This window comes from Pinus tabuliformis, chromosome 1_2, assembly GCF_031772625.1.
Source record: "Pinus tabuliformis cultivar Carrire ecotype Pingquan chromosome 1_2, CPIR1, whole genome shotgun sequence".
Taxonomy (NCBI): Eukaryota; Viridiplantae; Streptophyta; class Pinopsida; order Pinales; family Pinaceae; genus Pinus; species Pinus tabuliformis.
Window position 1 is genome coordinate 302,143,869 of NC_142298.1, and position 144,179 is coordinate 302,288,047.

At 36.8% G+C, this 144,179-nt stretch overlaps 1 protein-coding gene and 1 long non-coding RNA gene across 3 annotated transcripts; one reads left to right on the forward strand and one right to left on the reverse strand.

Moving 5' to 3' along the window:
* Positions 1 to 11,764: 11,764 nt before the first annotated feature.
* On the forward strand, positions 11,765 to 95,994 carry LOC149205549 (uncharacterized). Of its 2 annotated transcripts, none has more exons than XM_089395102.1 (5): positions 11,765 to 12,040; positions 12,162 to 12,213; positions 95,445 to 95,518; positions 95,647 to 95,739; positions 95,887 to 95,987. In XM_089395102.1, the coding sequence occupies exons 1-5, from the start codon at positions 11,904 to 11,906 to the stop codon at positions 95,927 to 95,929; spliced, it is 399 nt and encodes a 132-aa protein (XP_089251228.1). In that variant the 5' UTR covers positions 11,765 to 11,903; the 3' UTR covers positions 95,930 to 95,987. The 2 variants fall into 2 exon arrangements, with proteins under 2 accessions (XP_089251228.1, XP_089251229.1); XM_089395103.1 differs by having other exon boundaries at positions 11,770 to 12,040; positions 95,882 to 95,994.
* A 42,566-nt stretch (positions 95,995 to 138,560) lies between these two features.
* LOC149205550 (uncharacterized) lies at positions 138,561 to 139,749 on the reverse strand. The gene is made up of 3 exons (XR_016251885.1): positions 139,614 to 139,749; positions 139,335 to 139,409; positions 138,561 to 138,925 (listed from the first exon to the last, which is right to left on the reverse strand). It is a non-coding gene; the product is annotated as an uncharacterized LOC149205550 (long non-coding RNA).
* Positions 139,750 to 144,179: the final 4,430 nt, after the last annotated feature.

Here is a 144,179-nt window from a genome sequence, read left to right on the forward strand (position 1 = left end):
ACTATTGTAAAGATTTGAAGGAATATCAATTACATAAAGCCATGTCCAACATCTGTAAATATGTGATCAAGTACCAGAAAAAACATAGTATGACTCCATAGAAAATTCATGATCCTGTTCCAACACAACCCAGTGATATTTCTCCAGATGAAGACCTTCTTTTGATAGGTTACTCGCAATCTAATTTCTTTCCCTGAAAATATGTGAACACTTGAAAGATGAGAATGATCCAATCATGAAATATACCTCCTCAATAATGGGTAAAGAGATATCTTCTTGCAAGCAAATATCTCATTGATCTAATTCTTACCAAGTTTAGAGTCCCCAAAAATTTGAATCCTGGAACATCCCTTGTCAATTACAAATAGTAACAGAATTTTGCAAGCCAATAGTTTTGCTCTATTATTGGTCCTAGGACCAAGACAAATATTTGCTTCGAATACATGATTTTGTCTTAGATATAAAACAAAACCCCCACCGCATTTTTTCCCATTTTCTATAGTAGCACCATCGAAATATCCCCAAGGAATAGAAGTGACAATGTTTTCTCTAATAATCTCTCTAGAAGCAACAATTTTTTTTTCTAGAGGAAAATGACAAAGAATAACCAAGAATTCAACAACAATATCAAAAGGGTTTGACGTGATACCCTGAAAGACAACTTGATTTCTAGCTAACCAAATTTCCAAACATTTGATGAGTGGAAGAGATTTTATATGATAATTGGAGGAATTTTCATGCCAATAATTCCAAGCCTCCTCCAAACCAACACCTGTCCAAGGAATTGAATGACCAAGAGCAGACTGACAATGAAGCCACATGCTTTGAAAAAAAAGACATAAAAACATGATGAGGAAATTCATCATCATTATGACAAAGATAAAACCAGCCCATACCGGTAAAATATATTTTCTACAAAATATCCCATGTAGGCACCTTGTTCATCATAAAACACCACATAAATATTTTTTATTTAGGAGGTCATTTAGATTTCCATACATCTTTCCACCACCATTTAATTTCCAAATGAAGACAAACAACAATAATAAAATGATAGCCTAATTTAGGAAAGTAGAATCAAGACAAACAACAATAATAAAATGATAGCCCAATTTAGGAAAGTAGATACCAGAGAGGGAAATACAACATATTTGTTTATTCGATTGTCAGCGAAGTGAATATGAGCATCCAATAAAGCTTGAATATAATCAAGCCAATAAGATTTGAATTCAATAGTAAGTCCAAGATCTTCAACATAACTAGTCTTGACGCCAAAGGGAAGATCGACTAGAATTTTCAATCTAGGATAATTTTAAAATGCCCCAATCTTTGAGCCAATTAATTAAGGGAGGAGACAACAAATGACGGGATCCACTACCAGGCCATGGATCCAAACCTAAAATAAATTTTTCACCATTACCCACACGTCAAGCAAGAGCATAACTAATAATATCAAAAGTGTTGACGACTGCGCGCCATATATTAGAAATGTTCCTTCTTGGTTTATTAGAACTTCATATCTTGGTTTATTAGAACTTCTTATCCAGTCCTCAAGAGATAAGGGAGAAATATATTTCTTGTATATAGTAGTTTGCCAAAGACTCTCCATAAATATTAAGCTCCAACCACATTTTGCAACCAGAGCCTTTGAGATATTGAAAAGATGCTTTAAACCTCATCCATCAAAGGCCTTTGGTTTAGCAATGACATCCCCTTACTCAAAGAAGAATCCCCTTCTCTTTCTTGCTTGACCAAAAAACAAAGGAACATAGTCTTCTAATTTTCTCCAAAATGAAGTTGAGAATCCATGCCAAAAATATCCCATAAATAAGAATAACTTCTAAAACAAACTTAATAAGGATCAGACTACCTGCCCTACACAACCATCTATGGTACCAACAATTTAAAAGTTTATCCACCTAGAATACCAACCAAACCTCGTTCTCTTTGTGATATGCATTATGCTTCAGAAGAAAACCCAAATACTTCAAACCTTATTTTAGAGGATTAATATTATAAGGATGTAGTTTAGCAAGACGATTGAGCTCCTCTTCGAGAGATTGTGTCTCTTAGAGTTATTAATCAAAATCATGTACATTGCTTTATACTCAATCCATTCTCCCTTAATATTGGTAATTTTAAGGTTTTTTTAATTGTTAGAAAAGTTTTGTCCATGCACTATATTTTTCTTAGTTATGGTGTAATTAACTTTATTTATTGATTTGATTATACATGAAACATAATTAACTTTATTTATTGATTTGATTATACATGTGTTTCATGTAAGGGGATTTTTTTTAATTCTTTATATTTAAAGATTATAAGTATTTGTCATATTTTAATTAAAAAATATAAAATTGTGTTAATAATAAATTAATGATGTGTTTGGTTTTGTTTATTGGTTTGCTACATAGAAAATTAAATTAGCAACATATCATAGTTGTTTTTTAAGGTGAACCAAAATTTTGGGAGTACATAACAAAGTCTACAAAGTATCAAAAATTATAGGTATAGTGTTAATGCTTTAGAGATTTCTATATCAAATTGAATAACCAAGCTATGTGCATAATTAAAAATAAATTAAAAGCAATAGAAGGCAACATTTTATGCAGTGGGGTAGTCTACTTCGATGGTGTCTAGTGGTCCAACATCCTCCTTGGGATCAAAGAATTCGATATTGGTTAGTTGCTTTGATAACATTGTGATTGTGTGATCCAATTATCCAATCTGCCTTTGTAATTCGTCCACGGTTATCAAGAGCTCTTGTTACACCTAATACCTTTCAATTAGAACCTTGCACATAATAATATTGATCTATCAATACACATCCACAACTTGTAAATGCATAATATGCCTAGTTCTTGTATAACAAGTGTTCAGGACCCAACAACCAACTTGTACCATCACATCCACATAAAAACAAATCATGATTCGTCCCTGGCACCCTCCTTTGCCTCTACAATTTCTCTACGGATACAAGGTGGGATTTCCTCATGATACATAACAATTGAGCTCTTCACTACCTATTGAACAAGGGAGATGGAAAGAGGTTTGGGCCTTGCCTACCCCTACGTCCTCTAGGAACACGTCATCTTAGCATATTTGCTTGAGCTTCCCTCCACCTAAATCTTTTTTTATGCAAACCAACAATAATACATCAACAATGCCCCTTGAAGCGAACACGATTAGACCTCGAAGCCCACAACCAAAAGAAATTCAAACCCCACCCAAGTAACTAGAATGGGATAGTGGCATCCACATATTGTTTCTGACTCCAACTTCAGTCGAGAGGGAGAGGGAAGGACGTAGAAGAATTGTCCTCAAAATAAAATACTGACCAACCAAAGAGAACTCCTTCCCATGAGACAACTTGACAAGGAGACGAACTAATTTACAAGGTCGAGAGTTAGCCAAAGAAACCCAACAAACTCATAGCCTCAAATATTCCTAGATCGAATTCAAAAATTCTAACCAAAGACAATGAGCCTACAAAGATGAGAGATAATGATCAACCATGTAGAAATAAATTCAAACTTACCCCACTTAGCTATAGAGTGTGGCACTGAGAAAGCATGGAGCACCATTGGTCCATAAATAGTAAATTCCTTATGAAGCCCAAGGAAATCAAGCTAGCCTACAAAATCATGCATTGTGATACCTGTAAGGCTATTCTAATGGCTAGTGAGAAGAAAAATCATATACTCACCATCCCCATGCAAAAATTTCATGTCACCCCCAACTAGTGTTCTCTGCAACAAATATACTTCCATAGTACATTTAAACACCAAATGCATTTTTTATACAAAAAATAAATAATCAATAAACTAAACCATAATTCGAATTCATGCTTTGAACCCTAAGTATAAGAGCTCATATGCAAAGTGGGAGAGGGTTCAACGACTGGAACCCTGGCCACCATAACCCTCTTGCCTTGGATTTTCCATCGTCTCGACGTCCTATGCCTAGTGCATGCCCCCTCATTGGAGGAGTTTTTGTGTGTCTCATGTTGTTGGGCTCGTCGATGTCACTTTTGTTTGCCTTGCCTATTGCTTGTTGTCGCTGTCATTGCAGGTTTAGTTCGGGTGTTAGTTATGTTGTTGTCGCCTCCTGATGTGGGTATCATTTCTAGCTCGATTTTGCTACCCTATTCCAAATAGTGTGTCTGTGGATTGGTTCTCATGATGCCATTCTGCTCTATCGTCATCGTTGTGCGTCCTGTCCTATCTATGAGTTTGTTGCGATGAAGAGGCCTGTCAGAGCATCTCCAAGCATTTATTGTCAATCAAAGTATCTTCTGGTGTTGTTTCCTACTAATCAAAGTATCTTTTGGTGTTGCAAGGTTGCTCATTTGGGTCTTGTTTGAGAGCCTTGCGCCCTTTTTCCTTTCATATTTTTTTGGGATTTGATGACTCGTATAGCATTGAGTGGCTACTTGTTGTTGGGCTATATTTGGTGCTCCCTACGGGGTTCTCTTACAGGCTTGCGTGCCCCTATTTCTTTTTTTTTTCACAATTTGGTGGCCTGGGGCTTGTTGTCCCTTATTTTTCTATATGATTTTGAATATTAGTCATTTGTAACTGATTTTTATTAATACAAAAGGCAATCAAATTTTCTTTCTTGGAAAAAAAACAAAAGAAGAAAGAAAAACGAGGTCATATGCAAAGTGGAGGGATTAACAATTTGCTCCCAAAACCTTTAATCCTTACCACCCCATATGCATTAATGCATTTTATAAACACAGACATGAAAAATAATATAAATTATTATTTAAAAAAAATAAAAAAATTCTAAATATTTTATTTAAAATTATTAAAATAAATTTACATTTTTCAAAAAAAAATTATAAATATTAATTCCATTTGGTTTTTTTGTTTGTTTTAAAATTGTAGCACAATCATTTATAAAATGTGTTTATTTTTACTTTAGATAAAGATTTATTATATAGAAAATGTTTAGAGTGAATTATAACTAATGTTGTGATGAACAAAGGAAATAGGAAAGAGCAATGCTCCTCAAAAGTAAAAGTTTTAACTGTGTTTCATTACATGTATTCAAACATGACAACAGGACAAGTAATTTCAGAAATTGTGGAAACAAATGATGTAGGGCAAGTGAAAATTGTTTCATCTGCCAAAGATGGGAAGTGTGTTTGGGTCAATGCCAAATAGTATTGGGGCATTTTAAAACGAAGGCTAGCTTGTCTAAAATGGGAGAAAACAAGGAAAAAACAGTCCCAAAGAGAAAGTACTTGGGCCCTTCACAATAAGCACTCAAACAAGTCCTCTCTGCAAGCATGTGGCAACAACAAGTCTAGAAGAAAAGTCATTGATGATTCTGCCTTCTATAGTCCCACATCCACACCTCTCACTTGATCATTTGATCTTTATGTGAAAGAATTATTAAATGCAAGACAAAGGTTGGAGATTTTAGAAGCTAAAGAGTAGGAAAGAGATCATAAAATTCATATAATAACAATTGAGAACAAGGCTTTAGCAGAAAGCAATAAAGTTTTGAAAGAACAAGTGGCATTGCTACAGGAAGCTCTCCCCATAGGGAAGATAGAATGGAAACAAATGAAGGTGGATGTGCAAAACATAAAGAAATATGTAGTGGAAAGTACAGAGGTGGTGAATGTGAAACCATCCCAGGATAAAGGGAAAGTGGTTTCCCAAATAGACAACCGTGAAGAGAAAGCAAGAGAAGAAAATAAAGGAGATTCCACAAAAGTTTCCAACAAACATTCGGGTTGACAACATGCAAGATAGAGAAAGCAAGGAAAGACAAAATAGAGTAGCAAACATAACTATTAAAGGGGTGAAATACTGTGGGAAAAATTAATGTACTCTTGACCTTGCAAGGGACTTATTAAAAGACAAGATGCTATGGCAAGGAAAAATATGTCAAGCATGGAGGGTGGGTAAGTTTAACAGTGAGAGGGCCAGGCCCATAAAATTCATCATGCCTAACTTGTGTGATAAATATATCATTTTAAGCAAGAAGCATCTCTTGAGGGGTTCTCGCTTTTTTCTAGAAGAAGATTTAATTGTACGACAATAGGAGGAAAGGAGGGAGGAAATGTTAAAGGTTATGCAACAAGAGATGAAGGAAAGAGAGCATGGATTTATAAAGATAAATTTGTGATAGCGCGATTTGGACCTCCTTCCAAAACAAAGTAGCAAGATGGTAATAAAGAAGAGGCAACAAACTCTTCAATAGGGAATCAGGAAGCAAGGTTAGTATGGGAAAGCAGGGACAAAGACTCAATTGTGAGTATTGCATCTCAAAATAAATAGCAATCAAATTATACCCAAGTTTCCTTAAGATTAGTTCGTTGGAAATGCAGAGGTTACCCATGGAGACGAGGTCCTACGTTAGGGCCTATTGCGGAAGATAGAGACATAATTTGCCTCATAGAAACACATGAGCATGAAGGGTGCAAGATACCTTTGTTTGAAGGATACTGGGAGATGGCAGTGTGGAACAAAGAAGCAAGGAATGGCAAAGGACACAGGGTTATCATGGTATTAGTGAGGGAAAAAGAAGTTTGTTTCATTCAGTTAGAAAAAGAAGACTCAAATAAACAATTCATTTGGTTTTAAATATTAGAAAATGGAAACCACATCAGAATTGTAGCATGCTATTTTGCGCCGCAAGTTCCAAAATCTACAAAAGTAGAGGGCTTGACCACAAAGGTCCCTTTGCAGCCTTAAAAGCAGATATTGCAACATATTCTCAGCTAGGTGAAGTCCTTACAGTGGGTGATTTCAATGTTAGGACTGCAAGTGAGAAAGCTACCATTCTTTGTTGTAAAGAAGGCTACGACCCTATTTTTCTTACAAAAGAGAGTAATCATCAGTGGGAAAGAGTTTCAGAGGAAAAGGGCTACAATCTCTTTGGTGAAAAATTTCTTACTCTATGTGGGGCCTTCGATTTAGTCATTTGTGATGACTTGACTAGATGGGAAAAGTCTGGTAATTTCACTTGCAATAGTTACAATGGAGCAAGTGTAGTAGATTATGTCATTTTCTCACATGGTTTGTGTGAAAAAATGGAGGAAGTTTTGATAGGAGATCAGCTTTGGGACTTAAAATCAGATCAAAAGCTAATTTATTTAAGTTTCTCTTGGACTGGGAAAAAGCAACTAGAGTAAAAAACTCAGTGTGTTCAACAAATCCCCCAAAGGGAAGAATTCTTTTGACTCCAGAAAATTGTAATACCTTCAAAATGACGCTAGAGAGGCTCTTCGAGAAGGAGAAAATCCCAATTCACAACCTTCATAGTCACGAATTAACACATTTAATTCAAAGTGCACTTGCAGAGTGCAAAAGAGCAAAAATTAAGAAGTCTAAAACAAATTGCTTTCCGGTTAATGCTTGGTTTGACGAGGAATGCAAAAAGGCAAGGAGAATGTGGAAAGAGTCAAACAAGGATAACATAAAGCTCAAAGCTTACAAGCAGATATTAAGAAAGAAAAAGGTTGATTTCATGGTTTCAAGGAGGGAAGAACTAATCTTCCTTGGGAAAAATAATCCCAAATTATTTTGGAAGGAGCTCCAACCGAGAAAGATGCAAACTAAAAATAGTATTACAGCTTCTAAATGGTTTGACTATGCAAGACAATTCTATGAGCACGATCCCAAGGTGGACCCTCCCCCCTTGGTCAACACTGATACTGAACTCTTTACGGTGCAAGAGGTAGATATGGGTAGCAAGAAGTTTGGTGTTGGAAAAGCAAAAGACTTAGTTGAACTCCAAGCATAGTATCTAAAGTGGGGCTCAAAGATTCTTGCACTTCACATTACAAAAATTTCAACAACATCATACAACAGGGGTTCCCCACATATTGGACAACTATTTTGGCAATACCTCTTTTCAAGAGTGGTGACGCCAATAATCCCTCCAATTATAGGACCATAATGATAAACCCTTTGTTTGAAAAGTTATTTGGAAGCATGCTAGAAAATAAAATCAACAAGTGGGCAAAAGAAGGAGATAAGCGTGCTAAAGGGCAAGCAGGTTTTAGACCTAAACATTCCACAGTTGATCATTATATAACTTTAAGGCACATCATTGAAAATGTTTGGGAGAAAAAGGAAGAAGCCTTTTTCTGTTTTGTTGATTTCAAAAAAGTGTTTGACACAGTTCCTAGAGATAAGCTTTGGCACATAATGGAGGAACTCGCAGTTCCTAAACATTTGAGAGCAACTATGCATATGCTGTATGAAGAAGTGAAAGTCAAAATTATAACTTCGACAGACATTTCTGAAAGTTTTAGAAGCGATATTGGGGTCAAATAAGGTTTCCCACTGTCTCCTACCATTTTTGGTTTATATATAGACAAGCTTGAGGAGTGGTTAAATTCACAAGGGGGTGATGGTATCTATTTGGGCAAGTTTGTTATAAGGATTCTTTTGTATGCAAATGACCTTACTCTGATTGCTAAATCTGCTCTTGGTTTGAAAGAGCGCTTACTATCCCTTGAGCATTTTTGTAGAAGGGTGGGGATGCAAGCCAATATTAGCAAAACGAAAGTAGTGGTTTTCCCAAAAAAAAGAAAACATAACCAACATAAGTTCTACTTTGAAGGAAACATTCTAGAAGAAGTTGTGTATTACAAATACCTTAGAATGAATTCAACAAAAATCTAAGTTGGGATGGTTGTAGAAAGAAAAGGAATTTGGGGGGTTGGAAAGCATTTTATACTTTTCAAAATAGGTGTAGAGAGGCAGAGTTATGGGACTGGAAAACCACTCAAACTCTTTTTGGGCTTCTAATGATTCCAATGATTCTCTATGGTTGTGAACTGTGGGCCAGCAATACATCCGACATGTAGTGGAAACAAATTGAGAAAATTCAAAAGCGTTTGATTACAAACAAATTCAAAATTAAAAGTGCAGTTGCTTATGCTATCTTGTTAAGTGAAACAAGGGCTACTCCTATTGAAGCAATTGCTATGGTGCTAGTCATAAAGTATTTAATAAAAATTGAGCAAATGGAGGAGGACAAATGGCCTAAGGTTGTCTTTAATGACATATTGTGCAAAAGAAAAAAGACTTAGATGCAACAAAATAACAAATGGTTTAGTAAATGGGGTATTTGCTTGAACGTGTTTCCCATAAACAATAAAGAGATAAAAGCTTGTGTTATGGATAAGTTCCACAAATGTACTTGGGATAAGGAGCTAGGGAGAAAGAAAAAGTATTATATTGAAGTGTTTAATCCCACTCATAATCATTAACAAAAAGCATACATATAGGTCGATATTTCTTGGAGAGCCAGAATTCTTATTGCTCAGTTAAGGACTAATTCTCATCAGCACCGTTGTGAAACATGGTGCTGGAAAAGGTCAAAAGAAATGTGGGAGGAAAGAGTATGTATTTTTTGTTCTTCTAGAAAAGTGGAAACATAAAATAATTTCATTTTAGAATGAGAGGCCTCAAAAGGCAACCGGGAAAGTTACGCAGATATTCTGACAACTAGCTCTTGGGATAATCTATTTAGCCAGGGGTTTGTCAAGAAGCTGGGAGCGTTTATTATGAGACTTCACAGGAAAAGGGCCAAATAAATCAACTAGGTGAAAAAACCTATCTGCTATCTATCCCATAGGCTATCGTTAACCTCGTGGACGTTAAAATAATTTTCTTTCTTAATAATACGATCATAAATAAGATGAAGTGAACTTTTATTTTAATCATAATTAAAAAAATAAATATTAATTATGATTTTATTATTATTTGATTATATTTATGTTTGACAAGACTACATTTTTATCATGTTTAATATATTACCTTAATAAAATTGGGGAATTGAACTAATAACTTCACATATATCTTAACAACAAAATATCAATCCAAAACCCTAAAAACAATAAAATTAAAATATTTTAAACCATAACATTTTTAAAATATAAAATTTATAAAATTTAGTGAATCAAGATTATCCGAGTTAAATGAAATCTATAGTTTTATATTGATGGGTAATGTGAAGAAGTGTGGAATGGGTAATGCGAAGTAGTGTGAAATCATGGGAATAAGAAGAGTCACATATTTTTATTTATTTATTTGATAAAAGTCGGTTTCAAGTTTGATACAAATTGCAGGTGAAGTTTTAGTTTTATATATTAAAATTAGTTTCAAGTTTGATAGAAATTGTATGGCAGAATTTTTTTATTTATTTGATTAAAATTGGTTTCAAGTTTAATAATTATAGTTTTATAAATTAAAATCGGTTTCAAGTTTGATAGAAATTTTATGGTGGGATTTTTTTATTTATTTGATTAAAATTGGTTTTAAGTTTGATACAAATTGTAGGGTGAAATTATAGTTTTATAAACTAAAATTGGTTTCAAGTTTAATTGAAATTGTATGGTGTAAATTTTTATTTATTTGATGAAAATCCGTTTCAAGTTGGATAGAAATTGTATGGTAATTTTTATTTATTTATTTGATTAAAATCGGTTTCAAGTTTGATACAAATTGTAGAGTGAAGTTATAGTTTTATAAATTAAAATCGGTTTCAAGTTTGATAGAAATTGTATCGTGGAAGTTATAATTTTATTTTTATAAGGGAATTTATTGATAAATTTTATTTTGAGATTTTAATTAATTTTTAGTTTATTTATATGGTTATTAAAGAATATTGATATTATTTAAAAAGATATATTTTTAAATTTGATTTAATATATATATTTTTTGGTAAATTTGGCAGGATTACTTCTTCATCATGTCTAATATATCATCCCGATCGGGTAGGGAATTGAACGAGTGACTTCACATCAAGGAGTGTCTTAACAAGAGTGACTTCACATCAAGGAGTGTCTTAACAAAGCACATGATCACCGTTTATCCAATACCACGTGGACTATTTAAATTTTATTTTAAATGAAAGAAAGAAAGAAAAACGTCCACGAGACTAAAGATAGCCTATGAGACAAATTGCTTCTTCATCTGTGTGATGTATTCGACCCTTTTTTGTGAAGCTTCAAAATAAATGCTCTGAGCTTCTAGACAAATCCCTCGCTAAATATATTATCTCAAGAGCTAGCTGTCAGGATATCTGCATAACTTTTCTTGTTGTCTTTGAAGGCCTCACATTCTAAAATGAAATGTTTTTTCTGTTTCCACTTTTTCGGAAAAACAAAAAATGCACACTCTTTCCTTCCACACTTCTTTTGGCATTTTCCATAGCCGTGTTTCACAATGGAATTGATGAGAATTAGCCCTTAACTAAGTAATAAAAATTTGGCTCTCCAAAAAATATCGACCTCTATATATACTTTTAGTTTATAATTATGAATGAGATTAAAGACTTCAATATAATGTTTTTCTTTCTTCCTAACTATTTTTACATTAAATGTGAAAATAAATTTGATATAAATAATTTTTTTAAAACACTTCAATTATATAAACTCGATCATTATAATTTTTCAAAACTTATTAAAAAAAATAAAATGTTAAAACATCGAAAAGTCCAAACAAAAAAAAAAAACAAAAAACACTAAATAGGTTAATACGGCTCTCTTGGACGTCATTAAAATTCAATTCTATTCTCGGACACACCAAATCTTCAAATTTCTAAAAGAAAATCGAAAAATATGACGTTCATCCTCATACAGAATGGAGTATTTAAGTGCCCACGCCATGTAGCATACTTTGACTTTACCAATTAAGTCCAACACATTGCATTTTAGTATTGCGTGTGACAAAAGTGGCGGCGAGGCTTCAAATTTGACCTTGCGTACAGGTGGTTTGTATCCCCACCATGTGTACGTCTAGCATAGGTGCACTACGGGTGGCCACAACTTCTTTCTTGGATGCCCGTTGCCCATGTCGACTGATCTACAAATTCATTCAATTCTAACTGGACAGCACAGAAAACTAAAACATTCATACAACACCAACTGAATGGCTATGGAATCTTCAGTCTCTCCAGTCGTCGTGGCGAGGGTCGCATTTCTCACGATGGGCTTCATAATGCTCATCACACTGGCCTGCACCATCTATATAGATGGTTCTCCATTCCGCGCAGACCTGCTAACACCGTGAGTAGAGGAGATAGATCACAGGGTTTATATTAAATTGTTCTTTTTGGGGGTTTTATCTGTTTGAAGTATTACAAATTTGGGCTATGCTGATAATGTGGAATTTCGTATTGGAGTGCAGGTGGATGAATGCAACACTAATCGATTTCTACCTGAACGTTGCAGCCATTGCAGTAAGTACATGTCTCTGCCCAAACGTTGTTGCTTATGTATACCGACAATTCTTCCATGAAATTAAGAACTGAAAGAGATGGAACTTTATCAAATGTTTCACTCATCTTAGTCCACACCACGGATTTGCCTTACTACTTCCTACCTCCACCCTGTACCAAAGTTGTTAGAACAGGGCGCTCTCTCAGGTATGGCCATACATATCATTTTGCATGTTTCAGGTACCCATATTTAAATGTATTTTTAGATCGAACCCTTTCTAAATTCTAGGCCATACATTTTTTGAATTCAACCCTATTTAAATTGTAGACCATGTTATTTAAATTTATTATTTCCAAAACAAGAATGGATTCATCTTAACTCCTTAACAATTTGGCAAAGTCAAAGAGTGAGAATATGAATGGATTCATCTTAACTCCTTAACAACTTTGCATAGTCAAAGTGTGAGAATATGACTTGAACTCAAGAAAAAAATGGTTAAGCAAAACTTAAGTATGAAAATGTCTGTCAAGATCTATCAAGAGTGCTGAACTCAACCAAATTTGTTGGGACTATGTCAAACATACAAAATTTTGACAAGTTTGAACAAGTTTTGTCCAAACAATCAGGCTTAAATTCTTTCTATGTCTAGCCAAGTAGGCTCATCGAGTTCTCAACAGACTTGTCTAAGTGTTTTATTAATGATCTATGCAACCTGTTTCTTATTTTGTCATTCTTAATAATTAGTACAATTACCCCTATATTAAACTTGTCTTCTAAATTAAGAGCTTATCATTAAATGCATAGAAGGTCCTGAAAATTTTCAGAAAACTTAATCAAAATGCTACATCTATTGGTTTTCCTTCTATTGTGGCCGATTTCTTCCATTCTCTTTCTTGTAATTGACTGGTTGAAGGCCAATCCAAATGATTTCCATGTAATAGCATCCAGACATCTCTTAAAACTAGAAAATCAGATTGCACACCAATAACTATATTTCACACTACTTTCATTCACAAATATTATACAAATATATAGTTGGATTGAGATCCAACTAATTCTAAATATGAATATGGGAGTTGAGATATTCTCTCAACCAAATCCCAAACCAACTCTAAATTTACCATGTAAGCATTATCTCCAAGTGCCTCCCTTAATGCTTACATGTCAAAATTAAAAATAACACAAATTACAATATAGAGAATACATATTACAACAATATAACTGGTCTCTGTCTCACTGGTCTTCATCAACACTCACATCCACTCTGGAATCTTTGCAAACATCGCTCTTTCTTCATCCACTACTTCGAATAGTCACTTGAACTCCATTTAACACATGCTTGCCTCGGACCATCATTGATGAACTTTGCAAGATCAACAATATTGACAACTCGGCTTGTCGGGGCTTCTGCGATAAGAGTTGTCAAGTAATGAACCATCCTATGGACCAATCACCATCTGTCAGATATTTCGCTTTCGGCTATCCATCAGTTGCTAGGCAGATGATCTGAATACTAAATGTGTTCAAAAACTGATCTAACAACTTGACCTTTTTCACACACATGGATCTCATACTGTAACCTGTAGTCATTGTTCAGGGGTTTCCGAGTGCCAAGAACAACAAACCATAACACTATGTAAACACAATTAAACCAATGATATGTTGAAGGGTTTCCAAGCACCAAGAAACATCGATTTGAATTATGTTATATTGTACAATAATTGGTTCTGCACCATTTACAAACTTTACATAAGTATAATGCAACCTATACGCATGCTATTTATGCATTTAATTTGTTAAGCTGATACATATAAGGGAAAAAGAAAAGAAGAAATCGCATCTAATTGATCTCTGCAGATGTAGATCAAAGTAGCTCTGGCTCAGAAACTATTACAGAGAATTCATGCCAAGGAAACTGTGATTTTGAGAGCTCGAGCTCGATGAAAAAGGTTGCCTGATTGAACGAATCCATGGGACTGCAGGGAAAATTGGTTACATTGTGTGCCTAAAGTCTCCTTGCAAGGAGAAAGAAAGGCAATTAGGCTCAATGCCACAGCTAGGTCAATCGATCAATAGCAAAGCACTAAGCCACCAGAAACCACTAACTGACACCATATACGTAGATACTTTGTGGTTGGAAGAAATTGGTGCATTCTATGGTGGTTTGACGAATCAATACCAAAAAAGGAATCTACAATTGGAAGGTTGACGTGGTTCTTGAACTCTAATTGGTTTCTCACCCCAACAACGACTTCAACTCCATGGATAGCTTGAGCCCACACTGTCCTTGCTATCTTCTCCACGATGTTGCCTTCGCACCGATACACACAACTCTTAACACAGAAACAGGAAAAAAAAAAATCTACTCTTACATACTAAAATCTCTTTACATTTCTTGTTCCCAAACCGAGCCCTCCCATAAAGGAGCGAGCCCAAAAGGAATTTGATACCAACTAGAAAATTAGGTTGCACGCCAAAAACTATATTTCACACTACTTTCATTCACAAATATTATACAAATATATAGTTGGATTGAGATCCAACTAATTCTAAATATGAATATGGGAGTTGAGATATTCTCTCAACCAAATCCCAAACCAACTCTAAATTTACCATGTAAGCATTATCTCCAAGTTTAAAGACATTTACCCGTTTGATATCTGTGGTGATTACATGTACGCTAGGAACACAAGGAAATTAAAAAGAAAAATAAATTAAAGAAAGCAAAACCTTTATCCTCATCTTAATACAGTACATACATTACATTTTATTTTAATTTTTGGGATTCTAGAATTTAATGAAAGGCAAAGCTTTTGTAAGAGTATTTGTTACCATTTTCTTCGAAGTAAAGTGAAAATTTTCAGTTCTATTTCATTCTCACCTGTTTTTTCACTCAAGTCAAGCAGGTTATGGTTAAGTGGTAAATAATGCGAGCTTTCTTCACATAAGGTTCCTTCAAATCTCCATTTGAACATATTTCCCTGTTGTTGGCAAAGATGGATTTTCTTGTGACTACTTAGTGTTAATTGAGTCTAAGCTTCTTGAATTTTAATGCATTTCAATATATGAGGTTAGGTGCAATTTTTAGGTGATATTGATCGAATAGATATCCTTCGGTTCTAAGGTAGAGCCCACTTCATTAACAAAAATTCATTTACCAACCAACAAGCAAAAATGTCATTATCTCCTTCGTAGAGTGATATGGAATGTCTATACACTTGGTTTTGTATTGAATTGGTGTACATATCATGAGAACAATACAACATTTCTTAATAAAGTTATTACAATAAGACATGTAGAAATGTGTATGGGTTTCGGGAAAGGATCTCTTAAATATTGAGTGTTTGTAATTTGATTAGGTCAAGTTCTTTATGAATGGGTGGAGTGTTTAAAATTGCACTTAGGAATTACTTAGCTAGCTACATACAAATGTTAATACATGCTCCAACTATTGCTATTTTGTCGTGTACCCAGCTAGAATATCTCTATTTCGCATTATAATATGTGCATGGCTTATTTTATATGTAAGCTTATGATTTTGTAATAATTTCCTAGTCTTATCTTCAAAGTATCATATCTTAATATTTATAATAGGATACTTTTATGTAAGGGTGAAAGTATGGAGTTGGGTTATACTTTTTGACCACAGAGGGCGCGTTTGGGTGGTAAAAACGATGGCTTGATCGAGCCATTTAAGTGCTCGATTGAGCTATTTGAGGGCTTAAACAGTGTAACCCGAAGTTAGCTAGGAGCTCGATCGAGCAATAGGCTCGATCAAGCCATGCTTTTGAAATTTCCCGCCAATACAGCCTAGGCATGGAATTAAAAAAAAAAAGTGACTCGATCAAGCCTTAAAGCTAGATCGAGCTACATGCTAAATCGAGCTTTAAAGCTAGATCGAGCCTTTATTTAACCGCGTTAAGGGCTCGATTGAGGGTTTCTTAAACCCTCGATTGAGCTATTTGAATTTCGAAATCAAGCGCTCAATTGAGCCATTTAAGTCCTAAAATCCATAATTTTAGCACCCCTTCTGCAAAATTTTCTACAACACCATTGTGTACCCTAGTAGACTTAGGTCTAAATTTGTCCTTAGGTAGCGGAGTTGATCACGTTGGATTCATGAATGAATCCTCTATCAAATTGCATATGAGTTTGACATTTTCGAATTCATATGATATTTTTCATCTAATTTGTTTTAAACATAATGCTTGAATTTTTCTTGAATTGTTGTGAAGAGGTTGAATAAAAAATCAATATCATAAAATATACACAACGAAAAAATTTCAAAAAATTCCACAATATTCGTTTACGAGTCCTCTTCGAAAGGGTACTTTTGGTTTTCAATTTATTTAAATAGTTGAAAAAAACCTTATGTGAACACGTGTCTCTGCAAAATGCAATTGAAATATTACATCACCAACTTCGAAAAATAATAAAAAATATATTTTTGCATAAAAATACAAATTTTTAATATGAAGTACTTAGCTCACTTCGTGTATATCATGCTCACTAAGTTATGCTACATGAATACACGCATACCTCTTAAGATGTGTGAAAATTTGCTGGACAAACATTTCATTTAATGGAAAATTGACATATTATACGACACTAAATATTTTTGCAAAAAATATCATTAGGACAACAACATAATTCTGCACAATTTGTCTTTTTACACCGAATCAAAATTCATGGGGCTTATATGAATTTTGAGGGCTTCAATTTGATAAAAGAGGAAAAACTTGAAATTTCATCGTCACATTTGGCCCAAAAGTGTAACCCATCCTCACGCTTTTACCCATAATAAGGGCCTTGTTTTTTTTAGTAGCAACTTAACCTTTCAATTAAGGTTTCTACTTGAATGAGGGTAATGAAACTGCTACATCATAAGAAGCAAGTTCTAACCCTTGAGCTATAAGCAGTAATACAAGGATTAATCAAGAAGAAGTAAAAGGCACACAAGAGGGGTGGAAAAGTTAGGCCGAGTCATTAAATCATGCATCTACGAATGCTCCCTCCTCACATCTATACACTCACGATATGGACACTCCCATGAGCTGGTCCCTTTGACCATGATGTATTCTCCCCTCCATTGCCACATTATTATACATTAGCACCTATCAATTGAAGTGTGGACCAAGGAAATATTACTTCCCCTTAGGGGCTGGAAGCACCTAATAGGGTTGACCATTAGCCACCCCTAACAAGGGAAAAAAACACTTTTGCGAGAACTTGACCTTGATTTTGGAAGGGGATCTTTGTTTGAAGTATTAATGTGTCCCTAACATTCAAGTTTGGTTCCCTTAGATGCATTATTGATCTTAGTCTTTGGTGGATGGTTATTTTCACTAAAATCCATGTTTTTTTTGTTAGGTGGGTCACTGCAGCCTAGGATTTGGGCACCCACTCCACAATATCCAAGCCTTTCAAAGAAGTACATGGCCAAAGCAAGTGCAGTGTTGAGATGATGGAGCCTCCTGATAGCACTAGCAGATGGCACATATCCTAAAGTACCTCCAAGACCCAGGATGTTGGTCTACTTTAACCTGGTTTCAAGGATTCTTCGTGATGACACCATTGGACCTAGTATGCCCTTAGGCCGACCTTGACACAACTTGATGAGCAGGAGTTGATTCAGAGCTTAGATGAGGATTGTCTCCCATTGAGAGACTAGGGAGGGCTTGTTGCATGAGAGGAAGACCTAACATTGGAGAGGAGGCCTTATTTGATAGTTGGAGACCCATGGAGACCACTTAATGGTGCCCCAGCTGCACTTGTGACCCTAGAGGAGTATTGGAGGTGGATTTGAGGACTATCCCTTAATTTTTTTATCATCCAAGCATCTTCACACATTTTGGCACCTCAACACACCCTGACATGGCATTCGGAGCCCTAATTGGGCATGATGTCAACATCTAAAGAAGTTATGACTCACACGTGTGGGCTAATTTGGTCTATTTTGTCATTAACTAGTGGCTTGGCTTGTTACCCAAGGTCATTTAATAATCAAACTTGTTTTTAGGGGCTTTATAGGCTACAATTAGAAGACCTAATCCTCATATAACGCTATATCACCTTATCAAGTATTAGAGGTCAAGACCACAATTCACATCAGCATATTAGCATTGCGGCAATGCTAGTATACCAACATATCAAAACCCTAAGGGTTTTAGACGATGCACAACTCATGAAATCGCCAATATGGTGAGTGTAATACCCTTGCCCGTTTATGTTAATGTAAATGTATGTACAAATATTTTTAGGCGGCGAGCCAGATGTATATACCTATTAGGATGGTGAGCCAAGGTTATTTTGGGGCCAGCATTGCCCATGTACATAGATGTATATATATTTTGGGGCCAGTGAGCCCGAATATATACGCCTTAAAAGGCTAATGTCGGAGAGCCTAGAAATGTAATTACAATGTAAAACTTGTACATATATACATATATCAATAAAATAATGGTCGGTTGTAGAGCTCACTCCACAGTAAAGAGTATGGGGGGTGCAACTCCATGGAGAAGGGCAACAATTTTGATGTGTTTTGGGGGAAAAAGGCACCCAAGGCCCATGTGGTTTTGGAGGATGCCACATGGCGAAATAAAGTTATGTATATAAAAAAAGTGTAGTTCTTTTCCTAAGGGTATGGATGGACACTGATTAGTCAGTAAGTCTTGGGGTTGGACTTTGGAACTTATGGAGGTGTGGTTATTCAGTTAACCACACCAAATTGGATGCATCATGGTTTTTTTATGAGCCTTGGTGGCTCTAGTTATGGCTTGGTGGTGATGGAGCTCTTGTGGAAATTGGTTGGGAGATAGCTAGTGAGTCTCGAAATTGTACTCTAGCACTGACTAGGAGTTATTCGGTTTGTCTTGTAAGGTACTTGGACACCAGAGAACAATAGAGCTGCTGGAGCTATAGGCTAAGACTGTTTCTAGTTGGCTATAGGGTGTCGTGGAAAGTGGGCACCACCAAAGGACTTGGGTTGCTCCACGTGGGTGCGGGTAGGGAGAGCGTGAGCTTGTGGCTGGAGATTGAGGTTGTTCGGGTTGGTGCCTTGGCCAATATCTATTATTTGATATTCAGATTACAAACTTTTACCTGTGGAGTTCCAGCCTTAGCTCGGGAGTGACTTGTGGTTGAGAATTATGAACCACGTGGCCTATGGCTAGGGAGAACGTGGAGATCCCGCAACTAGTTGGTTTTCTGTTACGAGATAAGTGTTTTTGCTTCATGTATATTGATTTATAATTATGTGATGTGTTGTATGTTGAATTTATGGTGAAACCCTAGTTTCATGGGTTGTGTTCATTTAATTAATTTTTATTCTTGTTGTGCATATACGTGTGTTTATAACTTATGTGTTAATTACTACATTGATAACATTTAGCATTATATTCATGCTAACCATAACTACCATGCACATGAGAAATTATGGAAAGGTTAGAATAATTCTCGCTTCTGCAATAATTTACACAAACATCAGTAGTGCTAGTGAGATAGCGTTGCCTAGCTAGGGGTCGGGGATGTTACAAGGTGGTATCAGAGCTCAGTTTACAACACTAGGCTCGATTGGGCTAGATTTGGGGGCAAATTGACAAATTACATGTTGTTCACCACTGTTTGGCAAAAGTCACAATGGTGAGAATGGTAAAAATTCCACGTTGAAAGAAGGCACAAGTGTTAGGAAAGGCTCACAAATGGTTAATTAAGTTTAATTATAGGGAAAAATTGAAGAAAAATGGTTAATTTTAGCCTGGGAGGGACAAAATTATGCACAGGGAACCATTGTTGAGCATCGAGGTTTGATTTCTTTATAATAATAATAATATTAATAATAATAAAATATTTATTAAACTTTATCGGGAAGGGTTCCAAGGGTGGAACCCCTACATGTCCCATTGCATGGTTCCATCAAATTGCGTCATTGAATGTCCACAGGTAGAACTTGTCACGACATAAAACAATTCGGGGCCTGATCTTTGTTTGGAGGCCTGAATAATGTATAGCTTATGGCATAATGTGGGTCTAGGTAGAATTGTTAAGGGACCCACCCATGGGGGCAGGTCCTGGACGTGGACATGAGCGTGAGTCATCATGCAACCACATGGAGGAGAGTTACAAGGTTGTGTAAGTGGGTTTGAGTCACAATACAAAGAGGGCCACGGGGTCATGAAGGTTGGCAAAGAAGGGGTGGAACCCTGATAGCAGACTCCCCCCTTCTCTTGTTGGTATCATGGGGGTACTCCCCCACCCCACCGCTATTTGTATGAGTCATTGAATTGAGAAATTGAAGGTTGGTCATTGGATGGGAGGGGCTAGAACCTGATGGAAAAACCAAGATTTCAGACCCCCACTCCCCCTGATTGATGTCACTGAGGGGGTGCTATTGATCTTGGTTGTCGATCTCCCCGCTTTGATCATCGCTATGGATTTGTCGAGGAGGGTTTGCGGATGTTTCATGGGGTCAAAATTTTATAATTTAAGGGTTGTAATATATAATGCAATATATTTTGTGTTGTGGATGGTGTGGAGTGTGAGGAGGGCCCCTTAAGGGTGCGCCACTCGGCGACGCAGCATGAAGAAGGAGGAGTTTAGGCCCGAATGTGGGCCATCCCAAACAAGCGATAGTTCAGGGCCCGAATATGGTTGGGCCCGAACAAGGGTAGTTCGGGGGCTCGAAGGTGGGCCAAGTTTGACAGGAGGATGGCCATGTGTAATTTATATATATATATATATATATATATATATTCCTATGTTTATAAGGGGTAGCTTGCATGCATGCCAAGTGGAAAAGAAACAAGCAGGTAGGCCAATTTGCCTCCAATGTGGACTAAGGGAGAACTAAGCCAAAACACGGGGAATACCAAAAAATAAAAAAAGGAGCCATATGCAGTTATAGGTAGTTACCGACATAGGAAACTAGAATCAAATCCAATGAGAAAAGCAGTTACAGGACTATTGCTAACAACCCAGAAATTGAGTTTGAAGCCATAGAAAGAAACTGGAAAAACATACGGAACTTCACAGGGCCATAACTTTCAACCCGGAAGTCGAAATTGGGCAAGTGAGTAGCCAAAATAAAGTTGTTTCAAATCATAATACAACTACCAACCCATAAATTTGATTTGATGGCAAGATTTTGCTAAAATTTTGGGAGAAAGCTACAAGATTTTAAAGGGGCAAAAATGGCTTAACAGGTTGCAAAATTCCAAAGGGTATAACTTTCAGCCCGGACAACAAAATTACACAAATAGATAGTCACTAGAAAGCTATTAACGAAGAGAACACATTGGCAGACCCAAAATTGGAAGGTTGGGTGATAATTTGGTCAATTTTTCATAGGAAAGTTTATAGGTGGTAAAAAAGAAAAATTGCATAATGGGAATTGGAAGTGTAGAATATGCTCATGGACCTTATAGTGAAGAAGAAGTGGTCAGGGCTGTAAATATTAGCATGGGTAATGCTGAGACAAAATCCAATGGCCATGGAGTGGATAGGCCAGAAGAAAGGGATCTAGAAGAGACCATGAGAAGCCTCAAAATGGAAGTACTCAACTACAAGGTTGATAATGAGAGGCTGGTGAAGGAGCAACAACAAATTATGTTAAAATTGGAAAGCTTCGGGACGAATTTCCCCAAAGGGAAACCCTAAGCCCCAATAGAAGCCCATCTGCCCCAAGAGAAACCCCCAAAGAAGAACTCGAATTGATCAAAGGAAATCATTACTATTATTTCATGGACAAGCAATTATTAGAGAGGAATTATTGAGTGAAATTCGAATTTGAAATTTGAGTTTCCCTCCAAAGAACTCAAGTCGGATTCACAAATTGATGATTTAGGGTCAGGTCTGCTTGCCTCCAAGAGTTACCTTTTCATAGGATCAAACACCTATATATTGGCATATAATCTCTCCATCAAAGCAAGAGAGAAAATTCAGTCAATGGAAGAATTCGTGTGGTCTCTTTATGAAATAGTTTGTCTCTCTATGGAAGAAATATTTGATGGTCCTTTTGTAATGATTTGTAAGAAAAATAATTTTGGATTTTTGTTGTTGGACTCATTGATCTCGTTGGTATGGTATGTTGAGGACTACGATATGTTGAGAAATCTAAAGGGCAATGATTATAGAGATTTTTCTTTACTTGATAACTACTTGTGATGCCTTTTTACTTATTAGCTTTATTACTTATTATGATATGTGTGTATCATCAAACAACTACCAAAGCAAGAATAACAAGAACACAAAATATAGGTTGCAAGCCAGGGCCAAAAACTCTCCACTTGAGAGGAAAACCCGCAAATCTCTTCTCTTCCTTATAGATTCTTCAATTGACGAATTCCAAGACCTTAAGACTTGTTGGAAAATCAAAGATATTATATTAGGGTTTGATTCTCCTTTCTTGATAATTACTTGTGAGTGTATTGGCTTCTTATATTCTTTATTTTCTTATCTATCATCAAGCAATTACCATATTATGTGTGTATAAAGATCACAAAACAAGAGACACCAGATATAGGCACATGCCAGGGCAAAACCCCCCTCGAGGGGAAAACCCAATCAAGATAATTCTTGCTTTCAATAGTATTCTTTGAGACTCTTTACCCTAGACCAAGACCAGACTTTCCCTCCACACCATGTCAGCTTCTCAGATCTTCGACCCCTTCCAGCAACTTCGACTAGGCAGCAACTTCTGGCAACAATGAATTCTTAGGAGACTTTGATCTCCCAGCCCAGACCACGAAACAAAAAGAGAGAGGCACCACAATCTCGATTTTCTTCTGCTCTCTAGACTTCCCCAAACTCGCACTTCTTTCGACCTCCCGGCAATAGATTTCGCACTTCTCCAGCTCTTCTTGAGATATTGAACTTGCTTGAGAGTGAATGCTCCAAATGACTTCGACCTCCTTGTATATATAGGCTTCTTGTGGGTCGAATGAGGGTTCTTAGGCCGACTTGATCTCTCTTAGGTTGACATGATGCGAAGGGTACATAATTCATATTTGACTTGATACAAAACCTTTTTACATGATTCAAAAGCCCAAGAAGGGTCTCTTTGAATGTACAATGACTCTATAAACTCAATATTAATCCTAGGAGTCCACAATGGGGACTTTGACTAATATAATGATGACCCAAGCATGAAACCCATGCTTTAATAAGTCATTGTTACAATAATAATAAAAAAATTCTTTATTCTTTTGACAAGTACATTTCATAATGACTCAAGTACATTATTGAAGACCGAACATAGTTACATTTCGAAACACTTCCTTTTAACTAGGGAGGTATTCATAATGTACACATACAAAGGAAGATCTCAAACTATATGAAAACATGAAGAAATTTTAGGCACCACAATGCCATGGACTAGATTCCTGACTAGGGAAATCTATCCAACTCAACAATTTAGGCACCGTAATGCCATGGACTAGATTCTTGACCAGGGCAATCTATCCAAGTGGGACTAAGGTGGACTCAAGCTTTCAGCCCCTCTAGGTACCATCAGGCTTACTTGCTAACCACCAACCCAAACATACATGTGTGTATCCAAAACAGAGCTCAATAACCAACACCACGTTTTCAACTTTGGGATCCAGACATCAACACAAAGTGTCGGCCTGATGTTTCCCCGAGCAATGCTTCACTCGCAAAGCCTCAACAAATCTCTTCCATTTCCTTATCATCAATACAATCACCAATATCTACCAAACCCAACAGGTTCCTTAGATATTCAAACTTCTTATTAGGAAGAGCCTTTGTCAGTATGTTTGCTACCTGTTCATCTGTTGGGACATACTCTAACTTCATGATCCCATCTTGCACCAAGTTCCTAATAAAGTGAAACTTATTATTGATATGTTTCATCCTCGAATGAAACTTGTGATCTTCAGACATCTTGATACAACTTTGATTGTCACAATTAATCACAATAGGACCCAGAGGCTTCTCGAACAAATCTGTCAGAAGCTTCCTTAACCAAACAACTTCTTTTCCTACTTCACATGCAACCACATATTCTGCCTCGGCACTACTCAATGCAACGAGATCTCGCTTCCTACTCATCCATGAGATCATAGCAGCTCCCAGACTAAGGCATCCTCCAACAGTGCTCCTTCCATCGTTCTCACTGCTGCCCCAATCAAAGTCTGTGAAGCCAATTAGCTTGACTTCCTTACTATCATACTTTACGCAGTGATGTACAGTGCCATGAAGATAATTCAATATATGTTTGGTAGCTATCCAGTGATCATGACGAGGCTCCAACTGAAACTGACTAAGAATGTTCACTGCAAAACATATATCTGGCCTAGTATTTACCAGATACATCAGGGAACCCACCAACTATTGATATGAGGTAGGATCCACAAGACTAGAGTCAGAGCTCCTCAACTTCTTGAGGTTGGTGATCATAGGAGTAGTCATCGGCTTGGAATCCATCATCCCAAATTTCTGCAATAACTTGATGATGTACTTTCCTTGCCCCAAATATATCTCCCCAGGTCTCTGCCATACTTCTAGACCTAGGTAATAGTGCATCAGTCCTAGATCCTTCATTTCAAATTCAACTGCCAACATCTTCTTGCATTCTTGAATTCTTCGCTCTACACCTGTGATGAATAGATCATCCACATATAGTAGAATAATGATGGGCTCATTATTCACGACCTTGATGTATAGATTTGGATCAACAGAACTCTTCACGAACCCAATTCTAAGTAGATATGCATCCATTCTTGCATACCATGCCCTCGGTGCTTGCTTCAAACCATATAGGGCCTTCTTGAGTTTGCAAACATGAGAGTCCCTGCTATTCACTTCAAATCCCTTGGGTTGTTCGATGTACACTTCCTCATCAATGGTTCCATTTAGAAATGTGGTCTTAACATCCATTTGATGGATATTCCAACCCATTGTAGTAGCCAATGAAACCAACGATCTAATGGTAGTGTACCTTGTTGTAGGTGCAAAGGTTTCTTCATAGTCAATACCTTCCTTTTGAGAGAAACCCCTTGCGACGAACCTTGCTTTGTACTTGTCTATACTTCCATCAACAACATGTTTGATCTTATAGATCCACTTCGATGTGACAACCGATTTGTCACTAGGTCTAGGAATGATCTCCCAAACCCCATTCTTCATGATGGATTGATATTCTTCCTGCATAGCTTTCTTCCAAACCTCTTCATGCTCAACTTCCTTGAATGTAGATGGTTCGACTTCAATTAACTTTGTCATATATGCAGCATAGCCAAAATATCTCTTCGGTTTCTTACTTTCCCTGGAGGACCCTTTTGTAGCTTCATGTCCTTCAACATCTTCTAATGTAGCTTTCAACCAATTTGGCCTCTTCCTTGTGGTTGGGACAACCATCGATTGAATAGGCTCACTTGGTCCTTCTTCTTCGACATTTGTAGTAGATTTCTCATGATGAACTTCTTCTTCTTCAAATACGAGAACTTCTTCATCATCAGAATCAATAGGAATATCCTTTGATTTCTTATATGCTTGATTTTCATCGAATATGATATCCCTACTTACTTTAATGTGTCTTCCTTCCTTTTTGTAAATTTTATATGCTTTTGAGGAAAGACTATAACCAACGAATATTCCCTTGATACTTGTTGAGTCCAACTTCTTTTGCTTGTCCTTCGGAATATGGATATATGCTGGACTTCCAAAGATTTGGAGATGATCCACAGTCAGCTTCTTCCCTGTGAATACTTCTTCGGGCGTAGTATTATCAAGACTCTTATGAGGACTTCTATTTTGAATGTACACGACAATCATCACTACTTCACCCCATAAGAAATTCGGTAGATCTTGATCAAGGATCATAGTTCAAAAGCCTTCTTCAATTGACCTATTCTTCCTTTCGGCCAATTCGTTTTGTTCAGGGTAGTAGGGAACAATGAACTCCCTCTTAATACCTACATCCTTACAATATGCAATCAACTCTTTAGAAGTGTATTCCCCACCACTGTCAGACCTCAAAGTCTTTATCTTTCTTTCGGTTAGGGTTTCCACTTCAACCCTGAACTCCTTGAACTTATCAAATACTTCATCTTTAGTTTTGAGTAGGTAGAGCCATGTCTTCCTCGAATGATCATCAATGAATGTTACATAGTAAAGGTGACCTCCAAATGATTTGTCAGACATAGGCCCACACGCATCAGAATGGATGAGGTCTAATATTTCTTTAGACCTAGTTTCACTATTATGAAATGGCTTTCTAGTATGTTTCCCCAAAGAGCATCCCTTGCACACACCTTCATGATCTAACTTCATATTAGGAATACCATGAACTAGTTGACTAAGAGTAGGGATGACCTTGTAATGAAGATGACCATACCTCCGATGCCATAGCTCAATGGGACTTATTTCCATATGAACCAAAGCTTGAGGAGATGGTGTAATGACTCGGTAAAGACTTCCTTCACAAACTCCAATAACCCTAGCTTTATCAATGCTAGAGCCTTTTTCCCAAACCAATACTTTTCCATCAACAAAAGAAATCCTTTCCCCTTTATCTTCTAAACAAGAAATAGAAAGTCAATTCATTTTCAAACCTAGAACATAGAGAATGTTGTTGAGATGCAGCTTCGATCCATTATCCAACTTTAATGATGTTGATCCCAAGCCTCTAACATCATAGCTTTTGTTGTCCCCCAATTCCACTGCATGAGAGGATGGCTCCTTTGATAGTGTATGAAGTTTCTTGCTTTCACCTGTCATGTGTCTGGATGCTCCACTATCAATGATCCATGTCGTCAGTAAGAGAACCTGTAAGGGAAGCCAAGAATCCTTGACTTTTGACCTTGTTGAACAAGTAGAAGGTGACCTTCTTGATCCAGTTTCCAGCGGTGTTGTAACCCAATCTTATGTAGTTCACCATAGAGGGAGAATCCATGCCAACAAAGTGATCTTCGACTTCTCTTGACCTTAGCTCTGATTCCATGTTGGAAAATCAAAGATATTATATTAGGGCTTGATTCTCCTTTCTTGATAATTACTTGTGAGTGTGTTGGATTCTTATACTTCTTTATTATCTTATCTATCATCAAGCAATTACCATATTATGTGTGTATAAAGATCACAAAACAAGAGACACAAGATATAGGCACATGCTAGGGCAAAGACCTCCTCGAGGGGAAAGGCAAAGCCCCCCTCGAGGGGAAAACCCAGTCAAGGTAATTATTCCTTTCAATAGTATTCTTTGAGACTCTTTACCTTAGACCAAGACCAGAGTTTCCCTCCACACCATGTTAGCCTACCAGATCTTCAACCCCTTCCAGCAACTTCGACTAGGCAACATCTTCTGGCAACAATGAAATTAGAGGAGACTTCGATCTCCCAACCCAGACCATGAAACAGAGAGAGAGAGAGGCACCAAAATCTCGATTTTCTTCCTCTCTATAGACTTCCCCAAACTCGCACTTCTTTCGACCTTCCGGCAACATAATTCGCACTTCTCCAGCTCTTCTTGAGATATCGAACTTGCTTGAGAGTGAATGCTCCAAATGACTTCGACCTCCTTGTATATATAGGCTTCTTGTGGGTTGAATGAGGGTCCTTAGGCCGACTTGATCTCTCTTAGGCCAACATGATGTGGAGGGTACATAATTCATATTTGACTTGATACAAGACCTTTTTACATGATTCAAAAGCCCAAGAAGGGTCTCATTGAATGTACAAGGACTCTATAAACTCAATATTAATCCTAGGAGTTCACAATGGGGACTTTGACTAATATAATGATGACCCAAGCATGAAACCCATGCTTTAATAAGTCATTGTTACAATAATAAAATATCTTTTCTTTATTCTTTTGACAACTACATTATTTAAGACCAAACATAGTTACATTTTCTAACAAGACTCACTTCAGAACCCTCCAAGACCAAGACCAACCTCTCCGGATGATGTGCTAACCTTGATCCTGTCAAACCTAGTCAAATATCTTCCAGTAGCACTTCTTCGACCTCCAACTGCAGAAATTTTGGCCTCCATTGCAAATTTGAAATTTCGCCCCCCCAACAGTTGTTGTTGCCACACGTGTGAGCTTCGATCTGCCTTCTGAGCCCTCCTTTGACCTTTGCTTGATTTTCCCTCACTTCAGGAGCATGAGGATTACCCTTGGTGACCTTCGCTTGACCTACTTGTCTCCTTTTCTCCAAGATTGAACTTGAAGATAGAAACCCTAGGTCTTGCTGCAGAAACCCTAGTTCTCCTTAGCATGTGTGAGAGAGAAATAACCCAAACAAATATCTTCTTCACGCTCTTCCTTTTTCGTTGCCTTCTTCTTGCTTCTTCTTCGCTAGAATGAGAGATGAGTGAATTTGTCTCAAGGAGGACGAGTTCCCTCTTATATATAGGCTCTTCAAGGTGGACGTGGCTCTTCCTTTTAGGCCTACTTGCCAGTTGCTAGGTCAACTTGGTCTTGGAGGGTGTCTGGACACTTTTTAAGACAAAAATAATTTTCTTTACAAGTTACAATGTGCCTGATTGGGTCTTCAACTTATGACAAGGACTCTTTTGACTCCTTGACCTAGGACAAACCCTAGAAGCACTCAATGGCTGCTTGACCTATAAAATAAAAGACCTTGAACATGAAACCCATGCTCCAATAATAATAATAATTTTTCTTTCAATTTACACTTTACAAGAATCAAAAGTACATTTCATCTATATGAAGACCGAACCTAGTTACACATTTTTCAACACGATATGCTTGCTGATCTCTGTATGGTTTATTGGTCCACACAATGTTGCACGAAGCGGGGATGAAACAAGGACGTTTTTTGGAAGCGGAGACGCGGAAGCGTCATTTCCCAAAAATCTAGGAAGCGAAGCATCTCGGAAGCGTCTATGATATATATATATATATATATATATATATATATATATATATATATATATGCATTTATATTAAAAAAACATCCCAAATACCAAACTAGTTGTAGAAGACATGAAAACATGCATATTTTTACATAAATCAAGATAGATATGGCATCCATGATTCCATTGTACATCAATGATTAATTATTCGAGCATCAACCATCTAGATTCTATAAATTACAAACATACATCAAATTTTTAAGCATATTATAAAACATAAAACATTTAGAAGATAAATTATAAAATCATCAAACATTCAAGTAACTTATCTAGCAAGTGAGCAACTGTCAACATTAGTCATGTCCAAAATTCAAATAATAATGTTTACAAAATAGGCCACTTGGCCACCACCAAGACTCAAGTACACACTGAACTAGGAAGAGTAAGACAAAAAAGTTCAAATTCACAAGAAGCCTACAAGTCTAATCTATGACAAAAGTAGTAAATTGTGAATATATCTACTAATGTTTCCTCCTTCCACCACGAACAATATGTGGCGGTGGGCCTCCACGTGTTGGCAATGAAGAAGATGGTGCCTGTGGAAGTTGTAGCATTGAAACTGATGAAGATGAAGCCCTTGCTATTGGTGTTGAAGAATGGAACCTGGGAACCAAGGTACCAGATGGGGGTGGCATCTCAACTCGATCATCATCATCTTGGATAAGAGCATCTTGTAATTTCTCTAATCGCAACACTCTATCCTCCAAATTGGGCTCCTCTGGATTTCTGTCCCAAACCTTAAGGTCTTTATTAGTCTTTGCATCATCACAGTAATGGGACAACAATCACAAGTTGTAGTGAACATAAACCAAGCTCTCTGCCCGGTCTAAACTCAACTTGTTCCTTTTAACATCGTGGATGAAAGAATAAGAGCTCCAACACCTCTCTGCAAAAGAAGTGTTTACCACCTGTGATAGCACCCGCAATGCCAAAGTTTGTAGAAGTGGAGTAGCACCTCCATGCATGTTCCACCACTCAAGAGAAGAAAAAGTATCAATCTCTAATTGCATGCATGCTCCCAAATGGACCAGTGCTAAGCGTGTAGTTGCTCAACTATTTCCGTACCATGGCAGACTCCTCCTCATCAGGGACTAATTTATCCAATGCTCTCATATAAGCCTCTAGAACCTCCGGATCTAGGAGTGGTTTTCTCCTGCTCCCCCCGCCTCCAAGTGCTGTTGTTGAAAGCCATGATGGATGATAGTATTTAGATGTCAAAACATATGCTAAGGCATGCTATGGAATGTTTAGCATATCCCATCGGTTTTCCACCTCTGCACAAATATAATTGTACAAGGTGATATCTCTAGGCCCAACAAAGTCTTTAATCTGCCCCAACATGCTATCCATTTGCTCATACACCTCCCTAATTACCTCCCCAATTATTGGCTGATCTGAATCTACAAACTTAATCAGGGAATAAATTGGTTTGGTGAATTGCAAAACATATTTAATCTGTGACCAAAATAACATGTCAAGAATAGTGTCCTTGGCTACATTAGCCCCACCTCTATCATTGTTAATTTCCTCCCATGATTCAGAGGTCACCATATTAGTTAAAGCTTGCCTCACCTTCACTAGCCGCCTAAAGGTGAGGTAATAACTTGCAAATCTTGTTTTTGCAAGTTTAAGCAACTGCAACTTGGAGTAAGTGCCATAAAAGTAGTTTACCCTTTTATGCCCTGTGATAAATTTAATGAGTTGCTTCCCTCTCTTGTAAAGCTCATTAATCCATCCACATTCTTTATGCTTCCCAATATCATGCATCAAAAAGTTCAATGTGTGCACCAAGCAAACAGACCAAAAGATGTGTGGATGAGTAGGCTCAATAACTTTTCTTGTTGCCTTACAATTTGCTACGTTATCAGTGATCACTTGAACCACCTTATTAGGACCAACATCTCTGATTGATTGCAATAGGAGATCTGCAATGTTTTGGGAAGTTGCATTGATGGAGGAGGAGTCATGACATTTAATAAATATTGCACCACTAGAAGAAACACCAAGAACATTTATCAAATGTTGGTTTCTAATATTTCTCCACCCATTTGATACAATGGATACCCCACAGTCCACCCACTCATTTGTAAAACATGTCAAAAGTCTTTGAACCTTTGATGTTTCTCTTTCTAATAACACTGTTCTAGATTTCTCATAGTTGGGGCTTTTGTATCCTTTTGGGGCTTCATTGATGGCCTTAACCATTTCATGCCAATAGGGAGAGTGAAGCACATTGAATGGTATACCGCAAGCACAAAGAAATCGGACTATCTTTCCATCCATATCATCCCTGCTAACAACATTAAGGAAGTTCCCTATTGTTCTACCTCCAGAGCTTGCAGAAGTACCATGAGGAGATGAGGTACCAAATCTAGAGGTTGCACTTGTTCAGATTGAGTTTTTTGTTTCTTGCTTTTTTGTTGTGCAACCTCCTATATTTGGATGTATTTTTTTCTTTGTTCAGTTGAAATGTTTGGGCAAATTTGTATCCCCACGACGCCTTTTTTCTCATCACTACCTATCACCCCACAAAGATGCCTCCTCACATGGGTATATGAATCACTATATGGTTTTCCTCCATGACAGCCATGAGGGCACACAAATTTGTACCTTCCACCACCTTTTCCCCCTTCAAGTTTGGTCTTATAGTTCCATAAGGGAGTCAATGCGGCTTTCTCCTCTAGTGTTTCAGTGCTCCTTTCAGGTTCATCCCCTTTCTCTTCAAACCCTTCCTCCTCATCATACATTGGGTCACTCATATGGGGACCACTATCCTCTTGTTCTTCTTCCCTTCTATTCCTACTCCCCCTTGCCATCATGAAAACCAAAAGTGGAATGATACATAGAAGCCAAAAGAACACCATCTTGGAATATGAATATAGGTGGTGGACAACCTGCAATTAAATGAGCAAGAAAAAAGAATTGGAAAGAGTAGGAGAGGGAGGAGAAAAATACAAAAAAAGACAAAAAAATGAGGGAGTTTGGGGTTTGCACTTACCTCTTTAGCTCTTGTAGATGGAAGCCCTTCTTTACTCCTCCAAGCTCCTCCTCCTTCTCCTAGCTCCTCTTTCTTCACTCCTCCAAGCTCTCCTCAAGTCTCTCCTCTCTTTCTCCTCTCTTCTCCAAGCTCTTCAAAAATACAAGAGTGAGCAAATGAGAGGAGAAAGAGGCTTTTAATTCCTTCATTCCCTTCCCTAACCCAACTTAGACCCACCCTCAACCACAAGTTAACAAATAAACAAAAAAGAAATTTAGTGGGGTTGCAAGGCGGAACCGACTAGTGGCCCATGGAACCGGTCGCGATCCGCCCCCCGAAACAAGTCCCGAAAATTCCAAAACGCGGATCATGTCGAATGGTTCCTACATGACAAGAATCGTCTTTTTCGGCCCGATCCGCGTTTCAGGGGGCGGATCACATGCAGATCCGTACAGGTCGCGTTTCCGGGTTTTGATCCTTTGGGGGAGGGGGGCGCATTTTGTGCAACTGGGTCCACTTACATCATCGTGGCATAAATTTTGTGGTTCGATCTCAAGCTTTATACATCGCTCTCTAAGCCTTGCATCATCTAGTTATGGCATACCCTCTGTTTTTGTATACCATTAGGGTTCAATATGATTTGTATGTATTTGATTGTTTAATTCTCTGCAATGGCATATGCATTGCTATACTCTTCGGTGGCAAACGCCATATGTTATGGTGACATTGATACGTTATATTACAATGGCTCAAATTAAACAGACCCGTAGCATCACACAAGTCCGGTGGCATCGCTCTTGAACATATGGCTCGCACTTACCTAGGATTCTCCCTCCTAAACACTATGGCATCGCTCTGTAAATTGCTATATTTGTATGGCATCATTCTTTACTATGATAGCGCTTTTATTATGACTACGCTCTTTGCACAGTAGCATCAAAATATTTGTATATCTCCATGGTGGTTTCACTAACCTCTTGTGACATTGTAAACTATGGAATGATGTCGCTATTTCACTTGTCACTACTCTTGTGTCTTTGTTTAGTCTCTCTTCTTCGTATGGTCATTGTGACATCCTTGTGTGGTTGTGTATTTCTGTGTGGTCTCATGTCTCTGTTTGGTCTCTCATCTTTGTATGGTCAACATGACATCTTTGTATGATTGTGTATCTCAGTATGGTCTCATATCTCTGTAGCATATTTATTGTGATACTTTGACACTTTGTATAATGACAAATATGCTTGTACTGTCAATATCTCCCACTTAATATATGACCTCTACTAATGTATATAATCTTACTCCTCATGATCTAATGTTATCTCGATGGCAGCAGATATAATACTTAGACAGTATCAAAGGTGCATCAGTGATGGTATACAATGACGGGGACAACATTGTTATACAGTGACAATGATAATGAAGCTATACAATATCATGAACAATGGAGCCAATGCTTGGTGGCAGCAAACCATGATACGACAGTACCACACCCGATGAAATGATAACAATAACCTTGATCTTCATCTTCATGTGATAGTGATATGGCAAAAGTCTTATGGGTTATCGGAATTCAGTTCACAAACGAAGTTGTGAACTAACTTGGATTGGCCCCAGGAGGCCTGATGTAATGATGTCTCTCACTATGGATGTACCGTTGTATCTAAATTGAGTAATTGATGAATATCTAATAGAAGAAGAAGAATTGGTTGGGTTTTCCCCCTTGCGGAGTTTTTTCCTGGTCTCTAACCTAACTTCTGGTGGCTTTTTTTTTTTAATTCGCTGCATTATGTTATTGTTCTTTCTATATAATTGTTGATGATGTTATGATATAATGGGGTGAATGCAATATGTAAATGTGGAAAAGTTTTCAAATGCAATTATCTAAAGCAAAGAACAATATAGCCCTAAGAAAAATTAACATGGTGTCAGAGTTGGGCTGAAGAAAAGGCATTGAAGATTACCCCTATGAAGACACCTATGGTTCAAGAAGAATGGAAGAAGATGAGGATGGTAGAGACCTAAAAGAAGCTAGGGTTTGAAGGAAACCTTAGGGAGACCTCTTGTTCTTGCAAGTACAAACTAGGGTTTTGGAGAAACCCTATGAGTGGTCCTAATTTGGCAAGGGACCAAGTATGATTGATAATTTCTTCATATAATCAAAGAAAAGTTATTAGTTACAGATTCAGAAAAACCCTAGGAGTAGGCCTAAGATATGGTAAAGGCCCAATTTTTATAGCTTTTCAAACCCTAGAACCAGTAAGAAGTCATTCAGCTACTTAGATTTAGAGAAACCCTAGAGTGAATCTTTATGATATAACATGATCAGTGAGAAGCCCATGCTATAGTTTCAATGGTCATTGTATACATTGATGGTTGGTCTTGGCTACCAACGAAAGAAGATCAAGGATACAGGTAGCTCTCAAGAAGATGTATTTCTTTTGCCAATATTATATGGTTGATGGACGATGGTGACTCATGGAGGCCAGATTCAATTAGCTTCCTTCAAACCTCATTAAAGATAAGTATTTTCAAAGCTTATTTTATGACACTACTCTTGTTTAGATTTGTCATTTTTGGACTATTATTTATTCCTCCTGCTTTTCCTTCAAACCTCATTAAAGATAAGTATTTTCAAAGCTTATGTTATGACACTACTCTTGTTTAGATTTGTCATTTTTGGACTATTATTTATTTCTCCTGCTTGAATGTTTGAATACTTCTTTTACTAACTTCTTGGATAAATAAAGTTAATCTTTCTTAAAGATCATCATGATGTGGAGCATTGCAGGAAGGGTTAGCACTCAGAGAGCCTCCTACAATCTATATTATTAAAGTCATGTACTTTTGAGACTTATATGTCATTTCTTTGTGTCACTCTTCTTGTCAAATTCATTTTTTTTATTATTGGTGATTCTTCTTGCATGAGTATTTGTTTCACTAACTTCTTGGATGAGATCCATCTTGGGGATCATCAAAGTAGTACAGGAAGAGCAAGCACCAAGAGGAGCTAGTGCAAGAAATTTCAGAAGGTGATGGAGCAGTATAATACAGGAACCATTCTTACATCTAGAAAAGAAAGGCAGTCCTGCTTCATCACTAGGTACACTTTCATTATGATCATTTACTTTGCTATTATTACTCTTTCTCTTGTTCTATGGTCTCAGGTACATCTATATCAAAGATTGAGGATGATGGAGATCCATCCCATGGCTTATGAAAGGACAAGAGCTCAAGATCTCAGAGGAAGGACTGTAGTTTCACTAGTTGATTGAAGATGCTTCCTATTCAGAGGGAGTAGATGGAATACCACATAAGGGTGATATGTCCCTCATGCAAGGATCATTCTAGATCATTGAGATGTAGTAGTGTTTGATACTTCTGCAATATGATTCATGAGATCCTAGCATTTGTTGACCAACACATTATTATCATATATATGTGGAGTGAACTTCCTCTAAGATTAAGAAAGAAGCATATTTGCAGTTATCTCAGGACCTTGAGAGACATGAGTAGGAGACCTGTGATTGCAGAATGAAGAAAGCTTCATATGGATTCTAGCAAGTCCCTTGGGCTTCACATGCTTGAAATGATGTGACCTTTGATCTCTTTTCATGATTGAAGGTATGTCTTTGATATTTGATTTGTTAAGCTAAAAATTGATTTCTGGTAGGTTCAAGATCACCTTGGCATTTAGTACTAGAGGAAGTTGACACTTGCGCCCAAAATGATTCCACTTCTTGAGATCATAAGTGTGACAAAAATAAGATAAGGACTTCTTTGTCAAGGGAAGCTTGTTGGCAGAGACTTGGCATAATAGGCTTACACTGAAGCAGTTGAGAGAGCCTCCTCTTCAAATACAGTTTTGATGGATTCCCATGATGAGTTGACAGTTAGATGAATTCTTGATTTGCATTATGTTCTTTGAAGCTTGGATATGTATTCTGGTATGTTGCATAAATTGGTAATTTATGATTTGTGACCCATTGCTGGATACTTGAGACTATATGGATATGTTGATGATATTGATCACATCTGAGTGTTGTCTTAGGTCAACCATGATTTTCTGTATGACACAGGTACTAAAATTTGTTGCTTTGAGTGGCAATATGCATTGATGCTAGCATGACCGGTTGAAAGTCAATATGATGGAGAAATCTCTTTGAAGTTTTTTGAGCATATGTTGGACATAACTATGATGAACTATGGCATATTATGGGATCAACACATTGAGATCAATACATCGGGATATGGCGCAAAAAGGAGCAATGAGACTCCATCACATTTTGATTTATGAGTTGGAAAACAATTGCATCCTTGTGTTGCAACATGTAAGATTGTGGTTGACCCGATATTCTCTAGGTGTCATGCACTATCGCCAAGTCTAACAACCATAAGCCTAGTAAGGGCACTAATGAGAGGAAGGGGTCCCGGGATGATCGCGAACACTAAGCATGCTCTCCCCCCCTGTTGAGCTCCCAGGGTGAGGAATGGACCAGTAAGGGCTCTTGGGGTTGAGGTAACTTTCGGTAATAGGATAGGGTGTGATACTTACCCATGTGGTAAGTCGATCTCGTCTATTATCACTTTGACAGAGTATACCCTAGTTGGCATCCTACCCACAAGTTGAGCTTGTTGGGATTGGTCCTCCCCATCTGGCTAATGGGTTGAGGTGACTTGAGATAGGGTGTTATCCTTACCCGACCAGGTAATTCGATCTCGCTCAAGTCTTGGGATGCAGGTGTTTTACCACTAGACTCTTAAGGGTCTAAATGGAGTATCAATGGACAATAGGACAGAGTGTGACCCTTAAGTCGATCTTGCCTATTGTCATTGATCAGTAGGACAGAATGTGATCCTTGCCTCTCATAGTAAGTCGATCTCGCCTATTAACATTGGATATAGCATGGTAGTTGGGATCCCCTATGATGATTCTTCTTCTTTAGATTAGGACATCATTGTTCAGCTGATGATCAAAGGAATCAAGTTGAAATGAAATATGATGAGATGGATGTTTTGTTAATGTAGCTGAGATAGAGGTCAGAAGACTTATTTTGGAGACTTGTAGGGTTTGGAGGATCAATCTCCCCTACCATTGATTGTGGATTCTTCTTCTTCTTTGAGACAAGTCCAGATGCCATGATGATGCAATTGTCTGCCTTCTTATATTGAGACATGTCATCCAAGATGAGATTTATGATGTAGATGGAAATTCTTCCTTAGTTGAGAAGGAGTGTTAAAATTGGGTAGCTGCAGGATGAATTTCCCCAAAGGGAAACCCTAAGCCCAAATAGAAGCTCATCTGCCCCAACAGAAACCCCCAAAGAAGAACTCGAATTGATCAAAGGAAATCATTATTATTATTTCATGGACAAGAAATTATTAAAGAGGAATTATTGAGCAAAATTCGAATTTGAAATTTGAGTTTCCCTCCAAAGAACTCAAGTCAGCTTCACAAATTGATGATTTAAGGTCAGGTCGACTTGCCTCCAAGAGGTACCTTTTCACACGATCAAACACCTATATACTGGGATATAATCTCTCCATCAAAGCAAGAGAGAAAATTCAGTCAGTGGAAGAATTCATATGGTTTCTTTATGAAATAGTTCATCTCTCGATGGAAGAAATATTCGTTGGTCTTTCTATAATGATTTCCGAGCAAAATAATTTCGAATTTTTGTGGTTGGACTCATTGATCTCATTGTTATAGTATGTTGAGGACTATGATATGCTTGTTGATCTCTATATGGTTTATTGGTTCACATAAATCAACATGGCATAAATTTTGTGGTTTGATCTCAAGCTCTATGCATTGCTCTCTGAGCCTTACATCATTTGGTTATGGCTTGCCCTCTGTTTTTATATATCGTTGTGGTTCAATATGATTCATATGTCTTTGATTGTTTAATTCTCTACAATGGCATATGCATTGCTATACTCTTCAGTGGAAAATGGCATATGTTATGGTGACATTGATACGTTATATTCCAATGGCTCAAATTAAACAGACCTGTAGCATCACACAAGTATTGTGGCATCGCTCTTGAACATATGGCTCACAGATTCTCCCTCCTAAACACTATGGCATCACTCTGTAGATTGCTATATTTGTATGGCATCGCTCTTTACTATGACAATGTCTTTTTTATGACTATGCTCTCTCCATAGTAGCATCAAAATCTTTGTATATCTCCATGGTCTTTTCGCTAACCTCTTGTGACATTGTAAACTTTGGAATGGTGTCGTTATTCCACTTGTGACTGCTCTTGTGTCTTTGTTTAGTCTTTCTTCTCTGTATGGTCATTGTGACATCCATGTGTGGTTGTGTATTCCTGCATGGTCTCATTTCTGTGTTTGGTCTCTCATCTCTGTATGGTCGCCATGACTTCTTTGTATGATTGTGTATCTTTGTATGGTCTCAAATCTCCGTAGCATATTTATTGTGATACTTTGGATACTTTGCATAATGACAAAGATGCTTGTTCAATATATCCCACTTAATATATGACCTCTACTAATGTATATAATCTTGTACATATATGACCTTACAGCTCGTGATCTAATGTTATCTTGATGGCATCAGATATAATACGTAGATAGTGTCAAAGGTGGATTAGTGATGGTATACAATGATAGGGACAACATTGTTATGCAGTGACAAGGATAATGAAGCTATACAATATCATGAACAATGGAGCCAATGCTTGGTGGCAACAAACCATGATATGTCAGTACCACACCTCATGACATGATAACAGTAACCTTGATCTTCATCTTCATGTGACAATGATATGGCAGAAGTCTTCTAGGTTATCAAAAGTCAGTTCACAAGCGAAGTTGTGAATTGAATTGGATTGGCCCTAGGAGGCTTGATGTAATGATGTCTATCACCAAGGATGTACCTTTGTATCTCAGTTGAACAATTGATATTCATATCTAATAGAAGAAGAAGAATTGGTTGGGTTTTCCCCCTTGTGGGGTTTTGCCCTGGCCTCTGACTTAACTCATGGTGTCTCTATTTGTGCATGCTTTTCTTTTGTTGTTCCTTTATGTTCCATTGCATTGTTGATGTTATTGTTCTTTCTACATAATTGTTGATGATGTTATGATACAATGGGTTGAATGCAATATGTAAATGTTGAAAAGTTTGTAAATGCAATTATCCAAAGCAAAGAACAATATAGCCCCAAGAAAAATTAACAATTTAACCACCAAATTTTGCAAATTTTGAAAAAAATTCAAAGAGAATTGGATCAACAAATTGAGTCCAGGAAAGCAATGAATATAATATTGGAGTCAAGGAAAGAGGTGTTGGAAGTTCAAGGCATTCCAGGAGTGTTGCTCAATAGCACTATCACTCAGCAAGGTGGTCGAGCAAAAGGGCTTACACTACCTCAAAATTTGATATCATCCCTAGTGTGTCACCAAGTAGAAAGGCAAAAAGAGGAGCATACAGGGAAAATTTGCAAGGGGAGCTTAGAAAAATAAAACCTCCCACATTTAATGGGGAGCATAAGAAAGAAGAAGAAGCTGAGGCTTAGCTATTAGAAATGAGGAAATAGCTACAGTTATACAATTACTCAAACTTGGAAGCCAAAACTGCGATTTACCACTTGAAGGGCAAGGCTAATTTATGGTGGGAGCAACTCAAGGCAGTGAAGCACTTGGATGAAAGGAAAATTACATGGAAAAAATTCAAGGAATATTTCCAAAGGAAATATTTATTAGAACGCTATTATGAGCAGAAAATGCAGGAATTCTTTGAGCTCTAGTTGGGAAACATGACCATGGAGGAGTATGGTCAAAAATTTACTGAGCTATTGAGGTATGTTAGCTTCATTAAAGATGAAAAAGTTAAAATACAAAAATATATCAGTGGGTTACCATCCTTTTATGGAGATAGGCTTAAATTTGATGAGCCTAAAACCCTAGAAGAAACCATGAGGAAAGGAGAGCACTTGTGTGAACAAAGTAAGAACAAATCTGTTTTGCAGAGGTCCTTGGGCAGCAAGAAGAGGAATTTCAAGGAACAAAGGAAGAAAGGGTTTAAACCCTCACCTTTTAAGAATCATTCTCAGGAAAACCAACAGACAATTACACCCTTAATGAGCCAAAAGGGGGTGATCTCTCAAACAAGAAACTTTAGTTTCCACCCATTAAATGTTGGGGTTGTAAAGGAGATCATAGATATAGAGATTATCCTCATAGAGCCGGAAAGATGAGGGTTGTGCACAACATACAGGCAGCGCCTACCATAGAAGATGTTGGCAAGGGCATGCCCATAATTTATGCAACATTATATAATAGGCAAGCTGAGTAGCAGACACATATGGTTGAAATTGAAGGTAAGCCTAACAATCAACCTATTGTTATTTTAATTGAATTAGGAGCTATTCATAGTTATATTGACTTGAAATTGGTTGAGAAATTTAATGTAAAGAAAACTAAACATCACAAAGCATGGTGAGTACAGTTAGCCACAGGTGCAAAGAGGAAAGTGACAGAGTTGGTCAAGGAATGTCCAATTGATATGAATGAACTGAGTACAAGGGTTGAGTTAAATATAATTTCGCTGGGATCATATGATTGCTTAATCGACATGGATTGGCTGGAGAAGCTCCATGCGATTATGGATTTCTATAGCAAGTCCTTTACTTGCATTGATGATGGGGGGCAACAAAGGAACGTCCAGGGAATCCCTAGACCGATATCTATCAAAATGATATCTACCATGCAGTTAAGGAAGAATTTCAGAAAAGGATGCCAGATCCTTGCAGCTCACTTGGTGGAAGCAAATATGGATCAACAATCAAATTTAGAAAATTACCTAATATTAAGGGAATTTCCAAATGTATTTGTTGAAATTATGGGATTACCTCCAAGGAGGGATATCAATTTTTGTATTGATTTGGTATCGGGAGCTATTGTGGTGTCTAAAGCACCTTATAGAATGAGTACTCCAGAACTCAGAGAATTGCAAATGCAACTGGAGGAGTTGTTAAAGAAGGGATATATACGCTCCAGTGTATCACTAAGGGGTGCTAAAATTCTTTTTGTTAAGAAGAAATGTGGTACATTGCAGTTATGTGTTGATTTTCAACAATTAAATAAAGTTACCATTAAAAATAAATACCCATCGCCACAGATAGATGATATGTTCAATCAGCTCTGTGGAGCTACAATATCTTCTAAAATTGACTTGAGATTAGGATATCACCAGCTACGGATTAAAGAGGAGGATATCAGAAAAACAACATTTCAAACTCGTTATGGACACTATGAGTTCATAGTGGTGCCTTTTGGATTATCCAATGCACCAGGTGTTTTTATGTGCTTGATGAATGGCATCTTTAAATAATTTTTGGATAAGTTAGTCATTTTTTTTTGGATGATATATTGGTGTATTCTAAATCTGAAGAGGAGCAAAAACAACATTTAAGGTTGGTTCTACAAGTACTCGGAGAACACCATCTATATGCTAAGATCATTAAATGCTCTTTTTATCAGAAGCAGATCCATTATTTGGGCCATATTATTTCAGAGGATGGGATAGTTGTAGACCTAGAAAAGATTAAAGCCATCAGGGAATGGTCAACACCAAAGAATGTTACAAAATTCAAGTCTTTTATGGGCCTAGCTAGTTATTACATGAGGTTCATTGCAGGATTTTCCAGGATTGCTTACCCCATCACTTCATTGGAGAGAAAAGGTGTAAAATTTGAATAGAATTTCGAGTGTGAGCAAGCCTTTCAACATTTAAGGGCTTTATTGACCAAAGCTCCAATATTAAAAATTATAGATCTGATTTCCAAATGAGGATTTTCTAGTATGAACAAATGCATGTAAAGGACTAGGAGGAGTGCGCATGCAAAATGGGCAGGTAATATGCTACGAGTCTAGAAAATTAAAAGAGCACGAGAGGAATTATGTTACCCATGATTTGGAGCTAACAACTATAATTCATGCACTCAAAATGTGGAGACATTATCTCATGGGCTAGAGATTTGAATTGTAGACTAATCATTATGGGTTACAACATTTATTTGAACAACCAAATTTAAATGCCCAAAAAATTAGATGGTTGGAATTGTTGGTTGAGTATGACTTTGAAATCAAGTATATTAAGGGAAAAGAAAATAAGGTAGTTGATGCACTCAACTGAAGAGTGCACACCATGCATTCTATAGTAATAAGTATTTGTAGGGTAGAATTAATGAGAAAAACTGTAGAAGTTGGGAATTCAAACTAACAGTATGTGGAAATAAAGAATAACCTACAACATGAGAATATAAAGCCGAGGTACTGGGAATATGAGATAGGAGAAGATGGGATTCTTCTCTATAAAGGTCTTATTTATGTTCCAGATGTACCAGCTGTTTGGTCAATTTAGTGTTGTCTAAATTGCTACTTTTAATTGTCAACCCGGGGCTCGTAAGCTGATGAAGTGAGGTGTACTATATGTACTTAGATAACCTTTTCTAAATCTTTTGTCGTTTTTATCTTTTTAGTTTGTTTTTGATTATATCTTTCCTAATATGATGTGATGGAGATGAAATAAAGCGAGTGAATGTGTGTGATTGTGATGATTTCTAAGTGACTTCTTGAAACTTAAAGAGTATTCTAAAAGAAAGCTTGAACAATAACTGAAATAAAATTAAAGCTTGAAATCAAATAAAAGACTAATGGCATCGGCCCAGTATCTCTGCTGTTGATGAAAACGAAAATGAAATCTATATTAACTCAATTAAAAGCAAGAACAACTACTTTACACTACTTTACAAAATCTAATCAATGTGAAATCTAAGTGAGACAAATCACACTATTTTAACCTCTTCTTAATGATGTGAGAACAGTTATGAACAGGTCAGTAATGTGAGTCTTAAAGCAAAATAAACCAAGCTGCACTAAATGATATTTTGGCTCCAATAAAGTTAGTTGATTATAGAAAAAGAACCATCAATAGATGAACAACTTGATAACTACTGAGCAGAAAGTAAAGTGCAAGTTGAAGGAATAAAACTAATGAAAATCAAACTGCAGAAAAGTAAAGGTCAGCAGCCTAGACAAGATGATCACACATGCCACTAGTTGTAAAAAGAAAAGCAAGAAAACTGTCCCGAGCTCGCCTAAGAAACCTGCATAACACACTGATCAGTCATGAACAAAAGTGCAGAAATGTAAATCAGCGGAATTCAAAGTTTATGTACAACTATTATACATGTTGAAAAGAAATAAAAATGCAGCAAATAAAGAGACATATGTACAGCTATTATACATGAAATCAGAAAACGAAATACAAGAAATTAAACTACTGTACAGAGGCTGCAGCAAACAGGGGCCCTCTGCCTACTTCAGCCAATCCAAAGAGCAGTTACACTCTTATAAACAGAACAGTGTTCTCATGTATTGATAACAAGTTTAAAAGTACAGTGGGGAGCTCAAAACAATTACAAAACACGACTACAAAACGACTAACTATCCAGCGTTCAAAGACGCTTTATTTATACAGAGAAAAGCAAACTAACTTAACGAAACTTCAGCTATTCAAGCCGCTGTGTAAAAACACGTAATCTGGCTGCGTCCTCGGATTTAGGCAACGGTCGTTGTGGGCATTCAATCCGCTGTTGGATTCTTGTTTCCCACTGTCTTCGTGGCTGAAGAAGGTGCCACCTGTTCTTCACGTGCTCCAAAACAGAACACGCAGAGCCGTGCCACCGCCAATGACCTCTGTTGACCGGATTTGCCTCTGCGTTGACTACGGGTTTTTATGACCAGTTTGGGTGAGCTGGAGGGACACACACCATGTCCTTGGTTCCACGAACTTGCCCATGTGGCTCTTCTTCCCGGAGGACACCTGGAACATACCATTTAAGAAAACAGCTGCGGAATCCGGGGTTGGCTGCGGAAACCGGGATCAGCTGCGGAAACCCTGTGTGAGCTGCGGAAACGCAGCATTTTGAACCAAAATTCTAAACCAACAACAGTCATTAGCATAATTAGCAAACCATGTAAAAAGTCCTAAAATACAATGATTTGAGCAATTTGATGGAGGAAATGAGTGGCAAAAGAAGGAAATGAATAGGAAAAGGAGGCTGAGAGGATGTGTAAAGAAGTGCAGGTTTGAGGCTCAACATACCTCCATTGTGAAGGTGTTGCATGTCCTCATGCAACCAAAACTTTGTCATTATTTTCAATCCATGTGCTCAGATGCTTCTGCCAAAACATTCAGCCTTCTTCTCTTTCTCCTTGATGCCAAAATGGTCCTCGGTTTCTTGACTAGACACCTGAATTTCAAATTGATCAGTGCCCTACTCAGCTTCTTACACTTTTTGTTCAACTTTCTATTCTTCTTCTGCCACAGTCCTAAGTGAAGCATGGTATTGTCATGGACAATCTTGTCCACCTTGCTTTGTTCTTTCAATGCTTCGTTTTCTTGTTTAATATGCCGGTTCAGGACTTCTAGCTCAAACACCTCCTGTTTTAAAGATTGGACCTGTTCATCAAGGGGCAATATAGTGCTTGGACCTGCAACTGATTGCTCCAAGGTCTCCAAATAATTGTATACCTCCTGTTGGTCTGGGTCAGTTTCAGGTGTTCTTCTCGGCCTGAACTCAAATTCTTGAGGACTGTTTTCTCTTTCTTGCTGAAAGGGACTTTCCTCTCGTGGAGGACTTGGCTCAATGATTAGCTGAGTTGGAGTCTTTTCAGGTGTGCCTTCTCCCAAATCAATGAAATGTGATTGTTTTTCTTTAGTCACACTCATTTTTTCTTTAAGTCTACCGCTTCTTCTCACTTGTACACTAGTGCTCTTTTGCTGACTACTCTGTTTTTCTTTCTGTTTCTTCTTTGAGAGGGCAGCAGCTTGAAGTTGTGCTAGTCTATCAGCCAAGGTTTGAGAGTCTTCTTCTACTGAAGGTTCAGGTGATGGATATGATTCTTGAACAATTGTTTTCCCTTTATCCTTTTTCTGTTTCTTAGTTTTATCTCCCTTTTCCTTTTCTTCTTGAGCAATTTCTTGAGTTTCTACTGTAGGAGGATCTTGGGCTGCAACATTTCTTTCTCTTCTCCTACTTCTTTTTGGGATTCTAGGGGAACTGCTAGAGGCTTCAGTCACCTCTTGGAAATGGTTTCTGATTAGAAACTTTTCCCATGTATCCTTGTTATTTTTCAATTGCTCTTCTATGAGAATTTTAATGAACCCGTGATGATACAAGTGGGGTTCAATATGGCCTACATTCTTTTGGATAGTGGAACTCATTTTCTTTAGGCTTGCTAACAGAAAGTGGGGTAAATTGAGGGCATGGCCTTCCATGAAATTCATCATAATCCTTGCATGGTACATATACATAATGCCAAAGCGGCCCTCACATGTGATAAACTTTTGAACAAGTAATAACAATGCAGTCCATTCTTCCTTAATTACATGCACAGGAATCCCTTTAGTGAATATTGAAGTGTCCATACCTGGGTTCTTAAGCATGTCTTTCCATCCCTGATCTTCCAGCGCTCTGTTCTTAAACCATCTGTCTCCCTCTTGTGGTAAACTGGTTGCTGCTGCTATGGTGTTCTCTGTTATTGTGAATTTCAGGTCCCCAACTTCCACGGTGTGTCCATTGAAGGATCGAGCAAATGCTTTTGTGACCTCCTTATTATACCCTCTGAATTTTTGAATAAACTTCAACCACTTTTCCTTCTTTAATGCTTCCTTCGTCTGTGGATACCCTTCTAAATATTTCGGACCCTCAGGTTCAGCTCTAAGCAGCTTCCCCATCTCCGGCTCTCAACTTCAGCTGAAGCTTTGACTGTGTGTGGATGCTCAAGGAGGATGCTCACGGGAAAAATAGGTGGATTACGGCTGTAAGTGGAGTAGCCGTAACGTAATGCAAGGCGTATTGCAGAACAGTAATCGGGGTTTGAAACAGAGCTGTGGAGTTTGCAGCGGAAATGGAAGTGGAAATGGTGTGAGTACGAGAGAGTAGAAGACAATACGAGAAATGAGTTCAATACATGCAGAAATGGAGTGATAAGTGGACGGAATAACGGCCGAATCCTTTAGAGTCGGGTGGCTTACGCACACGTCTCAGCATTGGCTGCGGAAATGATGGTAAGGAGAGCCGTGGTACATTGGGTTACGTCACGAAGGTACGACCAATAAATGAAAGCGCAGCCCCATTTCGAGTTTAAATTAATAGTGATTATGGGGCCGTTAGAAAGGAATGAGGTGGATGAAGCATTATCGTGGAGGAGGAGTGGGATGATCTCGCTGAATCATTGCATTTAGTGGCTCTGTCCACGATTTAATAACTATGCATAACATGACATTAAATTGTTGTTTGGAAAAGATTTTGATCATACCTTCATAAGTTTGCCATTTGTTGATTAAGGTTGCTGATCCATTATTGTTTTCTTATCTTGCAGATGCCTCGTATCCTTGCTGCCCTTGGTGATGATGATACCTCTGACTGTGATTTTTTTTTGAAAACAGAGTGCTGCTGTAGAGACAGAGTGTGCTGGCTGCGGAATCATTTCGAGCTGCGGAAACGGTTCCCAGCTGCGGAAACTAAGACAACTCCCCTTTTTGCTGCACAAATTTAGTTAGAAAAACAACTAACTGAATGAAATAGTCCTGAGAGGGACTTTTATTAATGGAATGGAATGAAATGGAAATGGAATGGAGTGAAGTGGAATGGAGATGAAGATGAGATGGAGGTGAAGATGGAAATGACAAGTGAGGTGGAGTGAAGATGGAGAGAAAGAGATTTTTTTTTTTGGAAAATATAGTGTCAGGTGTCCCTGATTTTCACTCCATATTTTCTGTATAAGACCGCCAATCTGAGATTGGTTTTCAGGCTTATACACATTTTTTTTTTTTAATCTTCTTCTTTTTTTTTTTTTTTTTTTTCCAGAAAGAAACAAAGACTAGGCTGATGGAGGAGAAGAATTCTTCTCCACCAGTCTCATTGCAGAATTCTCTTGAAACATTTTGACAAAGTCCTCTTTTGAGAGTGGCTTATGATAAATTTTCAATCGGTGGCCATTCACAATGAGAGGAGTTTGAAACTCATCAATAGTCTTGACTCGAACTGCTCCATTGCTAAAGACTTCATCAATCTCATATGGCCCAAGCCAATGAGTTTGAAATTTTCCTTTGAAGTCTTTAAACTTTGAATCAAACAGTAACGCCCAATCTCCCTTTTGAAACTTCTTCTCTTTGATATATCTGTCATGCCACTTAGTTCTTTGGTACTGAACTAGATCGGTTCTTAAAATTGCATCTTGTCTTATTTCATCTAGCTCATTCAGCTGCTCCATTCTGTGCTTTTGGGCTTCTGATAGACTCATCCCCAATTGAACTGCCATCTTGAAGGTCTTGACTTGGAACTCAATGGGGAGCAAGACTTCTTTCCCATAAACAAGTTCATAGGGAGAATGTCCTGTTGTGTTCCTCCATGTAGTTCTATAGGCCCATAAGGCTTCAGGAAGCCTTTCTGCCCAATCTCTTCTGTGGAGATGAACAGTTTTGGTGATGATGCTCTCAAGAACTTTGTTTGTGGATTCCACTTGACCATTTGCTTGCGGATGGTATGGAGTAGATTTTTTCTATGCTTGATTTTGTATTCTTCCATCAGCTTCTCCATCAAGTTAGAGGTAAATTGACTTCCCTGATCTGTCACAATTTCTCTTGGGACACCAAAACGAGTAAAAATATCCTCAAAAAGAAATTGAACAACTGAATTTTCAGTGGCAGAAGGCAATGCCTTGGCTTCTACCCATTTAGTAACATAATCAGTGCAAACCAATATATACTTCTTTTGTTTAGATGGTGGATTAATAGGTCCAACAAAATATAAAGCCCATTTCTCAAAGGGTTCGATGAGTACCTGTGGCTGTAATGGCATTTCATTTGAAAGAGTTGGTCTCCCAACTCTTTGGCAGCTGTCACACCTTCTAACATATTGTTTTGCATCTTTGAAGAGAGAAGGCCAATAATATCCTAAAGAAAGGATTTATAGGCCGTCCTCTTGTCAGCAAAGTGTCCACCGCACGGTTCATCATGACATGCCTTAAGGATGTCAGGCATTTCATCTTCCCGAACACATCTTCTGATCACACAATCTAGCCCTGTTTTGAACAATTCATTAGAAATCCATGAATACTTTGAACTCTCCTGAATGATTTTCTTTTTCTCATTAGGAAATAAGTGTGGAGGTAGCTTCCCTGTAACCAAATAGTTAGCAATATCTGCATACCAAGGAGTTTTAGTAGTTACTGCAAACAGATATTCATCTGGAAACTTATCCTCTACGGGAGAATCTTCGTTAGTATTTTGGATTCTAGACAAGAAATCAGCTACTGCATTTTGTTTTCCTGGTCTATCTAACACAGTAATATTGAATTCTTGTAAAAGTAAAAGCCATCTTGTGACTCTGCCATTAGTAACAGGTTTGTTCATGAGATATCTAATTGCAGAATGATCAGTATGGACAAAAGTTTCATAGCCAGTTATGTAATGTCTAAACTTGTTAATTGCATGAACAACGGCTAAGAACTCTTTTTCAGTCACGGTATAGTTTAACTCAGTGGGAGTCAAATTTTTACTGGTGTAATAAATGGCATAAGGAACTAAATCCTTTTGACCCAACACAGCTCCTAGATCTGTATCTGAAGCATCTGTAGAAATATGGAAAGGAAGTTTCCAATTTGGCCCTCTCAGAATGGGTGCTTCAGATATTCTTGTTTTTAGAGTTTCAAATGCAGATTGACAGTCAGGATCCCACTTGAATTCACAGTCTTTTGTAAGTAATTTGAAGAGCGGAGATGCTATCTTGGTGAAATTTTCAATAAATCTTCTATAATATCCAGTAAACCCAAGAAAACTTCTAACATCTTTTTGACAATTTGGAATAGGTAACTTAGAGATGACTTCAACTTTTGATCTATCAACTTTAATTCCATCTCCTGAAATATGATGTCTTAAAACAATCCCTTCAGTAAACATCATAAAGCATTTTTCATGACTTAATGAAAGATTTGTTTCCTTACATCTTATAAGGACTTTTTCCAAATTTTCTAATGCCTCTTCAAATGAATTACCATAAACTGTAAAATCATCCATATAGACCTCTACACAATCATGAATTAGATCAGAAAAGATTCCTAATACTGCCCTTTGAAATGTTGCAGGTGCATTGCATAATCCAAAAGGAAGTACTCGGTAAGCAAAAGTTCCCCATGGACAGGTAAATGTGGTCTTGTCCTGATCTTCAGGTGCTACCTGAATTTGATTGTAACTACTAAAACCATCCAAAAATGAGAAGTACTTTTTTCCTGCTAAAGTATCTAATACTTGATCAATAAAGGGTAAAGGAAAGTGATCCTTCAAAGTTGCTTTGTTTAATTCCCTGTAATCAATTGCTTTGTTTGGAGCTCTTCTTTCACTATCTCCCTAAGGTTTGGATTCATTCTTCTTTGAGGTTGTCTGATTGGTTTACTGTTTTCCTCAATGTAGATGTGATGAATGCAAGTCTTAGGGTCAATACCTTTCATATCGGTATACTCCCATGCAAATGCAGTAGAATGTTTTTGCAAGATTTTGGTTAGCTCCCCTTGTTGTGATTTTTCCAAGTTTCTGTTGATATTCAATGTTTTTCCTGGAAAAATCTCCATGGCAGAACTACCAAACTCTTCCATAGAGAAAAGAGACATTTGTCTAGATGATAGACACTCAATGTCAGAATCCAACTGAAATTGTGTGGAGTCATATTCTGAAGATGGTTCAAAATTTTCTAATGTGTTCAGAATTTGACTATCTTCACTAACCTCAGAAATGGTAAAGACAGGTTGTATAGTATCTTCATCATCAATCCACTCATTATCCCCTATTTCTGTAATTGCTTTTGCTGGAGGATACAGATTGAACTTCTTTGTCGAATTACCATCAGAAATATACATATCCCCAGACCTACAACTTATGAAAGCATCAGCTGTGGCTAGCCAAGGTCTTCCTAAAATAAGAGGATGTCCTCCTAGATTACTCTTGGGGGTTAAAATCATGAAATCCACTGGATATTCCCAAGAGTCTAGGGAGACTGGAATGTCTTCTAATACACCATCTGGTTTAATAATTGATCGATCTGCCAATTGCAATAAAGTAGGTGTAAAAAGAAGATTAGGAAGTTTTCGCTGTTCCATAGTCTGTCTACTCATAATGTTAATAGCAACCCCTAAATCAATCAAAGTATTTGGTATTTCTACCCCATTGATATGTGTTTTGACAATTGGACTACCAGGGTCTACATATTTCTGCATAGTAATTTTTCCCATCATGATATCTGCAATTTTTCCTACCAGGTGGATCCTTCTGGTATCTCTTGGTTTCCTTCCTGGTCTTTTAAGGCTCAACTCCTTTATTGTTTTTGCTAGAATAGGAATTTCCTTAATGGCTTGTAACAAGGGAATTTTGATACAGACATTCTTCAATTCATCTAGAAAATTATAGTAAGGCAACCAAATTTGTTTTTCCACTCCTTTGTCAATTTGTAATCTTTCAGGAAAAGGAGGTGTGGATAAAGATGCAGGTTGCTCAACTATGGGAGTTGTGGGGGTTAATTCTTTTTCTTTTTCTTTTTGAGTGTTTGGGTTTTGAAGAGATGCTTCAGAACCCTTATTGGCTTCAAGAGATTCTTCCTCAAAAATGCTTTGCTTTTGATCATTTATAGAAGGCTTATCTAAAATTCTACCTGATCTGAGTTGTACCTCATTGAGAGGAACAATCATATAGGTAGGAAATGGTTGACCTTCCAACATGTAAGCATTTTGAGGATTTTTATTATTGGGGTTTGGCAATGGCTGAGAAGGAAGTTGATTTGACTTCTGTTGGAATGGAAGCAAGAGTTGAGAATTTGGATTCTGTTGAGAAGGTTGTTGTTGTTGAAATGGCAATGATAGTTGTGGATTTTGATTTGGAAGTTGTGGAGCTTGTTGGTTTTGAAAAGATGGAGGATATTGGTAAAATTGAGCAAATCTCCCATAAGGATTTTGCATACCTTGTACCCATGATTGAAAAGGATTTTGAGGTTGGGACCAAGGTTGTTGCCAAGGATTCCAATTTGGTGGGGGTTGAAAATTCATAGAGTTGTTAAACCCTTGATTTTGTTGCCCCTGCCAAGGTCTCCTTGCAACAAAACAGAGAGATTCGAGTGTATTTGGATCTTCTTGAAAGACAGCTTTGAGCCCAGGGATTGAAGGACAATCCTTGGTCTCATGAGTCTCTGAATAAATTACACATGTCTCTACAACTTTTGCATCCAAGGGACATTCTGATCCGGATTTAAACAGGAACGCAACAAATTACAGAGATAACCATATACACAAAGATGCAGCGGAAATAATACTTCATTTCATTAATGGAAAATACTGAAATATGCTTACAAACAGAAATGGCAATAAACTAGCTAGGGCGATGGTAGCTTATCTCTGAGAAGAGATGTGATGGCTACATGCCTCTGAACTGTGTTACAATGAGGCTCGAAGGCCTATTTATTGTTGAGAAACAATGGACAACCCTTAACATTCCAAAACCTAACCCTAGGAGATGAAACGCCAAACTGTGGGCCCCGTTTGGGTAAATTGGTACATCAACTTCCCGGGGTCGTAACTTTGGCATACGATCTTTGTTTGACGCGTACAATAGCTCGTTAGAAAGATCTATCCGAGCACTACCACTTTGGGAAGGGCAACATTGGTCCATGGACCCATGTTGCCCCCAGATTTCCCAAAAAACGTCGTTTAGGGCCTCAAAACGGCTCCGGAAGTTCAGGACCCGAAAAACTGCTAAAAATAGTAAGTTGTGCTACAATTAAGGAAACTGAAAATGCTGAGAAAGACAATGGTGGGGGTCCAGGTGGACTTGGCAGGTGGCCACCAATATCCACCTGGATCATTCCTCCCCCCTTAGGAAGCAATGGTCCCCATTGCGTTGAGCTCCTCCATGAGATGAGGAAACTTCTGCTGAACTTGTTCCCTGGTGAGCCACTTGCCCTGCTGAAGGAGTTGGCCCGCTTTGACAACTCGATACAGTTGGATCTTCTGTTGGCGAGTGTTCTTGATCTGTGTGTCCATGATCCGATCAGTTGCAGCTTGTTCCATGCAATCTGGATTTAATTCTGTGGGTTTGAGCTGTTCTGCAATGTCGGATGTGTCTAACAATGGTGGAAAGTATGGCCGAAGGCGGTCCACATTAAATACTGGGTGCAGGCCAAGGAATGGGGGAATGCTGAGCTCAAATGCATTGTCTCCCATAGCCTTAGTAATGGTGTAAGGACCATATCGGAGTGGTCTCAATTTTCGATAGGCTCCAGTAAGGCGTTCCTTTTGCAAATGCAACCAGACTTTGTCGCCCACCTGAAACTTGTGTGGCACCCGATGTTGATCATGTCGCTGCTTGTACTTGGCATTTGATTTCTCAAGAATGTCATGGACCTGCTGGCGAATATGTTGGATTCGCTCAATGAAGCTGGTGGCCTTATCTGTTTCGGACTGGACATGAGCTGAATTCATGTGAGTAGCTGCAAGTGGCATGGCCACATCAATGGGGCATAGTGGCTGGAATCCCAAACCCACCTGAAAAGGGCTATGGCCAGTGGAGCTGTGAAGAGCTCGGTTGTAGCTGTGCTGAACGTAGGGGAGGCTCTCGTCCCATGTGCGTGGATGCTTTGAGTTATACATGCGCAGAATGTGCACAATCATCCTATTGACAACCTCTGTCTGGCCATCAGTTTGAGGATGGAAGGCTGTGGACTTCGTGAGTTTGGTGTCCAGCATTGACCAGAGACTGGACCAAAAGGTGCTGAGAACCGACTGTCCCGATCTGAGATGATAGACTGTGGGATCCCAAAGTGCACCCACACTCGTTCAAAGAAGAGTTTAGCAGTGGCTTCTGCTGTGATATTCTTCTTGCAGGCCATCATAATGGCCATCTTTGAGAACCTGTCGACGACCACAAAAACACAGTCATTTCCATGCTTAGTGGAAGGAAGGCCTGACATGTAATCCATGGAGATGGATTCCCAAGGTCGACTAGGGGTAGGCAACGGGGTATAGAGGCCTTGCTTCTTAATGGTCGGTTTGGCAATGGCACATGCAGTACATGATCGGATGTACTTCCCAACATCCTGTCGAAGATTCGGCCAATAGAAATAGTTTTGCAGTACTGCCACTGTTTTCTCGACCCCGAAATGCCCAGCAGCCCGACTGTAGTGTGCTTCCCAAATCATCTTGGCACGCTCGCTTGAAGGAACACAGAGGTGACCGAGGTGGCATAATAGGGCATCCTGGAGGTGAAAATCTGCAACTTGCCGACCCTCCAAGAGTGTCTGGTATGTGTGGCCGAATTCTGGGTCGCTTTTGTAGAGAAGTGGCCAATCAGAAGTCTCGTGCCCGCAAGAGTTGAGCACGGTGGTTAGCGCCATGATCGGTGGTCGACTGAGGCAATCTGCAACATTATTGGTGCTGCCCTTTTTATACTTGATATTCAAGTGAAACTGTTGCAGGTATGTAGACCACTTCTGATGGCGATCATTCTGCAATTTCCCTTGGGTCTGTATGAACTGCAGAGGTCGGTGGTCTGTGTGGATGACCGTTTCCTTCCCCAAAATGTAATGCTTCCATTGTCGGCAGGCCTGTACAATGGAATACATCTCTTTATCATAAGTGGGGTACTTCCGGACTGTGTCTGAAAGTGTTTCACTGTGATATGCCACTGGATGTCCATGTTGAGTAAGGACTGCCCCAATAGCATAGTCAGAGGCATCTGTCTCGACCTCAAATGGTTGTTGTAAATCTGGTAACGCGAGCACTGGTGCCGTGCAGAGGCGATCCTTCAACTCCCTGAATGCCTTCTGTTGAGATTCAGACCAAAAGAATTTTGCTTTCGCCCCGCCCTTGGTGACTTGACTCAAGGGCCAAGAAATATGAGAAAATCCCAACACAAACCTGCGGTAGAAGTTGGCAAGACCTAGAAAGCTGCGGAGCTCTGTTAGAGTGGTTGGAGAGGGCCAATCCCGAATGACTTGGACCTTGGCTGGATCGACATGCACCCCCTGTTCATCAATGATGTATCCCAGATACTGAACCTCGGTCATGCCAAAAGTGCATTTCTCCAAATTGGCACATAGCTTGTGTTGCCGCAGTGTTTGGAGAACCTGTCGGATGTGGTGGAGGTGCTCTTCCCAACTCTGGCTGAAGATCAGAATGTCATCCAAGTATACTACTACAAAGGAGTTGGTGAATGGCCGCAAGATGTCATCCATTAGCCTCATAAAGGTTGCAGGAGCATTCGTCAATCCGAAAGGCATGACCAACCATTCGAAGAGGCCCTCCTTGGATTTGAAGGCAGTCTTCCACACATCTGAGGGTTCAATTGGTACCTGGTGATATCCTGACTTCAGATCGATCTTGCTGAAATATTTCGCCCCCTTTAGTTGGTCTAGGAGGTCATCAATCCGCGGGATCGGGTACCTATTACGGACAGTGATCTTGTTCAGTGCCCGATAGTCAATACAGAGTCTCCACGTCCCATCCTTCTTCTGTACCAACACTATCGGGCTCCCACAGGGCGAAGAACTCGGACGGATGTGACCTTTCTGCAGGAGCTCCTGAATCTGCCTCTTGATTTCATTGTTCTCCAGAACGGAGCGCCGATAAATTGGTCCATTGGGTAGCGGCGCACCTGGGGTCAGATCGATGGAGTGCTTGACTTGACAGTGCAGAGGAACCCCTGCCGGGGAGGTGAAGATGTCTTCGTACTCCTCCACAATCTTGTCCATCTGTAGCTGCCGTGCAGAGGAACCCCGTTTGGAGGCCGTGGCCACTGTCTTCTTCTTCCCTTGAGGGCGTATCATCAGGAAAACAAATTTCCTGGTTTTGGAAATGATCTTACTGCATTGTTTTGCAGTAATCAAAGAGATGGCGGCAGGTGGTGCTACCTCTGGTATCCTGAACAACTTATTTCCCAATGTAATAATAACAGCACGGGGCCTTGATTCATACACAGCATGTCGCTTCCACAAGTATGGTTGTCCTAGTAATACATCACAAACTTCAAGGGGAGCAATGTCACACAATACCTCATCCGTGAAGGGCTTGATGTTGTATGGAAGGCGACACTGCTGGCTCACGCGAAGATCTCGCCCTTGGTGAAGCCACCCAATGGTGTATGGTTGTGGATGTGCTGTGGTCGGTAAGCCCAACCGCTTCACGACCTCTGCCGAAATGAGGTTCTTTTGACTCCCGCTATCAACAATGAACTGTATCGGGGAGCCCTTTACCCACATCTGGGAGTGGAAGAGACGCTCCTCCTCCTCTGGATCTTCGGGTTCATTTTTCTGGATCTTTGCGGTAGCAACAGTGGCGCTGGGATCCGCATCAATGATATGCTTCCCTTTTTCATACCCCTTATCGGGTTCTGACTCAGAGTCGGAACATGCATCTGATTCTGAAACCTTTAGCTCAGCCACCAGTGACTGCTTGGCCCGACACTCACTTGTGTTGTGAGTGGAGCTCTTATGGAACTCGCACCATTTTCCAGTGTCCTTTCTCGGCTTCGCGGCGTTGCTCTTTGCTTGCAGCTTCGGCTGGTTGTCTTGGGCTGTCCCGCCTTGGCTTTGTCCTTTGTTCTGTGGTTTAGGGGCACCTTTCCCCTGCTTTGGATTCGCAGATCCAAAGTCTCGCTTCTTTTGTTTAAACTTCTGCTCGACCTTGACGGCATACCGGTATGCTGCGCCGAGCGAGGGGATGTTTAAGAACTGTATTTCTTCCTGGATGTACTTGTGCAGGCAGCCACGGTATTTGAGTATCAAATGTTGCTCCGAATCCTTGATACCCAACTTTGTGCGAAGGGTATGGAAAAGATTGGTGAACTCCGGCACGTCTTGGTCCCTTCCCTGCCGCAGCGTGGTCCACTTTATGTATTCATCCTCATAGCTTCCGACAGGGTAGTACTGCTCCTTGATGGCATCCCGGAACGAATCCCAGGTGGGTGCGGCTGAAAATAGTGAGCCAGTACTTTCATCCTTCTGCTCGCAGTAGGTTTCCCACCAGTCCTTGACGTGGGGGGCTGCTTTGAGAAGAGCAAAAACAATCTTTTCCCGACTCGAAAATTCATGAACAGAAAAATAACCCTCTAGCAGATTTAACCATTTATCTACGGCATCGGCGTCTATCTGACCCTCGAATATGGGGATTTCAAAATTAACTTGTACCTTAAAGGGTGTGGTGTTTCCAGAGGAGCTACTGGAAGCCGATGCGCCGCTTCTGGGTAGCCGCTGAAGGATCTGCGCAAAGCTGTCCATCATCGCGTTCCGTTGTCGCTCGAGCGCTTCTTCGAGCAAGATTTTGATGGGATCTCCTGCCCCCTCGTCTTTCTTCTCGTCCGCCATGGGAGGCCGTCGGGATTTGCGAGGCTGGTCTTGCAAAGGTTCAACCAGTTCAAGCCCTAACTCCTTATATCCCGACCTTGTTGGGGACATGCAAAGAAAAACAGGGAAAAAGCAGACCGCTCTGATACCACTGATCCGGATTTAAATAGGAACGCAACAAATTACAGAGATAACCATATACACAAAGATGCAGCGGAAATAATACTTCATTTCATTAATGGAAAATACTGAAATATGCTTACAAACAGAAATGGCAATAAACTAGCTAGGGCGATGGTAGCTTATCTCTGAGAAGAGATGTGATGGCTACATGCCTCTGAACTGTGTTACAATGAGGCTCGAAGGCCTATTTATTGTTGAGAAACAATGGACAACCCTTAACATTCCAAAACCTAACCCTAGGAGATGAAACGCCAAACTGTGGGCCCCGTTTGGGTAAATTGGTACATCAACTTCCCGGGGTCGTAACTTTGGCATACGATCTCTGTTTGACGCGTACAATAGCTCGTTAGAAAGATCTATCCGAGCACTACCACTTTGGGAAGGGCAACATTGGTCCATGGACCCATGTTGCCCCCAGATTTCCCAAAAAACGTCGTTTAGGGCCTCAAAACGGCTCCGGAAGTTCAGGACCCGAAAAACTGCTAAAAATAGTAAGTTGTGCTACAATTAAGGAAACTGAAAATGCTGAGAAAGACAATGGTGGGGGTCCAGGTGGACTTGGCAGGTGGCCACCAATATCCACCTGGATCACATTCCCTTAGAGCATGTTTCTTTCTACACTTTGGGCAAAATATGGCCAAAGCCTCGGCTTCTGCTTTCTGCTTATTGTGAATCTTAAGGGTGTCTAATTGTTCACTAAGACTTCCTAAGATATTAGTTTTAAATTCATCAAGCATATTGCCAATCTCAGCCCTACTTACTGATCCAGTTGCAGATTTGTTTGCTCTGATGAGAGAAGGATCTCTAGGCCCTTTTTGAGTTTTAGACTTCCCCCTTGAGAGATGGACACATAGTTCTGCTATATCATTGAGTGAAAGTTGAGATATATCTCCCTTTCCCATCATGTTCAAAATATCTATCCATTCATCTCTAATGGCTTTTAGTAGAAGGGCTTTTAAGGTCTCCTCATCTAAGTTGTTCATTTTTGCTCTTTTCAAGTTGTATTGAAATCTTTCAAGCAAATCCTCCAAATTTTCATCTTCTTTTTGCATCATTTTGAATACCTCATCCTTGTGATTGGTGGGCATACAATAGTCCAGGTACCTATCCAAAAATGTTTGTTTCATATCATTCCAAGACCTAATGGACTGAGTGAGTAATCCCATGAACCACTTCAAGGCTGCTCCTTTCAATGTTGAAGGGAACAGTTTGAGTTTTTGAGAGTCTTCCAGATAGTCATAAGTTCGACAAACGACTTCAAACTCAAATAGAAATGTTTCAGGGTCCTCATTCCTTAACCCATGGAAGTTTGGGAGGACAGATGGTGAGATGTTTTTCATGGTGGCTCGGGAGTCCTCATCGACTATAGGAAATCCAAATGAGTTATCTCCATCCCTATTTCCTCCAATGTTACCTCTACCTCCTCCATTGTTTCCTCCTCCTCCTCTACCTCTACCTCTACCAAATCCAGGTGCTCCTTCTTCTGTCATGGTAGTCTCCCCGGAGACTTCAGAGTTTTCCGGTTCCTCTACTAAGGGTGAACGAGAAGGAATTTCTCCCTCTTCTTCAGATGATTCTACTTCTTCAATTACAATTTGTCCTCCTATGGAAGGAAGAAAAGGGTCCCTTTCTGATTCAGATTCGATAGATGGTGTGGGAGAGTCAACTATTGCCTCTTGAATTCCAGGAATCCTAGGGCTAGGAGTGTAAGTTGGAGATGATGGAGGTGTCTCTTGTCTATTCCTTGAAGTAGATGGACTTGTAAAAATCGAACTCTTGGCTCTAGCTAAAAACCTTCCCCTAAAATCTCTTGCTCTATGCATGTCATTTTTTATTTTTTCCTTCAAGTCAGGCTAATAATTCCCTTTCTGATCTTCCAGGTCACTCTAGGTGCAAGAAGAGAGCATACTCAAGAAACTATTAAACCAATAACTTTCTCTTTTCTGATCCTCCAGATCACTCTAGGTGCAAGAGGAGAGCATACTTTGAGAGGTTATCAATTTTCCTTCCTTGAATTTTCTTAATTTTTTTTTAGAAATTGGCTACCTAATTTCACTTCCCCGGCAACGGCGCCAAAATGTTTGGTCAATTTAGTGTTGTCTAAATTGCTACTTTTAATTGTCAACCCGGGGCTCGTAAGCTGATGAAGTGAGGTGTAATATATGTACTTAGATAACCTTTTCTAAATCTTTTGTTGTTTTTATCTTTTTAGTTTGTTTTTGATTATATCTTTCCTAATATGATGTGATGGAGATGAAATAAAGCGAGTGAATGTGTGTGATTGTGATGATTTCTAAGTGACTTCTTGAAACTTAAAGAGTATTCTAAAAGAAAGCTTGAACAATAACTGAAATAAAATTAAAGCTTGAAATCAAATAAAAGACTAATGGCATCGGCCCAGTATCTCTGCTGTTGATGAAAACGAAAATGAAATCTATATTAACTCAATTAAAAGCAAGAACAACTACTTTACACTACTTTACAAAATCTAATCAATGTGAAATCTAAGTGAGACAAATCACACTATTTTAACCTCTTCTTAATGATGTGAGAACAGTTATGAACAGGTCAGTAATGTGAGTCTTAAAGCAAAATAAACCAAGCTGCACTAAATGATATTTTGGCTCCAATAAAGTTAGTTGATTATAGAAAAAGAACCATCAATAGATGAACAACTTGATAACTACTGAGCAGAAAGTAAAGTGCAAGTTGAAGGAATAAAACTAATGAAAATCAAACTGCAGAAAAGTAAAGGTCAGCAGCCTAGACAAGATGATCACACATGCCACTAGTTGTAAAAAGAAAAACAAGAAAACTGTCCCGAGCTCGCCTAAGAAACCTGCATAACACACTGATCAGTCATGAACAAAAGTGCAGAAATGTAAATCAGCGGAATTCAAAGTTTATGTACAGCTATTATACATGTTGAAAAGAAATAAAAATGCAGCAAATAAAGAGACATATGTACAGCTATTATACATGAAATCAGAAAACGAAATACAAGAAATTAAACTACTGTACAGAGGCTGCAGCGAACAGGGGCCCTCTGCCTACTTCAGCCAATCCAAAGAGCAGTTACACTCTTATAAACAGAACAGTGTTCTCATGTATTGATAACAAGTTTAAAAGTACAGTGGGGAGCTCAAAACAATTACAAAACACGACTACAAAACGACTAACTATCCAGCGTTCAAAGACGCTTTATTTATACAGAGAAAAGCAAACTAACTTAACGAAACTTCAGCTATTCAAGCAGCTGTGTAAAAACACGTAATCTGGCTGCGTCCTCGGATTTAGGCAACGGTCGTTGTGGGCATTCAATCCGCTGTTGGATTCTTGTTTCCCACTGTCTTCGTGGCTGAAGAAGGTGCCACCTGTTCTTCACGTGCTCCAAAACAGAACACGCAGAGCCGTGCCACCGCCAATGACCTCTGTTGACCGGATTTGCCTCTGCGTTGACTACGGGTTTTTATGACCAGTTTGGGTGAGTTGGAGGGACACACACCATGTCCTTGGTTCCACGAACTTGCCCATGTGGCTCTTCTTCCCGGAGGACACCTGGAACATACCATTTAAGAAACCAGCTGCGAAATCCGGGGTTGGCTGCGGAAACCGGGATCAGCTGCGGAAACCTTGTGTGAGCTGTGGAAACGCAGCATTTTGAACCAAAATTCTAAAACAACAACAGTGATTAGCATAATTAGCAAACCATGTAAAAAGTCCTAAAATACAATGATTTGAGCAATTTGATGGAGGAAATGAGTGGCAAAAGAAGGAAATGAATAGGAAAAGGAGGCTGAGAGGATGTGTAAAGAAGTGCAGGTTTGAGGCTCAACACCAGCATTGAGAATTAATTTTAAAGGAAATGCATAGGGTATAGTATGTTGGTCATCCAAGTTACCAGAATACTCTTACAACAACTAAGAAGCAGTGTTTTTGGCTAGGTTTAAAGAAGGAAGTGGCTAATTATATAGTTGGATGCTTCAAATGTCAAAGGGTCTAGGCTGAGCACAAGCACCCAACTGGTTTGCTACAACCAATTCCCATTCTTCAGTGGAAATGGGATATAGTATCAGTTGATTTCATTACTAGTTTTCTCAGGACAACAAAAGGGCATGACTTTATAATGGTGGTGGTGGATAAATTCACCAAAGCTTTCAATTTATTCTAGTAAAGTCAGTATACAAAGAAACTCACATAGTTGATATTTACATGTGGGAAATTGTCAGGCTTCATGGGGTGCCTAACGCAATTATTTCAGATAGAGATCCAAAGTTAACATCCAATTTATGAATGGGGTTATTTAAATGACTGGGTACCAATTTGAATCTTTGCATAGCATACCACCCAGATTTTGATGGGCAGACAGAGTAGGTTAATTAGATAAGTGAGGATATGTTGCGAATGCATGTGATGGACAAGCCATCAAGATGGTAGGACTACCTACATTTGGTAGAATTTGCATATAACAATGGGTATCAAGCATCATTGAAAATGAGTCTGTTTGAAGTCTTGTACAACAGGAGGTGTAATACTCCCGTGAGTTGGAGTAATCCACTGGATAGGATTATGGTTGGTCCGAAATTGCTCAGAGATAAGAAAGAACAGGTGGTGAAAATTAAGCAGAATTTGAAAGTTAAGTAGGACAAGCAGACAAGTTATGCGGATAAGCACAAAATTAATAGAGAATTCAAGATCGGGGAATATGTATTCTTAAAAGTGAAAGCAAATAAGAGCTCAGTGAGATTGGGAAATTATGCCAAGTTGGCAGTGAGATACTGCGGGCCATTTGACATCCTAGAGAGGATTAGCCCAGTTGCATATAGGCTTGCATTGCCTGCATTTATGCATGTCCATGATGTGTTTCATATCTCTTTGCTTAAAAAGTATGTTATGTGTACTAATCATGTAATTGATTGGCATTGATTCAGGCAGAGCTTGAGGGAGACTTCTAGGTTTAGCTTATGCAGATTGGTTAGGAAGGTCAAAGTGCTCTGGAATCGAGCAATTGGTATGGCAAAGATGCAATGGACCATGCTCAGTCCTGAGGATGCGACCTGGGAGAAAGAAGATGTAATTAGGGAGGAATACTCTCATCTTTTTTAGTCTTGAATAATATGCTGTATATGCCTGTATATATGATGCACTGAGGACAATGCATAAAATAAGGGGGGAATATAATACCCTTGCCCATTTATGTTAATGTAAATGTATGTGCAAAGATATTTAGGTTGGTAAGCCGAATGTATGTGACTATTAAGCTGGGGAGTAGAGGTTATTTTGGGCCAATGTTGCCCATGTACATAGATGTATATACATATTTTGGGGCTAGCAAGCCCGGATATATATGCCTTAAAATGTTGTGAGGCCGGAGAGCCTAGAAAAGTAATTATGATGTAAAAAATGTACATATATACATATATTAATAAAGTAACAACTCGCTGTGGAGTCCACTCCAAGGTAAAAAGTATGGGGTGTGCAACTCCATGGACATGGGCAACAGTTCTCATGTGTTTTGGGGGGAAAAGGCACCCAAGGCCCGCGTGGCTTTGGAGGATGCCACATGGCGAGATAAAGCCGTGTATATAAAAGAAGTGTAGTTTTTCCCGAGGGCATGGACGGTCGTTGGTTACCGATTAGTCAGCGAGTCCTAGGGTTGGACTTTGGAATTGACGGAGTTGTGGTTATTCAATTAACCACACCGAATTACGTCTTGGTTTTTTTGTGAGCCTTCGTGGCCATGGAGTTCTGGTGCAACTCGGTTCGGAGATAGTGAGTCCTTGAATTGGACTTTGGCACTAACTAGGGGTTATTCAGTTTGGTTGGTAGGGTACTTGGAGACCAGAGAGCAATAGAGCTCCTGGAGTTGCAGGCTGAGACCATTTCTAGTTGGTTGTAAGGAGCCCTAGAAGGTGGGCACTACCAAGGGACCCAGGTTGTGCCACTTGGATGTGGGTCAGGGGAGCATGAGCTTGTGGCTAGTGACTGAGGTTGTTGGAGTTTGTGCCTTGGCCAGTCTCTATTGTCTGATATTTGATTTACAAACTGTTGCTTGTGGAGTTGCAACCCCAGCTCAAGGGTGACCCTTGGTTGAGAATTATGAACCACATGGTCTATGGCTTGGTGGAATGTGGAGAGCCCGCAACCAATTGGTTTTCTTTTACGAGATAATTTTTTATGCTTCATGTGTATAGATTTCTTATTATGTGATGTGTTGTATGTTGAATTTATGGTGAAATCCTAGTTTCAGGGTTTGTGTTCATTGTTACATCTTGTAGCTCGAACAGGTGTTATAGCCTTGAAAGGCGTCACTAAGGGTAGGAAAACAAAGGAATTAATTATCTCCAAGCCCATGTAATTTTTCCTAAGTTTCACCTAGTTAAAATATCTTAAGTAAGTCAATTAGTGATTTTTAAATATTTCCTAAGTTAAAACTTAGGAAAAGTTGGGGAATTAATTGGCATTAGTTGAGATAAGATTGATTTGCCTGTAGAAGCTTGTAGAAAGATTCTAAAATGATCTTAGCCATTGATTGGGTCTAATCTTGGTCGTTCATTTGTGAATGAGATATTCTAAAGGGAGATCAATGGGAAACATTGAAGACAGATTAATCATTGTGTTGAGTTGAGTTGGGCGAGTTTTCAGAGAAACACCAGGAGGGTTTTAGCAACAACAATTGAGGAAGAGTTGTGCAAGGTTTATTCTTCATCCTAGAGGGCTTCCAGCTTCTGAGTTTCAGATGGAGATTTGTTGGCTAGATTGTTGTTTGCAAAGAGGGCCGAGTTATTTTTCTGGAGGCAGTGTGAGTTTCCCAAAGGTAGTGTGAATTGCCAAAATTACCAGTGCGATTTGTTGGAGGTAGTGTGAGTTGCCAGTGTGAGTTTTCTAGAGGCCATGCGAGTTTTCCAAGAGAAGGTGCAAATATTCGGGAAGGTCGTACGAGTGCTAGGGAGGTTGTGTGATTTGCAAAAGAGAAGCCATGGAGTTTTCCTAGTTTGATTTGATCAGTAGTGGTGAAGATAAATTTGTTGGAGCTTTGCCAGTGAGAGGCAAGAAATTTATGTAATTTATCAATAACAGATTTATTGAATATTAATAATAAAACCCTTTATCTGAAAATTGGTTTTCCCCAATGTTGCACGACTCGTACTCGTATAAGACTCGTCAAAATACAAAAAAAAAAAACTTAAAATATGGTAAATTTTAAGCACAAAAAAGAAACTAATGACATTTCCAATCCTTATAAGTTATAAAAACCACAATATATGCAATAATTCATAACATCATCCCATATCTATAAAAGTACAACATAACATATTCGATTTTTGTAAGCAAAACATTTAGATACTGAATAAGAAAAGGACTCTTGATTCCATAATTAAAATAAAAATGTCAGCAAGTTTAAAATTCAAATACATATGTCATAAATGATAAGTGATTGTCTCATAACAATCTTGAGTCTCATGACTCATGGACGACCACGCCTAAAATAAGCCCTCGTGGAGCTAGTGGTAACATCGGAAGGCTGAAGCAACTGTGAGGTAGGTGTATTTGGAGTCTCCATTTGAGATGGCAAACTAGAGAGATCCTCAGTCTCTCCATCAAGCCAAATCAAATCAGGGGCCTCCTCCTCCACTCCCAATCAGACTCTAAATCAATAGTATCCAATAAAATTGGATCTTTCTCCTTTGGTTGCACTTGTTTTGTAGCATTCGAAGGTTGTAGTAGATGAAAACCAACTTCTCCAACCCCTCATGCTCCAACATGTTTCTCTTTTTGCTGTGGATGAGCTCAAACACTGACCAATTGCGCTCAGAAGAAGAAGCACTATAGGGTTGACTCAGAACTCTGATGGCGAATTCTTGTAATTGTGGTGCCTCAGTGCCACAGTCTATCTACCAATGAGTTGTAAAAAAATAACAACAAAGATTATCAGTTTGCAATGCTAAACATATAAAAGAGAACTAGCAAAATTACAAGCTAAATTCTAACAATTTGCACTTACAAGGCATTTTCTTGTCCTTGAGACGTTGGCTTGAGTTGAATCCAAACATGCCAGATGCTTCCTTGTACATATCTCATTGTATGTTGATTTTGTCCTGAATATCTTGATCCGGGAACATCTTCTCAATGCATATCATGACACCTCTCATCACCTCAGGATCTCTTTGAATGCTAGACCCCTCATTATAGAATAAGCTCGGATTGAGATATGCTCCTACTGCATGCAATGGTGAATGTAGTTGCTTGTCCCACCTGGAATCAATAATTTTCCATATAGGGAGATATTTAGATTCATTTCCCTTATAGAAAGTCTTGATGGCCTCTTTGGCCCTGTCCATGCCCTCATAAATATATCCCATTGCAGGTTTCTCTCCATCCATCAATCTCAAGACTTTCACAAGGGGCTCAGTGAAGCTGACAATCTCAGTGACTTTGTTCCAGAATCTAGCAGCAAAGACAGATGTTTTCACAGACATCGCTTCTGGTTTTGTGCTATCTTTCCAAAATACCCATTGTTGGCTACAAAACATTCTTCTCAAAGCTTGGTATTCATACAAAAGGCTTTGGAGGGAAAGAAAGTTTGTAGCAAACCATGTGACAGTGGGGCGACTAAGCTCACCTTGTGTGAATATCCTCATAAGGTTCAACACCCAAGCATGATTATAAATATACTTGGTAATATGCTTGCATTCTTGCACAAAATCTTGTACCCACTCCAACTTCCCAATAACCTCTAGCATCAAGTCTATGCAATGGGCAGCACATGGAGTCCAAAAAATGATGGGATATTTGGCACAAAACAACCTTCCAACTGCCACATAATTTGATGCATTGTTCGTGATTACTTGGACAACATTTGCAACCCCAGTTTCCTCCACCACATCAGCCAACAATGAAAAAATCAAATGTGCATCTTTTACATTTGTAGATGCATCAATGGATTTTAGGAACATGGTTCCTTTAGGATAAGCTACAACAAAATTTATTATTGTTCTACCCCTCTGATCTGTCCACCCATCAGACATAATTGTACAACTTGTAAATTTCCATGAGCTTTTAATGCTCTCCAATTTTTCCTTGACGCACTCAAGCTCCTCATCTAGCTCTTTCCCCCTAAGTGCATTATAAGATGGGGCTTTGTATCCAGGGCCAACACTTGCAATGGAATCCACCATGGGCTGATAAAAATGACTTTTGATAGTTGAATGAAAGACTGTTATGGTACCAAAACCTCCTCACTGCCATATCTGCCTCCTTCCTCTTCTTTTCATTGAAATTGTCCAAGGTTGGTTGAGATCCTGGAGTTGTACGAGGATTGAAGAAAGAAGAGGTTATACTCATGTTTGCCACAACACTTGAAGAGTAGTTACTAATACTTGGACTTTGAAACTGTGTTTCACTCTGAGATTAATCTACCTATCCCAACAATCTCATCCTTCCTTCTTGCCCTCTTAGAACTTTCTTCTTTAATGGATTCCAAAGCAGCTACCATTTCAGTAGTGACTTCATCAGGGCAACTTGGACAACATCCCACACCATTCCCAAGAATTCTGGCTAGGTGGTATTTCAGCTTGTTTATGTCTGCATGCATTGTGGCATTGTAATAATTGCACTTGATATTGTGGTCATTACCGGCAATGATTCGTTGACCATGTGCCCATGTCGGATCACGAGACTGCCTGAAACCCTTTGGTGGCATGGTGACAAAATCTGGAAAAAAAAAAATAAATTTAATTTTTTTTTTTTTTGGTTTTTAAATTTCTTTTTGGTTTTCATTTTTTTTTAATTTGCAATTTTTTGTTGTTGTGTGTTTGAGTTTCTCAGCCACATAGGGCCGTTGTGTGGCTGAGAAACTCAGCCATAGGCAACCTCAAACATAAAAAAAAATAAAATTGCAAACATAAAAAAAAAAAAAAATTAAAAATGAATACATGGAAAACATTCTAACTAGGTTCATGAAGCCTACTTGAAGCTTAGTCTGATTCGATGAAGCCTCCTTTAGCCTCCTCCAACAACTCCTTCAGGCTCCTTTAAATTCACTTTCAACACTCAAACAAATTAGCCAAACACTCAAATGACAAGTGAATGAGAAATGGAAGGGAGAGAGGTGCTTATAAAGCATTTTTTTCCCTCCAATTTCCCTTTCCCTCCGCCTCATTTCCAAAAAAGAAAAAGAAAATCGAAATTTTGGATAGTTTGTGGGTTTTCATGCCCGACGGGTCCTATACAGGTCCGATAGGGGTCTAATGGGCTACTCGCGGGTTTGATGTGGGTAGTTGGGGCATATGTAAAACCCGTCGGGTCCGGGCCTAGACCATGGGTTCTATGCGGGTGACCTGGCCCAGCCATAGACCTGCCCTTACCTGCGGGTACCCACAGGTTTAAAACAGGTGGTGCTTCACTGGTTTTCCCCACGTTGGGGTTTTTCCAGGGAAGTTTGTCCAAAAATATGTGTTATTTATGTGATTGGTTTCTCGTGTATTCCACCGCAAATATTATTTGGTGAATGGTGTTGTTCATGTTTTATTCATTATTTTCTGTTGATAAATTAATTTTGTTGTGTATAAGTAATCGGTATAATTAACTAGGTCAATAGCACCTTCTGGGTAGCAAAAATTTCACATTCATTTAATTAATTTGTATTCTTGTTGTGTATATATGTGTGTTTATAACTTATATGTGTTAATTACTACATTGATAGCATTTAGCATTGCATTTATGCTAACCATAACTACCAGGCACAAGAGCAATTATGGCAGGTTTAGGGTTATTCTCGCTTCCACAAAAAATTTACACAAACATCAATAGTGTTGGTGAGGTAACATTACCTGGCTGGGGGCCGGGGATGTTACAATGAGGCTCTAATATAACAAGCGGGTAGCTGACATGGACCCATGTAGGGAAGACACGTGGTTGTATGGATGATGAAGTGGCCCTTCAAAGGGATGAAACTTCAAAAAGGCATAATTGTGTGCCTGGAGCTCGAATTGAGATGAAATCTATATCGTTGGAAAGCTATCGACAAGCTAAATATGATGTTAGTATAAAAAATGTGATTTGAGAAGACAAAGGGAAGAGGATCTTTGATAACCCCATCTTCATAATAAACCTTGAAATTCAAGTCTAAATTACACCCCACAAGTTGAATATGACATTAGGGCATTAAGTGTGTTGCAGGATGACTTTGCTCTCATTGAATCTTCTACAATGTAATTTTCTCTTAAGAATAACAAAACACTCTTCTTGCTAGAACTGATCAATTTCTTAGCTTGGTTGGTACTTACAAAATCTTTGATTTGTCGTTGTGCACATTGATGATGAAGGATTTTTCGTCCTTGATGAGGTGATATTGGTTGGCTCTCCGCATGAAGATTGCATCCTCAGTGTAACATACAGGGACTCATAAACACAATGCCACTTACAACAAGTGGAACTACATCTAATTCTACTTCATCAATAAAATCAACGTTGATAGCAAATTTGATTTTACACTATTTGGTTACCTTTATCTCTGCCTTGTTGTTGACCCATCCCAACGGATATGGTCATGAACCTCTGGTCCAAGTTTGTTGATTAGATATTCTACTATGAGATTTGCCAGTGATCTTAAGTCAAATAAAGCATCAATTTTTGTCTTTGTGACCTATATCTTTCTATGAAAGAGTTTGGTCATCTCCTTCTCTTCCTATTGTCGAAGGCTCTTTAGATTCACCCCTTTTGCATTGATGTGCAAACAATTTTTTCATCCATGTCCGAGTTTCTTTCCACTTGATTACTTGAATATATGACTATGAGGTTTTTCTTCTTCATGTCTTTCTTTTAGTTCTTTGTGTTAAGCTTTGGACATAATTTCCAACACTTCTCCTCTATGTGACCATCAATGTTATAGTGGTTTCTAGAATCTTTGCATTAGTGTATTGTGGTTGTTGTCTTTTTGTCCTTCCTCTTTTCCACTTCTTCTTCCCCTCCTTAGAGGCTTCTTGGAATTTCTTCTGCTTTGAATTACTTGACTACCCTTTCCCCCGGCCTATGTTTTCCATGTACTTTTCCTATACACAAAACTCATCCTTCATTTTGGGTTTTAACAACATCACTTGCTTTTGCAGATGATTGTGTAAACCCTCCAAATACGTGAAGAGCATGTTTGGGTTCATCGGGAGGGTACCTAGCATTATTTCCATCTTCCTAAATTATGTGGTGTAGTCCTATTTACTTTGCCCCTATCTCTACCTGAAATAGTGCCATTGGGTCCACTGGTCTTGTACATACTCAATAGGATAGAATTAGGACTTTATGAGAGTTTTAAAATCCTCCCATTTAGTCACTAGAGGATCCCCCTCCAGCCTTAAGGTTTTCGTGTGTCTTTCCCACCAAGTTAGGGCATGGCCCTCTCGTTTCAAACGAGCAAATGAAACTTTCTATTCCTCCTCTATTTGGTGAACATTAAAATAAACCTCTAATTTCTGCTACCATTGATTTAATTTCAAAGCATCAGTTTCACCTTGATACGGTTTGATGTCGACCATTGTTTCCATCTTGAACAAGGATTATAAATGGTTCATGACACTTGATCTAGATTGTTCTTGTCGAGTTCTTTCTTAGACTCCTCTAGTTCTTCCCAATCCCTCGATGTTCCCTCTGATCTGACCTCTAAGTTGGAACCTTCGTCTTCTCCAATTCCAAGCTTGTTTGCCAAAGTTGCCATAAGGATGTTCATATTACAACTAATATTTACGACGTGCTCTTCGAACCTTGAGAATCTCTCCTCTGTAGGATCTCGAGCATTATTAAAAATAGATTCGATAGCCATCGCTAGGGTTTTGTGACTTTTTGCTTAAACCGATCCGGATCCCCTACAACTTCCCACAAAATACCCAAAGACACTTGTCATGATACCAATATGGTTGGTAAACTACCGTGGATATTCCACTGGACAGTTCATCATAACAAATATAATAATAAAATCCAAGATGTATACTATGAAGGGTAAATTCCTTTAGATTTCGAATTTGTTATTATTGATTTTTTTTATTTATGCATACAATATATAAAATGCGAAAAATAGGGAACAAGTAAAAACGATCACTCACAAACCACAATAACACCAAGATATGACCTGGGAACCCTTTCAAGAGACATACCAACTACAAGGTGAGATTTCTCTGCTCTCTTATATTTGGAATTGTAATGATGCATGTACAAAGGAGAAGACACTCTCTATGGAGTCACTAGGACAGTGGCCCATAGGCTGCTATAAACACAAAAACCCCTCTATTATGCTCTCTCTATCTACACTCGGCTACTCTACTCTACTATGAAACAAAATGCAAGCAAAATAGAATCAAACCCCTTTTCCTATTAGTAACTCGGTTATAACAAAACTCAATACCCAGCTAGGGGTTAAATTTGACTCATTCAACTCTCAACATGAGTTACAACTCAATCCATCTAGAGTCTTCTTCATAGTGCCCATGTGGCTATCACCTTTTCCATGAGGAATGGGGGCTGACGTGGCATCTTCTCGAATTATGGTGGTCAATCACACTAGGTCAACTTCTAGAAGGCATAACTTTTGTGTTCGAACTCCAATTAATGTGACTCTTGCACTATTGGAAAGGCCTTTGAGTGTAGAATGGCGCCAAGGTGTGCAACACTTAATAGGCAAGGTTTTGTCCCCAAAAAACATCATTCAAGGCCTCAAACTGACCCTAGAAAGTTTATAACCCCAATTCTCCAAACTAGGTCATGTCATTACAATTGCTATTGTAAGATAATTTCTTTGAATTTTCTACCCTGAAAACATCAAGATAAATGACAAACAATGTAGTGATCCAATTTGGATCTCAAAGTGTTGACATCCCTTTCAATTACCTCCTAATTACTTAGTGGATAACTGAGATGTTGTTCATTTAATTATCAATCTAGTGTTCGTATGGAACTTGCACACTGTCTTGCACTATAAATGCTAATAAAACCTGTAAGTCCCAATGAGGTTGTGGTATTATTTAAAGATGACAGAGCAATGTTAATATTCTTTCACAAATCACCAAACCACACCTTGTAGGAATTGAAAGGTTTGCATTGGCAAGAATTGAAATATCACACTCGCACTTGCAGAAATAAAAATATTACTTTTGCAAGAATTGAAATACTAGCTACAACACTCTTGCAGAAATATAATTCAATCCTTGCTAGAAATTAATCACGCAAACAGAAAATAAATCACACTTTGTTGGAGAGGAATAACTCGGGCAGGAAATAAATCACTTCGTTGGAATATAAACACCATGTAGGAAATAGAGAGGGGACTTGATAAGCTAACTGATCAATCATAAACTCCGCAGATTAAATATTCTTAAGTTAACAAAATTTTGTGATATAGGGGAGCTATTCAACAAGGTGAATCATGAATCTAGAAAACAAAATGAACCTCTGCCTCAATCAATCAACACAGCATTAAGAGATAAAGCCAACCAATGTAATGAGTTGCAACGAACTGTTAATCAAAAAACAAAGTAAATGCTAGTGAGTTGTAACAAAACAGAGCAATTACCAATTGTGTTGCAACAACATAAATAAATTATGAAACAGGGTAAATAACCAAACTATGTAATCTGCAATTGAAATTATAACCTAGCCTAGCTAAGATTATAGGCAACAACTGACTAAAGAGGGGGCCCTACCTCCATAGGCAAGGCACTTATCGGAACCGAACCGGTCATCGAACCGAAAAACCTTGTGGACGGGGAACCGAAAAAAAAAACCAGTTTACCAAAAACACATAAAATATTCATATTTTAAAGAAAAAACAGATACATTCATGTACATCCATATGAATCCAAACCATTTATACACAAATATGCAAAATTTTTCATTTATATAGCAAGTAATAGTGCATATAACCAAAATAGCACTTAGTGCAAAACATCACTGAACCAAAAATGCTACAAACATCAAGAAGCAGGCTCTAAAGGGCCTTGTTGACCACTCCATGTCAACTACCCCATAGCTATACATTTTTTTGTGCATGCATTTCCATCATGTCCAAGCATTCAGATGATCCACAGATTCATCATTATCATCTAATATGTACACTGGAGTTTTGTAAGCCCATTTTGCATTTTGTAATGTAAATGATCCTAGTAAGACAAATGTATGTAACAACCTAGGTAAATTTATTTTTTTGATGATAATTTCTATCCTAGGAGGTTTTTAGTCTCACTGATTCTTCGACAAAGTTTTTCCCTCCAGCCTTACCCCAAAGTTAGGGTGGATTTTGTTGTTAGGATTTTAAATGAGTCCTAGTGTTATTTATCGAGTCTTTGTAAAAGTGATTTGGGAATAATTCTAACTATTTGGTTAGATTATTTTATTACAAGTCACTTAGTCTACTAGATCATATTTTGTGTCGCAGAAATGGGTAATTATTGAGGGTCTATAACGAATGGGTGTTCCCCCTTCATGGGTTAGAATTGTAATATTTCATGTAAAAAAATATTTAGTGCATGGTCCCTCATAGTTAGACACCATGGTTAAATATTAGAGGGTTGGAAAAATTAATAATCCCCTCATGAGTCAATTAATTAAAATTTATGGCTAAAATAAATTAAAATGTTAAAGCCAAAAATTTAATTAATTTAAGTCCTAGGAAAAATTAAATTCTCCAACATTTAAAATTCGTGGGTTTTAAAGTTCTTAATTTTTGGAGGTCCCCGGCCAAGGGAATATTGAAAATTTCAAGATATTTTGAACCCTTGGGCCATAGTAGTTAAGTCAAAGTCAACTTTTTGTGGCAATTAACTCAAAATAACTATTTTTGAGTTAATTAAAAAGAAATTAAAAGTGAAATTCGAATTTCCTCAAAAAGTAATTTTATTTTAACAGTGATAATTAAAAGATCATTTGATTTTCATCAACGGTTGAGATTGCTTTGATGGGGATCAAGCCAACTAGCGTTGGAGAATTTTTCTATAAATGAGAGGCTTCTCTCCATTATTTTATCCGATTTTTGAATCGTGTACTTGCTCTAAGAAAGCTCTTGTAACTTTTTTCTGGTTAATAAAACGCAAAGACTTTGGGGTTTCAGATCGTGGTGTTCCTCTTTCAGATTTATGTGGTAATATTGTTCTTAATACTTGCTGCTTTTATTTGCATTTGCTGGTTAATAGCCTTTGAGGATTGATCTGTGTACAGGTATCTTGCACAGATTTCTGGGTTTTTTAGAATATCATTTTAATTTGATAGAAGTAGCAGGTATCTCTATTTCTTGATAATTTTATGATCATTTTTTAGATCTCTATTAATCTAACAACATATTTAAGTGTACAGAAGTTATCATTTAGAATTTGGGCGTTTGGGGAAGTCCTCAGCTGGACTAACTGACTCTCGGTTTACAGAATCTAAAAGAGCTCATTATCTTTTTAATTTTGAAGTCATTTTATAGAATATTTTACTTGCAGGGTTTTTCTTGGGCTTGTGCCTCTTTAAAATTTCAAATTTATTTCTAAATATTGTGCAAAATTTTGTTTAAATCTGGCTAATAGAGGGCTTTGATTTGCAGATCTGTTAGATATGTAGAATATTATTGTAGATTTGTAAATAACGAATTTCTAATTCATTGGAGTTCTGGGTATTTCATATTTTTGTATATACATGCTTTGGGGTTTTATGTCTTTTATTTGTGCAGGAAAAAATATGAAAATTGCAGGTAATTTTTGTGGATTCCAGAGAGAGATCTGAGCCCCAAAGGGCATCTCCATTTTGTTTGCAGATTGAGGAGAAATTTTAGAAGGATCGTGAGCAAAATTTTTTTAGGGCCTTGAGGCCCAGCGTTAGCCATCTCCAGCCTCATTCTCGGCCTCTATTAGTCCACCTTTAGGCCTCTCATATTTGAAGCCTTCTTCACCATAATTTTCTCACTAAATTTTTTCTAAATTTTTCCTAAAATTTCCCAAAAAAAAATTTAACAATCTTTTCTCAAAATTTCCTGAGTTTGGCATTTGCATTGGAGAATTTTCAGTGACTTGGGCAGCCCATCTTCAAGTGTCGTCAAGCCCCTAGGGGCTGACTGGTGCACATCTTCCGTAAGGATTGAAGTTAAGATTCAACTAGATGGACAAATATTTTTGTAAAATTCTATCTGATTAATTCTATCAAATTAAATGCAATTGCGTACTCGATTCTCCCATCTGATGTCAGTCCATGTTGCTCCGAGTTTACCAAACCAACCGATTCGTCCCTGCCTATTTGGGATCAACCTCTGCGGTTCCTAAATCCAGAGGACTTCGAAATGGAAGTCCACTGGCCCCCATGCCCAAAACTCCAAGAACAGCTCAAATTTCCCAATTTATAGTTCAAAATCGAGCCCTTGGCTCATCCCTCAAACAGATTCATTTTCTATCACCTTCACTGAATTTCCTCCTCCTTGCACTGTTTATAATATGTATTTTATTTTGATTTAATTTCCCATTTTGTTAATTTATTAATATTATGGGATATATAAATATATAACCATATTTACTTTATACTTTTAAATTTATATTTTTGAAATTATTTAAGGTATTTTCTCCTTAATTATGGCGCATTAAGCAGTATGTTTGGTGATGGGTGAGGGTGTAACTTCTATCTGAAGCAGTGTCGTGATATTAAACATTTATAGTTAATTTAAAATATATATAATAGTGTAGTACATGCAATACATGCATATGTAGCTATCATATGCATGCATTGTAGGCATGCTAATATTCTTGTGCTCTCTATATTAAAGATGGGTCATTACATACACCCCTCCTTCAGAAAACTTCGTCTCGAAGTTAGAGGTTTTTGTTTTTGTTTTTGTTTGTTTGTTTGTTTTTTTTTTTTAATAGCTCATTTTTGGATAAAAATTGTCAAGCTATTCCAGAGATGCATGCCATGGAGATTGTTGAACTAGACATCACAAGGTTGGATTGCAAGAGGTTTTAAAACCTCTGGTTCACATTAATGAGAATCCTCCTAAACATGAATTTAATTAAGGGTTTAAAGGAGAGTCACCTGGATGGATTACAATTGTTAGGAAATGACAATGAACAAACAATTGTCAATTCTTGATGGATTTTTTTTTTAAATTTCAGACTGCTCACGTGCTTACCAAATGGAAATCTCTGACCAAAATTCAATTTGTCATGGAAGAGGAGTTTGCAGTCATAGATGTAGAAATGGAGAATGATAATGAGTTTGTTTGGAAGAAAACACTTGGTACTGATATTATTATGCTCCAAAACGTTGAGGATCTGAAGGTTTCGTAATTGACAGAATCAAAGAAATTTAACAATTCTGTCATTGCTAATTTGAGTGAAAGTGATGTAGTGAAAACTCAGAAACTAAAAAAAAAATTCTAATTCGATAGAACCTTTCCCTTTCCAAAAGGTGAGTTATTACAAGTCTAAATATAAACTGAGGGAAAGCATTTCTCATTCTCCTTTTATTGGGCTCTTCACAGATTGACACGGATTAGAAGCCTCATCTTAAACAGTAGTTTAATGAATTAGTATGGAATGTGTGGATAAGTGCAACTGACACTTGTAGACATATTATGCAGATAGTCAAAATGAGTATGGAAACAGAGGATGGAGGTATTGATAAGACTTATCCATTGATAGATGAACCTGAAAAGATTGAGAGATCAACTTAGTTTACACCAGAAGTCACCTATCCACAAAAACTTAATGACCTTACTTTTCACTAGACTGCTAGATTTTGCAGTAACATTTCCCTTAGCAGATATTTCAAATCTGCCACTATTTTGTTCATACATTAAGAAGATTTGAACAAACCTATATATAACAATTTTGTTCAAATCTATAGCAGATAAGTTTGTTCAATCCTAACACAGTTGACTGCTTAGACAATAACTTAGAATGAAAATTGATAGCTTTTGTAAACTTCGTGCATCATATTCATCCAACCAGTCAGCTCCAACAACCTTAAAACATGCTTTCATTTTCATGTTCTGAAATGAATTCTTATCAAAACATATCAAGTTGATTCTTATCCAAGTTTATTTCTCATCTTCTGTACCAATGTTTTTTTTTTTAATCCTAATCTTATTCATTCTTACAACTATTATTCACTGGACAGGATATGCCTCAGCCAAAAATGACTTTCTCTTTGAAAAGGTATTGTTCATTATCCATTGTTGTTGTTGAGCTTGAGCATATATAATTTGTTGCACATTGGATGTAAGCAACATGAATAAATTTCTCATTTGACAATCCAGCAATTGAATATTACAATTGACTGTGTTCTGCATCTTACCTTTTACTGTGTTCACAACACATTCTGATACTTCATATAGTATTTTTTTTAAATTTATTCTATTCTGGTTGAACTTTTTGAATTTGCTCTCATACTTTTCTCTTTCTATAGTGTCTTATATGGTTGATGATGATCCTATATCTACTCAGCGCCTTCAAAATTTCCTCTATGATATGCTCGTTCAATATTCTGGAGGAAAAGCAGCTCTTGTATTTTGCTTTACAAGAAAAGGAGCTCAAGAAGCAACATTCCATCTCTCTCTCAAACAGTAAAGAATTTTGGATTTTCAAATCCTTTTATAAAGTCAATGGACCAACTTGAAAGACTACAATCAACTGTTCTTTCAAGCAGTGATAAACAAATGTAAGCTTGTATTTAATGCAGTGTGGGGTATCACAATGGTGGTCTTTGTTTAAATGATAGAAACCTTGTTGAAGGCCTTTTTCTAAAGGGTGATTTACAGGTTCTATGCACTACAAATACACTAGCGCATGGTATCAATTTGCCTGTACATACAGTAATCATTAAATCAACACAATACTTGTATCTTCAAAACCTTCCTTTGATTTTGGTTTGTTGTCCATGTTAAAAAAAGTTGTGATGCATTACTGAATCAGAGGAGATATCCGTTTATCTGAGTTATAACTTCAATCAGTTCTATTTTCATGTGAAATTTTCTTCCGGTAATAGGGAGAAGGGCTGGTACCTAGAGTATGATCGTTCCACGGCCTTTGGATTAATTTATTGGATACCATTCAGTTGCGACAGAAGACGAAGCAATGGCAGAGCCACAATCGAAGGTCTTAAAGCATGAATCCACAATCTTTCCGGTCTCCGAGTCGACCTTTATTTGCAAATTGGCCTCCCCTTGACCCCGATACCACGACGCGTTTGGAGATTTATTGGATACCCGAGAAACATACTCTCTCAAAGAAACAACTACTACGACGATAAATAGTTTATGAGACCCTTTAGCGGTGATTCACGATTCCGCCCATCATCTTGAATTGAAAAGGAGCCGAGCACTAGATAACGTTGTACGTAAGGAGGATTTTCAGCGCAGAGTCGAAGGCTGAAGGATGTAAAACCTTGTACATTAAACCCATCGTAAACCATCTCCACAAAAATTTTTAATATCTCGAATGGCGGTGTAACCTAACTTCATCAATGGATTTTAATCCATGTGCATAGATGTATCGCCGACTTAAAAAGGATACATCGTTCTGTGGCATCTTTAACAGGCGGTGGTTGACATACGTCATAGGTTTAGATTATTATTATCATCGTTCGACACCAAACGCCACTGAGCCATCCGCAATATCAACACCGACATAGTACCCGATCCTTGCTTTATCCCACTTGATCAAATCACCTCCCTTAGGTACCGCAGCTATAAACTTGCGATGCCTAACAGAAAAGCCGGTCTTTGTTCTCCTCAATTCAACAGGTTCCTTGTCATTTAGATACTTACCCAGGACGACTGGGTATCTCAGCATATCAAGTGCATCCTACAGTGTAAAGGAACTGATATCTTTGATCTTCGTCTCTTGTGAATACTGGTAAGAGCCCAATGGTGAGTGTATTGCAGGCGGCCTGTACCACGATCTGACTGCAAACATGAACTTGAGGGAGTTGTTATGATCTGGTCGAACACCGCCATAATGTTTCCTAAAAGGAATTTGACCACATACCTTATATTTTGTGAATTCAACGTGACCCATTCTTTGATTGTCATATATGGGTCGAGTAATTCCTGTGGTCTGGTGCATTACTACTCCTTATTACTGCTATAACAATGGTGAATCTTCTTCAAGGCTGCCAACAAAAGTGTTGGTAGGGTTTTTGATACTGAGGTTGTCGGTTAGGTTTAGGCAATAGCAGCAGCAGAGCAATGGGCTCATCTACGGTCATGGAAAAGGAGCTCGTGGAGCTCTTTGAGATGGCGCAGAAGGCCCCAAACAAAGCTATCACAGATGAAGCAGAGGAACAACACTGTTTGAATGCCTTTATCTGTGTTGTACCTAAACAATGGGTGTTCTTGTTTCTACTTAGAGAATGGAGAGAAGAAAGCATACGAGTCTCTTCAATGGTCAATTCAAGTGTGGATCCTGCTGGAAATTCAGATAGATACTCAAATTCATGTTAATTAGTTTTACAAGAATTAAGTTACTTATGGAGAAACGACAAAATCTTGGTGGCCTTCCATCCAAAGCATTTGAGCATATTTAACGAAGGGCTTGACGTTGATGAAGCTTATCCTTACACAGCTAAAAATGGTATTTGTAAATAAGATGCAAACATTATTGGTCCAAAGGTTGCTAGAAGTGTCAATATCAGTTTGGGAACAGAAGATGAACTCAAATCTACTGTGGGTCTAGTCCTGCCTGTCAATGAGGCATTCCATTCATTTAGGACTTCTGATTTTTTGACTTAAATCAGATGCAAATCACCGACCTTGGCTTCTTCTCTGAGGAAATCATCTTCTAAAATCGCCATCAATGTGCCATTAATAATACTGAGGAGGCTTACATAATTGTTTCTGAAGCTTAAATAAACTTGTATTACTAGTTCTGACTTACTATATATATGATTTTTTTTGTACAGTGATTTGTTATATATTTTTTTTTGCTCTTTGGTGTACATATATTACATAACGTATGAGTTATATCATTACAGGGACAAATATCTCAGATAATAAATCAATACAGTGACAGATTCTCACACTAGCTGATATTTGAATTAAACAACATAAGAACCTCTAATGAGACCCTGAAACCCTGTATGTATTATCGTGGAGTTTTCAGCAATAAGATAAGTAACCTTCTTAACAGACTTAACAGATCCGAGAGTTTGAATTGGCTCTGATACCAAATGTAAGGACTGAAGTTAAGATTCAACTAGATGGACAAATATTTTTGTAAAATTCTATCTGATTAATTCTATCAAATTAAATGCAATTGCGTACCTGATTCTCCCATCTGGTGTCAGTCCATGTTGCTCCGAGTTTACCAAACCAACCGATTCCTCCCTGCCTATCTGGGATCAACCTCTGCGGTTCCCAGATCCAGAGGACTTCGAAATGGAAGTCCACTGGCCCCCGTGCCCAAAACTCCAAGAACAGCTCAAAATTTCCCAATTTACAGTTCAAAATCGAGCCCCTGGCTCATCCCTCAAACAGATTTATTTTCTATCACCATTCACTGAATTTCCTCCTCCTTGCACTCTATTTCCAAAGGTGAAGGTCAATCCTCTGTTTTTCCCCAAAAACTGATTTTATTTCCCCCCCATTTCATGCTCCCCTTCTGTCTATGTATATTATTTCTTGGCAGTCACCCCTCCCTACATGGTGACACCTTTCCTCCTTTGCAACGTGTGACTCTATTCGTCCAAAACTACAGGAATATTGACATGTGTATAAAGTTTACCTTTAGGATTTTTTATTAGTTTTATATAAATGCCCTTAGTTTATAATATGTATTTTATTTTGATTTAATTTCACATTTTGTTAATTTATTAATATAATTTATTAATATTATGGGATATATAAATATATAACCATATTTACTTTATACTTTTAAATTTATATTCTTGAAATTATTTAAGGTATTTTCTCCTTAATTATGGTGCATTAAGCAATATGTTTAGTGATGGGTGAGGGTGTAACTTCTATTTGAAGCAGTGTCGTGATATTCAACATTTATAGTTAATTTAAAATATATATAATAGTGCAGTACATGCAATACATGCACATGTAGCTATCATATGCATGCATTGTAGGCATGCTAATATTCTTGTGCTCTCTATATTAAAAATGGGTCATTACAATCTTCTAAACCCTTACTTTTTTTATTGATCTAATTGAAAGCAAGATAAATACTGGCATAAAATTTTAGTTATTTGAAATTTAGTAGCAAATTAGTTTGCATCTTTCACTGCATTACATTTTAGAAATATAATTACTTTCAGAAACTTTTGCATGCTATTTTCTGAATATTATTTCACTGTTTTTTAGTAATTTTCTGAGTTTTTAGATCAAATACATCAATAGATCAGAAAGAATTAAACTCAGTTTTTTTTTAAATTTAGCAGCAGATTTAATTTACATTTTAACTGCTACAAACAAAATTCTGAAAATTGTTTTACTACTGTTCAGTAGTATATTTCTGAGTTTTTAGATCAAATAAATTACTAGATTAGAAAGAATTAAACTCAGAAATTTTCTGAATTTAACAGCAGATTTAATTTACATTTTTACTGTTGTATAATTGCTGAAATAGAAGTTAGTTTCAGTAACTTTTGCAAACAAATTTCTGAAAATTGTTTTACTATTGTTCGGTAGTTTATTTCTGAGTTTTTTAGATCAAATACATTAATATATCAGAAATAACTAAACTCAAATTTTTTTGAATTATAGTTATCAATTTGTCATTTAATTTTTTTTGTTGTTTCTATTATACATAGAAATTTCTGAATATTGCATGGTTACAAGATCGTTGATTTAAAATATAATGTTGGTATTAACATTTGTTCTAAGAGCAGATTTCTACACTGATATTTCATTGATGTAATATGAGTTTAAGCACTTAGTTTAATTTCGGAAATACATTTGTTTTTACATGCTCATGCGAGTTTTACTTATGCATCTAATGATCTCTGATTGAGTATTTCACACAAATGAATTTTTGAATTTAAATGTGTTTTATTCTAGCATTTTGCATTTTAGTCTATTGTGCATTTCAGTAATTATTTATGCATATTTTACATTTTGCAGTGCTGGTATAAGTACTTGCTTTCACATTTAGATCACCACCTTTCTAAGCCTTAAGTTAAGTAAAATTTAAGACATTTTAGAAATAATTTTAGGCCCTCATTTAACTAAAATTAACAAAGTCCCTGCATTTCACATAGTTTTAAATTTTGCATTTGCGTATGAGACATTCGAGTCTTTTCAGCAGCAGTTTCTTATCCTTTGCTTGAACCTTATTTTCTTCGCAAGATAGTTGACTCCACAAGGCATTGGTATCACTTTCTTCAAATCACTTTGAATCCTTAAAATCTTGCGGAATCTAACACAAGTATTGGTTGCTTAGCTGTGTCTCCTAGGTTGGTTGGTTCCCAACTAATCTTTCCTTTTTCCATTTCCATAGGGTCTACCCCTCTTACTCTGCTATTAGAAGACAACTCAAACGGAGTGATTGGGGATCAGTGTGACAACCCCCGATCTGAGCTGTTGTTGCGGTGCCTAGACATTTTGTGCGACAATAGGCCTTTATAGTTCAAAATAACATGCTAGATCATAGTATTATACTACAAGCTACAATTATAGCAAATCAATGATCAAATCATCAATCATCATCAGAATCATCATCCTCTTCATTCTCCTTATCTTCATCTGAAGAATGAGTAGCATCCAAGTCTGCAATGGGATTATGGCTTGATTCCCCTAGCCCTGAAGCTGCTACTGGTGCTCTGTCTCTGCATCCTGTGGAGGTGGGTCCAAATCCAACTAAGAAAGGTCTTCATTGTCAAATGTTAGTGCTTGACTCTCCACAACCCATTCTAATGTTGGATCAAAGTTACCCAAGACAATGTTGCTTGTTTCAGGGGTTTTATTCAGCAATTGATTGCGCCTCAACTTAAGGTTGTACTGAACAAAAACCATGTCATTCAACTGCTTTTGCTCCAAACGGTTCCTCTTCTTAGTGTGTATACGCTCAAACACACTCCAATTCCACTCACACCCTGAAGCACTACATGTCTGGCTCAAAATTCTAATTGAAAATTTTTGCAATTGAGGGCATTCACTACCAAATTGTTGCCACCAATAGGCTGCAAAATGAGTGGAAGGAAAAAAAGTACTAGCAAATGAATTTGAAAGTTGAAACTTAGACTCAACAATTGCAAAATTCAAATTGAAATCAAATGAGTAAATTATTAATATAAGAATTTGTAAATTTAACAGTTTTTACCTAGGGGACTTTTTGCTCTATTTCTTATAGCTATTGAAATTCCAAAAGTACCAAGAATCTCACTAAAATTCAAGAGCTTGTTATGAATTTGATCTTGAATCTTGGAATCTGGGACCATGCACTCATTGCATTTATACAATCCCCCCGAAAACCTCCCCATCGGCTTCAAAATTTGAAATGTAATGGTACTTTCAAAATTCAGAAAACAAAAACATATTCATCAAGTCAACAAAGCTAAAAGCTAAAAGCTAAAACTTATAACTTATAAGCAATGAGAATTGAAATCCAAAATTACATACCTTGGATTTAAGTAGTAGCTAGCTGCATGTAAAGGTCTATGGAGTTGTTTGTTCCATATTTCATTAGTGATTCTCCATAGAGGAAAGTACTTTTGTCTTTTATCCCCATATGCTGCCTTTATTTGTTCCTTAGTCTGATCCATGGCCTCATAAACAAAACCCATAACAGATTTATCACTATCCACCATTCGCAAAACTCTGACAAGAGGCTCACTAAATAGCACAATCTCTTCTGCCTTTGACCAAAATCTTTTGTTAAATACTTGGTCAACCATCTGTTTCCCTTCTGCCTTTTTGCTCCACTGAGATGAATTCCATTCATCACATGAAAACATCTTCCTCAAGTTTTCTTTTTGTTGAACAAGGGATTGCAACGAAAGGAAGTTGGTTGCAAATCGTGTGATAACTGATCGAACAAGCTCTTTACCCCCTGTGTGCTTTCTCATAAGGTTCAAAACCCATGAGTGGTTGTAGATGTACCTGGTTATGGATTTTGCATCTTCCACACACTTTTTCATCCACTCAATTTTGCCAATATCCTCAAGCATGAGGTCCAAACAATGGGCTGCACATGGAGACCACCAAATGGTGGAGTTTTTTTCCTCCAACACCTTTCCCGCTGCAACATAGTTAGAGGCATTATCTGTGATAATTTGTACAACATTTTCAGCCCCTACTTTCATAACTACTTTATCCAAAAGACGAAATATAAATTGTGCACCTTCACCTGATCAAATGCATCAACAAATTTGATAAACATAGTACCTCTTGGACAAGCAATTAAGAAATTTAGTATGGTGCGAGATCTACCATCAGTCCATCCATTAGACATAATTGTGAATCCTATTTTGGTCCATGATTGCTTGAACTCTGTAAGGTACTCTTCTATTCTTTGGACCTCATTTTGTAAAAGTGCCCCCTGATATCATGAAAGCTATGGCCTTTGAAGCCTGCTCCACATGAAGCTATAACATCAATCACAAGCTAATAATATGTAGAATTAGTAGCATTAAAAGGTATGTCTGCATCATACCACCATCTAGCAATGCATTCATATGCAATCTCCTTCTCTGTTTTCGTTCATTTAGCATCAAGAGTTGGTTGAGAACCAGGGGTGGTGCGGGGTACAAAGAATGAGTCAATCCCTTCACGGCTTGCTGTCCTCTTCAAGTTTAAACCACTTGAACTACCCTCTCCAACTTTAGCAAGGAAACTAGAGGAATCTTCAAAACTGGGCACATTTTTCAAAATCAGGGTCACTAAACATAGCATCATCCTTTTGACTTTTGGCTATATCTTTTTTAAGTCTTTTGTTTTTCCCCTTCTCTTCATTGTAGGCTTCAATTAAACTTTGCATCTCTGCTTTGAGATCATCAGAAACATTTTCACAAGGTTTTACTTGCCCTCTCCAATGTGCTAGGTGTTTTTTGATTCTATGGATCCCCCCACCCTTAACTTTTTTCCCACAATAGTTGTAGACTTTTACCCCTTGTTCATTTAAATGACAGTGAACCCAAGCTGGATCATTCTTGTTTTTGGGGGCCATGGGGAAGAAAAGAAAAATCTGCATAGAAAACCCTATGGTTTTTAGAATTTTATGACATTTTTTTAGAGAAAAATAAAAGAGGAGTAGAAACAATGAAATACCTGGAGAAGATCTGTAAATTTTGAGAAGAGAAGAAGCTCCAACCAATATGAAAATACACTCTTTAATCAACTCCAAAATCTCCCTCACAAATTTTCCAACGAAATCTCTTAAAATAACCTTGCAAATTACAGTAATTTTTGAGAAAAAAATAGAAGAAAATAACAGCGACGATTTTTTTTCAAAAGTTGCAAATCTGAAAGTCTGAATTCTACATAAAAAAACTGAGGTTTTAAAATTTTAAGGGAAGAAAAAAAAAAAAGATTTTTGAAGAAAAATAAAACATTAATGGTTGAAAAAAATACTTTTAATTTCCCTCTTAATTTGCTAAAAAAAATCAGCTCTGGAGTAGCCCCTACAAATCTGCATAAAAACACTAGGGTTATTAATTTTTATGAGAAAAAAATAGTTGATTTTTGGAGAAAAATAGAACAAAAAAAAGGGCAGAAATTTCCTTGATTTACCCTCTAAATATTTTGGAGAAAATCAGCTCCAAAATTAGCTATGTAGCAACCCCAACAAAATAAAAATAAAAAATTTTCCACCAGCTGCAAACACCACTGAAGAAAACCCAAAGATCTCTGGGAAAAAATAAATCTTTGAAGTAGCTCAAAAATATTCCAACCCAACAGCTCTCCAAGACTCCAATCAACTCTTCAAATCTGCAAAAAATCCCCTTCAGAACAACCCTACAAAAAACTCTCCAAATTCTCTTCACCGAACTCAACTCAAGAATTGCAAGAGACTCGAATGAATAGTGTGAGGGGGTGTTTAAATAGTTTTTTTTTGGGGGGGTGGTAGATTAGGTTTAAAAAATAAATAAACCAATAAAAAAGATTGATTTTTTTCACTGCTTGGTCGCGCGACCGTGTGACCTGCGGACCGACGGAATTGGTTTCCGGTTCGGAGGGCCAATTCGGACCGATTTTGCCTCCAAACCGGTCAGACCGGCCGGTTTTACCGGAATTGGTTCGGTTCGTATGCTTAGATTATCAACACATCTCACACATGGGAAATGAGAAGAAATAAGAACAACAAAATTTTGTATTAACAGAAATCAAAATACAACTTCAAGAATATCCTCATCTTTCTGCTACGACTCAACTCGAGTAGAACAGGGATATTTATACAATATCTCAGTTTCTTGATTTAATCAAGGAATTAGGGGACAACCATTAGAATCTCTTGATTCACTCAACCAACATGGCAAACAAGCTTGAAGCAATTGAGTCAGAAATCTGTTGGATGAAGCAACTTCTTTGTATTTTCCTTCATTGGGCGCAAATGGTTGATTCTCTGACTAGGCAGTCGTTGAGAGATAGTGATGCATCCGGTGGCTGATTTGTGCTAAGTTGTTATAGTTGTCCACAAAGTTACAGTAGTTGCAGCATAAGGTGTTGCAGCCAATGTTATCAGAACCAAACTGTTGATTGAAACAGTAGACCCCTTGAATCGGGAACGGTGAGAACCAACTTGATACCGGCAAAAAAATTGGACCAAAAAATGTTTTACCAAAAATACATAAAATATTCAAATCCTAAAGAAAAACATATACATTCATGTGCATCCATATGAGTCCAAAATATTCATACACAACTATGCAAAGTTCTCATTTATATAGCATGTAAGGGTTCATATTAACCAAAATAGCATTGAGTGCAATCCACCTCACCAAAAATACATCAACAAACAGGCTCTAGATGCTCTCTAGCATCCAAAGAAAATCACGTTACAAAAAATACCTACATATCATCAAAATCATTGCCTTTATTGAGGTCTTTGTCTTTATTAACAACCTCTAAGCATTAAAATATCATAGAAAAAAACTTAAGATGTCAAGTCAAGATTTTGTTTGATTGATGGGTACATTTTTACTAAGGTCATGACCTAGGACTTCAAAAATCAATGCCACTAACATCAAGGTACATAGAGGGTTGGTGCTCTTGATTAAATGCTAGTTCCATACCCTCATACCCTTGTACATGAAAAAATCCAATGGAAACATTGCAATCCCCCCAAATTTGAAATCTGAAAAAACGATTAAGTCTACTAGATTTTGAATGGGATATAAAATTCTACTTTCTCCATATGAAATCCAATGAAGTCATAACCACTCTCAAACATCCCGAGTCAATTAATGGCAATGTTAAAAATTTAAGTAAAAGGATGAAAATGAAAGATAAAGGAGAATTTAATATTATCGTTAACAATAGTAGGGCCCTAGGCTTGAATATTATGTTGCTCCACTAAAAAAAAATTTCATTTAGAACGTCCGTGGTTCCATTACAGAACCGGTTGGTTCGGTTCCGATTCCAAACCTCGAACTGATTCGGTTTGGGGTTCAAACTAATTGGACCAGCCAGTTCTAATCCAGTTTCGATAACATTGGTTGTAGCAACGTAAGGGTGTTGCAACACCAATATGCTGGAGGTGAGCTAATGGTGTTGTTGCAATGCAGAGGTTTTGCAACAACACAAAGGAGTTGCAGCATTAACTCTTTCGTCCTTTGTTGATGCCTCCAGGAGTACCTGTTATGAGTCTTTCTGCAATATTTCTCATGCTTCCCTTGTTAGTTAGCATAAAAAAGGTGAATTCTTTCCTTAAGTGCATTGTTATGGGAAAAATGGATTATAATATGGAATGTGTATGGGAAAGAGGTATCTAAAAGGTGGTGAATGGTTGTCGAAGGGATGCAAATTTGGGTGCTTGTCAATTGCCACATAAATATAAAAAGAAAATTGACATATAAGTTGTCTAGTGATACATCACACCTCAATATTGTATTGTGCCCTGAGTTCTGACTCCTAAACCTCAAAATATTATAAAAAATTATAATAAATGTATCTCATCATCATAAGTCATCTTCAATGAAATCATATAAATAAACTATTGATTCCTTTTGCCCCTTTTACATGCAAAGATAATTGTTATTCCCTTAGAAGAAGCCCTTGGGACTGGTGCTAGACTCTAACACCCTCTAAAAGAAGAAGAAGAAGAAGCAAAACTCTAATGTCCTCTACTAGTGCAACTGCTAAGTCCAACTCCCTATGTCTACCACCCTGTCTATGTCTATAAAGGTGGTGGTATAGTCACAATGTCAATAGCAATCTCCTGTAAGGTGACTATTCTAGAACATCATCCTCTTGTAACCACTCAAGGGCCAACTCCATGATACCTCTTAGTCTCTACCCTCCATGCAATAGTGGTGTTAATCCCATTCAACGATATGGCCTCCACATCATGTTTTTTGAAATTGCTTCACCCACAACTAGAGATTGTAGTATAAGAAAAATGTGTCATTAAGGTGCTACAATTCTAACCTATATGAGAGCCATAAATTATAATGCATGAATAAGAGGGTAAGAGGACATAAATGATTATTTATAATGATTTTAAAATTCAATTTGAATTTTTTTCACCTATTGCACTTCTTGTGTGTTTTTTAAAACACACCCCAATTGTACTCACAACTTAAAGAGATGCATGTTGAGTTAAGCACTCAAATCACAAGTTGCAAATTACATTTTCTTTGTATGATAGCTTGTTCACCAAGCATCTACAAGTTGCAACAAATAAGAGAAACATATGAAAAGAAATTCAAATTTGAAACAAAGAAAGAAAAGACATTGAAATTTGAAACAAAATGAAGTTTACCTTGCATTTTGATCTTCCTATCTTGAGCAATGATGTCAAAGCCAAATGTTTCTACAGCCATCTTATACATTTCCATTTCATTATGCATCTTTTCAATTTCTTGTGAACTTGACACCATCCTCTGAACTCTAAACATGTGAGGAATATGTTCATAACTTTAGCATTCAATCTAAAATTACAAGAGTAAGAGAATGTAGGGTTGGGGTAGATCCCTATAGCATGAATGGGACGATCAACTGTTTTCTTCCATTACTTATCAATCACTTTCTATACCAATAATCATTACTCATCTCCCCTGTCCCCCTTGTCCTCGTTATAGTATTGAAGGCTTCTTATTCCCTATTTATGGCCTCATACAAGTAACCCATTGCAAGGTTGTTTCCATCAACCAAGTGAAGAACCTTAATCAAAGGTTCACTAATAGTACACACCTCCACTCCTATCCAAAAAATCACTTGGTATGACACTAGCTTATATATGGTCTGCCCCTCTGATTTAGTTCTAAATGAATCTTGCTACTCATTTGAAAGGAACATTCTCTTCACTTCCCATGTACTAGTCAAGAGAGACTGAAGATAAATGAGGCTAGTTGCAAAACATGTGATTGTATTTGTAGGATGCACCAACTCCCTATTACCTATGAATTCTCTCATTAAGCAAAGACAATATGCATGATTGTATGTAAATTTGGTAATGCTTCCAGCTGATTTAATGATATCCTTGATATAGATAATTTTGCTCATATCCTCTAAAATCAAATCAATGCAACGGGTGGTGCAAGGAGTCCAAACTAGGGATGGATACCTCAACATAAGCAACCTGCTACCACCAACATAATTAGTAGTGTTATCCATTATGTTTTAAACAACACTCTGTTGGTCTACCCTTCTGATGAGCCCATCAACAACTCTCATAATAATGCAACATATTTAACATGTGTGGATGCATCAACAAATTTAATAAACATTGTCCCCCTGGGACAATCAACCAAGAAATTGAGGGTCTTGTCATTTCCATTGGTTAAACTGTCTAACACCACTATGCATCTAGTAACTTCCTATGAATCCTTAAGCTACTCGAAAATGTGAGTGCGGTTGAGCTTTTCATTTTGAAGAACAGGCCCTCTCAACTCTTCATAGGTATGGGCCTTGTACCTTGGGACAACGACATCGTCATCAAACGGAGACTGGTAAAATGGGTTGTTCTTGAGAATGCCAGAAGGAATGTCACTCCATAGAAACATTTATGTGCAAGCTTGTTTGCTTCTTGCTTCTCCTTTATTTTGACCATTTTCCTAATAGGGGTTGTGCATCAAATGTGATTCTCATAACAAAGAAAGGTTAGTTCATTGAGGGCATTGTGGAAGGTGAGGTTGAGCAACAGCCCTCACTTCTAACAACCCTGAAATGTTTGTGGTTGCCTCAGATTTTGCAACTCTTCTTGCTTCAAGGTCGAGTCTCAAATCTTCCCTATCATCTTTATTTTTACACATGTTTTGAAGTGATTTTGGGGCAAATACAAATGATTTCCGGGGTTGAATTTGGACAAATTCCCACTTCATGCCCCATAATTTGTGCAAGATGGTATCTACACCAGCTGACACCTCTTGTCATTTCCTTCCTACACAACTTGCAACATAGATTTTGTCAATTACTAGGCTCAATGAACTCACCATATCCCCACAATCGGTCCAAAGCCTTCAGCATTTTCATATGGAAAACATTAAATCTAAGGCAAACAAGAAAATGGAAATCAACGCATAAGACTGCTGCAAACAAAAGAAGCAGACCAGAAAAGAATGGTATATCTCCCATTAAAATTGTCATGAAGAACAAACAAAAACTTCTTAAATTGTTACAAATGCCTGCAAATATGGTTATAGTTGATGAGAATCAATTCTCGCTCCACATTAAATGGTTGATGACAAACTAAAACAGTCTACTACCACTGATTAGCTCGATGAAAAATGGCGGATACCTCCTTCCCTTTCAAAGTCCTTCAATTCTTTTGAAAAATGAGTTTAAAAAAATAGATTTATGGCTTTATAACTGGCCTGTGCATGTTTGGTTGGGGAGGAGACCAATTTTTTTTTATCGACTTGCAAATATTTTGTGAACATCTTGATAATTTTTTGGAATGTATTGTGATAACATCACTGGAGGAAAAAATCACATTTTTTTCTTAGCAATATCATTAATGCCTTGACAATGTCGCAACATATCTCTGATTTTTGCAACACGAGTAATTATTCTAATATTTGAAGGGCTTTCACTGCTTGACCGTGATGCTTGTGTATATGCAAACAAAGCACGAGCTTTGTAATTAGCAATGTTTTAGTAGCACTCGCTTTCTGGTAATAGTAAAATTATTCTGGAGGAGTACTGCCATTAAATTGCAATTAGTTTATTATTTGGAGCATATAATTGCTCACTACAATTTTCCATCTGTAATAGAATGAGGTAACTATCCATATCCTTCACCACATATCCAAATATTGCACATATTCTATTGTTTCTGCCTTTTAGGAATTGTCATTGTATTAATTTTTCTCTTCATGTGATAAGCCACAAACCCTAGCAACATTGTGGCAGAAAATTAGAAAGAGGCAAATAAGATCAAATACCAAATAATTTGTGGAATCACACACCACCTGTTATTCATATGTCTTATTTATAAGTTTACAAAAATGGTGATTAGAGTTGATCGCGTCAACAATCTCACTAACCAAGTGGACTATGTCCAAAGATACTTTCACATTTTTCTTCCATAATATATTCATATAATGCATATCTACATCTAAAGAGGGGTTGATGAGCATATTGTGGCATATCGGTGGCTCCCTCTTTAGTGAGAACATGTGCCATATTCCTCCTTTAGGAACACCAAACGATTTAAGTTTAATGGCAGGTTTGCTGCTAGACAAAAGATGGCACATGGTTGTGAGGGAAAATGGTGCAAGCTAGAATGGTCGAATAAGGGCAGAAGGTAGAGAATACAAGGTGGTGCCTTGCTAGTGTGAGGAGGGGTTGGCAAGGTCCCACCATGCATGCCAACAGTCAAAAGAGCATGAGGAACTCGAAGATGCTCCATCTCAAGGAACAATTTATCACTGTCACGTTGTCAAACCATCCAAGAGCCTGGTGGTATCATGAGAAGGAATGCTATCTAGTTGCAACAGGTGTACAGTTCTATGAAAGAAGCACCAAATGCTAAGAATCCACCTATGTGGATGGAGAAAACAGGTTACATGTACCAAGCCAACACAGGAATGTTTGTGTTCACTAAATCAACATAGCTTTAACACCAACGAGATTATTGATTTTGACCAAAATGATAGATGAGTTCACTCTCAAAGAAGTGCCAGAATCATCTAGAACATTACAACCCTCAGTGCTGTAACCTGGTTTTTTACTTGCAATAAGTAGTCTGCCCATGTTGCATGGCCAAAAGATCCAACATGTAACAAAAACAAATGTGTGTGCATCTGTAAAGAGCTTTGGATCAACACTGCCAACTACATTTGTTCTGCCTCCCTGGTTATCTCCCTGGCAATGCAACCAAATAGAAAAAAAAGGAGTGGCTACCATGGGCTGGATGTACCGTGTTAGACTAGAATGGCACAAGAATTTTAACGGTAATGTGCTGAAATCGTGGTCCCAAAATACTATCAAGCATGGCAGCTAAGAAGGTTGTATCAAGTTCTTGGGTAGCTTCGGCAAAAACTTGAGTGTGCACGACAGAAAATCGAAATTTGCTCCAGATTTGTACTCAGGGAACCAGACATTGAGTCAGATCCATATGGAATTGCAAATGATTTTCCATTTTGAATGTTCTTGAATTGTTAGCATTAAACTGCATATTAAAAGAAAATGAGGATGGATTCCCAGCTCTAGGGCAAGTAGGAGGCCAAAACCATAAAAAGTTGAGTCACGGACTCGAGAGTACCAAAATAGTAGTGAGTGAAATCCATGGACGTGACACTAAAGTAGAAGAGATGTGAATATCAGAAGCAAATGATTTTCCATTTTGGATGTTCTTGAATTGTTTGCATTAAACAGCATATGAAAAGAACATGAGAATGGATTGCCGGTTTAGTATAATCCCACCTCTAGGTCAAGTAGGAGGCCAAATCAATAAAAGGTTGAGTCACAGGCTCGAGAGTACCATAGACAGTAGTGAGTGAATTCCATGAACATGACACTAAAGTAGAAGAGATGTCAATACTAGAAGCAACAAGCAAGCAACCAATAATTATGGTATGCACATAGTTTGCAATGGCACTGAGAAAAGCACCTGCCACCAATTATAAGATGTATAGCATCAAGTTGAAATGTTCCCTTCCTACCAAGGTCAGCAGGCAATGCATATCTAGTAAATGATCCAACAGTTGCATTTGAAGTGTTGCGCTAACAACCCAGTTGTGCAAAACAATATTGTTGGCCAAGTCAAGATCTACCACAAGAGATTCAAGTGCTTTAGGTACTATACCCACATGATAATCAAGCAAAATAGCATCTCTGGACTAGATGATAATTGGTTGTTTACAAAGTATGTAGGGTGTATTAGGGGTATGCCTGGATGAGTTTCTTCAGAAACAATGCAATGACCAGCTAGGCAAAGATGATTCGGGTCACTTCCTGATGAGAAAGAATAATCTGATGCTACTTTCTGCAGTGAGAGGATGAAGTGAAGCAGCCAATCTATCTTGCGAGGTAGGATCAATTGCATAAATAATAATATCAACAACAATTGAAATAGGCAACTGATCAAGCAAATGAAGAAATGGATTGTGTACATTATCCTGTAAGGTGTCTCCCTCAGTTGATCCAAGAGCTAATGATTATGTTGCCTTTTCACCAAACTGTTGTGGTATATCTTCAAATGTTACTGATTGCTTGGAGCATGTCTCTAATGATCAGGCTTCAATTGAAAAGAAACCAGGGGAAGCAAAGTCCTTGTGCATGTAAAACTTTCAAAAGGACCACTACTGGGTCCAAGAATTTCACGAATATTGGCAAGTGAGGATGAAATTACAGAAGGGTGACCAAAGGGACCAATATAGATGAAGGGCGGCGGTGGAGGATGGGTAGCAAGCAAGGAGGGTACACTGGGAGGTGGTGGATACAACACTTGGGAAGCAAGGGTGTGAGCACAAAATTTTCTGAGTGTTTTGGTAGGGAAGTTGTCAATGCTTCGGCCTCTCTGCATCAAGTGGAAGAGGAGGCAAATACTAGGACAATGGAGGAAGTGATGCAATATTATCATTTGAGATCCCAACAGCAGCAGAACTGGTCTTGGGACGACGATGAGGGGGCATCTATTTGGACTCTGCAGTTGATGAAGCTATGGTGGAATTGTCAGGGGGGGGATTTCTAAGGACTAGTGGGAAGTGCGGTGATTTGGAGCATTGACACTGAAAGCTGGAGCCCTGTATATGTCCACTGATCTGGGGAAAATATAATAATGTTCGCAGAAGAGAAGTGCAATGAGGGGAAATCAGGAACGAGGATCTCAAAGATACTCATGAAATGCAGGAGGATCTCTTGAACCTTGTGGAGATTAGTGAGAAGGAAAACCTTATGAAGCTGGGTGAAACGCTGGGTAGATTATGGAGTGGAGTTGCAAAGAGTGACTAGCTGTACATTGGGCAAGTAACCAAGCCAAGGGGAGGGTACAACAGGCAAAGCAGTGGAATGGATCCACGGCTTGAGACAAAAAACTGTTGTGAATGACAGTGATGTGTGGCTACTGCTGCAAATGGGGGGGATTATGAATGTGTATGGAGTCGAATGAAAAGATAGGCTCAAATATGTCCATGCCCAACAACAAGAACTTGGAGTTCACCAAATAATAAGGTTCCAAAATACCTTGAAGCGGAGAAGCTACATGCCATAGGGTGAGGGATTGTGAGGCTTTTCCTTGGTTATATACTAAGAAATATGGTGGTGATTGTTGTGTTAATATTGAATTGTTGTGATTGTAAGCCATCAAAATGGAGATACAGTAGGTTATTATAATTCTTGAGATAATGGATGGAATTGGGGTTGTAGACATGGCCATGGTAGAATTTATGGTTGCTTTGGTGATGGTAGAGGCTTTGACAGTGGCGTAGAACAAGATAATGACAATTATAATGACTTTGGAATGGGCAGCCAGGATCCTTCTCTCTGAGACAGAGGTTGTAATAGGTGTAGATACAAGGGTAATGCGTACTATGATGATGAAAATTTCATTGACCATGGTATGAGTGCTCGTGATTCTACTCCACGAGGAATGGCTGGTTGAGATAGGGACAGTTTTCGTACAAATTTGTGCTGGAGGGTCCAGAAGGATTGTTATCAGAGGGACTAAGCAGATTCAGTGTTGTTTTATTATGCGTGCACAACTGAGGAAGATAAGAATGGGATTGGAGTGTTGAGCAACCCCATCAAGTGGATCGTAGATGCAAGCACTGTTGTTCTTTGGTGGACACCACGAATCTGCTGAGTTCGAGTGATTGGGAAAGGCAGTTAATGGAGAAGCTGCCGCTGAAAAGTGTTGTTAGGGTGGAGGTTAGGACCTCAAAAGAACCTAGAGGTAATAATATAGAAGATTTTGGGTAGCAATTCAAGCCAAAAGGAACCAGAACCTGGGTTAACGCGTGACCCGAAAGTAAAACCTGGAGCTGACATCAAAGAGGATTCTGGGTGGGTGTTTAAGCCAAAGGAACCAGAACCTGGAGTAAAGGCACCAAAGTGGTGCAGAGATCCTCAAAGAAAGAACCTCGTTGCTGGAGAGTAAAAGCCCGGGCGGACCAAGAAAAACCAAAACTCTGCAACAATTGAGAGCTTGATCAAAAATTTTGATACCAAATGATAAGCATAAACCCTAACTACATTGTAGTGGAGAAGTAGGAGGTGGCCAATAAGTACAAACACCAATTACCAAATGCTAAGCATAAACCCTAACTACATTGTGGTGGAGAAGTAGGAGGCGACCAATAAGAACAAACACCAATTAATCGCTAGAATCACACATGCCTTCTTTTATCCACAAATCTTATTTACAAGTTAACAAAAATGGTAATTATATTTGACCATGTCAACAAGCTAACCAACCAAGTGGACTGTGTCCAAAGATACTCGCTTTCTTCTTCATATAGACCGAGTGGTTGAGGTCTTGAGGTGGGCTGTTAACTCCCTCATCACATGTGTTCGATTCCGCGAAATGACATGCTTAGCCTGTATTGATTAGGCTCAAGGAGTAGGCAGCCCAGGAAGTTTTCACTCCAGCCGTGGTCAATACCTGACATTTCGGCTCTTGCTTAGTCATTGGGTCATTACTGTAAAAAAAATGCATTTAATACCTATCTACGTGGACAATGACCATATTGTGGCACATCAGCGTCCCAAAGCCTGATTTTAGAGTACAAAATATGTCTTGCTGGGATTTTTTTTTGTGCACATGGCAAGAACAATGCTTTTATATAGGATGATGACAGTAGGATCCACGGTGTAGTAGAAAGTCCTGAAAGTGGGAAATATAGCATTGTTGACCTTGGAACTCTGCAATGTAGATTGTGCATGTAAGTTTTCATATAGAGAAGGTAGTCTTCACATCATGAACTACTGTTTTAGCCCATAAAAGCTTGAATGGGCAAATCTCAGAGTCTATGGGTTTCTTCTACTTCATTTTGTATCATATATTAAAAGCTTAAATGGGCAATTCTCTAAAGTTTTGGATTTCTGCTGCTACACTTTTTATGTATCGAATTACATATTATTTGATTACGATGGTTAGTGTCATATGCTTCTTTTTTTCTTTCTTGGACTGCTAAATTACATGGTTTACACTGTACAGTGGCCCATTCCTTTTTAAATATTCAATATATTAGGATGTATCTAACATTTTATTATTCATATGTTTTGATTTAGACCTGGGTATGTTACAAAGAGTCCACTTGGATTGGTGCACTTACTTGGACAGTATTGTTGATTTGTTTCGGAAGGTATGTATTGATTTCCATTTTTAAGAGAAGGCTCTTTACTTGAATCCTCATAATGTCAAGCAGGACCTGCCTTCATGTTTGAACTGTAAACGAGAATGGATACATTCTAAAAGACTTTTTTGGTGCAGCATGACGGCTTGTTGGTATATTGCTATTCAGCTATTCAAAATCTCAACTCGGGATCCATTATACTTCGTTTTATTAAAGGAACGCCATTCTAGGTAGGGTACCACTTTTCTTCACATACAACTATTGGTATATCTCTTATACAACTTTATGAAATTGTTACTGCAAGAACATTTTCCTTGTGTTTTATTAGTTGCCTGGACGCTAAAATGGAACAATCAATCGCTTCTTTGGCAGGAAAGGTGGTTGAGCTCCCAGATTTCAGATCCTTGTGAAATATCTTAATTTCTGTGGAGTCACAAGCTACAAATTTTACCATGGGACAGTGTTGGTTCACCTATACCAACTTGAGGTTTTCAATGTTTCTTTCACCGCTCTACAACATGAGAATGTTTCGCTGGATTTTAACAAGAGGATCTGATATTCCGCGAACAGCTTGAGTCAATGAATACAGTAGATTACGTTCCCCAAGTTTATTTGACCCAATTTGAATTTCAAGTTTACGGATAATTCGTTTATGAAATTCGAATACAATTAGCTAGTGAATGAAATTTTATTTTATCTGTTTTCCTAAATTTTCTGTTGTCTTTGCACTTAATGGTGAGTTTAATGCTTTATTTGTTCACTGCTGATTTGAACGCAAACATGGTGATGATTCTATCCTATATCCTATCTTTTTTGCAAATCACTTGTTACCACAAAGTATTTTACCTGGCATGACAAATTAATAGTTAATGCAAGCTAGGTTGTATAGGCACGAGGGGATCTGGTTACACCGAGTATGACTGCATGGTACTCGATATTGAATTCCAAGAGTATATATATATTTGACGATTTGTTCAAGGAAATGGTATGAATGGTAATATATATATTAGTCGACTTATACCAGATTAGAATGGAAGATTTTAAGGCAAACTTCACTTTTGAATTAGAATTGAAGATTTTAAGGAAAACTTTAATTTTGAATTTATTGAACCAATCTATTGAGCTTTATAGGGTTACTTTAATAAGTTTAAATAGAATATTTCAAAATGGAGTTTGTGGTAAAATCTATGATTCTAGTTCACTGAGCTTTGAGCATGGTTGGATTATCATAATTGTAGTTGATGGTTAAATTAACTTCCATTTTCTAGAGAAAAAAGGGGATTCTACAAGGTTTTTCTTCAAAAAATCAATATATAGTTGGAATACATTTGATAGAACACCTTGCAATGCAAGTAAAATATATAGATGTAATTTCATGATGATCAAAATAAATTTTATGCACTTCTACATAATTAGTATCTTTATTGAGTTTTTAATAAATATTTATTATTAATCATTATTAATGAAATTAAAATATTAAAGATTGTGTTTAGAATCCATTTAACTTTGCATGTATAGTTACAATGAAAGTATGTGATCGAAGGATTTTTTAACCTTGAAAAAGAATCTTGTGCCAATATGAAATATACATGTTAAAAAAAAAGAATCTCACCACAATACGAAGTATATTGGTTAAAGCATTCGATTAATAGTTATTGACATCAACTTCTTTGAAAACCAAAACTTGACATAATTGTGTAAAATAGACTTTATCATGAAGGACTAGGCAAATCAAAAGTCATAAGTGGCACTAACTTGGCCTACTTGGTGGGTTTAAATTATAAATATACCTACTTTTCAAAACATTGGATTCAATCATCATCTCATATATGTGATATGTGATTAGGACATTAAGAAAATAAAATAAAAATATAACCATCGATTGCTTTCAAAATGAGGTTTTTAAAAGAACAAATCCATGTAAAGTAACGTCATTAATTATAAACTAGCACAATCAATCTACTCTACTTAGGTGGCGAGGACAAAATTTCTTAATCTAACACTCGAGATGATATGAAATTTTTTTAATGAAAGAAGTTTTGTCACTAAATTTCACCTATGAAGTTATATTGATTTGACTTTTACATGATAATAAGAAGAATACAACAACTAATCTAAAAAGAAATACATAATGTTAAAGAGTCGCTTCCTTTCTATTTAGTGAATTCTTCTCCCTTTCAAAGTGAAAGGAGATGGCACTAACAAGCTATTTAGGTAGAAGTATCAAGTCACAACTTAGTTAACCTTACATAATCATATGAGCCCTTTATTTCAATTACAAAAATATTTTGAACAAATTGTATTGATTATTTAAATGCATATGTGACTTCATTATAAAAATACAATAATAAACATAGAGTCACACAAAATACATGACTTTTAAGAAACCCATCAAATGATCGCATTGAATATACAATGGGCATCAAAATGTGTTTGACATGGAAAACATTTATAAAATGAAGGCAAAATAGGGGCGAAGATTGCAATCATTACTTTTTCTTGTTTGAGTTAGTCAATCCTCAACAAACAACGTCAAGCCTCTTTCAAATTAAGTCTTTGTGAAGAGGAAGTTGAAATATTACTTTGTCACTTTTTAAGTTGTTGTTTTAAATAAGCTATTGGTAAAGATTACAATGATCATGAGGGGATGTAAATTTTTCATTGAGGTGGTTTACAATAATATTCCTTTCCTCAAACGCTCCCATTTCTTTGATATCTTTGAACAATCTTCATGTAAGATCCAAAATATGTCCTCCTCTTTTCTTTTCCTTAAACATATGACGGTCTAAATTCATCCACCAAATAACAAACCCATCATTAATTCCTCTCCATCTTGTTGGAACCTCGAGACATCTCTTTTCACCCGTGAAGATCATGGAGAATAATGGCATCATCAATGGGAAAACTTGAAAAATCATTCCAAGTTAAGCAAATCCAAATTATTTCATCTTTTCCACAAACAAGGTGACTTTATCAACGACATAAGGATGGAAAAAACTAGTATATTATTCCATCGTCTTTTCATAGCACGTTGATTTTGGATTTGGAAACATATTTTACTTCACCCAAAGATTGTGATCTTTGGTTTGTCCCATAAATTCCATACATGTTGAACTTTACCTAGATGAGATAACCATGTACCAATAATCTTGAAGAAAGGCTTGTGAGTTTTCAAACATCAATGTTTGTTTAAACATGTTTTACTCAAATGGTTTGCCTAAATTGTTCCTCTAACTTAACATGTTTCTTTTTATCTTCATATCATAACTTCTTATTATTCATAAGAGATAACAACCATCAATATGTGGATCCCAAGAGAAAATATGGATTGATAGTAGATGTCTTTGGCATAGAAGAATCTAATAATGAATAACTCTGTGAGAAGATGTCTATTTGCTTTACATGCTCTCTCCCAAATTGCTTAGTGTTTTGATGGAATTGCCCAGTTCTAGCTCATTTGATTAGAGAGATCACAATTTCAGTGAAACACATATTTCTCAATATAACATAAATTCTTGATGGATGTATGCAATCAACCATCCCTTTGTTCTATTTCAATTTTTTTTGCCAAAATTGTATTTTCTTAACATTTTGGAGTATCTTCTAATTCAATTGTTGGAATCTTATTACTTTATTCAAATGATATGAAAAAGAGTTATTTCGTAGCCTTTTATTACTTTGGATTTTTCAACGCCGCACTAAGTTGTTTGGTGAGCATAGGTAATTCTAAAATCATGCAATTCAACTTCTTTTTCATAGAGAACCTTTTGCATCTAGGTTCATATTATTTGATCTACAATTCTATTTCTCAAATTATCCTCCATGGTTTATTTTGTAGTTTTCTTCTTCAATTATGAACTATAATCCTCTCGCCACCTCAATAATCCTATTTTATCCATGTGTCTTTGAGTCTTGAATGTGAAATTGTCAATTTCTTCCTACATGTCTTGGAAATAATAGGATTTTCTTCAATTTCATCTGTCACCTACTCATGGAAATCCTTCAGAAAGTGTATTGACCTCTAGATGTACTCATTGGTCAATCTCTTTGGTAAGGAATTCAAGTCAATAAATTCCTTGTGTCAATTTGGAAGTTTCATTAGGGTAATTTTTATGCATGCCATTCAAGATTTTTAAAGCAAGGTATTATTTTAATATATTCCAAACTTTGTGTCTACATTGAATTACTTGTTTCTTCAATTTAGTTACTACAAATAATTTCATTCAATCCATCAATGTGAGTAGGAGTTGTTCTCCAAATTTTATTTTTGACTCTAGATGAATCTTGTTCTTGAGATCAACCGTCTATTGTCAAACAACATTCACCAATGTCAATTGCTTCATGCATTTCCAATTCTTGTTGTGAAATTGGTTTCAAATACTAGCTCATTTTCATGCACACCATATTCTTCATTGATTTGCAATACTAATATAGGTTCAATCTCTAGTTCTGGCCTCCATGAATTGAAGAATTATCCTTTTTCGTTCTTTTCCAAACTAAATGAGGCGGAAAAAGGAATGGCAAAAGTGAGTGATAGGGTTTTCATTAATATAATAAAACACTTAAAAATTTGGGGTGCCATACTTCATTTACAATTGTCTAGACCCATTTCATCAAGTTCTTATCAATACTATTGTGAAGATAGATCCTCATTATTTTGCATTGCCTCCAGGAAGCTTGTGAATCTCAAGTGTGGAACAAATAACTATGATGATGCCTTGTAAGAAAGAGGTACTAGGTCATAATGATGATACCCTCTTTCCAAGATGTTTGAAACATTTCTATAAAAAAACATGCTTGCAATAAAATCCATCAATTGCTTGTTTTTTAAACAAGTGCATGCACTATAATTTAAATTCACCATTTTCTCCTTTCCTTGCTCCAATGGAGTCCATCCAAAAAAAATCTAATGCCTACAACAATACTTTAACAATGGCTAGGATGATAGTACCAACAACGGTCATTTGGCCACCTCTGTAATTTTCACAAATTGTGAGATCTTCTCAAGACATTATCAAATGCTTAGATACACAAATTCACAAACCAAACTCTCTTCACAATTCACTTAGTTCTAGGCATTAACCTACAAATGTCTTGGTTTAATTAGAGTTGAAAGTTGTGAGAATTGCTATTAAAGGTTGTTCTTAGTAGAAAACCCCAGGGCTACAAAATACATAGGGTATAGTTTGGATTAGTGAAGGATTATGTTTGCAAAGGGGAAAAGGGTTGTGAGGTGTCACACCAATAATAATGTTATGTGCATTGAAATGCAATGGATTCATAATGAGTCATGTAAAGAACTATAATGAGAACATGCAAAAGAAATAATTGAATATGGGTGCATATGAAAACAAATATGGGCAAGATTATCACAAGATATCACCATAACCAAACCAAAAAAAATTAAAGCTATTTAGGAACAACTGTGGGCCTTGGAATAATAGCGAGAATGCTACCCTTCCTCAACTTACTACTTCAATTATCAACCCAATGTTTGTATAAACTTTCAAGATGTTGTGCATTGTATATGCAAACACACCTATCTTCTTTCTCATGCACCTATTTAATGCTTCATACACCTATATATTGGTTGGGGCCTGTGATATACTATGTTTTATTATGAGTACCTCAATAAGAGGAAATCCATTAAACAAGGAAAACAATCTATGATTGTAACATGAAAGTTGAAAATTAGACTAAGCTAAGGATGTTATAAATCAATTGACAACTATCTAAGGAAATAAACAACTTAAAGGAAAATGTAAGAAAAGTACTTGTTAATTGATCTATTGCATAAGGAACACTGAAAATAGAGTAATTGCATAAAATAGAGTAATTATTGAATTGAGATTTAAGCTATTGCAAAAATAATCATTACTTCTAACTATTCTTCTAATCACTTACAAAGCACCATAACCCAATACCACCATTATGACACCTAAAAGGCATCAATCATGATACCATAATTATGACACCTAAAAGGCATAGAAAAATGAGTGAAAATACAATAAAGAGTGAAATTGAGTTGTTCTATAGGAACTATAATAGTCCTGAAGGAAAACCTACATGACTATAGGCGAGTATCAAAAGAATATGTACAACTTACTATTCTTCCTAAAACTAATACAACATGACCTATGATAAGAAAAACATGATTAGCATGCTAGGACGAGGTTTTAACACCAATAAAAAATCCAAAAAATCTTCAATTGAACTATAATTGCTTGCAAAAAACAAGGTGAAACTATAATTAATTCACATAAATGTATCGAAGCATTATAGTTATTGTAAAATAGTAAAAGACTAAGTATAATCTAAAAGATGTGAAAAACAAAGATACATAAGGGTGATTAATGAGCGGACCCTAACCAAGTAGCACAAGGATCCTTAAAGAAAAATAATGAGAAAATACATGGAAATTCCTATTGATTCATCAAAACATAATACAACATTGGAGCAGTGCTCCATGTTCTTATAGGTTTGTAAGAAAAATAACAAGTTACAAAGCGATTCTAGCCCAATTCAAACTTTTTCATGGTTATCCCCTAAGTTCTATTTATGCTACTATGTACTATGAGCTAAGCCCTTCAATCAAGGAGGGATTGTAGGGCCTTTCTCCCCAAGGTTTCTTGGATTGGAATGATCATACTTGATGGTTGTCTTTTCGTTCCCTAGAGTTCGAGTTTGACGAGAGGAGATGTACAATTCTCCTTAATGCTTCGTAGCGAGTTGGAGGTATGTGAGGAGACGTGATCCTCATTTTTCTCAAAATGTTGGGGCATAGGATCCCTTGTGTTTCAACCTCCCACATTCGAATGCAAATATTACCAAAAAAACAAGGATAACCTTAACTGTAGAACCTATATAATCAACAATTTCAATCAACTCATAATTAACTGCAAAAACCCATATTTTATATTAAGCAATGTCAAAAGATATGTCTCATGGGTACAACAAGGGTCAACAAGTGTCATTGTTGAGCCTCTAGGATAAACAATATGGAGGCCCATCAAGAAAAAGTAGATAAATTTAGAAACATTTTTTTTTGTGGGCACAAGGAGAGCCAAGCTTGTGGTTATTTGATTTTGAGATCAAAGTTTTCTCATAATATTTTATTTTATTTTGGTGACAATAAGACACAACAAAAATATGATTGATATCGGCTGATCACATAATTATTCTAGGAATTATTACACAAATAATTATGGGTAGATGAGATAGCTTATCAATGCTTTCAAGTGCAATGCCCCAATTTTGGCTCCCTAACTAAATACAATGGTCATGAATAGCATTGCATATGCTTACCTTTTAATTGTTGAGATAATTGAGCATTGTTTGGTGAAGGTCCCATTATTTGATTCTATTGCTTAAAAGGGTACTACATTGTTCATACCTTTTTGGATTTACCATGTAGGATTTTTTGGTAGTTAACATTTTGTGTAACTTATTATGCCTTATCTTGATAACTATGAGAAAGAAAGAAATAAAGAAAATTAATACGGATTCGAATATGAAATTGACCTTTTGTCTAAATCCATAGATTTAAGGATAGGTCTCCAATTATTGCCTTATCTTATCCATATTCCTTATTGAAGTTATTGGGAATATTTCAATTTTTTTATGCTTCCCAAACTTGTGTATTTTACGGATGCTCAACTTTAGCAATCACCCTTTTGTTCTCTATATAAATGTGATGTTTTTTGCGTGATTTGTGAGGGCAAGTTTTCCAATCATGTTATGTTGGATATCAACACTTTGTTGCTTTGATCTAGTCTAGATATATTATCCAATTTATCTTATATACGTTTGACTACAAGAACAATGAACCTCATAAATTCCTTGGGAGATGAGGGATTATTGTGAGTCTTTGTTGGAGCTTGAGAGTGATGGTGTAACATGGAATCCCATAAATGCCTTGGGGGAGGAGGGATTTTTATGGATATTTGTTGAATTTGATAAGGTTTCTAAGGGCATTTGGAGGTGGTGAATTTTTTATATTTTTTCCTTTTTTTTCCCAACTACGGAAGTTTTGTTAGTAACGTCTTGGTCGAAGGGTGTTAGGTCCATATATTACTAGTGATTCCCCCATTACTATTGTCATTGTAGCCCTTATTGTTATTGTTGTGCCCCTATTGTCCCCATATTGTTATTATTGTGCCCCATAGAAGCCCGCTATTGTTATTTTGTGCCTTATATTATTATTGTTATGTCGGCTTTGGTTATATTGTGACCCCTTAGACTCCTATATATATAAAGGAGGTTTTGTCATTTGTATCATCCAAGAATTGTTCATTTGTGTAATGTAAAGGAGGTTGCCCCCTCGAAGAGGCTAATTTATAAGTTGTTGATCTACCTTTTCTATCTTTTTGTGAGCTAGTTTCATAACAAAGGGAATGGTGATAAACGAGTGATGGGTGTGGAGAATGGTTTCTTATCCCAGGATTGGGTAGAGTAGTGATGAGTGGCCTTGCAAAGGACTTGAATATTTAGGGTGGTAATCATTATTGTGAAAGGTGGTAGGGAGATGATATCTTTCTTGTATCAAGTGGTTTTTTTCTAATAATTTGACTACTCTATTTGAGGGTGTAATTAGTAACATAAAGCTTTGAGTGGGATGATGATATGATGTATATGGAGATATTATATGTATATTTCTCTTTAGGCTCAATATGAGATTGTATCTTCAAGCTTCTTTGAGATCAATATGTGAAGGAAAATAAGGTTATTTCTTTACTCTATGTCCATGGTAAATTTAATTCGTTTAAATTGTATATTGATATGGTTGAGGAACCTTTCAAGCTCATCCTTCCCATATGACCAATTGAAAAAGGCATCATTAACAAAATTTAACCTTGTATTTGTTTAATAGAGAAAGAATTAACATTAAGAGTGTGATCATTGTTAACAATGGTGAGCCCATCACAATAACCTATGTTTGCTCATAAATTACCCTTATAAAGGTAAAGAAAGTCAATTGAATGCCTATTCTTACCAACATAGTTTTATCATAGTCCAATTCAAGAATAAATTTTTTTGATTCATTAATAAGTTTTTTTGGTGAATAACAAGTCAATGTCAAAGATAGCAAGAAAGTTATTGTCATTGAACATGAGATCTTTTAGTATGCCAACAAATGGTCTCAAAGAAAGTCTTCCTTATGGAATTTTGCAACTATGTATTACCTAGGACTACATGAATATATTAGGAATCAATTCCTAATATTTAGATCAAGTAATGTCGCATCAATATACTCCATAATTTTTTGTATGATGGTGTAAATGGAAATATGTTCAATACTTCTATAGCATCGAGATACAAGAATACCTTGCCTCTTCAAGTCATACTCAATGCTATTCAAAACAAAGGAGGTGTTTCCTATATTTTCCCTTATAACCATGATATCATTATTCTTATTCAAGGTAATAGGAGCTTCAATTCATGTTTTGCGGTACCCAGTGTCAAAGGGACAACATTGAAAAGATCATTGATGTTTCTTTTATGATTTCTTTCAATATGGTGGCTTTGTAGCCCTCCATCTTTATGCAGGCTCCTAAATTTGTCGATAGCATTCAGTTTTTTCCATATTCAAATTTGATTGTAAAGATTCATGGAATATTCACCAGTAGTTCATGGTGTTACTTCATGTTTGCTTCTCTTCATAGTAAGGAAAGAATCATTCACATTCACAAAATGCTCATTTATGAGATGACCACCATTAGGCTTATGAAGAGGAATACCTATGATTAGGTTGTGTGTTATTATGTTGTGGATAAGATATACAAGACCTTCTATAACCAATACATAATGGGTGGGGGCCAATAAGCAACCTTTCCAAATGAACCGAAAGAGCCCCATATTTTTAGAATTGCCCTAATTGAGAAAGATAGGTTGAGGCCTCTCATAATAATGTTTCCCCTGCTTTGACAAAAAAGGGACAATTCCAAGTTCCTTTAGCATGCTAAGGAATAGAGGCCATTCCACTTTATTTCAAGCATTCTCAAAATATCTCTTAACAAAAAGGACCTACAAACTATGTCTTCTTTCCCATTCCAAGCCTTGCTAGACAAATATTACATTACCTAAAATGTATCCACCTTTCATAAATCCTATCTACTCCGGTCTAGCAAGATATTGTTCACCCATATGGCAAGAGAAATAGCTATAATTTTGTAAGATATGTTCAACAAAATTATCAACCTCCATTATGTGATAAGCTTTAGGTTCCCCAACTTTGGAATGAAGTTGATCGACCCTTTGTTAATGTGTCTACCACGTTTGTGAGTACAAACAAATTCTTTGTGAACTTAAAGAAAATATGGGCCTCTGAATTCCCAGATGGGCATATAAAAAGAACATGGGTAATGTAACAGCGCTGGTGAAAATTTCATGTAATAAAAGTAAATAAAGGAAAAATAAGACCACGGTTAAGGGACACTTATTCCAATCTAAATGTTGGGAAAAGATATCCTAGTGGACATCACTGGATGTCTGTTTTGGCTAAGGAAAATTGGAAAAGGCTAAGGAAAGGCATTAAAAGGCAAAAAGGCATTGTTGGCACATTTATTTATGAAAATAAAGGAAATTAGGATAAAAGTGAGGTGAAAAGTCACAGGTTTCATGTGAGGAGGAAATTGAAGGAAAATAATGGAAAATGAAGAAAATAGAGGCCTCATTCATAAAAAATCTTCCGAGGATCAGTTGGTAACCTTTTGTCAGTTCAAGTTTGGAGCTCTCTCATTATTCTCTCTTTCTCTCTCACTCTTGGTCACTTAGAGTTTTCTTGGAGCACTCTAGCTTTGGATCAAGCAAGGAAAAGAAAGCAAAGGGAAAGGAAGGAAAGCAAGGATCAAGGAAGAAGAGCAAGATCAGGCAACTTTAGCATGAATACTTGCAGGTAACCTTTTGCATGTGTGAATTCCTAGCTAGTTGGACATGCATGGCTTTGCATGTTGGTGCATGTTTCTCTCGTTTTCAGTGGCATGGTTTTGTCAGGTTATGACAGTGGTTTTCAGCCTAGCCTTGCCTTTTTTTGTATACCATGGTGTTGGGATGTTTATTTCAGTTTTTGAGCTTTGGTTTGCCAGATGGATTTCGAATCTGGGGCAGAGGTGGTCTCAAGGTTCATTCCCAAAGGCCTAGGAATCCCTTGACCTGTTTTGACGGGATACACAATAAAGCCTGAGGGAAAAGTCTCGGTTTAGCGCCTAGTGATCTGGGTTTAGATTGTTGTAAAGGCTGAGAGACTGATCTTAGTTTAGGGCCTAGTGATCTGGGATTGGATTGCAGTAAAGCCTGATAGACAAGGAGACAGAAAATTCCTCAAGGATAGTGATGGATTTCGGATGGCATTCCAAGTTCGGTTTGGTTGTGATCAGAGCATCAGTTTGGTGTGATCATGATTTGGTGAGGGTGGAGGTGGTTTAACCTCTGGATTTCCTGGATTTCCTTGGTTTTTCATGGATTAGTTGTTCTATGAGATCCCTCATTCTTGCTTGAAATATGGCACGGGGGTGACTAACTGAAAGAGAGATTTATTTCAGCCATGTCTATGGTCGGATAGTACATGGAAGTCTCGAACCTGGTTGGATTTTCCTATGATTAATAAAAGATAAGTTCTCTTACTTTTGCACTGGTTTATATGTGGATTTAATGGTTTTCATATCTCTTATATTTATATGGTTTTATGTTGGTTATAAGCATGGTTAAATGACTGGTTCATGTCATGGTTATTTCATGTATTTACTTGTAATTGTTAAATGGGTGGATGCAAGACCTAATTGATGATATAATAGCTCAATGGAGGAGTCGATCCTTCTGGTTATGTTTCATAAGTTCTTTCAGTCATTTATACTTTGTCTTGTATCCTAGACCTGTAGGTTGCATTGATGCCAAGTGTTTGACAGAATGTTAGTCCCGGTTGGGGATGCTCAGGCCTAGTCTTGAGGTTGATTTTGATTTATCGGCATTGTTACCATGTCTTTAATGGATTCTGAAGGTTATAAAAAGTTCTGGGCATAGGCTAGGATTCTGGGCTAGCAAAGTGGCTCAAATCTCGGGGTCTCTGGCACAGGTCTGCTGAGAAAAGTTCCCAGTCATTGGAACATAGGCCTATGAGAACGACTTTGGGTTGTTGGACGTTGTCATGCCTATAGCATGAGAGTGACAAGGGGTTAAAAGGCTTAAATCATCAGTGGGACTCAGGGACAGGATGTCTGAGTGGATGACATGTCTCCTGAGGGTGTTATTGATGTGAGTGAGTTTGTTTGATACGTTTTATTGGTTCCATTTCCTTAAGGCCACCAAGGAAGTTGAATCCCTTATAGTAGCCTCCTTCATCGCATGTTTAGCTTGGTTGGTGGGTTGCTTGGGTGGATCTGGGAGGACGGGGTGTTATAGATTGGTATCAAAGTGTGGTTGCACTCTCCTTGGGTGAAGGTGCTTGGTCATGCATGTGTATCAGTTGCATGTGTATCAGTTGCATGATTGTAGTAAGGTTGTTAAATAATGAATCCATACAGGTGATGATAGTTTTAAATAGAGGAGGAATGACCTGTTATAGAATTTTATGAATGATTGTAGTAAGGTTGTCATGAGGAACTTGATGTGATTTTGTGGGATGCATTGTCAGAAGTATATGATTGGTTGCATATGGTTATATGTCGCTTACATGTTGATTATATGTCACTTGACTACATCCTTGTATGTCAGGTGCATTCTTGAATGTTTTGATTACATGTATCAGTCTTGTAGGTTGATTACAAGAATTGATCGCTTATGCTCGACTACATGCATTCATACGTATGTGTATTTGATTAGGCATTTCTTATGCATGTTGATAGTTGCATGTGGAAATGTGTGCAATGGAGTAATGTTCGTTGTCATGCATGAGGTCATAGCATGCATTGTTGATATGGCCTTGCATTGATGACTGGACCCTAGCTAGAATGATGTTTATGCGTTGATACACTTATTTGATATATGTCTATATGATGTTATGATTATGTTATACATGTATCACATTGATTTGATGATCTTTCAGACAAGGTATCCTCCCCAAATTATGCTAAGGTACGTTGGTTTATTGTGATTTGGTTTAGCTAACATAGTATGCCTTGCAGGAAAGAGATCAGATGGCTAGTAAGGTGGTAGACTACATAGAATCTCCCTGTGCATCAGATGGGAAACGTGATGCGGGGCACTCTTCTGACTTGGAAGACACATTGAGAATCCTAAAGGAATAAATAAGGAATTTCAAAGCAGACAATGAAAAAATCATGCAAGCACAAGAGAAACAAGCAGAGTTGAATGTGATACTATTTCAGAGTTTGTCATATTTGCAACGACATGGATCACTTCGGATCAGCCATGGACATGATGACAAAATGAATGGATCATATGGCAGTAGGTCTCCTAGTAGACACATGTAAGATAGATCTGACACGATCAAAGATGGAAGGTTGTTGGACACTCCAGATAGGAGAGGTGATCGACACAAGTACTATTCTAGTTCTGGTTCTGATAGGCATCATGATCGTCATTGTTATCATCCTTACAGGAGGAGTGATAGGGGATACTTGCCGGATGAGTTTAAGAAGGAAAAGCCACCTACCTTTGATGGAGAGATGAAGAAATCATAGGATGCAGAAGCATGGTTGCTTGGTATGAAGAAATTCTTCTGATTGCATGATTATTCAGAAAACATGAAAACAAAGATAGCCACTTTCAGTCTCAAAGGTAAAGCAAATATTTGGTGGGAAGACGTGAAGAATGTCAAAGGTATACATGAGGAATATTTGACTTGGCATGTGTTTGAAAGGCTCTTCAAGAAGAATTACTTGTCGAAGAGGTACTATGATGATAGAGCTAAGGAGTTTTATGAGTTGCGGATGGGTTCTATGACAGATGATGAGTATACTAGAAGATTTTTGGATTTGTTGAGATATGTGCCTTACCTTAGGGAGGAGAAGGCCAAGGTTCAGAGATTCATTAATGGACTTCCAGTTGCATATAGACACTGGATTGAGTTCAACGAGCCTAGATCATTGGGGGAGGCCATCTGAAAGTTGAAGCATTTTTATGAGTAGTTGAAGCGCAAAGTTGAGCCTAAGCATGACTTGAAAAGAAATGAAAAAGCTAAAGGAAAATGACCACCAAAGAGAGGAAGACCTCAAGATGAAAGTGAGAAATAAAATGAAGTTCCTTACAAGAGATTAAATACACCTGAGAAGGAACGTGGAGAGAAGCAAGCTAAAGGTGGTGGTAGGGAACCATTGTAGTGTTGGATATGTGGTAAGGATCAACGTAAAAGGGATTATCCGCAGTATCAGAGTGCTGGTAGACCCTAGATCTACAATTCTCATGACGCGCATATAGTTGGTGATGTTGGTCATAGCATTCCTCGGATCTATGCAACTGTGGACAATAGGCATGCAGATCATCAGGCATTGATCATTGAGATGGACGGTAAGTTTTGTGATCAAGTTGTTTCTATTTTGATTGATCCTAGATCTAACTATATTTGTATTAATCCTGACCTAGTGGATAACTGTGGTTTGAGAAAAGAAGTGCATGCAGAATCTTCGTTGGTACAGTTGGCTACGGGTATGAAGAAGAGAGTTCACCATTGGGTAAGAGCTTGTGCATTTGAGTTAAATGGTATGCCTACAACAACACATTTGAATGTATTACCATTGGGATCATATAATATGATTTTGGGTATGGATTGGCTATACCTTCACAGAACCAAAGTGGATTACTTCAATAAGGCCATTGAGTGTGTGGATGATAGTGGGGAAAAGAGGACTTTGCAGGGGAAGAAGAATCCTACATCAGTGAGGATGGTTACCGCTATGCAGGCTAAGCATAGTTGCAGAAAGGGTTGTGTGATGTTTGCAGTACACATTTCTAGTGACAAGGGTAAGGAGGTTGAGGATGTAGATGTGTTGAGAAGGTACCCAGTTTTGCAACAGTTTCAAGATGTATTTCCTGAGGACATTATAGAGTTGCCACCTCACAAGGAGGTAGAATTTTCTATTGAGTTGGTGCCAAGGGCAGCCTCAACATCAAAAGCACCTTACAAGATGAGCACACCTGAGTTGGTTGAGTTAAAGTTGCAGTTGAAGGAAATGTTGGACAAGGGGTACATTAGGTTGAGTGTATCGCCTTGGGGTGCACTAGTGTTGTTCGTGAAGAAGAAAGATGGTACTATTAGATTGTGCATTGACTACAGGAATTTGAACAAAGTAATAATCAAGAACAGGTACCCATTGCCAAGGATTGATGATTTTTTTGATTAGTTGAAGTTAGCAGCAGTGTTCTCTAAGATCAACTTAGGATTGGGATACCATCAGGTATGCATCAAGAAAGAGGATATCTTCAAGACTGCATTTAAGACCAGGTGTGGGCATTATGAGTATGTTGTTGTTCCATTCAGTTTGACTAATGCTTCAACTACATTTATGTGTATGATGAATAATGTGTTGTGTCCTTATCTAGACAAGTTTGTTATTGTATTCATTGATGACATACTAGTATATTCTAAGAATGAGGAAGAACATGGTGAGCATTTAGAAGCAGTGTTGAAATTGCTAAGGGAGCATTAGTTATATGCTAAACTTAGCAACTTCAACTTCTTTCGGACTAAGGTACATTACTTGGGTCATGTTGTCTGCAAGGATGGCATAACAGTGGATCCAAAAAAGATAAGGGCCATCATGGAGTGGGTATCCCCTAAGAATGTGGATGAGGTGAGATCAGTTATGGGATTGACAGGTTACTACAGGAGGTTCATCAGGAACTTCTCACACATTTCATATCCTATCACATCATTGTAGTGGAAAGGTAAGAATTTCGAATGGATAGAGGAATGTGAGGCTAGTTTTGAGCAGCTTAAGAAATTGTTGACACATGCACCAGTGCTAAAGATTGTGGATCTAGACAAGGAGTTTGTAGTGTGTACAGATGCTTGCAAGAGAGGACTTGGTGGAGTTCTCATGCAAGAAGGATAGGTAGTGTGCTATGAGTCATGGAAACTGAATGAGCATGAATAAAACTATCCAACGCATGATCTTGAGCTAGCAACGATTATACATGCATTGAAGATGTGGAGGCACTATCTTCTTGGAAGGAGGTTTACATTGATGAGTGATCACAATGGGTTGAGGTATTTGTTTGATCAGCCGAATCTAAATTCCAGACAATCTAGATGGTTGGCTATCCTTAGTGAGTTTGACTTCGAGATCAAATATATCAAAGGGAAGGAGAATAGGGTTGCAGATGCTCTTAGCGGAGAGGGTACAGGTAAATCATATAGCAGCTATGAGCTCTTATGGGACAAAGTTACAGGATAGGATCTTGCAGGCAAGACAACAGGATGACAAATACATGGAGATTATGCACAGGTTATAGTAGATCATAGGTACAAGTACAGGTATAGGTGCAGTTATAGATACAGGTGATCAGGATGCAGACTATCACCTCACGGAAGATGGTTTGGTGAGATTTAGAGACAATATCTATGTGTTAAATTTCAGTGAGCTCAAGAAGCTTATCTTGAGGTAATTTCACACCAAGCCATACTCGGGTCATCCAGGATATTAGAAGATGTTGACGGCGGTGAAGAAGTTCTACTATTGGCCAAATCTGAAGAAGGAAGTGGCAGAGTTTGTGGCTAGATGTTTATATTGTCAACAAGTCAAGGCGGAATGTAAGCATCCAGGTGGTTTACTACAACCTATAGTGATTTTGGAATGGAAATGGGAGGTCATTTCCATGGATTTTATCACAAGTCTTCCAAGGATAGTGAGGCAACATGACTCTATTATGGTCGTGGTTGACAGGTTGAGCAAGGTAGCTCACTTCATTCCAGTAAAGACTACATATTCAGCCAGTGAGGTAGCACAGGTGTTCATTAGAGAGATAATGAGACTGCATGGTGTTCTAAAGAAGATTGTGTCAGACAGGGATGTGAAGTTCACTTCCAAATTTTGGAAGGAGCTATTTGTAGGTTTGGGTACAAAGTTGGCCTTCAACACAGCTTATCATTCGCAGACAGAGAGGGTCAATAGCATCTTGGAGGATATGTTAAGGATGTATGTGATGCACCGACAGAATAAATGGGAGGAGTATCTTCCATTGGTTGAGTTCGCATACAACAATGGTTATCAGGAGTCATTGAGGATGAGTCCTTTAGATGCATTATATGGGTGGAGTTGTAACACTCCCATCAGCTGGAGTGATCTAGTGAATAGGGTACTTATTGGACTGGATATGTTGACTGACATGGAGCAAGAAATGTAGGTTATAAAGAATGATCTAAAGGAAGCATAAGATAGACATAAGAGTTATGCAGATCAACACAGGTTATTCAAGGAGTTTCAGTTGGGGAGCATGTGTATTTGCACATCAAGCCCAAGAAAAGCTCTTTGAGGATTGGTTCATGTGCTAAGTTGGCACCATGGTATTTCGAGCCTTTCGAGATCCTTGAGAGGATTGGATCAGTGGCATATCAACTTGCACTGCCTCCAACAGTGAAATTCCATGATGTTTTCCATATTTCATTGCTTAAGAAGTATATAAAGGATGTTGATCATGTTATTGATTGGTCTGTATTGCAGGTGGAGCAAGAAGGAGAGTTCCAGTTGGAGCCTCAGTGCATATTGTAGCGGAAACATCTCATGCTCAGGAATAGAGCCATAGAGCAAGTTAAAGTGCAGTGGAAGAACTTTGGGCCTGAAGAAGCTACATGGGAGATGGCGGATCAGATGTGGGCCCTGTATCCTTCATTGTTTGTCGGTTGAGGCAAAGCAGTTTTGGTTTGATGTTGGTATATGTTTGGCATATGTTTTGCTGATGTTTTGGTATATGTATGTATATGTATATGGATGTAAATACCACCATGAGCTAAGTTATAAAGCTCCAATAAGCAGTATGGGTGTCATATTATTATGGTTGTTATATTTTCATGTTGTCATGATGTTTTTCCTTTCAGTAGGTCTTTGATTGTAAATACTGCAACAAGCTAAGTTATAAAGCTCCATGGGCTATATGTTTGCTTTTCAATGGTTTTGATGAGTTCGTGGTGTGGTTTAACACTGAGGATGGTGTTCCCCAAGAGGGAGGGTTCTGTAATCCCTGGTGAAAATTTCATGTAATAAAAGTAAATAAAGGCAAAATAAGACCACAGTTAAGAGACACTTATTCCAAGCTTAATGTTGGGAAAAGATATCCTAGTGGGCATCACTGGATGTGTGCTTTGGATATGGAAAATTGACAATGGCTAAGACAAAGGCATTAAAAGGAAAAAAGGCATTTTTGGCACATTTATTTATCAAAATAAAGGAAATTAGGAGAAAAGTAAGGTGAAAGGTCACAAGTTGCATGTGAGGAGGAAATTGAAGGAAAATAATGGAAAATGAAGAAAATAGAGGCCTCATTCATAAAAAGGCTTATGAGTATCAGTTGGTAACCTTTTGTCAGTTCAAGTTTGGAGCTCTCTCATTATTCTATCTCTCTCTCTCTCACTCTTGGTCACTTGAGTTTTCTTGGAGCACTCTAGCTTTGGATCAAGGAAGGAAAAGCAAGAAAAGGGAAAGGAAGGAAAGCAAGGATCAAGGAAGAAGAGCAGGATTAAGTAGCTTCAGTGGGAATACTTGCAAGTAACCTTTTGTGTGTGTGATTTCCTAGATGTTTTGGACATGCATGGCTTTGCATGTTAGTGTATGGTTCTCTTGTTTTCGGTGGCATGGTTTTTGGGTTATGACAGTGGTTTTCAGCATAGCCTTGTGTTTTTTCGGATGTCATGGCATTGGGATGTTTATTCTAGTTTTTGAGCTTTGGTTTGCCAGATGGATTTTGGAATCCGGGGCGAAGGTCATCTCAAGGTTCATTCCCAAATGCTTAGGAATCCCTTGACCGATTTTGGTGGGATACATAGTAAAGCCTGAGGGAGAAGTCTCAATTTAGGGCCTAGTGATCCGGATTTAGATTACGGTAAAGCTTGAGAGACTAGTCTCGGTTTAGGGCCTAGTGACCCAGGATTGGATTGCGGTAAAGCCTGAAAGACAAGGAGATAGAAAATTCCTCAAGGATAGTTATGGATTCCAGATGGCATTCCAAGTTTAGTTTGGTTATGATTGGAGCAATGATTTGGTGTGATCACAGTTTTTGAGGCTGGAGGTGGTTTAACCTCTGGATTCCCTTAGTTGTTCGTGGATTATTTGTTCTATGAGATCCCACATTCATGCTTGGAATATGGCATGAGGGTGACTGGGTGAAAGAGAGATTTGGTTTAGCCATGTCTATGGTTGGGTGGTATGTGGAAGTCTCGAACCTGGTCAGATTTTCCTATGATTAATAAAAGCTAAGTTCTCTTACTTTTGCACTGGTTTATATGTGGATTTAATGGTTTTCATATCTCTGATATTTATATGGTTTTATGCTAGTTATAAGCATGGTTAAATGATTGGTTCATGTCATGGTTATTTCATGTATTTACTTGTAATTGTTAAATGGATGGATGCAAGACCTAATTGATGATATAATAGCTCAATGGAGAAGGAGGTGATCCTTCTCGTTATGTTTCATAAGTTCTTCCAGTCATTTATACTTTGTCTTGTATCCTAAACCTGTAGGTTGTATTGATGCCAAGTGTTTGATAGAATGTCAGTCCCGGTTGGGAATTCTCAGACCTAGTCCTAAGGTTGATTTGGATTTATCATCATCGTTATCATGTCTTTTATGGATTCTAAAGGTTATAACAATTTCTGGGAAGAGGCCGAGATTCTGGGCTAGAAAAGTGGCTCAAATCTTAGGGTCGCTAGCACAGGTTTGTTGAGAAAAGTCCATAGTCACTGGCACATAGGCCTATGAGAGCGAATTTGGTTGTTGGATGTTGTCATGCCTATAACATGAGAGTGACCAAGGCTTAAAAGGCTTAAATCATCAGTGGGACTCAGGGACATGATGTCTGGGTGGATGACATGTCTCTTAAGGGTGTTGTTGCTGATGTGGATGAGTTTGTTTGATATGTTTCATCGGTTCCATTTCCTTAAGGTCACGAAGGAAGTTGATTCCCTTATAGTAGCCTCTCTCGTTGCATGTTTACCCCGGCTAGCAAGTTGCTTGGGTGGACCTAGGAGGAGGGGGTGTTACAAGTAACCATCTTCATTAGGAGATTTTTCATTTAATCTTTTTAAGTTTCATTATAAATTCATTCAATGTGAGCTCTTATTCATGTATCCATCACTGCTCTAGTTTCAAATTTTGAGGTACTACTCCAAAACAAGTTTTCCTTGCCACCTTTTATTCCTCTATCTTACCTTCATACCAAAAAAACATTTTATAATGATTGATAAACTCCTTTTCAATTTTTACTTGATATGTTATTCTCCCATCTATGATTTTTAGGGGATTAATACATTCCATGACTTCTTTGGAGGAGAGGGCTTAAAAAAATTTCCTTTCATGCCATTTTGCTTACATTGAGCTAGTGTAGTTAGGATTTAATTTGGGTTTCCCTTTATGTGTTTTAGCAACCTTCAAATAGTGTGGCACCATGGTTTATTTTATTTAAAGCTACTAGCTAAAATGGATAAAATAAATATCCTTAACACTTTATCCAACTTTGATGTGACTACATTATGCTTCATTTCCCTCTTTATAGTGAGTAGCCTACCATTTTCACTTAGAGAGGTAATCACAAACCTCTATTCCTTGAGGAAATGAAAAAATATTTCAACTTCTTTTTATAGTTCAATATATGGTTCATGTTTCAATTGAGGTTTTAAACATGAACCTTGTACACCATATTTTAAGTTTCATAAAGCCCTAAGATATGGAAAACGTGATCGATTAGTGATCAAATAGGTCGATTCCTCCCAACAACTAGACAAATTTTCTTCCTTAGTGCTTGAGAAAAGGAAATATTTTCAAATTAACATTTCTCTATATAATCCTTTTAGGTATTTATTATTTCATTTCTGAAAATTGGATCAAGTAACCAAATCTTAGGCTAGTCTTTGTGGCAGGCTTCTTGAGGAAGTGTTTAACTATAATACCATTCTTGACCGTATATTCACTTTGTTAAATTATTTAGTTAATTTGAAAGAGTTTACACCATGTTTGGGGGTGATTCATGTGATATAGGGTGCATGGTTTGCTAGCTACCCTTGGTTGTACCATGATGGAAATACACATAGGAGATAGCTTACGCATGGATTGTTATGCCTTGATGCTTATGTGGCACACTTCCTTAGCAGGTTGGAGACCTATGTGGTTTAGTGGCTTTATTCATGGAGTGCACATATAGAAGCTGGTTCCTTCTTTGGGAGGATGATCCACTTTTATGAGGACCATTGGGCATCTAGGAGGAGGGCATTGAGTCCTAGGTAGCATGGAGAGACTTGGCTACTTTCCTAGAGGCTTGTACTTGACTTGAGGAGTGTAGTGGAATTGGAGATAAATATGGATTAGGAGGGAACATTGGAGGCCTTTGTAGAAGAAGCATTATACACATATCACAGGGCACTCAACTTGGGACCCTTGATTGGCGGATGTTCATAGCATAGACCTTCAAGGCACATGTCATTTGGAGTCAAAACACTTCACTTGTGGGCCCTATCCATTGTCTAGCTCAATTGCTTGTTGTAGGAAAGGTCTACTTTGTTATTTTTGGCTTCCCTCACCTTTCATATAAATAAAAGGAGGAGAGATCATTCTTATCTATTCATTAATGTTCAATCATCTAATCACATGCTTGAATCAGAGATGTAACAACTAATCTCATTGTACTTCTTCTTCATTATATTTTCTCCTTATGCCTTCACCACTGGGGTTCTTGACTAGATTCAAGAGAAGACCATGATTGTGGTTTTACCTTGAGAAAATAAGGGAATTTTGGCTTTGGGAGAATCCCTAGATGAGAAAAGGGAGAAATTAATATTGTATTTCTTGTGAGAGGAAGATGAGTTTTGAGGCATCTAGAAATCCCATTACTACTTGGAGTGCTTAATGTGGAGAAGAAAGAGGGAGAGTATTTTGTACACATCTGACACAACTGAAGTTTCCAAGGAGGATTTATTGATGTGTGTACTAACTTGTTGATGATATTTTTGGAGGAAACTGACTTTGGTCAAGAGTGATTCCAAGCTAGGAGGAGTTTGTGGCTAGTGTTTTACTCTGGTTTCTCTAGCTCGGGTTTGGAAGGAATGACTTGTACTAGATTTTGTTAAGCTACGATATGTACTTGTACTTCATCTTGTACATATATACGAAGTGTTCCTATTATCCACCCAATCAGGTAACCCTTAGGAGAAATTTTTTCTCCCCTTTGGTTAGCCAACCAACCAGTAACCTTATGATGATCCACAGATAGCTTCAGAGCTCTCAACTTAAGATCTATTCAATGCTCTCTCCTATCTGGCATACTTCTTGAAGGGAGGTGGGTCATTTATCAAAAGATACATAAACCATTAATGTAATCATGTGCTTTCGTTTAATGTTAAGGGCATTATAATCTGGATCATTGGTTGAGTTAGATGATTTATGACTCTTGATTGTATCCTTTGCCCCATACTTCACCTTGGAGATTATCCTTTACCCCCACTCCAATGTGACCCTTCCTAAGTCCTTTTTATTTCCATTATTCATGAGGGGCACAGATAGGAGGCATTGCTTGAAGTGGTGTGTCAAAGGTAATCCATATTTGTCACTTTCCATTTGTCCTTGATATCCACTTCCATTATTTGGGTTTATTGTTATTTGTCACTAGTATTGTCACCCTTTAGCCACATCGTTGAGTTACAACCCATTAAATTTTCCCTAAGAGGTTGATGTAACTAAAAGAAAGTAAAAGCATAATATCCAACAAATGAAAAAAATAAAAAACACAAAAGATGGTTAGGACTGATAATAAGCATGTGGGAAAAATCTTAGCCAAGCTCTACCCCCCTCATTAGCCATCACCCATTTCCTAAGAATATCATGTTGAATTCAACTGAAAGGAACTCATATATGTCCCAACCCAATGAACCACTACATCTTTAAGGGGTATTGGACAAGCATTAAGAAAGCTAATCACCCAAGCTATGCAAGAAAGAAAAGAAATATCATTGAATTAAAAGGCACACTAGAGGGGAGGTAAACATAGGTCGAGAAAAGGGTTAACTCAAGCCTCTATGATTACTCCCTCCTATCATCATTACAATCAATATGTTGGACCTCTTTCATCTAGCACCAAGGTAGTGGCATCTTCGTTTAAGTCTTTCCCATTCCATGTACAGATTTATCATGTGCACCTATAGATCGATGGGCCTATATAGGAAATGTCCTTCCCATTAGGGTTGGAAGCACCTAATAGGGATAATTGTATAATCATCCCTAACACAAGTGTGGTAACTTTCTTACAACTCATTAGGTTTCTATATAGAAACACATTTGAAGGAAAAGTTTGTGTGAAACATTTTTGTGCCTCTGGCATTGAATATGGCCCATTATGATACTTCAATGGTTTCTTTAACTAATGATGTTGATCTCACTTGATTTTGAGGGTATGTCTTATATGGTTTCTCATAGGTGCATTGGATATCCCTTGAGGGTGGCTTGGCCTTTCTGTAGAATAATGAGGAGAACATCTAACCTAGCATAAGAGCACTTGTGACCTTACAGCCCCAAAATTTCGCCTCCAGAGATGAGTCTTGGCCCTTAAGGGGATTCCACATGGATGTATGGCCCCTTCCATAGCACAAAATTATCAAATGTTAATCCAAGATGTTAAGTCATTGGAAAGATTGATAATGTGCCTAGAGGACCCAACTTGTTCCAAATCCCACATGAGGATGGTGATCACTTGAGATCATTTGTAAGAGTCGACACACCTTTTTTTATGTTGAAATCATGCCCTATGGTTTCCATGTCACATATGCAAACCTTAGGAATATGATGTAGGGATTCTTGATGATGATGTCTTGGATGAGGAGATGTGGCTTAGATATGCACCCTTTCACTTTGAAAAGATGTCTTGGAGTGAGGAGCACTCTTGGACCATTTTTAACACATTACTTGATGGAGATTCCTATTGGATGAGGATGACATCATCTTGGAGAGCCATTTCACCCACTTGTGTCGATAAAATAGGTATTTTTATTATGTTATCATTATGTAAAGTTATCCATAGGTCGACTTGTGACCTACCAACCTTGTTGGATGCTTAAAGCAAATTTTTATGCATTTTAATTGTAAATTAAGAGAAATTTGACTTGGTTACACTAATAGAAATAGAGAGGAGTCAAATTATCTCTAGATCATTGTGCCACACACTCATTTTATCTCTAAAGAGCGTGCAGTAATGATCATTATTTTCTCTTGGACGCATTGGCTAAGTAGAGTGTGAATTTTCTTAGGGAGGATATGTTTGCATGAAGTGATACTTGCTTGAATAGTGTAAGTTTAATGCTGATTTCTTCCATTTTTCATTAAATTTCTGAAATTAAGATTTGACATGTGCCACATGAGGAAGTGAAATATCTTTTATGACTCTTGTTTCTTGTTTATTTATGCAAAATATGTTGTCAAATATCCATCAAAGGGACCAAATTTGCCCCCTTTAACCTTAAATCTCATATATAAGAAAGTTGTTATGGTTTTTGAAGTGAATGAAATTGTCCTTCCAACCTCTCTATCCAAGGTCCTATTATATGTACTTCATCCTATTGACCCCATTGCCCAATTGACTAAAGGCACTACTCTTGGTGTGTCAATCAACTTAATTTTCCTTTTTTTATTTATTTCATGGTAACTAGGGTTAGGTTTCGGTTAAAAATACATTTACAACTAAATTTCACCTATATGATATTTTCCTTTAGGTAGGCATTGCTTCCATCAATGTTTAAAAAGCAAAATCTATCATTTTATGCAATTTGTTTTACCACAAATCTTAGGGACAATGTCTAGGTTATTTTGTTGTTTTATGCATTTTCATCCATTTAAAACCATTGTTTAACCTATCCCTTGTTTACCTCCCTAGTGATCCTTAAACCTTTGTTGATCTTATCATTAATAGTTTGTTTTAATTGTTGTTATACTATTTTGCATGTTGTAAATCTAGATATCTAGAAAACCCTAACTTACAACAACATTCACTAGTTGATGGTGGCTAAGTGGAAAAGCTTACTTGATCATTTGTAGACCACATTTCGGCGTCCAAGGCCTTGTCAATACTTCCCCCTATCTCGTCAACTCGTTTTCCACTCATGATCATGTCTTTATTGAAGATCCTTTAGATTATTTGATTGCAAGTTCCTTAGAAAGTTATTTGGCATAGATCCCTAGGTCATCGAACCTCTAAATAGGCGATCTAACCTCTAAATATTGCAGGGAATCCTCCCTTGAGAGGATAATATCTAATCGCAAAACAACATAGGAAAGGCCATTGAGGTGACAGTGCTAGCTAACCTTGTTGTTGTTCGAAGACCTAGAGTTCCTAGTGAGGCTTTGTACTAGTATGCTAGATATTGTAATAACATTTCGTATTGTCCTTGTGTACTCGTGGATTTGATTTTAAACTATGTTATTGTTATGATGGAGTAATTTCCGGCGTTGGTTATGCATATTGATTTGACATAATGTTGAGTAGATTTTTTTAAGTGATATAACAAACATGTAAAAGATAAAAGGCCAGATTCATTGTTGTAATGAATTAACTATTATAAGTTATTTTCAAATTTGTTATATGCATGGGAAGTGTTGAGCCTCAAACCTGCATCTTCCTATACACCCTCTCAGCCTTCTTTTTCCCACTTACTTCATCCATCAAGTTGTTAAATCATTGCATTATAGTCTAAAAAGAGCTTCTGACATGGTTTTCTAACTATGCTTATGACTGTTGTTTGGTTTAGATTTTTGTTCAGGCAGCTGCGGAAACTTGTCAGTTTCCGCAGCCAGCACAGGTTTCCGCAGCCAGCACAAGATTCCGCAACTATTTTGTTAAAAGCTATGCTATAGGTGTCCTATGAAGAAACGAGCCACATGGGCAAGCTACAGGTGACAGGTACATGGAACGTGTCCCTTCAAATCTGCCAAATCATCCATAGAAGGTCACGGTCAACGAGGGTCAAAGGCAAAGCCAACCAAGGTATTTAGCGGTGGCACGTCTCTGCTTGGAGCACGTGAGAGTTTACGTGGCCCAGTCCTCAGCCCACGGAGACATCGGCACACCTGGAGATCATCCCCGTAACCTGAATCCAACAGCTACCACTTCGAAGATTTAATAGGCATGATGACAGTTACGCTAGATCTCGGCTGAGGAGATCTATGTGTCTTTGGAAACGCAGTTAATAGCATAGGATTCAGTTAGTCAGTTCAGCGCTTTTTCATTATAAATAACGCGTTGATGAACGTTGTAAAGGAGCTTTTTGAAATGTAATTTTGAACTGTTTTCTATTGTCACCCCACTGTACTCTGTTTTATATGTTGCTGCTGTTTTAATACATGAGAAGACTACTTTCTTGAGCTCGTTCTTGTGACTATTCATTGACTGGCTGAGGTGGCAGAGGGCCCCTACGCACTAAAGCCTTGTATAGTTGTCATTTGATTTTATTATGTTTCTGTTTTTATAATTACTAGCTTGTATATAACATGTCGTTTTGATGTTTTTAATTCATTGCTGTTTATATTTTCACTTTTGTTTTCTTATAGCTATCAGCTGATCAACGTTTTTCTGCAGGTTTTCTTAGGCAGCCCGGGAAAATTTTCATCTTTTGATAACTATTGACATATGAGATCATCTTGTCCTTCCTGCTAATTTCCATTTTCTGAAGTTTAATTCCAGCAATGTCCTTTTTCAAGTTGTGATTTGCTTATTTCTTTTTCTGCTACTTAGACATCATACTACTCATTTGTTTATGGTTTCTTTCTATAGTCAAGTGACTCTATTAGTAAGGAATCAGAATATTACTTATTGTAGTGTGATTTAGTTATCATATTGCTTAAACTTGTTCATGATTGCTTCCCACAAGGTAGATTGAGCTGAAGGGTAAAGGATCTGAAGAGTTGAAGTAGTGTGATTAGTTTCTTTTATGCAGTTTAATTTCTTGCCACCTAGTTATCATATTGCTTAGACTTATTCATGATTGCTTCCCACAAGGTAGATTGAGCTGAAGGGTAAAGGATCTGAAGAGTTGAAGTAGTGTGATTAGTTTCTTTTATGCAATTTAATTTCTTGCCATTTAGATATCATATTACTTGACTTGTTCATGATTGCTTCCCACAAGGTAGATTGAGCTGAAGGGTAAAGGATCTGAAGAGTTGAAGTAGTGTGAATTAGCTGCTTTGCTTTTAATTTGAGTTGCTTTAAGTTCAGTTTTTACTTTCTTTTCATTCAGCAGCAAGGATACTGGGCCATTGTCATTAGTTCACTGTTTGATACATTTACTTCCTCTTAAGAATTGATTTCATTACAGTTGTTTTAAAGCTTTCTCTTTGATCACTTTTAAGTTTGGGGAAATCACTGTAGAAATCACCATCACCATCCACACTTAACTTTCATTTTCGCCATCACACATTAGGAAAAGATAAATCCAAAAACAAACTAGAAAACTAAAAAACGACAAAAGACTAAGGAAATGGTTATCTAGTACATATAGTACACTTCACTTCGTCAGTTTACGAATCCCGGATTGACATTTTAAATAGCAATTTAGAATACACTAAATTGACCAAACAGGAAGTGCACCTTAAAGAATTAAAATTCATTATATTTAAGTACACTTGTTTAATGTTTTTCTTGTGTTATGTTTAGGGATGGAAGGAAGTGAAATATATGGTGTTGTAATTTATATTTTAGACTCATCACTGAGGGTGAAAACTCATTGGAAATAGATGCAAGAATTTGAAAAATTCAAGGTTGATGTGAATTTTTAAATTTGCATTGAAATCAATTTCCAAGAAATTTCAACACCTTGGGTGCCTTCAAATAGCCAAAATAATTCTTTATCTTCTTGAATTTATACATTGTTGAAGTCACCAAAATAAACTAATAAGCCTCTAAAATCTCTTCGACCAATGAATCTCACAAGGTTTCCCTATTACTAGAATTATTTACAACATAAAATTTGGCTAGGCCGAACACATAGGCTTTGAAATCAAGCAACACCCATACAACATTGTTTATGGGTCTAAGCTATGTTGGATATTGGTTTCTACCCACCTTTGAGAGATTAGAGTTGCAACTACACCTGTCCTTTCATCATGGTTAGTGAAAAAAAAGAGTCTATCCATATTACATGATGGGTCATCTTAAGGATAAACCTCATAGTTTTAACCTCTTTTAAACATGGAATGTCAATTTTAGAAACAATTATTCTTACTCTTTGAAACATGGATTTGTGATCGGGGTGACGAAGCTCCCTACATTTCATGATATGATCTTCATTGGGAACATTCCAAAAGAAAATATGCTTGTTCACCCTCTTGCTTTTATGGGGTATTTAAGCAATTTAGGGAGTTTCGTTCTACATTTGGGGTAGGAAATAATCATTCAAACTTTTGTTTCTTGATTTTTTTTTGGTATTATATGTCCCAAATTATTAGGAATGATCCACATTAGGGGTGGAGATCAAGTGTGAGGCACCCAATGCCCCACTAGGAAAATAAATACTCATTGGTAGGAAGATATCTAACCACCAAGGAGCTAGTAGGCTTCTTTTGGATAAAACTAGAGAAGTTTGTTGAAATGTGATTTTTTAAGGCTTAAATGTTTAGCTATGTCAGTAGGAAGATATCTAACCACCAAGGAGCTAGTAGGTTTATTTTGGGTCAAACTAGAGAAGTTTGTTGAAATGTGATTCTTTTAAGGCTTAAATGATTGGTTGGGGTTATTGGATTTGGTGATCCTTTTCATTTAACATCCTTACGCCAATTATCATTCATTGCATGTAATAGGGTGGCCTATGATTCCTCACAATTTCCCCGAGGAAACTTTATCATTTCTAATGGGGGGACAATTCTTAATTCTAAGGCAGGGACTTGGGCACCTAAAACATGTGTTGGGGAGAGATATTTCATTGGTTATTACATAACATGGCCTCTCAATTGAATAAATACAAATGATTTCAAATATTCAAAGATATCAACCCTAATACAAGCCATTTTTTGAGAGTGTGGGTTAAAGAACCACTCAAGGCATATGATATTATGAATTGGGAATGAGATTCTTTCTAGAAAAAAATATAATTTCATATGAATCCCTATGAATTATACCTAGATCGTGTAGTATAGCATATAGGATTATTGAAAAAATGATTATTCATGTTACTTAAAAAAAATAAACATAATATTTCACTACATCCAAGGGTTGCAAGATATTACTTCGCAACATTTTTTCTCTTCGAAGGAGAATTGGGAAAATCCCTTTGTTAGGCTTGAGATGGAGGTGTAGATCCATCGTTAGGAACCCATGCCTCTTTGGCCTAGGCTTTAATCACAACTTTTGGTAGTACTTGGCCCACAAAATAACCCAATAATGTGTGATTTTTTAGAATATCATAACCTAAATAATACTCAGGATTATAAATACTAATGAGAGATTCTGATGTAGGAAAATCCAAATTTTCCTACAACTTCACCTTTAATTAATCTATCTTGTAATGTTACAGCTTCACTGCTTAGTTTTGGTTATAGGAGTCTCTGCATTTTCCCCCATCCTCATAACTTTTACATAATGGTTACTGGAACTCCAAGGAGCTACCGAATATCTCTAAGAACTATGAACATAATTCCTGCAACTCAACAATGCATGCTTTAAATCGCCATTCCCCTTTTTCGACACTAAGTTGAGTCTTGAACCAGATCAAATTTAATAGTTCCCCATTTCTCAACACCTACCAACTCGTCAATGAACACTGGTGTTTGATGCTTAACTTGACACCGAACAATTAAATTGACTAGTGGTTATTTTCTCCATATTCTCATACGACTACGATCTTTGCACAGATTCCATGAAGGTTTCAACCCTTCATCTTCTCGTCACATAGTGAATTCACGGATTCACTCTAAGTCTACATATACTTTTGTAGACTTCTTCTAAGTCCCTTCTAATTTCTGCAATTAGAATATGAAGAATCAAATATTTGTATTTATGCCCAATTTTTCCTTAGCAAAATCTCACCCCTTTCATTCTCCTTTTCTCACACAACAGATATTAATTATACCTACACAAATTTCTTCTTATATCATTATATTTAATATTATATATCACCCTTAACATAGGAATAATATCATTCGTATGACAAATTTACACATAAATCTATCATTAGCTTCAGTGCTCACACAGAACTGAAACCCTGCTTAATTCCAAATTACACACAGATGTTGGAATTCTTCATTCACATATACACACAAAGACAATTATAAGCATAAGGATGCTTCCATTTACTTTCATTCATCAAAACTTTGTACATACAATCTGATTCATAAATTTTTCTTCTTCTCTATAACTATGACCTAATTTCACATTCATTTGGCCATCATCTCTTTTCCTCACACTTACTCTCTTTTTATTGCCCGTAGGGTTACAATAGATAGAATTTAGAAACATAAAAAAATTTATAGATCCTAAAATCACTCCACAAATTAGATTTTCTAACTCCTAAAATCACTCAAGTTGTCCCTAGAATCACTCCATAAATCACCCTTAAATCTCCCATGTTTTCTATGATAATTAAAGAAACTAAAATTATTTACAATAAGGAATTAGAATTCCTTCTCAAATGTCAAAATCCCTTATTCAGAGCTTTTCCTTCTAAAAGCTTGATTTTTCGAAAATGACTTGGAAGTTGGGATGCTCCTGCATCATACTCCCAAGGTAGAAAAAATTATGACCTCTTGGTCATAAGCCTTTGATGAACCAATCCTCCTAGATCCCACATCTTGTTCTATAGTTTTCCATACATTCTACCTTCAAAATATTCCATAGTCAACTGGATGTTATTGCTAACTGTGTACTTCCTTTCATTGTATCTTCTTTTGGGATTCTTCTTCATAAGTTCCCATAGCTCATTTATCTCAATATCCAACTCATCCTTTTGTTTACAAATGTTGCCCATTTGTGACTAGATCTTCTCTTGCATAAGAGTATCATAACTCTTATCCCACTCTGCTTTGACATACATCTTCCAACATATGCTTAAGATATTTATATGCCTTCTCCACTGCTATTATACAATATATTTATTGTTGTCTTCTTCGAAATTCTCCATTGTGATTTCATCTTTCATCTTATCAATACTTTGTGGCATGATATTTCATTTCCTTAGCTAAAGATTTATGTTGTTGTTGTTCATGTTGTGTCTTATTTCCTCTTCATTTATGCCACTGTTGTATTGCACTTTGATCTACTCCTCTTCAGTTGAGTCTAAAAACTCTATGTGGTTTTCTTCACCTATACCTCTTGCTAGCCATTCCTCTAAAAACCACATTTCTTCATCAAAATCCTTAAACATTAAATTTGAATGTTTAACTTGAGGTCTTATCCCATCTTTAATAAATATTTAGCTTCTATTTCTCTAATTACAGTCTCATTTTCATCATCACTTCGTATTCTTTCATTCTCATAATTAAAGTGCAAATTACAATTTACCTCAGCTTACTCAAATGTTTTAAACACACTTTCATTGTCATGCATGTGTGAACATTTTTCTTCTTTGGTTGTAATTTCTTATCTTGGTTCGGGTCATCTCAACAACTTTTCCAAAAACTCTAACTCCTCACATACTTCATAAGCATTTCATCTAAATGTTTTTTCTTATATTTCCTTTTATTATATCCACTAGTCAATTTTGCCTATTTTCTGTACCAACGGGTCCTTTCCATTGCATACAAACCATTTCATTTATGAAGTGTACATGATATTCACTCTGATTATATTTAATAGACAATTCTGCTTCATATCATTTGGTAACAAAAATTTTATTTTTTTCTTCAATTATATTTTTTCAAATATTTTTTCTATCATCTTCATCAATCTATAGCTTCAGATGAATTCCCTTCTTCATTGTCTATGCAAACTACAAACATGCACCAATCACTAGCTTAAAAAAATAAGGCTTTGTAGATTTATTTGATGCCTTAGACATCAACTTTTCATGCTGATTTAAACTTCCCAAATAGTTCAAAATATCCTCTACAGATCCCCTCTTAGCATCCTCATCATTCTCTCCAAGTAATTATCCTTGTTTAGGTTCACATAAGGTGAACTCGTCCTTTAGCAATTATCCTTTGCCAAAACCAATTTCTTTGAGCTTCTCACTTCTTAACTAAGCATTTGTCCTACGCCTTAATCTCACTTGCAACCAATTCCATTTCACTCTCCTTTGTAGAGTCCATCCATATCCATGGTATTCTTCTCCTTTCTATAGTAGTTCTCTCATCACCTCAAGTTGTACTTTCATAAAAATTGTTTCTCTATTAAGTTTGTCATGACTTGATTTCCTATGGCTTCCCTCAAAACCTTTCTTATGACCATCAATAGGCATACTCCTCTTTCCTCTATGATCTTCCTCTTTCTCATTGTGAGTTGTAGTCAAGATTTTATGACAAACTGACTCCATCAACCTATCACTAAATACATTACTAAGGCTTTCCATCAGCTTCAAATGAATCTCCTGCAAACATACACAAATCACTAGCTTAAATACATAAGGCTTTGTAGCCTTATTTTATGCCTCATACATCAACTTCTCATGTTGATTTGAAATTCCCAAATAGTTAAAAAGATCCTTTGCACATCCCCTCTTAGCATCCTCATCATTCTCTCCAAGTAATGATCCTTGTTCAAGTTCACAAAGGTGAACTCCTCCTTTAGCAGTTATCCTCTGCTCAATCCCAATTTTTCTAAGCTTCTCACTTCTTAACTAAGCATTTGTCATATTCCTTAATCTCACCTACAATCAATTCCATTTCACTCTTCTCTATAGAGTCCATCCATATCCATGGTCTCATTATCCTTTTGTAGCAGTTCTCTCATCATCTCAAGTTGTATTTTCATAACAATTGTTTCTCTATCAAGTTTGTCATGATCTGATTTCCCATAGCTTCCCTCAGAACCTTTCTTATGATTATCAGTAGGCATACTCCTCTTTCCTCTATGTGCTTCCTCTTTCTCATTGTGAGCTACAATCAAGCTTTTGTGACAAACCAACTCCATCAACCTGTCACTAAATACCTTACTAGGCCTTTCCATGGCTTAGTATTCTTTGGTATTGTTGTTGATTCCATCCTTTGGAACCTTCTCTAGAGCACTCATTACTCCTCTAACTTTTGCAATCAACTTGCTCACCTTTTCTCTCCAGCCTTCAGTTAGAACAGGTTCTTTGCCACAAGTTACCAAGAACTTCCTTTGTTCTTGGTTACATTACTCTTGTTATAATCATCTCTACCCCTAATACTTATAATCAACAATTTACCTCACAAATTAGTTGAAAACATAAAGACCAATTTTACCTCTTGTTCAACTTCATGTGAACATGCACAATGTGGTTGCAGTTTCTTCGAATGTCCTTTCACGTCCTCAGAACATTTTTCTTTCAGATTTTCTTATCAAACCTAATATGTTCTAATTTCATCCAAGTAGATTTCCTTTTAAATAATTTCAGTGTTTTTTTCTGCACAAAGCCTCAATTCATACAATCATCAATATAAATTGCAAATAAAACACTTTACTTCAATTATATTTCTCAAACCTTTGGTGTTGCAAGCTCTAAATTTCTCCTCCAAAGATCATACCTACTTTGATATTCTGCATCTTCATCTTTATTTATTTTGTCTCGAGATATTATTACTTCACTACTTAATTGTGGTTATAGGAGTCTCTACATTATGTCCCATGTGATATCCCTTGGCTTGATAATTTTTGTAATTAAATGTGCATATGTGTGTTTTCGGTTAAGTATGCTACTTTGAAAGACAATTGAACATTTTAATTATCAATAATTTATTACTAATAATACCTAATTATAAATTTATATTTATTATGTTTTATTTTTGTAAATAAAGAAATCTAGAAAATTATTTGTTGAGTACAAATGACTGAAAGAGATGAGGCTACAATTTATTGTGGAAGTATTATTACCCATCAAGAAGTCCTAGGCATCTAATCTGAATGATTAGATTTAATTTAGGAATTATGATATTGATCAATTAATTTTTTCCTAGAAGATAGAGAGTTCTCCTCAAGAGTGGGAAACAAAAGCTCATTAATGAGTAGGTAACTACCTGCCACCTATTGATGAGGTGAAGGCAGTTAATTGTTGGGTGTGGAGCCTGATTATCTTCCTAATTGTTCATAAGTTTTTGTTTCAGTCATGTTGGATCATTGTTCCTAACAAGGTGCAAATGTCGCCCATTTAATCATCGTCAGGGGGGGTCCTGGGGGGGTGACAATGATTTTATGAGCCCCCCCTGGTAGGGATTCGGGGGTAGCACCCCTGAAGCTAAAAACAGATGAAATTTTCCCTTGTAAAATATTGTAATTTCGTAGTCAATTTGGGCAGTTCATTAGGCAAATGATCTGATGGTAGAAGTTATGTTAAATTAGGGTTTTTTTGCCCTAAAAGGCAACCCTCAATTTATATGAGGGAATTGTATTGCGGTTGTGTATGATTATTCTGAGCAAGAGAGAGAGAGAACAGGTTGTGTGAGAGCAAAGAGGAAATTACGACAGACCTGATGTAGGTTGTATCTCTTCATTTTGTTGGATAATATAAAAAGAAGGATTGGTTGTTTCTTCATGGACGTAGCCCAAATTAGGTGAACCACGTATATCTATGTCTCTCTTGTTCTATGCATGTTTGTGTTTGTGTTTCTGCAATATTCTGTGTATTTCGTTTCTTTGTTAATTAAGTTCTAACATTAATAACCACCAAAAGAGTGGTAGATGGGATGGAGAATGTCTTTTGTTTTTACTTTTTTTGTCTTATTCTGAGGAGAGGGAGAGACTGAAGAGAAGAAATTAATTGAAGATAGAAAGAAAATTGGAGGTCTGGTATGCCTAGGGGGACATTGGTTGTTTAACAGTGTTATGGTTGGGAAGAGCCAAGTACTTGAAAACTAATTTTCCAAAAAAAGAAAATTACTTCAAGTCGATATTTCTAACTGCAAAATATACTTGTTGTTATTAAGAGAAAGCAATTGTTTGTATTGTGTATCTGGTTTTTGTGCAGAGAAAAGAAAAAGAAGATTGTTCTTTCGATTATATTTGAAATATTAAGATTTTCTTTCATTTTGTATAGTATTTATTAATTATGAATGTGGAATAACATGTTATAGAGTTTTTAAACCCAATGTTTCAAACATCTAAGTGAGTCCATCATTAGGGGTACGCCAATTGTCTTGAGAAGATCAACGTGATTTATGTAGAGCTTGAGATTTTAGGTGTGCATATATATATAAGCGAGTGTCAAGATAGTGTTAAAAAGGGGAATAATTTAGGATGGCCATATTAATTATTATATTAAATATTATTTAACTATTAAATTACTTATATATATATATATATGCTTTTTATTATTATCATTATAAATTTAGTCTTAATATATGTTTGAGATAATTGATTTAATTATGAATAGTTTTTTAATAAAGGTTTCCCGGTATTGTTTAGTTTCAAGTCGTCATCTCGGTTCATGGTGTTTTTTCTTTTTCGATTTATATTGGTTCTTTCATTTTTATTTTTAAATAATGTTCTTTTTTTTATGAGTTTGGCTTCTTCCACACAAATGTAGAGTGGGGATAAGCAAGCATGTTCTACTAAGGAGCATTTTGAGGTTCTATTTCTTAATACATCGAAAGCATGTTCCATTAGTATAATGTTGAAATATCTACCAGTTTTTCCTATGTATCCCTTTCCGCAAGAACAAGGAACCATGTATACACCTTTTTGTTGGTTAGGGTTTATAGGGTATTTAACTGAGTCTGTTAATTTTCTAATGGTGTTAAGGGGCTGAAGGCTACATTGATATTATGTTTGTTTAAAATTTTAGCAATTTTGTTTGTAGTACCTTTTTTTTTTTTTTTAGGATTTGGAGGATGGTTTTGTTTATGGTGTTTCTATTATATCCATTTTGTTCAAAGACTTGGAGAAGTTGGTTAAGTTCTTGATTTAGGTGTTCAAAGTCTGATATTCTGATTGCTCTTGTAGTTAGGGTTTTAGTGATACCATATTTTTCTTTGGGATGGTGGTGTGAGTTAGCATGCAAATATCTTTCGTTGTGTTTTATTTCTGAAGATTTGGAAGCCCATTTTTCCATTTTTCTTGGTTAGAAGGATATCAAGAAAGGGGATTTGATTATCTTTTTCGACTTCAATAGTGAATTTTATGTGTTCAGAGAGGCTATTAATGTGAGCTAGTAATTTATCTAGCAACTCTTTCCCATGACTCCATTTTTCAAATACATCATCTATAAATCTTTTCCATTCTTTCAGAGTGTAAAGAAAAGAAGAAAGGGATTTTTACTCAAAGTGTTCCATGTATATGTTGGCTATTATAGGAGATAAAGGAGAGCCCATCGCTACGCCATGAGTTTGCTTATAAATTTTACCTTTAAAACTAGAATATTAAGATTTTAGACAAAGTTATAAGATTTGTATGGTTTCTTCATCAGTAATTGTCTTCATGACATTTACAACATCTTCAACGAGGATCATAGTGTAAAGGGGTACAATTTCAAAACTAACAATGAGATCTTCATTATTCATCTTCAAGTTTTTTTATCCATTGTATAAATGATGTGGAATCTTTTATGTATGAGGAGGTGTTTCCAAATAAGGGTCGAAGTTTTTTGGCAATGTATTGAGCAAGCAGATAGGTGGGGAAACCTATGGTGTTTACTATAGATCTTAAAGGGATGCCATATTTGTGAATCTTAGGGACTCCATATATTCTTGTAGTGATGGAGTTGTTGGGAGTGATCCTCTTTTTAGTAATTTTTTCAAGAAATGATTCTTTAATTTTTTTGGATACTTCTCGAAGAATTTTGTTGCTTAGATCTTTATCAATAAATTTATAGCAGTCACTTTGGTTTAAGTGTTCTTCCATTTTTTATAGTATTTTTTTCTATTCATAATTACAGGTGCATTACTTTTATCATCTTTTAAAATGACGATGTCCTTACTACTTTTCAGGTTATTTAGAGCTATTTTTTCATCTTTGGATGTGTTACAAGTTCAAGGTTTGGCATTTCTGAGGATTTTGGCCACGTCTTGTCTAATTTCTTCACTTTTATTTGACTCAATATATTTTATGGCAACTTGAATATTGCTAATGACATCTTCCACAAGGATTTTATTGGGTGTTATAGCGAAATTTAGGCCTTTTTGAAGAAGAGATTATGTAGAAAGGTCTAATTCGATGTTGGATAAATTGATGACATTCTGTTTTTTATTAAAAGACGTATACAACGAATTGTGTGAGTTAGGTTGGTCAGAGAGTTTGATGTTGGAATTGATGTTCAATGAGTTAATGATTGTGGTTTGCAATATTTCTAGCAGCGAGTTAGGGTTGGGATTCATTTTGACGAGCCTATAATTGATAAGATAGAGGTGGTTGGTGTCAAAATTTGTGGGTTGTGATATTCCAGATAATGAAATGCTTGATAGAGAGTTTCTGAGAGCTGGAATGGGGTGAGAAGAGTCGATGTTGGCATGTGAATCATCTTTAATTGGGATAGGACTAATGTTCGATGAGTCGACGAGATCTAGGTGGTTAATATCATCGATCTGTGTTAATATGGATTGTGATATTTCGTCCATCGAGGGATTCATTTGGACGAGTCTTAAATCGATGAGATCGTTGTGGTAGGTATCAAAATTTGTGGATTACATATTTTCATAAAGCGGTGAATCTGATAGCGAATTGTTGAGAACATTGTTGATTTGTGAATTGAGTTTAGAGGGGGGAGTATTATCCATATGTCGTGATATTTTTTCTAGCAAGGTATTCATATGGACAAGCCTTGAAATGATGGAACAGAGGTGGTTGGTGTTATCGTTTGAGGTTTGTAAATTTTTAGATAGCAGTGAACCAGACATCGAATTGTCGAGAGTTGGTATAGGGTGAGACGAAACATTGTTAATTTTTGGATTATCGTTGAAAGGGATAGGGTAAGAGTTCATTCGGACAAGTTCATAGGAGGGAGTATTATCTATATGGCATGTCAAATTTTTAAGTTTCTTGAACTTATTTTCGTTGTCTTTATCCAACCATCGTTCAAATTTAATGTATGTAAGAGCGTCTATGGACTGCCATAAATCGAAACGAAGAGATGAGGCTAAAGAAAGATGTAGAATCAAAAGTTTTTGGGAGATTTTGATAAGTCTGAGTCTACTAGGTTTAATCCCATTTCTGATTAGGGTATCATTTAGTTTGTTAAATATGGACAAGTTTCTGCAATGACCGAGATGACGTCTGCATTTAGCGAATTTAGGTATGAGTTTTTTATCTGTGTAATTTTTAAGAAAGATTAATTTTGATAGAGATTTAGCTCTAGATAATCATAACTCCTCAAATTGAATTTTGTTGTCCACCATGTCCCTTCCATGGAAAGACTCGATGATTTTAAATAATGAGTCCATATAGGTGGATTTTTTGTTTTATGAGTGTGGAATAACTTGTTATAGAGTTTTTTAAGCCCAACTTCTCATACTTATAAGTGGGTCCATCATCAGGGGTACACCAATTATCTTGAGAATATCAATGTTATTTGTGTAGAGCTTGATGTTTTAGAAGAGCTCTTAAACCAAAGCGGCTGCTATAAAGTTATTGATAAATATCCAAGCAGCAAAATCCTTCGAGAAGTCTCCAAAAAATCAAAGAATCATCTCTTGACGAAATTACTAAAAATAGGATCACTCCCAGCAGCTTGATCACTCCGATAATATATGGAGTCCCTAATATCCACAAATTTGGCATCCCTTTAAGACCTATAATAAACACCATAGGTTCCCCCACCTATCTGCTTGCTCAATACCTTGCCAAAAAACTTCAACCCTTATCTGGAAACACCTCCTCATACATAAAAAAATTCCACATCATTTATATAATGGATAAAAAAACTGAAGATGAATAATGAAGATCTCATGGTTATTTTTGACATTGTATCCCTTTACACTATGATCCACGTTGATGATGTTATCAATGTCATGAAGACAATTACTGATGAAGAAACCATACAACTCTTAGAACTTTGTCTAAAATCTTCATATTTCAATTTTAAAGGTAAAATTTATAAACAAGCGCATGGCGTAGTGATGGGCTCTCCTTTATCTCCTATAATAGCCAACATCTACATGGCACACTTTGAGCAAAAAGCCCTTAATTCTTTTCCTTACGCTCCAGAAGAATGGAAAAGATTTGTAGATGATGTATTTGCAAAATGGAGTCATGGGAAAGAGTTACTGGATAAATTCCTAGCTCACATTAATAGCCTCTCTGAACACATAAAATTCACTATTGAAGTCGAAAAAGATAATAAACTCCCCTTTCTTGACATCCTTCTAACCAAGAAAAATGGAAAACTATGCTTCCAAGTCTTCAGAAAGAAAACAAACACCGAAAGATATTTGCACGCTAACTCACACCACCATCTCAAAGAAAGAATTGGTATCATTAAAACCCTAACTACAAGAGCAATCAGAATATTAGACTCTGAACACCTAAATCAAGAACTTAACCATCTTCGCTAAGTCTTTGAACAAAATAGATATCATTGAAACACCATAAACAAAACCATCCTCCAAATCCTAAATAGAAAAAATAAAAAATAATCCAAAGACATCCCAAAAATCTCCTTTCCACACATAAAAGGTATTACAAGCAAAATTGCTAAAATTTTAAACAAACATAATATCAATGTAGCCTTAACCCCCTTTAACACCATTAGAAAATTAACTGACTCAGTTAAAGACCCTATAAACCCTAATCGACAATAAGGGGTATATGTGGTTCGTTGTTCTTGTGGAAAGGAATACATAGGAGAAACTAGTAGATTTTTCAACATTAGACTAAAGGAACATGCTTCTGACGTATTAAGAAATAGAACTTCAAAATATGCCTTAGAAGAACATACTTGCTCATCCTCACACTACATGTGTATGGAAGAAGCCAAACTCATCAAAAACGAAGACCATTATTTCAGAAGAAAAATTAAAGAAGTCGTAAAAATCAAAAAAAGAAAAACACCATGAACCGGGATGACGGCTCGAAACTAAACAATCCCTAGAAACTTTTATTAAAAAACTATTCATAATTAAATCAATTCTCTCTAACATATATTAAGACTAAATTTATAATGATAATAAGAAAAACACATTTAAGGAAAAGAATATATATATATATATATATATATACACACACACACACATAAAAGTAAAAAGAATTTAATAATTTAATAATATTTAATATAATAATTAATATGGTCGACCTAAATTATTCCCCTTTTTAACATTATCTTCACACACACACACATAATATCTCAAGCTCTACACAAATCACATTGATCTTCTCAAGACAATTGGTGTACCCCTGATGATGGACTCACTTCGAAGCCTGAAATGTTGGGTTTAAAAAACTATATAACAAGTTATTCCATACTCATAAAACAAAAAAATCAACCTGTATGGACTCATTATTTAAAATTTAGTAATTATGATTTGATAGACGAGAAAAGCATAAAATATCTTATATTTTAATGAAACGAAGGATAAAGTATAGAACACACTTGGTGTTGTAACGTAACTAATTATAGAAACAAATTTTATTCATGAAATTATGAAATATAGACAACAATACAGATATGTAAATATATCTATATGTTATATTAATTTTAGTCTTACGCGGTATTTAAATTATATAAATAGAATATGCAGTTTTTAACATGTATAATAGATTATTTATATATATATATATATATACTAAGTCAGTCCATTTGTAGAATTATTCCTATAATATCATATTAGGAAATAAAAACCAATGGGATGATTCACCATTTTTGGAGTAAAAAGGTAAAAAGAATAAAAAATAAAATAAAAACTATTTTTTCAACTCGCATTTTCAACTTATCTCCCTATGGTTTTACTCAAATTTCTAGTAGAAGTACTTGTTGGATGCATAATTTAATTCCCCATCCAAGGAGTGCCCTTGTTGCATACTTTTGATGGACATTGCTACACAAAAAATGAGAAATACATGAAAAATGTGATTGCAATCAAGTTTTTCATGTATTTCTCATTTTTCGTGTAACAAGGTCACGTTTTTCATGTATTTCTCATTTTTCGTGTAATGGGGTCACGTTTTTCATATATTTCTCATTTTTCGTGTAGCAGGGTCACATTTTTCATGTATTGCTCATTTTTCGTGTAGCAGGGTCCATCGAAAGCATGCAACACAGGCACTCCTTAGATGAGGAATTAAATTTTGCATCAAAGAGTGCTCCCGCTCAAAATTTGAGTAAAACCGTAGGGAGATAAGTTGAAAATACGACTTGAAAAAAATATTTTTTTTCTTTTCTCCCTCTAAAATTTGATGATGTAATCTAATGTTATTTTATTATTTCTGCTATTATTTTATAGTATTCCTTAGAAGACCCATTTTAGACCTCAAAATTTCTCTAATGATTCATAAAAGATTTTGTGTGTATGATTTTTGTACTTTTAGAGCCAGTTATAAACAGAGTTAATGGTTGAATAACGAAGCATGTAAAAGGAAATGAAGGAAGTTTTAGTAAATTAATAAATTTTAATATAAAAAGGAATTATAGTTAAAATACCTTAGAAATTACGATTTTGTATGTCTCACACTTTATTTACCTTAATAGAGGAAACTGAGTATTAGCCATGACATAAGAAGTTAATTGTGTAAGGAAAAAGAACTAAATAAGCCTTGTGATAATAAAACATGTTGGAAGTATAGTCATCCGCATGGTACTATTCCATCTCCAACAAAACAAGGAGATGCAAATCATATTAAACAACATATAATGGAAAACCTGTGAAGAGAATCAATTGAAGGTTTTATATACACTCATAAATATGAGAAAAAGTCAAAATACCACTGAAATCACTCAGTATTTAGGGTTTAAGGGGGAAACCCCAAACTATCATACATTATGATAGGATTGAGTCTGACATTTTATGCACCAAACGAAAATATCCAGTTGGGTTATGAAAGAAAACTCAACAAATTAGAACCAGGGATTATCAAACCTTGTCGAAATTCTTTAGAAAAGTTGATATATATATATATATATATATATATATATATATGGAATTGGTGAAGAAGCGACTTTAGATAGCCACATATTTTTATAAACAAACATTGTACTAATAAGAACAACAATTGAAACAAAGAGTAAAACACTAACACAATGTGTTTTGTAATGAAGTTAGGCGAAACACTACTGAAAACATTTGTCATATCAACACTATATCGAGAGTTATAAATATTAAAAAAAAAAAAACATTACCCATAAACTGAAAAGTTTGGGCCATGGTAAAACCCATAAATCTTAAAGCCCAGAGGATTTCTTCCAAATTATATTAGTCGACAAAGACACTAAAATAATTCGAAATAAATTATACAAGTAACCAATAAAATATACTTTCGAGGAGCTAAAATACCTTTTATTGTTTACATAACTCTAGAATCCTATATGTATGGCTCATATGAAACTATCATACAAAAAACCAAAATAAGTGTTGGGTGATTTAATTGTGAGTTAAATCCTTGTCATTAATTGTCAACCTGGAGTTCTTGAATTGATGAGATATACGTATACTATATGTACTAGGTGGTTATTTATCATAATAGATTAATATAATGCAATTAAAACTAATTACAAATCAAATTTAATCAATACAGTCCAATCCTCATCAAGCACACCGAACAATTATCACATTTTGGAGATCAAAGTAGCAATATGTATTTCATAAAATGAAGTTACAAGATATTACAAGAATCCTCTATCCTCACTTTACAAATTACATCTTGGATGGAACTCTAAAATCTGGAACTTGGAACTTCCCACCTAGAACTTGCAACCTCCAACCATTTGTATGAAGGATGCACTCCTATTTATACAAAAATTGAAGATAACTATTCAATAAATATAGATCCTTAAATGTCTCCTAAATCCATATTTATCTCTTGTGGTTACAACTAGTCACCTAAAAATATAAGATACAAATCCTCTCAAAATTCTCTCATAGTTTTGATAAGAGACACATATCAAAACATCCATGATTCTTCTCATTTGAATGTGCTTAGTTAATGATCCACATCTTCTACAAATATTCCACAAATTTTCATGAGTTGGAATTTGAAATTCGAATTTGTGGTTGGGTGGCCAAATAGGATCCTTCTAGATTCTCCAAGTAGGCCTACAATATCACAAAACTCATAACACTTTTAGATGTCTATGAAAACATGTTAGTTTCCTAATATTTCATCATAAATTCTCTTAAAATACTTAAAATAAATGACTTGGAAAATAATAATGATAAACTCATATGATCATGAAAATGATTATTAATGTAAGGTTATGGAACTATAGAGTTACGGAATTAGGATAAAATGATGGAAATATGGGTAAAAGTGGATGACACTTTGGAGACCCAACAATAAGTATAGAATATTTCCTCAAAAGAGACATCTCACCGAGGGTTTGAAACCCTATTTCAATTGTAATAATAGGAACAAATAATCTATACAAAAATGATAAATAATGAAATGGCTCTCGGTCATTATCATCTAGCAATCTGAAAAATTAGAAATGGAAGGAAAACTCACTTAAATACGACGTTGTGTGGAGGTAATTTGGAAACCCAGCCGCCAAACGCTATTTTAGACGAGCAAAAACCTTATCTACAACAAATAAAAAAAACTGTAACAGTGTTGAGAGGGAAACACTAAAAAGGATTCTCGATAGAGAAAGAGAACCTTATGCAACCTGTGAAGTATCAACAGAGGAAAAAATAAAATATATTTGAGCGACACTAATGTGTAAATTGTAGGTAAATAACACAAGTAAAAAGATCATACCAAAAGGGACTTTTCATATGCACTTACCCTCATAAGCTGCTGCAAAACCAGAGAAGAAACCATCTCACACAATTAAGGAGAGAGACTATTATCATAATTGTTAAATGCAATTTCTTGTATCAGTAGTTTGTTCGAGAACACCATAGAACCATAGTTGCAAAGAGAGGAATGTGGTGGAAGAAAAACAAAGAAGTGATTGTAGTTTGTTGACAGGCATAGTAGTCAACAAGGTTTCGAGAAACCATAAACCTATCTCCATCATTGATCACACGGGATTGAATCCCAAGCGATCATTTGGTAGGTCAAAGGTACCCTATCTGTCTACTCCAGTAATATGCCTCATGGATTGGTAGAGCAATCTGGAGAGTTCATTAAATATTTGTATATACCTTATCGCAACGGCGAAATATATATAATTATAATGGTGAGACATACACCCAAAATAATACCACATTCAAAAATGAAAGTGTGAGATAGACTATTTAAAAGGTTTATAGATTTTCATTCAAAACTAAATAAATCCAGGTGTATAATATGCTCCGCGATATGGTAAAGATAATTACATGTAAACACCGATCGAGAAATGGTTCTCGAGCCATTATTATAGAAAATAACAAAGGTAATAGAAAATAAGAAAGGTAATATGTATACATTAGTTTCAACCATAAATTTGTGTAATGAAACATTAGTTTCAACCAAAAATTTGTGTAATGAAACACAATTATATGGATATTCATACCTCATTACACATATAATGAAACACAATTATATGGATATTCATACCTTATATTTACACTTTGTGTATAATGAAACACAATTATATGGATATTCATACCTTATATTTACACTTTGTGTATAATGAAACACAATTATATGGATATTCATACCTTATATTTACACTTTGTGTAAATTTGTGTAATGAAACACAATTATATGGATATTCATATCTTATATTTGTGTAATGAAACACAATTATATGGATATTCATACCTTATAAGGTGGATATTCATAAGTTATAACACAATTATATGGATATTCATAAGTTATAAGATGGATATTCATAAGTTATAACACAATTATATGGATATTCATAAGTTATAAGGTGGATAGTTTTGTGCCTAGGAAAGCAATAAAAAATATCTACGTGTTCTTTTGAGAAAGGATAAAAATTAAACATTAGAAGAAAAAAAAAAAAAAAAAAACTTACTTGTATTGAGAAAGGATAAAAATTAAATATTAGAATAAAAAAATAAATAAAAACTTACTTGTGTAATACATGGGTTTAGGCCGGAAGAAATATTGCAGTGAGACAATATTTATTGATTTCACCACAATATTTATTGATTATCATTAGAAAAATAAATATTTGGGGTGTTTGTGAGGTTCATTACAAGTGGTATGAGAGCAAAGATTTCAACTTTGGGCCTCTTATGGGTTTTAAACTAAAAAAATAATGTATGTGTGATATACAAAGTTGGGAATATGGTTGAAGATTTAAATGGACAAACCTCTGTAGGATCACCCAGAGGAGGTGAGGAGCACAACATTGATTATGGAATGTTGGGTGGAGGAAATAACAGTACAAAGAAATGTGAATTTGAAATATTGCAAGTTGTTCACAGTTTGAAGGAAGATTTAGACACCATTAAATCCAATCAGGAAATATTGTCCAAATAAAAGGAGGAGCAAGAAAATATTAATGGTTATATACTCAGAAAATTAGAAGGAAAAAGGAGTAACAAAATATCTGAGGACACTCATAGGAAAAGATCTAGAAGCAAATCTGCTAGTAGAACCAACTCCATAACTTCTAGTGAAAGCCAAAAAAATGAGTCTAGTGACCATGGAGAACATGAATCAGATTGTAGTACCTTTGTGCCTAGGAAAAAGAGGTCTACCTCTCAATTGCAGGGTGAGTTTAAAAATATTAGGCCCCCTAATTTTGATGGTGAATTTGAAGAAGGAGTGGAGGCATGGATCCTCAATATGTCCAAATATTTTGAAGTATACAATTATCCAAGTAACCTGAAAGCAAGATTGGCAACTTACCAGTTAACTGGTAAGGCAACCTTATGGTGGGAAGAGAACAAAGTTGTTAAGAGAATTAGAAGTAAGAACTTAACATGGAAATTGTTCAAGAAAGAATTCAAGAATAAGTATTTGACTGAGAGGTACTTTGATGAAAAGGCTAGAGAGTTTCATGAACTGAAATTGGGACAGTCTACCATGGATGAGTTTGTTAATAAATTCATGAGTTTATTAAGATATGTACCTTATTTGAAATAGGAGAAGGCAAAAATATAGAGATTTATTAGTTTCCTTCCTTTTCATATAGATAAAGGATTGAATTTGACAACCCGAAGACCATGGATGAGACCATCAGAAAGGAAAAGTTATGTTTTAATCAAAGCAAACAAAAAGGAGAAAGTTCTAAAGGATGGGTGGCAAAGAAACATGACAGATTCAATATTAAGAAAAAGGGGTTTAAGAAGCCTGGATTTTCTAAGAGTATACAAGCAAGAAAATATAACACAAATGTTAGTCAACAGAAGAGTCTGGGACAGAAAGGCGGATTGGGAACAAGAAACAAAAAATTTAGTGAATCATTTAAACCACCACCAAAATGTTGGGGTTGCAATGAAAATCACTTATGGAGAGATTGTCCACAGAATCCATTAAACAAGAAAGCAACATTGAACAATATTCAAGAAGTATCTATTGTGAATGATGTTTCCTGTAACATACCCAAAATTAGTTTTGCATTGCATGGGAGTGAAGCAGATCACTAGTCCACCTTGGTGGAAGTTCAAAGTAAAATTCTTGAAAAATATGTGTCTGTACTTATAGATCCATGATCTACATTAAGTTATATTTCCCCTTTTGTATTTGAAAGATGTAGTCTTGTAAAATAAAAACAAAGAAAACCTTGGTTAGTGCAGGTTGCCACAGGAAATGAAAGAAAAGTGACTGAGATTAGCAAAAATTGCACAGTAAATCTCAATGGAAATCACACTACTCTAAATCTTAATAGATTACCCTTGGGATCTTATGATATTATCATATGTATGGACTAGTTGGAATAACATAGAGTGATATTAAATTGTTGAGAAAAGACTTTTACATATAATAATGATAAGGGGGAAGCCTGCATGGTCCAAGGAGTACCAAGAAAGATTTCTGTTGGACAAATCTTTGCAATACAAATGAAGAAATATGCTAGAAAAGGATGTCAAATGTTCATTGTCCAAGTGAAAAATATTTCTGATGATAATTAGAAACCATCATTAGAAGAATATCCTATATTGGAACAATATAAGGATGTTTTTCTAGAAGAAATACCAAGAATTCCTCTAAGGAGGGATATTAATTTTACCATTGATCTTATACCTAGAGTTGTTCTAGTATCAAAGGCCCCATATAGAATGAGTATCCTTGATTTGATGGAGTTGAATATTCAGTTATAGGAACTTTTGGATAAAAAGTATATAAGGCCAAGTGTATCTCCTTGGGGAGCATGAGTTATGTTTGTTAAATAGAATTCTAATGGTACTCTTAAATTGTGCATAGACTAAAGAAAACTTTGTACAATGACGATAAAAAACAGATATCCTTTACCTAGGATAGATGACTTGTTTTATTGTTAGGATATTCCGACACATAGGAAATAGTTAAGTATAACTTGGTATAGTGTAGAGTTAGGTAAAGTGTGTTTCTTTACTATGTCCTTTGTAACTTACAATCTGACGATCTCGATATGTAGTGATTTGACAGTTCATTCTCTCCTCGGTATTACTGACACTTGATCCGTGGCTTAACACTCAATTGGTCCATGATCTCTATTTAAAGAGCATGGAGGGTCATTTGTAGGGTAACCATTCATGAGATAAGCTTATGTAAATTTTCATTCTTTTATTAATAAATTTCCTGAAGTGGCCGTGTTGGCTCAGGTCATGGACTGTTTCCCTCTTTGAGGGTTTTAACCACGTCAACAATACTGGTGTATTGATATGTGATCTGTTTGTGAGCGGTGTCCTTTGGTGTTCTGTCTGAGGAACTTACCCTGTAAATTCCTACATGGTATCAGAGCTATTTGAGGGCCACATCCATTGGTGATCCAAATCTGAAGCTGGTAGAACTGCATCCGACTGGCGTTTCCTAGATCTATTGTTTCTAACTGCTTTCGGGTCGAGAGGATTGCTCTATTGTGTTAGGAGCATCTGTTCCATTGAGGAACCCCTTTCGTTTCACGCGAAAGGTTTCGGTAGCCCTAGCTACGCATTTTTAAGATCTGGAGGTATACAGTGTTTATTTGCAGTTTCTAGTTTTTTTTTCTCTCTATTTATTTTGGTTTATTTATCTCTTTGTTTTTTATTACCGGATCTACACCTTTCATTTCTGCGTATGCTCTTTACCCCGTGACTCTGTGCGATCTGGGAAAATCAAAAACAGAAAGGAAGTTTTTTTTCTCATGCGTATGCTCTTTTCCGCTGCGCCTTAGTGTGATCTCAGAAAATCAGAAACATTGAGGAAAATTGTTAGTTTCTGGGTAAAGCTAACTTCAAACCATAAGGTTTGTTTTTTTTTGTATGTCCA

Excerpts from the sequence above, each read along its gene's own strand:
- LOC149205549 (XM_089395102.1), top strand. The coding sequence starts at position 11,904 with ATGGCTATGGAATCTTCAGTCTCTCCAGTCGTCGTGGCGAGGGTCGCA. Across the intron at positions 12,041-12,161 it reads CGCGCAGACCTGCTAACACC|GTGGATGAATGCAACACTAA; the intron begins GTGAGTAGAGGA and ends ATTGGAGTGCAG. Across the intron at positions 12,214-95,444 it reads TGAACGTTGCAGCCATTGCA|ACCTGGGTATGTTACAAAGA; the intron begins GTAAGTACATGT and ends GTTTTGATTTAG.